Raw genomic sequence first — 144,179 nt, forward strand, 5'->3', positions numbered from 1 at the left:
TGAATTACACAGGGAAGCAGTTGTTTTGGTGTCGAGGTTTGTTGAGCTGATTCTATTTCAATTTGATAACCTGAATTCGAATAAGGTATTCATTTTTATCTAGGACCTCAAATTTCAAAAATATACAATTTTAGAGAAATATAAGTTACATCATTTTAACTGTAAGTGTAAGTGTAGTAAACAAAAGTGGATACGAAATTTTTATTTTAGTTATACAAAATACAATATAATGTCGTACTTACAAACAAAAAAACATTGAAGAAATCGAATAGTCACTCAACACTGCTAATTTTCTTTTACGCGACATTCTTGAATGTTTTTTTAAAAACTCCTTTTTCAAACTCCAGCAGTAATCTTCCATCCTGTGCATATCATATCTTTTTTGATAGTGGTCCTCCATAACTTTAATATCTTGTTCCTCACTTATGTCTGCTAAATTTTCTGGAAAACTGTCGAAATAACTGTGTAAATAGTGTATGTTGAAACTCATATTGCACCCAAGGATTTAAAACTATTAAGCATCTTGTTAAACATTTCAACCTAGTCAGACCTAGCCGGCCACCATTTGGGACTTCGAACATGGCTTCAGATCAAGATCAAGACTTTCTGCAAAATAAATAATCATAAATATGATTAATGATTCTTTACAGAAACAATATTTTCAGTATTTCTTGCGCGCACTGTTTCGATTCTTTACATTACTAACGTGTCCCAATATAAACAACAATTTTTTTCACTAGTTTCAATATTGTCGGTCGAAAATATACTTCATGAATTTTGGGTCATCATGAATCATGATGTGCTCTAGTTTTGCGAATTGTGACTGCAAAATTTGTCTCTATTTTTATGGCGTAGGTTTCACTTGTCAAATAGCGGGTTATTCAAAATGAAACCTCTTATTGGAAAACTCTATATTTATTAACTATATGCAACTATAATCAAAAGACAAATTAATCTCCCACTTCAACTAAGTACTGAAAGTTTTTCAGTTGGAGGAAATTTTCCATTTCATAATATTATTTCTGGTAATAATTATCCGTAATCAGAATGACTAATATATAAAGAGGAATTTTTTTCCATATATTGTATCACCAGAAGCATAAAATTTCTCATTGAAGATTTGAACTCATTATTTTGATTTTTATTTTTGTTGCGTTGAAAATTTTGTCCATCCTAAGATGAATCCACTTATCTGATCAATTCGTTAATGAGTGTTTACTTCATGGATAATCATAATAAATAGCCTCAACTTTGTATTTGAGTAATAACGGTGACGTCCAATTGTTTTCAGTGGTTGCATTAATGAAACGCTACATTGTTTTTAATCCCGCAGTTGGGGAATTAACAAACTTTTTTCTTTCAAAGCCAGTTCGACGGATGCTGAAGATTTCTCGGATTTTCTCCCTAGCTACAAGTGTAAAAGAGTTTTGTCTCCGAACAAAAAACTCAAAACTTGCATGTTTGCAGTTTTACACTCCTGCAATTTTAGTAGTTTCGCTATCTGTTCAAAACAATCTGCCGTAAAAACGTGAGGTTCAACTTTTCGCAACGAGACAACGGTCTTTTCTTCCTTTTGAATTGTTAAAGTTCTGCATCCGAGTCAGAATACAGGTGGAACTGAGCGACAAAAAAGTCTGGCCTACTTTGTGATACTATTGTTCAATAAGATCTTCATAATAATAATTATCATGGTGTTTAGAATTGTTTCATTACAATCCATGCTTGAATGTTCAATCATCTATCGGAGAGGATATTGAAAATAAGTCAAAAAGATTTCTTGAAAAGCGGTAAGATTGTTGGATATTACAGAACTATAAATATAGGTAGGTGAATGTTCATATATTTTTCATTTATTTGAAGATCGAATTCTTTTTGTGCCCATTGTATAAGTCATAGGGTCTCCCATTTAATTAGTAACTAGCAGGGGACGCCATGACGAATGGAAAAAGGGAACAAAATATCTGGGAATAATTCTAGATGAAAGAATGAACTTTAGCAAATAGATAGAAGAAACAGGAAAAAGGTGAGGCAATTGCATTGGGAGACTCTATCCGCTGCTCAACCCAAGAAGTAAACTTCACTTAGAAAACAAGCTGAAGATAATAAAATAGTGCTAATACCAAGAATCACGTATGCAGGAGTCAACTGATACAATTCGAAAGAAAATAAGAAAGATCAGTCGCAAAGTCCACTAAACACAGAAATCGGAACAGCAGTTGGCGCCCATGGTATATAAGCAACCAATAAATCAGAGGAGAATTGAAAATTGAAACTATTGAGGAAATAGTTGACAAAAAATGAAAGGAGACAATAGAGACGCTGAAAGGCATGAGAATAGAGAATTAGGAAAGATAATACAAATCCCAATAAAAAAGACAGATAAGAGTAAATACCACTTTCAAACTTTCAAACTAAATAGAAGAAAAAAGTTGCATGAGAATGGAGAAAAGTCTCCCAATTAGACAACAATAGGAAATTGGAGAAACTATGGTAGAGGCGTAGGGAATAAAATAACAGTCCTTATACAAAAGGAAGACGTAAGTGAGTCTCAGACGCCATTTCTGTACGCTACCAAGAAAAGTACTGAAGTCATAGAAGTTGCCGAGTAGGTTGATACATTATATAAACCGTTCAGGAATTATTGACATACTGGGTGGCTATGGAAAATCTAAATTAAGTTGGTAATGGCTTATTCAGTTATCTATATTCTGAATTGCAGATTTCGGATTGGTATTGGAAATGTTATTGACAGAATGTTAGATTTAGTTCAGTTTGTTTGTGTTATTTGTTTTGATTCAAGAAATTGTGACACTAAAAAGTTATATCAATTTTGAAGACAAATTGATAAGTTAATTAATAATTTGAGTATTTCTCCCAGTACTGCTATGAAATGAAGGTAAGTCATTACAATCTAGATTATAAGTGGAAGAAAACCTGTATAATACGATTTCAAATTCAAAGAATCATTGAATGATTTGATTGTTTCTAAAATTAAAAGCAAGGAATATATCAGTCAACATATCAAAGACAACATTACATGAAATTATTTGGTTACAACTTTAAAACAGTTAATAAAAAGAAAATTCTCAATGATAAACAGAAAAATATAATAAGTAGAGTACGATTTTGTGGTGAATAAAAAGAATACTCGCAATAAAATGTGAAATTCATGTATCTGGATGAAACTTGGTTATTTGGAAGTCTTATTCAACAGTGGACTCTAGAAAGAAAATAAATAATTTGCCAAGTTTATTCAAGATTAAGATAGAAGGAGCACTATTTTGAATGCTGGATTGATGGATTTTTACCTGGATGTTTTGACAGTTGTGATCTTAAGTTCTTCCGTGATCCAAAAATCTGATGAATTCTAAATCCTTCATAAATTTCAAACTGTGATATTAATCGAAAAATTCATTTAGAAGAGAATATTTAAGAATTTCTTCAGCTCTTAACCACTTGAAAATAATAACAGAATGCAATAAATTTTTAAAATTCACAAATTGAAATTAATTTCATGCAAAAATGCTTTCAATGAGAAAGCTGTTATGGGCAAAATACTTTATGTAATTTAATAGTATAAAAGCATTTCAACAACAGAAAAAAAGATAGAAAACTTGAGTGTACAAAATACAAATAGTATCTATATTTTTCAAACAAGTTCAATCAATCATTCATGTCATGAATAGTTTCAATGAATAGTGACTTTAGAAAGTAATTTACACATTGGCTGATAAATTGGTTCCAAATTTGTAAGTAACAGTACAAATGTGATGTTAAAATTCTTCATATACTAAATGTATTCTTCAAATTTTATTTCTGTCTTATTATGATATGGCTCTTCCATTTACACTACACTTACGCTACACTATTCAAATTTATCAACCAGTTTTTTCTGGTTTCATCACCAGTTTAGCTAACTCAGTTAAAATGATCTACACCTTCGAAAATACACGAGGGCATAGGTCAATAATAGACTACGTGGTCTCAAATAAAAATATCCATCCGACAAGAATACAGGACGTACGATCACTAGCTTCTGACAATGCTGGAACGAACCACCATCTTGTATTGGCAAAAATACGAACAGATATGCAACCACCTCATAGGAAATCCACTGAGACAAGAAGTATATTCAATATAGAATCCCTTTCCGACGACTCAACTAAACAGCTGTATCGGCAAAGGCTCCGAAGAAAAATAGTTGCGAACAACATCCAAGACTTCGACGACGTCGAACGGCGTGGCCAAAATTGAGAACTAATATACTTGAAGCAGCAGAGGAGGCATTTGGAAAAAGAACTATAAAGAAAGGGGGAAAACCAAATACGAAACCCTGGTTCAAACAAGAAGTTAAGATGCTGGCCGAAGAGAAGAGAAAATCGTACTTACAATATAGATCTAATACGGTGACATATGATGAGTATAAATCTGTGAGGAATAGGGTCAACGAAAATATCCGGAAAATCAAAAGGGATCATTGGGAAAAGTTTTCGAATGATATGGAGCATCAGGAATAGAAAAAAGCTAATAAATGAGTACATACAGAACAGGGGAGAGTTATTTCAAAAACCTTTACGATTCAACAACACCAAGCACATCACCGCAGAACTTACACCAGGATGATGAGGGACAAACCCAGAGGTGGACCATTTCGTTGGAGAAAATACACCAAATGGTCACTAAACTGAAAAACAGAAAAGCTCAAGGCATTGATGAAATATCGAACGAAATGATCAAGTATGGTGGGAACACGTTACACGAAGAATTGCAGACTTTTTTCAATAAAATACTGGACACCAATAGTGTACCATCAGAATGGAAAGAGAGAATTTTGATACCAATCTTCAAAAGGGGAGAAAAAAGTGATCAACTAAATTATCGAGGTATCAGCTTGATGAGTGCAGTGCAAAAACTCTTCACTAAAATTCTAGCGCAAGAGGTGATGTCGTCTGGGATTTCTGAGGAACAGCAGGGGTTCAGAGCAAACAGGTCTGCTATAGATGCTATATTTGTGATTCGCCAAATTACGGAAAAGGCTATAGAGTTCAATAAGACAGCCTTTATGTGCTTCATTGATCTCACCCAGGCATTTGATAGGGTGAGATTGCGAGATGTAAAAAGGTTACTGAAGAAAAGAAAGATTCACCCCAACATAATAGAAGAAATCGAGAACCTGAACACCGATAATCATACATATGTGAGAATTGAGAATAAATTGAGCAATAGAATTCTTGTGACAGCCGGTATCAGACAGGGAGATAGCCTCAGCCCAATCTTGTTCAGCATCATAATGGATGAGATAATAAACGAAGTGAAAAAGGCTGGAAGGGGATACCGAATGGGAAACAAAGAAATAAAAATCGTATGTTATGCCGATGACGCAGTGATCATATCAGAAGACGAAGATAACTTACAAAGGCTCCTGTATAAGTTCCAACAAATAGCCGAAGCTTTCAACATGCAAATATCTGTGGAGAAAACAAAATCTTTTACAGTATCTAAAGAACCAAGAAGATGTAAACTCGCGATATACGATCATAGTGTAGAACAAGTGATGTCGTTCAAATATCTAGGCGCGAATATAACAAGCAGTAGGAATTTGAAGAACGAAGTGAAAGCTCAAACAACGAAGGCATCATTAATATCGGGGTACTTGCGAGATGTATTCTGGCGGAATAAATATATGAGCACCAGGAGCAAAGTCAGAATATACAAGACCTGTGTGAGACCGGTGATGACGCGATAGAGACCAGAGCAGAGAACACCGTAACTAAGCGTCTTCTAAGAACAACTGAGATGCGAGCACTGAGATCTATAGCGGGATACACATTACTTGACCGCAAAAGAAACGAAGAAATTAGAGATATATGTGACATCCAGGATGTGGTGAGATGGGCAAGAAAACGGCGAAGAGCATGGAGAGACCATGTGGACAGAATGTCGGATGACCGCTTGGCAAAGATCGCAAAGGAGGAAAAACCAAATACATCCCGACCACCAGGACGACCACCTTCAAGGTGGTATGAAAGCTGGTCTTCGTCATCTCAGCAGCAGCTAGAAAACCATTGATGAAAACACAGGATTAGTCCTAACTTACGATGAAGAAGAAGAAGAAGTAGAAGGTCCATGTTACGCTACTGGAATTTTCGAAGACGCGGTAATTTGTCAGTTGATCGTGTACCATCGGTCGGAGCGCGGATGCGCGGATCTAGAGAGAATCTTCTGAGAGATTTTCAATAGTGGTCGAGACTTCAGAAAGGATACGTACCTACCTAAAATTTAGATTTCAGTCATTATTAATTTAATTTGAGATTTGGAATCTAATTTATCGGCGAGAATTGTGTCGGGATTCTCGGTAAGTGTTCACATGAATATTTGTATTCAACAAATTATAATCCCACCAGAACGAATTAATTTAATTTGAAACACTCATTTTTTTTAGAGGCAAAGTGGGCAAAGAACGAAAGACCCCAACACTCGACGCCCTCCTGGCCGACCACCAAAAAGATGGCATGAGAGCTAGACATCTACGTCACAGGAGGCTGGATAAACAGAAAATAACAAGAACACTTAAGAAAAAGTGGAAGAAGAAGAAGAAGTTTTTTTTTAGAGTCATCCATCTTGTCGAAATGTATTTCAGGTTTGGTAGGATTCTTTTTGTCTCAAACAATTTCAACAAAACTCCTCCTCAGGTTTATTTTATGATAAATGTAATGATTTCTTGTTGAGAAATCCGAGAAGTATTTGTAAATTCAGCCGCCGGGACTCGAACCCGGCACCTTGTCGCATCTCGGTGAGTGGGTCTACACTCTTAACCTCTAGGCCACCGAGTGCTGTGTTTATTGTTGCTATGTGGAGCTTTATGAGAAGCCGCTACAAACCTTTCTTGGGATTGATAAATATCAAGAAGTACTTGAGATACACAATTTGGAATAGTACGTACGTTAAACCACTTTTGTTCCTGAATCTGAAAGAATACCTGCTCAATAAAATTTTATTAAATTTGTAAAAACTTGGGTAGGAGTTTTTTTGCCAAATAAGCCAAACCACCCCTAGAAATTAGTCTTTAGAGTCTCATGGGCAATTGTGTTGTTACAAAGTTGGTATCCAGTGTTCATCAAGAATGAAACATTTATTGAAGAGCCTTTGGTGAAAAGGAATATGCATACTTGAATGATCTTCAATGGGATCTTTTATGGGCAATTCTTAAATGAATAGATATCTCTTGGATTTCCTTCAAATGTGATAGCATTCCACTATATTTTCACATTATAGAACCTGAATTCCAATTTATGAAATCATGACTGTATGCGTCCCTTCGTAATTTTGAAAATTTAGGATGTTTCGGATACAAAAATCATGGAAATAATATAAAGTGATTATTTCTTTGATGGATCACAGCAATTTTTAGTGATATGTTTATAACTAGAAATAAAGCCGCGACTAGACGTTCAAGGCCTACTGCGATGCCAATAATTCCTGAATGGACTATAGCTGACAACTTGGTTGTCAAGTAAGTTGCTCGTCTGTGGATCGCTTACGGCTCCTTAGCACGAGCTTCAGCTTCGAAGCATCGTACAAATCAAGGAAACTAAACAACCATCTGCTTTATATCTGTAAAGTGTTACAGATATAAAGCACCACCCCTTCCTCGAAACTCTTCAATCGTTACACTCTACGTACACGCCGTGAACGCTAATCAGCGAAGAATCAAACGGTATATCATTCACACTACACGGTGCGCAATCCAAATTTAATCCCGAATGGATCTTTTCGTACGCCGAAGGCCGTTTGTCGCGATGCCGTTTACGAGTATCGCCCGATCGTAAAATTTCACGGTTCGGCCTGTACGTCCTCCGTACTGTAAAATTGCTTTGTGTTCGGCTAATCCCGATTCGAGGCGGCCCCGGATCCGGTGCACGTGCCCGTCAATTTCGCTGGATACACTTTCGGAAAAAATTATTGACAAGGTGAAACGAGGGGTGACTCAATGGGATTTATGACGTATTTCTACGGAACTGCGGCTTTGGAGGATTCGAATGCGGACTGATTGGAGTGGTTGCATGGATTCGTCATTCGCGGCCGATATATATTGGGCGACGTGTAAACACGGAGTTTATCGCGTGAATATCGAATGGGCTTTGCGAAAAAAAAGAGTTGTGGCGTTTTTTTAACTTTGTTCTGACACGTGAATAAATTCTACACAAGTTGAGTACAATGAAGTGTAGAATATTTATTTAGCAATGTCATGACGTCACTGATGACGTATTCAAGGTGGCACCTGAATCAACTTTGAGAGCGCATACAAAATTGGGGAATTTCTGAATTTGGGTTGTTAATCATATTGCTGCTAGATTGCTGATATACAGGGTGAGTCTTTGACTTGTACATATATTTCAACCGAATATTCCTGAGGTCAATAGAAACCCTTTTTTCATTTACCATTTTTTCCGATTCGGCCCGGTTAAAAAGATACAGGCTGTTGAAAATCGATAAAAAAATGTCATTTTCCGTTATATCTCGGAAATGGTTGTATAGAAAAAAATGAATTTCGGGATATAGTTTTTCATGTATGTGATGAATCTTCTCCGTACACAAAATTTTATCCACATCTCCCCGTTTCTTCATTATGAACACTTCATCCTATAAAAATACCAGAAATTCAAAGAACCGAACTCTTAAAAGTAACTAGGACGTTCATTGAAGGATATTTAGCTAATTTGAAAAATAAAAGTATTCTTCATATTTTCTCGTATATTGAGCCGTTTTCGAGTAATATGTGTTTAAAAAAAAAAAAAAATCTGTGAAATTCAAAAAATTGGGTACTTTGGCTAATTGCAACTCTGATAGAAAAGACTCACAGAAATGAATATTTGCTACGTTGTCAGGTCAAAAATCATGGATTGAAACACTGAATTTGCATTGACAAGTGAGGGAACCAGCCGACTTAGTTTGAAAATAAAGTGATTTGAATAAGCTCACCCATTGAGAAAATTCAATTCCATGATCACGCAATCTTTGAACAATCCTTACGAAAGTTCTCTCATTTGGCTGTCTCCTATTTGGAAACAGCCTTCCATAAGCTTCTTTAGCTCTTCTCGCTATTTTTCCATTTGTGAAATAGCATTCCAACATATCTACCATCTCTTGGTTAGAATACATTCTGCTAATTTCCACTTAACACACTTCACAAACAAACACTTTACACTAAACAGACACCTTACACTAAACAAACTAAACACACTTAACAAGTTAAACGCACTTAGGTATCACTTAACAAACTAAATACACTTAATACTTATCATTTACATTAAACAGAGCAACAGAAATCATGATACCATAAATTCGAATTTCAATTGTTTTCGGATCATTCTATGCGCATGACCAATCAACATAGAAGAATCTCGAATAATTTTTTAAACAAACCATCAAATTTATGAATTAATAAATTTATTTTATTATGAATTTCATTAAATGTAATAATTAGTATCATCCGAAATGTTAAATCGAATTTTGTATAATAAAATAAGTCATAATATGCTAGATTACCGTATGTTATGAACGATTTGAACTATTGCGCATGGCCTCAGAGATTATTACTCTATGCGCATGGCCAAACTGAAAATTTGAGAAATCTCGAAGAAGTGTGGTTATGTTTGGCAAACAAATGGAAGAATTCGATATTTGAGTCGAAAATATTGTATGTTTCAATAAGAAACAACATAGTTCGGCGTAAGTAAGTTACTAAGTTATATAATATAAATAATATATTGAATAATTATTGTATTTTTTCAGATCTCCTAATAATTCATCGAATCATTCAGAAAAACACCATAATGAATTTAATTGGACGACGATTTTCCTTCGTGATTTATTTCGTGAAGATGATTGCCCACTAGATACAGAGAAGTTTCAGATGACCTGTATTTAAAGAGAATCTTGAACCCCTTCAAATCAAATCCAACTGGAAACAGTTTGCTGTGAGGTGCTCATGATTTCATAAGGATAATTCTTCCATATAATGAATGGAAAAGTAAATTGATTAATTGAAATAACCAAAAATCTACAATACAATGATTCTGTTGATAAATTCAACTACTTGAATAAGTGAAGCACTAGTTCTGTAATGAATACTTATTCAAACTTCATACTCATTGATGAACTGAAAAATAATTTAAAAGTCACTGATTTCACCATTAACCCAGATCCTATCCTATTATCTAGTACATGTACTGATCCAATCCATATGTTTCAGAATCAATAGCTATTGATATTTTAAGGCATACACATAGTTTGTAGTTACTGTCCTTGGTTTATAGATATTATAATAATATAATGAATACATCTGAGATCAGGAATCATTGAGAATAAACTCGAATAATGGCAGGCCTAATTTAATAATTATTGGCTAAATATTGAATGTTTTTTATTTCGCACAATACATCTGCTAAATGAATCTACGTAAGAAGTTTAAGAGTAAAAAATGTTAAACCTGGTTATTTATAAATTAAATGAAAATAAAGACAATTTATTATTATGGTAGTTTGTACTTCAATTCTTGTTTTTTGATATGCATTTTTTTGTTTCAGTAATGAAAAATGTTTATTTCAAATTGCTTTGAATGTTGTATACCTACTGTAGGGCACTGGATTTATAGTAAAAGAGTGGATTTGGCAATAATACATGATTTCAAGTCACTGTTAATCTTTCGATAAGTTTATCAAAAGCTTCAGTTTATTGAGTACTTTTGAAAAAAAGGTATACCTTACAAGAATTCAAAATTTATTTTACATGTAGTTGATATGTGAAAACAAAAAAAAAAGATTACATAATTGTTGGGAAGTTTCATAATATTTTCAATGTTCGATAACAAACAAGTAAATTTACTTGTACGTTGTACTTCCTTTTTTCTAGCCGAATACCATTTTACCATCTTCAGGAAAATAAAATTTTCGAAGATGTTGATTATAACATTGATAATATTAAGGAAAGACTAATTGCTTCTTTATTATCGAAAGTACTCGAGAGCATTTTTTGGAGTTACCTATTGGGTATCAAATTTTCAGACAGAATATTGGCATTAGTGAACACTAAGAAGAAAAGGATTTCAAATATTTTCATGATAACAAATTACTGAGCTTTGGCACAGCCCTATAATATGAAGATATTTCATTAAAGTTAATATTCTATTTTGAATAATTCTGATCGAAACTCATTTTCAAGTGAATTTTGACAAACTAGGCTCCTTATGAAATAACACCAATCAAGATATGAAATCCCATTGAAAACTGCTGCTGCCAAACATTACTATAATCTTCTTCCAGTCTTCTGAGCTTTCATCGATACATAACAATACATCCTAAAATTTCATTTTTACGTGATTGAATACTTCTATCCATTTGCTATTCGATAATTTCATCCTAGAACATTTGATTGACATACTTTTAAGAGGGCCAAAATTGTTTTAACGTGAAAATAAATAAAAAACTTCAGTGAGTTGAAAGAAGCAGAATATTCAATATTGGATATTCATATTGAATACCACCATTTCATTTTTAATACAAAAATCAAGATCAATAATTAATCAATAATGGAATATTGAAGATTCATGAAACTTATAAGCTTCTAGGATGAAAACGGAAAAAAATTCATTTCCTTCTGGAAATTATTTATTCCTTCTCATACTACTGTTATTTTTAACAAGATAAAATCGGAATTTTTCCATCAAAAAATTACCTCTGTGTGATACAGAGGTGATTCCATCCATGAAACTGCCTTTTCATTTTCGAGCTAAGTTATTGTGTAGGTACTTAGATAAAGTATTCTGGGTTCATTCAATCCAAAATGCAAGCGTTCTTACACTTCTTGCTACCCTAAAAATTTAAAACTTTTCTCACTGATTCCATGATAATAAGAATTCAAATTGAACACTGGTTTGAATACCACTTTTTTGCTGACCTCTAGATAACAAAATATACTCAATTAGCCCAAATTTCTAGTAATGTACAAAACTTCAACCGTTTGTTGGGTTTCTTGAATTTTATTGACAAAACATAACATAACCTTTAAACATAACATTATATTATTACAGATGCGAGATGATTAGTATTCATATGTACATAGATTTAGCTTATTATTCTATAGGTTTTTTGTCATTATAGTGTTTTGTGACTGTAAACTTGGCAACGTGGAAAGTCCACAGATGATTATCATTTATGTTTATTTACCTTTATGAAAATTAAAGGTTATATGAATTGTTAACTCTTATACGAAAAGAGGTGAAAAAGCGAAAATAAATGATTGGATATGAATATCAGATTTAATATGGGTGGTTGCAAGCTGAATTTTTTATTATTATCGAATATAAAATAGAAATCAAGAGAAAAATAATCAACATATTTATCTCCCACGAAATTGCTATAACTCATTTATTATATTGAAAATAATACTTCGGTCACCAAAGGGAATGGAAAAAGTGAGTTTATGCTTGTTTTGCTAATATAGTAACCCATTTCCAAAGTTCAAATGGTATAAATTTATGCTTGGAAAAACTTCAGTGGGCTGATTTCCAGGTTCGGCATAGCTCATTATGAAAACTTAAAATGGCCATATCTTTTCAACCGAGCCGAATCGGAAAAAATGGTAAATGAAAAAAGTGTTTCTTTTGACCTCAAGAATCTACGGTTAAAATATATGTACAAGTCAAAGACTCACCCTGTATAAAGAGATTCACAGTTTGACTTGATTTCCAAGCTACTTGAATTGACTTGAAATCAAGTCAAGTAGTAATGTTTCGATGTCAAGTAAAGTATTTTTTCATCAAGTACATGAATCATATCAAGCTGCTCAATTTTCAGCAATTGTATTGTGTAGACAAAACATCAATAAAAAAAAATTATGAAATAAGAAGAAACCTTGCAAAGGCACTTTTAATCATTGAACTTATTGTATAAAAAATCCAGAAATATTAACCATTTTGAAATGGACACACAAATCAAATTAGTATAAATCATTACAAAATGAATGAATAAAGTTTCTCAGTATTAAGAAACAAGTACTGTTAGATTACATCTCACGAGTTGAACTACAAACCATGATTATAGTTGCTTGCTTGAGATTAAGTAGAAATAATACAGTAATTGTGGCTGGAGTATTCTCTTGCATTCAGGTAACTAGGTAATTAATATCACCATCTCACGAGTTGAACTACAAGCCATGATTACAGTTGCTTGCTTGAGATTAAGTAGAAATGATACAGTAATTGTGGCTTGAGTATTCTCTTGCTTTTAGGTAGCTAGGTAATTAATATCACCATCTCACGAGTTGAACTACAAGCCATGATTACAGTTGCTTGCTTGAGATTAAGTAGAAATGATACAGTAATTGTGGTTTGAGTATTCTCTTGCATTCAGGTAGCTAGGTTACTAATATCACCATCTCACGAGTTGAACTACAAGCCATAATTACAGTTGCTTGCTTGAGATTAAGTAGAAATTATACAGTAATTATGGCTTGAGTATTCTCTTGCATTCAGGTAGCTAAGTAATTTATATCACCATCTCACGAGTTGAACTACAAGCCATGATTACAGTTGCTTGCTTGAGATCAAGTAGAAATAATACAGTATAGTATATCCTTAGTCTCTTGAACTAGTCCATAAAAACGCTTGGCCATAGATATCCCTTTGAAGTTGATACCGTGATCCGCCAATTACCAGGGTTCATTTGAAAGTATTGTCAAGCCATAAATTCACTGGACCCAAAGGAATTTCTGTAAACTTGGACAACCCTTGTATACTCGAAATATTTAGCTTCCTCCAAGTGACTTTGGATATACTATAATTGTTGCTTTAGTATTCTTTACCTAGCTACATGAATAGCTAGGTAATTAATATCACCATCTCACGAGTTGAACTACAATTAGCAGTTACAGGAAGTCAATTATGAGCTTCTAATAAATAGCAAGAACATATTCAGTAAGTCGAACCTTATCGTTTGAGACCATTATTTTCTCCAAATTAGAAAAATACAGCATTGTGACGATATTATAGATCGATTGGCTCAGAAACCATAGCCGTTGGTTAATTTAATTCTTCCCGCCCTGAAAATTCGTCGAATATAATCTCATATACTCCCGTTCTCATGAAATGTGAATAAGGGATATGCACATATTAACAAAAAAATAATTACACTGCTTTCATATGTATGTGCATCAAGAATTGAAAAAAAAATCCCAACGAAAAAAAGATAGGAGTTCCATGTGCCAGATTGCTGAACCGAGGCTTAGATTTTTTCCATATTCCCCTTGTTGCAATGGAATTAAAAAAGAAACTAATTTCGAAATGGTTCGTTCGAACGGCGGACCATTATAACATCCATTAGATTTACATTCTCACTCCATTTGCGTTATTCGTTTGGAAAATCTACTTATTCATGACTCACGGCTAAATCCATTCGGCCCGTTTCATTCGAATGAAACTCGCAAAAACTGAAGAGATACCACGAATTCGCACTAATGACTTTCGCATGGAGCCGAGAAGCTTTTCGAATTCATGGATTAACGATATCCGGATATAAAAAGTATCCACTATGAAGAAACCGACATCGGGGTTATAGGAATGAAGGGAGCATTTGAATTTCCTTTCCTAGAAAAGATTAACACACCATTTCCTGCATTTTGAACATCACCTGTATGCTCTAATTTTTCACTAGTTTCTAAATGTCTCGTTCTAAAAGTGAGTTTTAACAGAAAACTTTTCTGAACTGAAAATTTTTCTTACTTGAGGTTTTATAACGACATCGATTAATATTTTTAAACAACATTAACACTGTAACGAGATCGCAAGGCATATCTTGGAACATGTTTTGTTATGATTGACGGTACAAAGTACGAAGTTTTGTTATTTTCTATATCCGCGCCTCTCTTTTTATCTCATCTAAGGTTTTCTTTTGTGTTTTCTTTCGTTTTTTTTTTTGTTCTACTTGATAAATTTGTGCTCAAAAGTCATCAACAACTCCGAACAAGCATTGCTTAGTTGTTGTTTCGTCTTGATGAGGATAACATTGAAATTGTTGCATATGTATTTTGTAAAATATTTAAGCACCTTGTAAATGTGATTAAATGTTTATCTAGCTGAAGCTTGACCTTAGGAGGGGACCGTCATATGGAGGTGTTTTTAGTATGAAATCGACCAGAGAAACAACCCTTACCATTTTCAAGAAATTTTTGCGATCATTGTAGATTGCGGATATAAGGAGGGTTGCGAAAGTGGTCAAGCCATACTTGGAAACGATGAAATGGGAAGTCATACCCCACCCGCCGTATTCTCCAGACGTTGCCCTCTCAATTTGCTTCGATCAATGGCACACGGCCTGGCTGACCAGCATATCCGGTCTTATGAAGAAGTAAAAAATGGAATCGATTCATAGATCGCTTCAAAGGATGACCAGTTTCTTACAATAATGCCTCGAATTCCAAAAAAAAACGGCGGAAGCAAAGTTGTACGCCTACGGCATTACTGTTCAAGATGGCGACCGATTTAACAGTTGTCAAATGATTTATTCTCAGTTTGGTTTGGCAATTCATTATGAATAGACTCACGCCTGAACAACGCTTGCAAATAGTGCAATTTTATTTCGAAAATAACTACGTCCATTTTATTTTGTTTAGCGATGAAACGCACTTCTGGTTGAATGGCTACGTCAACAAACAAAACTGCCGCATTTGGAGTGAAACTAATCCTCAAGTGTATGTCAAAACACCGTTACATCCAGAAAAACTGACCGTTTGGTGCGCTTTATGGGCTGGTGGAATCATTGGTCCGTATTTCTTAAAAAACGATGATGGCCAGAACGTTACAGTCAATGGTGATCGGTATAGAGCCATGATTACTAACTTTTTCATTCCTGAATTGAACAACCATGATGTCCAGGAGCTGTGGTTCCAACAAGACGGCGCAACATGTCACACAGCTCGTGCCACAATCGATTCATTGAAAGACACGTTTGGTGACCGCCTAATTTCACGTTTTGGACTTGTGAATTGGCCTCCAAGATCTTGTGATTTAACACCGCTAGACTACTTTCTTTGGAGCTATGTAAGGTCATTGGTCTATGCGGATAAGTCACAAACCCTTGACCGGTTGGAAGACAATATTCGTCGTGTTATTGCCGATATACGGCCACAAATGTTGGAAAAAGTCATCGAAAATTGGACGTCCAGATTGGACTACATCCGAGCCAGCCGTGACGGTCATATGCCAGAAATCATATTTAAAAAGTAATGCCACAAGATTATCTTGCGGATAAATAAAAATCATGTCAATCGAATAATTTAAAGTTCTATAGCTCTAAAAAAACACCCTTTATATTCGAATTCAAGGTTTGAGAATTACTGTTCGCACACTCGCTTGACCTGACCTTCGGCTAAGGTCACCAATTTGCGTTGTCTGTGTGCAAAGTAGGTTAATGCAAGATTAAAAGATTCGAGAAAACTCATTACACTAAAAAAATTTGTATTTCAAATGTCGTTATTATTTTCGTTAAAAAGTTTCAAATTACACCAAGAAAAGCACTACTCATTATTCTGCATTTCCGTTTCAGAAATGGAATATAGTTTTGATGGTATATAAGTAAGCATAGATGTTATGTTTTCCCTGTACTCTACGGGTACGGAGTTGAACCCTGTACATTAGCAGATACTCTACAAGAATCTTTTGAAATGTGCGTCATAGAACGATTCTGAGAATAAGCTGGATAGACAGATTAACCATTGAAGAGATACTACGATGACTCAACAACCCGACGCAACTGATCAATACATAAATACGGCATAAAACGCCGTAAACTTGAGTACTTGGGCACATTATAAGACATCCAGAAAAAATGGCTTGCTTCATCTGATCATCCAAGAAAAGATAATGGGGAAAAGGACCATAAGCAAGAGGACAACTTCGTGGCTGAAAAATCTCAGAGCGTGGTTCGGTAAATCAACAGCACAACTGTTTGGCGCTGCAGTTGATAAATTGAATGTAGCGAATCTTTTTGTGAACTCAACATCATCATCATCATAGTCAACGATAGCAATGGTTAGATTTGAAATAAATTTAATTTCCAGTGCGACCTAATGGTCTATTGTGTCCCCATCAGAAGAGCATTTCTCGCCATAGCATTATCTATAGGCCGTCTTCCAGTTCCAGAGTTTTGATCCATTCCAGTATCTGGAATGGATTCAGGTAGGCTACTTCCTCACTTCTATAAATTTCTTGTCCAAAGCATATTTTGCGTTGGCTAGTAATGATGAGGCATTCCGTAACTAGATGAGTTTTCCTACTCTTCCCCATAGAATCTGCACTCGTAATTTTATACTAGACCCATTCTAATGAGGTGTTTCCTAGGGCGACAATACTCTATGAGGAATCCAGTGAGGAAGTGTAGTATATTCTTGTTAAGATCCAGGTATTTCTTGGATCTCGTAGTGTCAAAGTTCCGAAGAAACTTTTTGGAATGATCCAATCCAGGAAGATTCCGCCAGAGTGTTTCTCTTTCAGTTTTTTTTTTTCGCCTGAAACTCTTTCTTGTATATACATGCCTATACCATAGGAGGAAAAAATCATATCCGTGCGGGAAGTGTTGCGCTTATGTTTGGATCGAGTTTGCTGTGCACTAAACTTTATTATCTAAAGCACTCTTATGAGAAATAAAGTACCTATTAGAGTCTTTTATATTTATCAGACTCATCATTTCATCTCCATCCAATCTTGACGTTTTCATCAGGCTCGAGGTTTTCACATTGCCAAAAGCAGCAAATATCTAATTCAATAGATCCTGCAGTCGAGGCGAATTATTGATTCACTCTATGTATTTCGACCATCGAATTAATACTATAAAACGGAATTCCCTCCTTTATTCATCTGAAAGCCATAAGGTACAGAAAGAATGGTGAAACCCACATAATACGATGGATAAAACTAATGTACGGTTGGCGTGCTCGATGTTAGGACTAGGGTCCAAAAGGAACAGGGTAAGGGAGCAATTGAATCGCCTTTGTGGGAGCTCAGGGATAGTTTAGTCTCTCACTGAATGGATTCTATTCGTGTTCCGATCGAAGACTGGGAAATCTAATATTATTGAACGTACCTTTAATCATCGCATAATTAACTTGGAATTATGGGTTCTAACAGCATTTCTGCTATGTTTGGACATCGATTTCTGTATATTTTCAAGGGTAGAAATTATGTTAAAGCACTTAAACGCAATTCTGTTTATATAATATTCAAGGAATTCGGGAAAAATACTGTACACTTATCAATAGTTCTATCAACTTATGCCTCATGCTTTCATCACAAGTTATTACTTTCGAAAGTATCATAACTTCCAAGCTAAGCCTGTATGCCTTTGAGGTCACTTAACACTATTTATTGCTGAGATTGTATGAGTCTTGGGCGACCATTCTTTTTTCTAATCTGGAACTACATCGTTCAGCTCACTTTCAGGGATATGGAAAAACCAGGGATATGATATCAGTAGGGAACTCCATATTTGTAATTCTTGACAATTAAAGGAATAATTTGGTGATGATGATTAAAATAGATAAACTTTTGGATTTCTCTTCGACATCCACAAACTAAATTCGATTACCCAATATTAAGTTTTTGCATTCTGCAGAGTTCTGTTAGAGCGACAAATTGGGTTTCTGCCTAGGGTGGCAGTTTGGCTAGCGACGGCCCTGAGCAATTGGTATAAAAACTAGAGCTATAGCTAGTATTCACAGACTTATTGCCCAGTTTCATCATTATCGACGGTCTTCAACCTCTTGCTGATTCTACAGCTGATGTTTTCACTGTGAAAAAACTACTGGACATTTTAAGTAATGTAATATGGTTCAACTTTTTACATTGTGATGACCCATATTTAAATTTTCAAATAGAATTAATAGGCCATGATGTCTGCCATACATTGAGATGAAAGAGAGACGTTCTCTTCTTTCCTTAATTCAAAATAGTTCGGCATGAAATCGTTATAGCAAAACTTCTGAATGGACGAAATTATTACTCGTGAATTTCTCTGAGTGACGAAAAACTTTCATCTCGGAATATTCAAGTGCTGAATCTTACATTCCAAAGGGCCAGTACTTCAGACAGTCCGGATTGAAACGAAAGTATTTTCCGGATTCTTAAAGCCAATTCTACCCATTTTGAAAAATCATTGGACAGTATTAAAACTCCTTTACCGGCCTTTTCTACCGAACCTTCGAACGACGACCGACATTTAGAACCTCACAAAAAGCCACTCATGACCAATGTTTACCCCATGACAGAATGTACAAAAAACAGGAGAACAGTGGCGGCTCGTAGCCTGGATTTCCATGCTAAACAGAGAGCTAATAAGAATGCGTATTTTCGAGCGTTCGTTCTCTGAAGAAATCATTTCATCGCAATGTCTGTGATTTTCGGATTTTGAGCCGAGAATGTTCGACTCACTGATAATGAATCCGTCTTCAAATTGATTAAGAAGCTGGAGAGTGAAGAGGTGTCGTCTTATCGCTCTATAAAATATTCGAGAGAAATAAAAAGAAGGGAAAGGATATATGCTCATTTCACTAGCAAAGTGGTACCTAGATTTTGTGAAATGTACTTAGTGTTCAACTAATTATTTTATTTATAAAAGAAAAATATATCTAAGATGTTTCTACAGCAGATGTTGCTTCCTCTATTTTCCCTTATCTTTGCCAAGAGCAAGTGCACGTCGTTTAGCTCTACGAGCAACGATATTTTTACTGTACAAAACAATTTCACCCTAGCTGTCTAACACAATCGTTGAACAAAAATCGGCGATGTGTGTACAGGTTGTCCCAAATTCGTTGTCTAAGGAGGGCTCGAGTTTTGAGAGAATTATGAACTTCAAATAATTAAAATATTCGGTGGCCACCAAGGTGTACGGATTTGACATCGTTAGTTTTTTCAACATTTTCAGATTGATAAATGTTGTTCTTTAAATGTGACCAAAGGAAAAATCTAACGATGTTAAACACGGAGACCTTGGTGACCACCGAATATTTCAATTATCTGAAGTTCATAGATTATCATAGATAGGCACTTGGTGGAGTTGGCGTGGGAAACTGAAACTTTTGATGATTTTTATAGTTCGATTAGAAATTTATATATTTTTGAAAAAAGAAAAAAATTTGAAAAAACACAAGTTTATGTTTAACACCGAAATAAAGCTTCAACCTATTAATTCCTGGTGAATATTAAACAAGCAATAATAATAATAATAATAAATACATGCACTTAATTTCATTGAGAACACCGGAATGCAACCAATTGTATTTATAATTTCATACAATACCGTCCTGTTATTAGTTATTTTCTTTTCTCTTCTCGGTTATTGCCTTTTTCTGTAGTTCTAACTTTACATGTAATAACTGTCTAGAATCTAGATGGTGGATTTTCATTGAAAAGTCATCTTTTGTACTGAAGTCCATTTTCACCTCGGAGGATAAATCAATAAACAGAATTTCTGCATTTTGGGCTTGGAAAAACCAAGAATGATTGATGAAAATCCTCAATGTGTCATTGGTGTGGTTGGTCTGATGGTGTGATTGAACTTTACTTATTCTTAAATGAGGCTGTTGCAACTATTACGTTGCCGGAATTGAAAGATATTAATGTGATGACGGTTATTTTAAACAAAAGTTTCCTGGCTATGTTATTTCTCAAAGAAGTGATAATAATTGGCTTTTAGACTTTGTTCTTGGTGACCACGTAAAAAATAAGGTCTATGCCAATACTCCACAATCGGTTCAAAACTTTAAAGATGGAATTCGTGGAGTTATCGAAGACACAAATGTGGGAATAGGTCTTGGATAAGACCATGAAAAATATATGTAACCGTGGCGGCCATTTGGCTGATATCGTTTTCCATCTTTAATGAAAAACCTTCCTCTTTACAATGAAATAAACATCCATTGATTTTTCTTAGGATATACTCGTTTTTTTAATATCATAATCAAACCCCTTATTGGAAACCTATCATATATGAAATTTCTCATAGATTCTGCGGAAACGAATTAGCCAATCGTTCAGAGTATTGAAAATAGATAAAGAGAGCATATGTCATTTTTAGTGAGCAAATTTTGTCCCCTACATGAACTATCAAATTTGACATGAAGCGCGCGGAAATGAAAACATATCAGAGATAAGATATTTCACTCAATTCGCGAGTTTCTCCACGAAGAACGCACTTCTGATGTCCCATGGTGAATCAATGTTTCATATTAACTCAAAATATATTGAAATAAATTTCTAAATATATCAGAAATTCAGAAACAAACTTCAAGCGCACCAAACGACGTGAAACAACCGATGACACTAGGAGAGCAAAAGTTGCCAAACCTTGGATTTCAGCAGGTGGATGCAGAAAATTATAAATATTCTGCTCATTATAAATTCGATGATTAGGAAAAATATCGGATTCCAAATATTCAAATTTGCATAATCAATCAGGAATCAATCGAATAAATATATTTCATTCGATATAATATACATTCATAACGATATAGTAAAATTATGGATTTGAAAATATATCACAATCCGACATCGTAATCTAACCATGTTAGGGACATGTAAAAATTGCGTATACTCCCTCTATCTATATTTATTACTCTATGGCTAAGCACCACCCTTTTTTTTGAGCCGACGAGCCGCCATTGCAACACGGTCTCAATAAAATTGGAATACCCAGTTGGCAACCGGAAAAATCGTGTTTTTCGGGCCGAAACAAATTTCTGTGATCTTTCGAGTGGGAAAAAAGATGGGCAGAACGCCGGTTGCGTTTTTTTTATGCCGCGTTAATTAACCGCAGTTTTACTCTCGCATCTTCCTCTGACCCCCCCTCCCTTCGCAGTCCAGTTACTTTTTCCTGGAGGTTGTTGCGTTGGAGGCTGTTTGGGCTCGCAGTGGGGAATGTCCGTGGGCGATAAGGAGAAGGGAGTTCGGGAGAACACCCCATAACTCTAGCGCGTTTGATTGACACCTCGCCAAATTACGGAGTGAGTCAGAACAGCCGAATAGGAGACAGACAGGAGTGGATCAAGTGCATCTGACGGCTCGTCTATCGAGCCTAAACAATATGCGCGTAAGTCGGAAGTTCGTAAAGACGAAAATAAGGGTTGGGTGGTTTTTATGTTTATATAGAGTGTATTTTTCAGGTATTTTAAGCGCTTCTGTTGAGGTGGAGACCAAATTTGCGTAATGCTTATGAATTTTCCGATTGGGGCTACCATTTTGATATATAAAAATTGATTATATTTTGAGAGAAATATTTATATTTATTCTTCTCTGATTAGGAGCAAATAATTATTTTGGAGACACATATCAGGAAAGTATTACTTTTCCCGCCAAGGTAGCAAAGTAAGGACTTCCCTGACAAAATGATTATTCTCAATGAAAATGAAACTGTTAGAAATTTCATAATTTGTCAAACTATAAATATTTTGGACATATACAACACATACATAGCAACCAACCCTTTCAAGAATTGTGATTTCTATCAAATTTCGTATTAATTTATCACTACAGAAAAAATGGAAAGATTGTGGGAATTGTTGTAAATGGCCAATACAATATGCTACATATATTATTTTGAACAATCGGAGAAAAAATTATATACTAACTGGCAAAGAAACTGCAACAACCAGAAGGAGCTGTTCAAATTGTAATTTTTTTTTCGAAAAACATAGATAGTATAGCAAGGATTATATGATTGAAATTTGCAGAAAAAACGAAGGGTTTACAATTTTTTTAATCTATTTGTTAATAATGTGTTTGTCCACCGCGATTATCTATACACTCCCCAACACGACTGGCATTGATACAATTAGATGGTTTATTTCTTCTTGAGGGATACTATCCCAAGCTACCTATAATTCATGCCTCAGAGCCGCCAAAGTCCGTGGCGACTAAGGTAAACTTCCAAGCCTTCTTTCTACCCATGATGTCCCAAACATGCCCTATAGGCGAAAAATCAGGGGATCTGGGCGGCCATGACAAAAGATTCACATGGGTCGCTTCGAAAAAGTTTAAAATAAGTCTGGCAACATGAAGTCGGGCATTATCTTGCTGAAATATTGGATTCTCGAGCCGGTTAAGATAAGAGAAAACATATGGCTCCACTATTTCTTGAAGGTAACGCAGCGCTATCATGTTACCTTGAATAAATACTGAATGTTTTAGTTTTGTGAATTGGAACTGCATAATTTTCACCATTTTTGTACTGAATTATAACAATTTAAATGCATTGTTGAAGCATTTTTAGTGAATGCTTTCTTTTCACTCGTCAAATGTCAAAAGATGACAGCTCTGAAAGTGACACCTTCCCAGATAGCGGACTATTCAAAATGAATTTTCACATATATTTACGATTTTTCGGAAATCCCTACGAAAATATCCAGAAATAGCAAAACTGTAAGATAACTGAACTTACTTTTTGATCGAGAAGTAATCATTTTGAAAGGAGTGAAGTACTACAATAAATAGAGAGGCTTTTAATGTAAAACTCATGTTATTACTGGGACCTCTGTGTTTTTATAGTTTTCAAAGGCATATCATAAGCATTTCCGTAGAAATAAAGTTCTTTTCAATAAACGTAAAGCAGTAGGCACTAATGAATGTGAAATTCCCAGGATCTCAATATTTCACATTTTATTAGTCCGATTTCGGTGAAACCGAGTATGGCTATTAGAGTTGAGAAATACCTAAATGGTTCCAAAGAAATTTCAGCTCCGTCACATATTCAATACATATTGCTCATGGGCAAGTTTGAACTTTTAAAATACCGAATAAAAGATCCGGTAAAGGGCTAATTTTAGGAGCGAAGGATGAAGAAGCATAGTATCCTACGCATTGGCAGCAAATTTCGTTTGATACAAACTATAAACAAACCATAAAATTTCGAGATTTCACCTAAGATCAACATTTCTAGGCCTGACCTGGTATTTTCACCCTTGCGAACTGTCTTGAACTATTTGTCCCAAGAACTCAAATTCGGACTTAACACCCAATGATAAGGGGATTAAGGATTCGTCTTCGCAATAAGAAATAGTGATTTTCCTTGAATGGAATTGCTTCTTGTAGTTTATCCTCACTATAGGGGGGGTGAGATTCCTAATAATTCACTCAAACAGTTGTATGCCTACGGTGGGGAAGTTATTGATTGGAGGCAGGAAACCCAGAAATGGTATGAATGAAAGACGAGAAACCAAAATTACTCAGGATGATGTGAAATGCCTTTTGCAACCGGCAATTCTTAAATCGAAGACCAAACATTTCTTTATCTGAAAAGTGATCATAATAAAGGGAGTTTTTTTAGAGCTATAGAACTTTAAATTTCAATAAAACAACGATGGATTATTCCATTGACATGAATTTTATTTATCCGCAAGATAATCTTGTGGCATTACATTTTAAATATGATTTCTGGCATAAGACCGCCACGGCTGGCTCGGATGCAGTCCAATCTGGACGTCCAATTTTCGATGACTTTTTCCAACATTTGTGGTCGTATATCAGCAATAACACGGTGAATGTTGTCTTCCAAATGGTCAAGGGTTTGTGGCTTATCCGCGTAGACCAATGATTTTACATAGCCCCACAGAAAGTTGTCTAGCGGTGTTAAATCACAAGATATTGGAGGCCAATTCACAGGTCCAAAACGTGAAATTAGGCGGTCACCAAAGGTGTCTTTGAATAAATCGATTGTGGCATGAGCTGTGTGACATGTTGCGCCGTCTTGTTGGAACCACAGCTCCTGGATATCATGGTTGTTCAATTCAGGAATGAAAAAGTTAGTAGTCATGGCTCTATACCGATCACCATTGATTTGTAACGTTCTGGCCATCATCGTTTTTGAAGAAGTACGGACCAATGATTCCACCTGCCCATAAAGCGCACCAAACAGTCAGTTTTCTTAATGTAACGGTGTTTCGACATAAACTTGAGGATTAGCTTCACTCCAAATGCGGCAGTTTTGTTTGTTGACGTAGCCATTCAACCAGAAGTGCGCTTCATCGCTAAACAAAATAAAATGGACGTAGTGCGCGATACGTATTCCGCACAGAACGATTATTTTCGAAATGAAATTACACTATTTTCAAGCTTTGTTCAGGCGTGAGTCTATTTATGATGAATTGCCAAACCAAACTGAGAATAAATCACTTGACAGCTGTTAAATCGGTCGCCATCTTGAATAGTAATGCCAACTTAAAGTTATATACCTCGAAAAGAAACACCCGTTACTTCCTCCACTTTCAGTAAACTAGGGAGCAATATGAGGTAAACAAAGGGGGATTAAATAAGTTTTAGGCGGATAAAATTGGAAAGTCACCTAGTGAAGAATCAAAGCAAGGAGCTGATGTTACCAGAAGAAAATTATTGAGTAGTAGTATGTTATTCAGATGAATCTGAATTTTAGACTTCATATTTTCCATAATTCCACAATACCTTATTTATTCTTTAGTAAAATAGAATTACTTTTATTCTAAATGACGAAACCTCAATTGCTATTCTGATCAATTCCAAACATTCATTCTCGGAACAACAGGACTTTCAACATTTTATCTCTATTTCTCTTGCTCAGTGTGTCCGCTGATCGCCTATAATTATTTTTCCAAATGATATTATCATTGTCTAAAGTTATAGCGAAAGTAATATAGTACATTTTTCAAACTCTTATTAATGAAATTCAAGTTCAATTTTCGAAACAGCTACAGATTTCATGAACATGTGAGTGACAGTTTCGTTGAAATCAAGAAAAATTGAAAAAGTTCTATATTTTTATGATCCAATAATTACATATAATCGAATAAGTCTGAAAATTCTCACGATCACGAAGGTTTTCATCGATCAACGAATTGTGTAGTGAAAGGATGGGAATTCCTTCTATTACTAGTTTTTCTTCCTAGACGAGAATTACAAGGAATTCATTATTATCTTATCACTGAAGTTTTAGAGAAGTTAATTATTATTAAGGAGCCATTTTCGAAATTACCGCTCAAGTACTATGCATAATTGAATTAAGAAAATATATTGAAAAGATGATACTGAATATTTTATTTTTCACAAACCCCAATTTTCTTTCGAATAATACCTAATTCATAAAATGATTTTTGAGTCCTCGTTTTCCGAATGGTCAAAAACGATAATATTCGATTCACTGATCTGTCCTCAAATTTCAACGGAAACTTGAAATTGATAAAATTCGTCTGCGTCCAGAACTTTTCTCGGAAACAGTAGAAGCTATTTCAAGAAATTTGGTATAAAGAAATCAGTTGCTGTACCGTATTGATTCTCTGAGCTTGAACAGGATCTATCGATGTAAAGAAAAAACAAGGGCGTGGATCTTTTATTTTCTTGGGGGGGCGAAAAAAATTTTGTTGTAGACTATGTTTACTCATATCTGTAATGAGATAAAAAGAGGTTTGCTAATGAATTTTGAACCAAATTACTTGAAATAATAGCATTTTTTTGTTAACAATTCGATTGTTTATACCTTATACAGGACGTTCCTAAATTGGAGGTACAAAGGAAAATAAGAGATTGCTTGGATAATATGAAGAAGCAAGTCATATAAACAAACGCTTTGTTTTCGAGAAACATGGTGTTCCTTGTAGTCCTTTTTTATTGTAATGGTAATGCCAGTTTATCGAATTTTTAATAATATTCTTTACAGATTGGGTAACTGCATTATTGAAATTCGGTGAAGTGATACAAAAAACCCAAAAAACGGGCAATTGTATACCGATGACGAATGCGAAAATCATAGAAAGCAAAACAAAGGGCGACACTGACAAAGGGGATAGATGAAGGAAATTAATAAACCTCGGACATAGACTTGCTCGTAGTGTAATACCTAAAAGTAATAATTTAGGAAGCGATACTAAACTCATAAACCGTAACAGGGTCCGATTTTTGACTGCCTCGTTCATTTCATGGAAAAAATTTTATTATTCGTTGCACATTCTGATATTTTGAATTTTGGGAGGGGAGGATTTCCCCCAGTACCACCCCATTTCCATGCCCTTGAGAAAGAATCGAAGAAACAAAATTTAAAAATTAATTTCTCGAAAACCTAAAAAAATTGGAAACATATATTGCTATGGCAACGAAATGGACGATCCCACGTTCGAATCCCACCACTGGTTATTCGTTAAAATTGTTTTTCTTTGATATTTTCATAATATTTATCGTCGATTTTAAGTGTGAATGAGTAAACAAACAAACCCACAAAAGCACCTCAAATTTATTCCAGTGCATTCCCAATATTTTTCATTTTCAAACTTCCCCAATTCTTCGAGCAGTCTAAGCATAATGCATCTCAAAATTGCCGGATATAAAAATCTGTATAACTCAATCCAGATGGGGATAATCAGATCTGAAACTTGTGAGGGTTTCCTCCACGGACTGAGGGCCCCTCCTAAGTTGAGATTTCGGGGATTTCCATTGACAGTCACTTAAAGGATTACGAGGCTTCTACATTAACGAAGTTACGGCAACGGTTTCCGAACTTTTCTAATTGAAGGGAATTCAAAATCCAGCAACACGAGTGGTCCTGCTCGATAAATTCAGACGTCCTTAATAAAGGATCAACAGTTTGTGAACTACAGATGTTCATCAAGTTCATCTGAAATCAATTCAACTGATTTGGATACTGAAGTGATGCTCTTATGGGTAGCGTTTTGTTTATTTAATTGTAATTATGCTTTGAAATTTTTAAACCTCCCAGTAATTTGAACATATTACTCCCGAGTCCAAGAGAAATTGACTTTTAGTGAATTTTATCGAATTTTCGAATTTCAATATTGTGAAACTTACGATGCTTATCTTCATTGAATCACCGCTCTAACTTTAACCGTTAGAAGTTATTATCACTCATTCGTTGTCGATTGAGCTATATTCATTAATAATATTTATTTAATCCCTTCTAGCATATGTATGTATAGGATACGTCCATAACAAAAAATAAAGAAACAAAATAAATGTAAGTATGTGCAAGTAGACACTAGATAAAATCAAAAGTCAAACGAAACAAATGTATCTGTCAAATAATCATTCACGCTATAATGAGCCTTATTCACTGATAATTGTCGCAGTTTGAGATTGATAACCGAAAATCTACAGTTTCCGAGATATTTGAGTACTTGTCTTTTTGAAAAAATTTCTCAACTCATTTTATTATTGACAATGACTGAGTTTGGTTTATATTTTGGATTATTTTCATCAGACAAGGATATGATATGTATGAAGTCAGCAAAACTATGCTGTAACAGATGTTAAATAAGAATTGGTATGATTTGAAAATTGGTATATGAAGAAAAGAATAGTAAATTTTTCTAATATAAATTTTTTTGCAACTTTCGAATTCCACATTACATGTAGGAATATGTATGATATTAAGAACTTACTGAATTCCTTCTTTATTACTTTAAAAGGTTTTCATTAGACAGTGGCGACGCTAGAGGGGGTCAGGGGGGCCAAGGGGGACCCAGGTCCCCCCTAAAATTTGACATACTAAGGCTAAAAGATTAGCAGAACTACAGTTTCGCTTTACTTTGGCCCCCAAAAAAAAATCCGGCCTCCTCTTGGCCACCCCTGTTTTTGAAAGCTGGCGTCGCCACTGGTTAGAATGCAGGCAGTAGTTTTGTTTCAGAAGATTTCAATTTGAAAAAGGAAAGAAGCAAAGAAAAGAAAGTAATGAATTATATATTTTTAATACAATTGAACCCGAAATTTCTCTAGGAAATGTATTCAAAAATTATTTCTGAAATTACCTCCACCATTCCTTAAACAAGGAGGTGCCCTCTTTCTTATTTCTTCAGGTGTTACTTTCCGCGTCAAATTCACTTTCGATTTTCTCGCTGCTTCGTCAATTCTAACGGTGTTAGATCGGGACTGCTCACTGACCACGAAAATTATCCAAAATTATAATCATATTTGGTCAACGTAGAACAAATTGACGAAAAATAAAGTAAGGTGAGAAATCTCTTAAAAATACTCAAATATCTCGTTAACTGTTGATTAATCACTGTTATTTATGACTAAATATGGTTTAAACGACAGCAAATGGGTCATACTAACACGCCCTCCAAGATTTACGTCTAATTTGGAAACACCCTGTATAAATAGAGGACCTATATAGATATCTATTGTTCGTATTGAATGAAGTCCACTATAGAGAAATATGATTACTGTATCCATAGAAGATATACAGGGTGAGTTCAAAGAAATCAAGATATCCAGTGATTTCCAAAAAATTGATCGGTGGAATTTCATTCATTTTTAGATATTTTGTGGGATATCATATCAATTGCGATTGATGATGTTAACATCTCCAAAAATTTTTTTTTCAAATCATATCAAGTTTATTCACACACATATACATTTCCCCATATTTTAAAATAGAGACATCTAGGCAGCTTAATGCCTGTTAAACTTACAAATCTATTATGTAAGTGTTTCTTATCAAACTACATATATCCAGATGGCTGGAATTCCGGAATAGACGATTACCAACTCGATTGTTCACGGTTAAAGTTCACTCGGTAGATAGGTGAATAGAATATACAGGGTGGATCAGAAAATGCTGTCCTTCAATGATAATTTCTTCGCAGTAGGTACAACAAGCGCTGATTAGAAAATATTAGATATGGAAGGTTGCTGGGTTGTGGCAGAACGATTTTTTTACGTGAATCTTTTTGCCAAGTTCCACAAGTCATTAAATTAATTCTAAAAAATTACAAATTTTCAAAATATGATTAGCATATGAACATTGAAGTTGTAAAATAATGCAATCAAATGAAACAATACAATAAACTATATAAAAAATAAAACATACACACGCAATAAAATAGTTCAATTAATACATATTTAATAAAGAACACATTATAAATAAAACATATCGAATAAAATACACATATTTAATAAAACAGTACAAAACTTTACAAACTATTGTGGTTTCCGGATTGTTTCAAATATTCCACATTTACTATTTCTGATGGTCGAAAGATATCGTGAGAGTGAAAATAAAACTCTCCATTCAAAATACCTTATTCCAATGCAGATAGAACATCGGTTTATTCTGAATTCACTGTATTGTGTTCTATCGCCTGAAGTCGAAGTCCCATATTCGGTCCAATTCTCAACTGGTTTTTTCTCGACATTCATCTTGAGTCCATATAACATATATACGAAAATAACTTCAAAAACGCTGCAGGCTAGAATTTCTCGTTTCAACACTTACGAATTCCATCATCGGGATCATCTTCGATACGTATCCAGGATATACGGGTGTAAGCTGTTGAGAAGCTCCACCACAAATAAATTCAAATTTTCTTCCTTTGTAGAGGTCGGTATAAATCTTTTGTTATTTGGATATATAAGCAAGTTTGAGATCGATATATTTTAAAGTTTTAACCAACTTCGGGTGTACTCCGCTTAACTTCGTACAGAATCCGCTCTTGAAATATTATGAAACTTGAGCGAAATAACTTGGATACTTCAACATCCCCCAGCAATTTTCAGATGCCCCGAATATGGGAAATATTTTATGTCTAACCACTTTTTGATATTTGGAAAGTCTTAAGCCTGATATGATCTATATCTTTTAAAATGTGTCTAGATTATTCTCCCTCCGAATTTAAACACCTTCATATTTTTATTCAAGTCACAACTGAATATCTAATGCTATAATTTTATCGCGTCCCAGAATCTAATCGAAACATTTATCGATTTTTTTTCAATAATAAATAAAAATTCGACAAGTTAAATATTTCACTTTTTTGAAAGACGGCTTCTATCTGCTTTACATAGCCTAAATTTATTCGGTCAAAAATCGGTATTTCTAGTGCATTTGCTCTTCTTTTTCGATGAAACTGCTCATGGCTTCCATAGATCAAGAATAAAAAATCATTTTTTCCTGTTTAGGTATTTTTACGATAATTACCTGTTGCGAAACTGGGTTTCAGGTTGCTCTCTTTCTCTCTTCCACCACCATTCTGTTCTTCGACGTTAAAATCACCGTTCTTAAAACGAAGAAACCACCCAGAGCACGTTCTTCCACTAATAGCGACCTCACCATAGGTATCATAGGTATTTGACAGCATTCTATGAGTCTCAGCCGCAGATTTCTTCATATTAAAGCAGAAAATGAAAACCTCCCGCAAATGACGAGAATTTGGCTCGTAAGCTGACTTGTTTAATTGAGAATAACCTTATGATGCAGACACAAATCGACTAATATTTCGAAGGCGTTATGCTTATTATTATATTTAAGTACCTTATTGTATGACATCTACGATCTATTTATTTCGACTACCGCTTACCGCTACAGCCATTTATTGCTAAACGACGCCGACGGAAGCAAAGTTGTACACCTAATATTTCCAGACATTATGATTAAACAGCTAAGTACGATTCAACACCTATTGGTCCTTGAACTTTATAACCACTCAAAATATAAACTGATATCAATGAATCATGAACAATTCAAAAATAGAGTTAAATATTTGCTAACTGATAGTTTTTCCAGTATTGGAGAATAACACTGCGCTGAATTTATGTAATTCATATTTCAGTATTAGCTCAGAATCTTATTCCTTCTTTTTTTTTCAAATTATCCTTCACATTGTTAAGATGTCTGGTAGCATCAATAAACCGAAAGAAATCTTTATTTTTGACAATCATCATCGCGAATGATTAAGAATTAAAATTTTTTAAATATTTGATTCGGTTTTCGGAAGGGATAATCCTGGATTCTAATCCCATGGAATAGCATTCACTGTGCGATTTTTATTGGATGCACCTCGAGATTCACCGCAATGAAAAATCATAATCATTGGCAGGAAGATATCGCTTTGCGATATGTTCGCCTTTTGCACTTTTTTAACAAACTAATGTACAACCTTTTATGCAATAAAGAGTAATAATAATAATAATCTAATGATCGAACTATTACTGACGATCGATGCCGATATGGGTGTTCAACAAATGAGACAATACAACATATCACAGGTGGATGTCAAATGTTTGCAGGAAATGAATGTAAAGAGGGACACGATGCAGTAGAAAAGATACTACACCAAGAATTGGCAACCATACTAAAACTTATTCATTCTGAAATAATGCCATATTACAAGTACCGACCGGAGACCATCCTGGAAAACGAACGCTATAAGCTGTAGTGGGATCGTACAGTTTTGACTGATAAAACAGTCCCTCACAATAGACCAGATATATTACTAGTCGATAAACATCAAAAGACAGCATTACTCGTTTACGTAGCAATACCAAATAACAACAACCTGCGTCAAAAGGAGGTCGAAAAAATTTCAAAATATAGGGACCTCGAATTTCAGATAAAGCGTCAGTGGGGAATGATATCAACGAAAACTATTCCAATTATCTTCTCAACAACTGGAATAGTGCCCAAAAATCTCAAGAGGAATATCAAGCAAGTATATATTATAATAATCATGTTTATTCAGAAATCCACAGTATGAATAATACACAAACAATATCAAAGAACAAACATTAGTGTCTCGATAAGTGTAGAAACACTTGTTTCGAGATAATGAAAAAGGAAATAAAATATAGTATATAAAATATAGATACATGTATTAAGCGTGGCAAGTAATCAGTCCAAAATCAATAACAACAATGACAATCCGGAACAACAAGAGATGTAATATAATGTAAAAAGCTGTTCTTTTAGGTACTGCAAGGACGGTGAGAAAATTCCTAGGAAGCGAAGGACAGGTCCAAGGATCACGTGTAAGAGGACCAGAAGTTCGACGAGAACCAGGGAGACCACAACGACCGGACACGACCGAGCTCTACCCTTCTGATATTTTAAATATCTGGGATTGAGTGAATGTTCCTCTTAGCGAGGAGTGAGAAGCCGACGGCGAGGAGAAATCCTACGCGTATAGGCAAAAGTCGGGAATAATCTAATATTTATTTAATAGATATGTGATCAATACATATAATCCTAAATAACACCAGAAATATCGTATTATTTTGGGTTCCTCCTGAGGTACTGATATGTTAAATAATATCTAAAAATATTTAGATCAGTACGCGAGCGGAGCTGCAGTTAAAAACTTGTGTTACATAAAATAAAAAAATCTGCAGCGTGATAATAACGAGGAAGAATACCCTCTTGATAAAGAATGATATACTAAACACTTTTACCGAGACATTCCACTACGTCAAGATCTTATGTAAACGAGACAATCCATACAGAAGCGTATTTCATCTGATTCTCAAGTCTTGGGCTAGATGGAATGGAATATGCCTCGTGTAAACGATCCATCAGATAGAAAACCGGTTTATCTAACTTCTACAATGAAAAGGTAAACACAACATTCGACGATTCAGTTCAGATTCGTAAATATAACGTACATATTCGGACCTGAATGTTAGATTCGATTCGAATTGTTATTTAAGATGAAAACAAAATGCAAATTCTGGAGTCGGTGTTGAAATATATTTCTAATACAAAGGTCAGGCTTTAGTATCCAAGCAATAACAGAGTCTCTTATCAGTAGTTAATTTTCGTTTTCATTTCGACTACTAAAGATAAACCTGCCTTTCGTTGATGAAGACGATATTACAACTGAGAAGATAAATTAGTTTGTGCTGTTCGGTGATTGAATTGACAATGGCAACGTGTGTAGTTAGTAGACGTTTATTGGATAGATATTTTCCAAAATTAATGGTAAGTGATTTACTCTTCAAATGATTGCAACTCCCTCTTATTTTACATCCATATTCAATCAGATCAACACTTATTACCATATCATAATAAGTATATCACTTTGAAAAAAGATTGATCCATAGCTGAATCTGAAAAAAAATGTAAAGAAAATATTAAGGGGCTCAAGGAAGCACATATTCCGATATTAATTAGGTCAACGGTAAAACAGTCAAATAAATAAAAGTATTACCTATATACTTACTACTCAACAACTGAAGTGTATATAAATAGAATATTGAAATATTTTGCGTCAATGTTTAAAAAAGACTAATGATACGGATTAGTATTATGTAAAAAGCAGGGGCGTACCCAAAAGTGAAGTACTGATGGAGGTAGTAAAAGTCATTACTGCACAGTTTTTTATTTCGGTCTTGCAACACATTTATCTGCCAAAAATTTATAATTCCCGCTAACCTCAATATCTATTTCAAACTTCAGAACCGGATCAGCACAATATGGAATATTCTCGGAAATTTCACATTTGCGCATGTGCATGACGCACAGGGGGAGCTCAAATTCTTATGGAATTACTCACCACCCTATGCAAGTATTCCTATCTATAGAACACTGCAAATTAATGGGCAAAATCTGACTAGGGGTTCCGTGAATATGATTTACTCCCGATGAAATCGAAATAGAATATTGCATTGAGATGTGAAATAGTAATTCAAAACTGAATTTTTGAAATTGTTATTCTCATTTTGGAACGAAAGACCTGAAGTTAGGATTCGGAAACTAGACATTTATTTGAATTTTTCGTATTTGTTCTTCTAAAATCTAGATATTTTGCAGTGAAAAATGAGGTTAATATATTTTCTGTTTTATTGCAGAATATTTACTTCTAAATATACAGGGTGTTTCCCAATTGAATGTCAATATTTATTGGGGTGATTTTTGGGACCATTTTAAGAAAAAAAATTTCATATGAACATATGCCCAAACCTTTTGAGATACAGGGTGGTAAAATTTCTCAAAAATAATTAATTTATTATTAATATCTACAACACCACATCAGATATTTCAATGAAATTTGTCATACATGTCCTATGAATCAAGAGGTATTTTTTAATGTATCACTTTTTTTCAATTTCACCAGTGGCGTTCGTACGTAATTTGAACTGGCTATTTTGGCCGACATTGATGATACGCCACAGTTTTTTCCTGAAATAACAATTATTTTTGAAATTCTCAATCATTTCTTACCAAATTTGATCACTTGACTTTTTCAATCTGATGCACAGTTTTCGCTTAAAAAAATAAAAACCGTTTCTCTGCATGATCATGACAATATCATTAATATGACAATATCACCATGCACAGACATACATTGATTTCAATTTTTTAAATGAAACCCGTGCGTCGGACTGAAAAAATTCAAGAGATCAAATTGCTCATTATTGAATACAAATTTCTTTTTTTTTTACCACCCTGTATCTCTGTAACGTTTAGGACATATGTTCATTAAAAGTTTTTTTCTTGAAATGGGCGCAAAAATCATCTTCATAAATATTGACCAAGAAAAATTTCGAAAAATGTCAGCGCACTTAGAATGACAGCTCGCTTTTTTTTGTAAACTCCTGTCCTAGATTTGGCTAGACTGATTTTTCTATAAAAAATAAAACATCGCCTATATTGAGCAAAATCAGAAAAAATTTCCATTTTCAACCAGAATGGAACTTTTTCACAAGAGATATATTTCGAAAGAAAATAATTTTAAACGCCAAAAATGGAAAATCATCTTCTTCTTCAGCCATGAAGTTGTCCTTCTGCCTACACTTCGTTTCCTCAGTATTTTTTCGTGAATTATTGAATGGAGTTGAGCTTATTTTTCTGGATGTCTCATAATATGTTCGAAGTATTTCAGTTTTCGGCGCCTCATAGTGATGACTAGTTCAGCCGTTTTAATGAGATGCCATAGTACCTCTTCATTTGTTATTCTGTCTACCCAGATTTTGGCAATAGTAAAAAATATTACGATAGCTTCAATGAATAACAAAAATGTTGAATTTTTCGCTATTCATTTGTACACCGACTCTCAAGTCAAACACCGCGTCTTAAGTACAAGAAAGATAGAAATTAAATGATATAGGGAAAATTATTAATTCAAGGTTGACCGTCTAACCAATATCTCCGGAGAAAACTTAACTCATTCTTATTTGAAAATTTGTTTTTTATAAACTAGCCAAATGAAGAGTCAAGCAATGTTGGACTAGTATTTGAAGAAAATAACCTTTTTACACTGAACCTAACCAGTTTTTTCAAGGTTGCTGGCATCTAATTGCTCATTAACATTTCGAATATGGAGAACCTGGAGAAGTCATAATATGACGAAACAAATGTCGTAAAAATGAAAATAGCGGGAGTAAAATATTGTTTTTTATTCACAATTTCAAATTGGAATTCCGCGTCAAGTAATGACCGAAACAATCAAATATCAAATTGATGCTTGATCTTTTTCTTTTACTGTTTTCTAGTTACAAGGACTAACGTCAACATTTCCTGGACAAGAAAAACGAGGAATATACACATTAGACCCTATAGATAAAAATGAGACCACCTTCAATAAGATGCTCATTGCCAATCGAGGAGAAATAGCATGCAGAATAATAGACACTTCCAAGAAAATGGGTATTCAAACAGTTGCAGTCTATTCTATTGCTGATAGGCAATCGGTGAGTTGTCCATTCAAAGATCTGAAATATATCCGACATCAATAAAGCTAGGACTTTCCGGTCAAAACTATTGAAATCATTAACATGGTATCCTCACATGTTTTTAGTTTTCCAATAGGAATGATACAATTTAAAATTTTGTAATGGTAACGATGTGTATTATATTTTGACATTTCTTATGTCTTATGTATTCAGTAGGATTAATTTAATACAACAACATTCAGAAATTGTTAAAGTGTTCTGTCAGTGTGCCCATAATAGAAAAAAAACTGAAAAAAATAATTAATTAATTGATAACTTCTTATTCCTTCCTTCCATTTGAAACATATGCTGATGATAAACTCAGAAATATATGCACTCCAATTTGGATATAAAATGTTCTGGGCGAACAAAAATCAGTCTTAACAAATGGCAACCAAATTAAGGAATCTCTGTCGCGTGAAAAAGTTAACTCGTAAGTAATATCATGAGGGCATCTATTTTTTCCGGAAAATCAGAAAACACGTTGCTAATTAATATTTCATCAAGAAGCATAGATAATGCACGACTGCTTCTTGTAAAAAAATATTATTTTCTATTTCCGTTTTTTTCACAGGCAAAATTATATTCCCGAATCATATTTGACAAGACTATTTCTGGAGAGTGGAGAACACAATTACTTGTTACCAAGGGTATTGTAATTTTTGCTAGAAAATTTTGACATTCCTGGCAAAATTTCTTGAAGCAAAAAGTAGCAACCTGCACAGTGGCCAAAAAAGTTAGGTTTTTCTTACCCGGTAAAAAATATACTATTTTGGCGAAACAGTTGTCAAGCTTTTCCGCGGGTAAACTCGAAAAAACTGCTGATACGTGATATCATACAGTTTTTCCATCTAGAAAATATTTTTAATTTAAAATTTAGCGTATGTGATTGGTGGGAATTAAGACGAGGGAAATAGTCGCCACAAATCACAACAAATTCCTTCTATCAAAATACACTTCGTTGAATGTTAGGAGAAAAAAGGTATGATTATAGTTGACAAAACACTGCAAGTATCGAATTCATGCAAGTCGATATTGGTCTAATTTACAATCTATTTCAGGGTTTCTCATTTACTCTACTGGGAAAAATATAAGAAGTATTCGTCTAATTTCTTTTTCCGTGATTAAGTAGCATGAATACAATAAATCAACACGAATAACATAAGAAATATCAAAAAATAATACACAGCGATGCTATCATAACCATTTCAAATTTAATCATTACTATTAGAAAACCCTGTGTTCCACATCGATTCCTTGAATTTTATAAAATTTGATTTAGTGATTTTTCTGGAATAACGTTTTTCTGTTTTAATTCTGATTGTCTTCTCGAAGCTATTAATAACACAAATATCATTTGAAAGAATATCTGAAAATATTTGTCATTAAACAGAACTACTTTGAACGCATTTTAATTATCACTTTCACTCCGTCCTTGAAACAATTCTCAAATTATACTCAATAACTTATAAATTGATCTAAAATTACAGGTAGTACACTGATAGTCAGGTGGACGAGTCTAATAATGCATCCAACATGAATACCTATTTACGATGTTGCAGTTTATCGACCATTCTAAATATTGAATATCAGTTTCTTCACCCACTGAAAGTGTACCTACTGATTATTTTCATTGTCATGAATAATTAATTCATTCAAATGATACAAATCAAGACGGTAAATATTTGTTGCAATATTTACTAGGAGACAGCAATATCCGGCCATTTAACAAACGAGCTCAGAGAAAATAATCAGTAGCGAATATAAGTATTAATTTTTTTTATCCCTTTATTCATTATTTATTTCATTTTGATCATTCTTCGCATGAAATATGTATAAATTTCGATATTTTGAGACCACATCGAAACTATTATTATACGAATGAACTCGAATACACTACTCAACTTTCTACTACAACCACAGAAAAGATGTTATCTTCAGAAAGAAAATAATAGATACTAACCAAATTTACCAAAATATTTACGGAGTGGTGTCAAACAAACCTCTTTACCTAACCTGCGACAAAGAACCGTAAGCAGTAGGTTGTTAATCAAGCAAACAATATTTTCTTTCAAATATTTCGATTCCATCTATTGTGCCCAAAAATTTTTTATTTGAATAGTTCAACAGTTTTAATGAACTTTCGGATACCGAATGTCCGGTAGTCAAATTGTCCGATTTTTTATCGAACGAGTTTATGTACTCACATTTGTTCTGTTGTAAGTACTGGGTGAAAAATAGAAGTATTAAAACCGTTACCCATTTCGATGATTTCCTCTAGAGTAATTCTTCCTCGGATTTTTCTTAATAATTTCTCATGTTTACTTATGTTTGTTAATTAATTTTGGAATTGATAGTTTCCTGAAAGCGGTCATGTTAGCGATTTGAAAAATTGTTTTTTTGACTTAAAATTTTCTTCGGTTAAAGGAACCGTAAATGAATGAACTGCTCCACGTTGAAATGTTCATTAACCATCGCGGAAATATTATCTACTTAAGTATACTACAGGGCTTTCTAGTAAGAGGTCTCATTTCAAATAGCCCGCTAATTGGGCAACTGTCACTTTTGAAGCTGCTATCTTTTGACATTCGAGAAGTAAAAGCTACTCCATTACTCAAAATGGAACTTAACAAGCTTCAACTGTGCACTGAAATTGTTCAAATTGAATACAAAAAATGTGAAAATCTTGAAGCCACAGTTCGAAAAAATAAAGCACTTTTGCACCTGAAGCACCTTCTCGGTCGACAATAGTGAAACTGTTGTGTGAAAGCTTCAACTGTGCACTGAAATTGTTCAAATTGAATACAAAAATTGTGAAAATCTTCAAGCCACAGTTCGAAAAAATAAAGCACTTTTGCACCTGAAGCACCTTCTCGGTCGGCAATAGTGAAACTGTTGTGTGAAAGTGTTGACCAAAACCCGGGATTGTCGATTCCTTGCCTCGAATTATACATTCCATAACGACATTTTACCGTGCGTTGCATAAAGATTCAGTTCCTAAGGCTTTTAAAATTCGGTTAATACAAGAACTCAAGCCGATCGATCACCACAAACTTCTGCATCTTTAATGATTGGGTCCTTGAAATGCACCAAAGTGGATTTTCATCGAATATTCATCTTCACTGACTAGGCCTGTTTTCACCTCGGAGGCTTTGTCAATATGCCGAATTGTCGCATTGAGGTCTCTGCGAATGATTATTGAAAAGCCTCTCCATCCATGGGCGCCCGCAGAAATTTTTCTCAGGGGGGCAAAATAAAAATTATTGAAAAACGATAAGGCGTCCATGATTGTCATTGATGAAAACCGAAAAATTGTTGAGAATCCATTACTTTCCTTTTTTCCATGCCCTTTGGATTGAGAAAGTAATATTGAGTGTGTTGTGCTGAAAAATGAGGCAATCAAAATCTCAGGGGGGGCCACGGCCCCCCCTGGCCCTCCCCTTGCGGGCGCCCATGTCTCCATCCTCACTGTTTGGTGCGGTTTTTGAGCTGATGTTGTGATTGTATATTACCTATTCAAAAATGAAGCAGGTGCAACTGTTGGAAGATTCTGGTGTGGACGATGTTTTTTCTCAACAAGATAAGCGACGAAACAATCGCAATTTTGAAGTAAAAGTTTTCTAGCCGTTTTATTTGTCGAAGAGGTGATCGCAATTGGCCACCGAGAATTTGTGATTTAACACCTTCGACTTTTTTTAGGGATCACGTGAAAGATAAGATCTATGCCATTGTTCGACATTCGATTCAAGACCTTAAAGATGGTATTCTTGAAGTTATCGAGTACATAAAACCGCAAATGTGCGAATTGGTCATGGAAAATTTCATGAAAAGGTTCTACAACCGTAGCCATTGTAGCTATTTGACTGATATCGGTTTCCATCGTCAATGGCATACCTTCCTCTTTACAATAAAATAAATATCCATTGATTCCTTTTGAATTTTACTGGTTTTATTAATATCAAAATGAAACCTCTTATTGCAAAACCCTTTAGATATATATCATCTTCATTTGTTTTGTGAGTTTGCATATTTGGTGGTAGTAATTGACATAAATTCTATAGCCTAGGTATAAAAAAATTACTAATAAATTGATTATATTCTGAATAAATAATTCAAATCAATATATAGAAATTATGAATAAATTCGAAGCAAAGTAACGTAGTTGGTTAATTAAAATCTTCCGTCATAATTAATTATGAAAAGTGTACATAAGCCCTCAATTACACTTGATCCGAATGAAAAAGTGTAATTCTTTCATGGTGGGCTTGATTAAACTCTCCGTGTTCTTTGTGAAGAAAAATGTTATTTACACCGGAAATGAAAATGAATAATGAATATTTAAATCAACCCGAAAAAAATATAACATTTTCACCAGATTACGGGGAAATTTTAATTCCTTTTCCTCTTTGTTCACATTAATTACTTAAATTATACGAATGGAAGAGCTGGATAGTAACGAACGAACACACTGGACAAAAAAGAAGACTTCAAATATTCCAAACATCCATGCTCAGAATACCTCTTGGTAGAAATAAGTTATATTAAAATTTAGCGATTTTATCGGGCTTGATTCTTAAAGAACTTTTCACACATAATATTAGCAGGGGGTTGTTCATGCCAATTTCGGCTCACATCATAATTTTCTATGATTAACTTTAGGAATGGTTCCAGAAATGTTGAAGTTTTCTTTTTGAGATTTGTAAGTAGAATCCGCATATCGCAAGTACAAATAATAATAATAATAAAGTTTATTTCATAAATAAACACTTTACATCACGGAGGTACATGAGGTATGACCTGTATGTGATATTAACTTAATTAAGATTTCTGAAATAAATGTTCCATAAGATAATTCAAAAGAAAATAATTACAATACCAGGAGAAAAACAAAAATCATTCATAAGCACAATGTAAAAAGTCATTTCACATCCGATATTTATAATTAATTGTATTATACTGTCTCAATCAGGTAATTATTGAAGTCGTCATCGTTGCATAATCTGTCATAAATTGGTGAGTGAAAATAATCCAACAGTCCATCGTATGACGTCCAATGCTTCTCGCGGAAATCGAGAAGTTCGATAAAAAAAATCGAGAATATAACTGCCTAGGCGCCCGGAGGTTTTGAGCCCTAATCATTCATGCGCCTTTTGGACAGCACAGATTTGTTGTACCTAACATTGTTGTCGGTTATTTTATCTAGATGAGGAGCTTTAATAATAATACGATCCTCCCATGGGCGCCCGCAGAAATTTTTCTCAGGGGGGGCAAAATGAAAATTATTAAAAAACGATAAGGCGTCCATGATTGTCATTGAAAACCGAAAAATTGTTGTGAATCCATTACTTTCCTTTTTTCCTTGCCTTTTGGATTGAGAAAGTTATATTGAGGGTGTTGTGCTGAAAAATGAGATGATGAAAATCTCAGGGGGGGGCATGCCCCCTCTGCCCCCCCCCCCTGCGGGCACCCATGGATCCTCCTGGTATTCGACATGAACGTTTGAATGATATTTTACATTTACAAACTTTTAACTTAGTTTGATTTGTTGTTACGGTGATATTAGGAATTTTTTGTCTATATTCTGCTTAGATTTTTTTATGATCTGGTTGTACGATAAACAAAATAAAAACTAATATTTTCGTTTGAAACAATTTTTGACTCAATATTCGAAAACTACAGACCAAATTGACAAAATTATAAAGCGATCTAATCGAATAATGACATGACTTATCAATACAGACATGACGGAATGATCAATAGAGCTCTGTGTTCAGGTAACGAGCGCTCAAAGTTATGTTAAATTTGATGTGGTTCTCAATTGCAACTAAAAGGCATGAACGGCTGTAGAAAGTTTATTATGATCACTGCAAATACTGGATATTCTACTGCATGCATTTTTCAAAATTGCAGCACAAAATTTTGGCGCATATAGCTAATAGTAAACTTCATTCTCTTTTTCAATTAGGCCGTCAGTCTTCTACTGCTTCTTCTCAGTGTTATCCACCTCTGGCGAACTATTGAGTTCTGTTCTAGAAGGTGCCAATATGCGAATGAAAAGTATTTGTGTAACTACTTATTACACAGTCTCTGTGCCAGTCGATATTTGGCCAAACACGCACTTCCATGTGCCATTTTCGGTCTCTTGTATTTCCCCATGACCTTTCAGTCACAAGCCTTCTTTATGAGGAGGTTCACGTGATTTTTGGCTTTGTAGAATATCTTCGCACTTAAGTCTATTGAATAATCGTCTAGGAATATTATTTTCAGGCCAAAGCTGATGTGACGTGTTGTTTCCAAGTGAGCTTCTTGTTTAGTATCAATCTCTGATACTTGACCTCGTTTTTCCTTAGAAATTCTTAAATTCGACATTCCTCCCAAAAATTACGATGTGTCCATGTTCATTTCTTTTTCGGCTGAAGAGATCAACCTTATTCCTGTCAGGATTCACTTCGATTTCCCATCAAGTGAACCATGATTTTAGTCTTGTGATGACTCCTTGCAGGTACTCAGCTGCCATTTTGGGAAACCACGAACTGGCAAGAATGGCGATATCGTCAGCATAAAGGGCCATGGTGATTTTTACTGTTTTCGGCATGTCGGATACATATTATTTAAAAAATAACGTTCGCAGAAGAGATACTTGCAGGATTCCGGCTGAAAATTGTTTCACTGAAGACAGTACTCCATCAACTTTGGCTCTAAACTTGCGAGAATACAGGAAAGAGACTACAAGTTCAACCAAAGATAGTCAGAAACCGGAAACAAGCTGTTTGTTTAGCAGTCCTTTGTGTCTTACTTGATCAAAAGCTGTTGTCACTTCCTGTGTCTCAATTGTGGTTTAATCAGTCCGTGAATTGTTTCACTACTCGGAGTGTTGACTTTGAAAATTGTTTCAACTGCAAAATCTTTTTTTTTTATTATTGCCTTAAAGTTTTTCCGTTATCTGCAGAAATTTAGCATCATTGAAACCACGAGACTTTCTTCCATTCCTTAGGAAAGTTCCTTAGTGAATATAGCATTAGCTATAATCGTCAGTGCTACTACGGCTTTCCGAGATAGGTTTCGTCACAGCTAATAGTGTTCAAAACAAAAAGTCATTATTCTAATGACATGATCCTAAAGAAATTTTGGCATGAATCTCTAAGAAACTACAAAACTTCCCTATATTCGGATCATTTTCTCTTCGAATTATTGATCTTTCGCACTAAATCTGAAAATATCAATCAGCAATCGACGCCGTTATTATATCAAAAAAAAATCAAGTCTCTTCATCTTTTCTACCGAAAATTATCGAGTGTACCTATAGAATGAAATTCAACCACGAAGAAGTCTTCACTAGGACCACTTCATCATTTGCGAGAGAAAATTCGAACATCGCAATTTAGCCAGCACCTACCTAGACTATGGAATATGGAGGTAAAACGGTCTAGGTGTAGTAAAATTGATTGTCACTCAGGCCAATCCTGTTCAGTCTATTTTGGCCTGTTAATAATATTTGGATGTTTTATTGCATTTTCCACATATTGCATGTATATTTAATGGAAAAGAGGAGAATAACCAGACTCGAGTACTTACAACCACTTAATTAAAATCAAACAATCGTTGTATATTTGAAAAGGATCAAATTTCATCATTTAATTATCAGATCGGAACCAAACCCACGATTCTAAATATAGTATTCTGAATTAGTTTGTACATTATAACATGTAATTAAAACGAAAATTCCACACAAAGGTTCAACATTTGCATTATTTATCACTTTGCTCTATCTTTATATAGTTGGTACCTTAGGATGTACCTAATATCAATGTGTTAGAAAGAAATGCAAGGATGCGAGGATGACCGAAATGAACCAAGGAGCCAAAAGGTTTGACCCTTTTTCCTTCTACAAACAATGAATTCCAATTAGAAAGAAGCAAAGAGTATATTCTCTACCTCTGCAAATATTTTGTCTCTGGTGTCAGCATTTTACTTGTAGTTTCATTTCCACTTAGGCTTCTAAGTCTTATACGGATTAAGAATTATCAATCTAGAACAAAAGATTAATATTATTGAATCTTATTTGAAAGCTGACAGCATGGATGAAGTAGTTGGGCGATTTATTTTTGCTTAAACTGTTAAAAGAGTATTGAATATCTTTCATTTTATGAAAGCTTTCATAGTATGCAATTCATGCGAAAAATATGAAGCACACTTTCTGTGTATTCTCCGATCTAATTTCTATTGTAATATGAAGTAATATAAAGCAATCCTAATGCAGAGGACAGGCTTGTCTTCCAGTGAAACTATCATCTTTAGGTGGTGCGTATGTTTATATAGGGTGTTTTTGTTCGAGGTATATAACTTTAAGTTGGCATTACTGTTCAAGATGGCCACCGATTTAACAGCTGTCAAGTGATTTATTCTCAGTTTGGTTCGACAATGCATCATGAATAGACTCACGCCTGAACAACACTTGCAAATAGTGCAATTTTATTTCGAAAATAATGGTTCTGTGCGGAATACGTATCGCGCAATACGTCCATTAGCGATGAAGCACACTTCTGGTTGAATAGATACGTAAACAAACAAAACTGCCGCATTTGGAGTGAATCCTCAAGAGTATGTCGAAACACCGTTACATCCAGAAAAACTGACTGTTTGGTGCGCTTTATGGGCTGGTGGAATCATTGGTCCGTACTTTTCCAAAAACGATGCTGGCCAGAACGTTACAGTCAATGGTGATCGGTATAGAGCCATGATTACTAACTTTTTTATTCCTGAATTGAACAACCATGATGTCCAGGAGCTGTGGTTCCAACACAAGACGGCGCAACTTGTCACACAGCTCGTACCACAATCGATTTATTGAAAGACACGTTTGGTGACCGCCTAATTTCACGTTTTGGACCTGTGAATTGGCCTCCAAGATCTTGTGATTTAACACCGCTAGACTACTTTCTGTGGGGCTATGTAAAGTCATTGGTCTATGCGGATAAGCCACAAACCCTTGATCATTTGGAAGACAACATTCGCCGTGTTATTGCCGATATACGGCCACAAATGTTGGAAAAAGTCATGGGTCATATGACAGAAATCATATTTAAAATGTAATGCCACAAGATTATCTTGTGGATAAATGAAATTCATGTCAATCGAATAATCCATCGTTGTTTTATTGCAATTTAAAGTTCTATAGCTCTGAAAAAAAAAACACCCTTTACTTCATGTCTACAAGTCCATCCCTAAAACACAAATAATTCTTTACACCTGAGGCATTTGTTATAAATACTCAACACTGGTAAATTCTAATCAGTGCTTTCTATGCAAAAAGAAAATTATATTTATTTGTTTCTCATTTGTAAACGTCAGTTTCCAAAAACACAATATTAATCAAGAAAGTTTATTTTATCAAGTCACTAACTTGTAAAACTGACAGTTAACTTGCAAAATTTTTACAAGTTAGTAGTATTATTTACATTAGAAAATTTTGTTTTATCGTCATATATGTTGAAAATCATGGTACAATTGTTATTTCCAGTAACACAGATTTTTCCATGTGGGTATGTCAAAAAAAATCTTAGGCTTTCTGTTCCAGGAGGCCGAAGATTTACATATTGTCTGTATAACATGCAAGGCTTGAAGCTGCAGCCATCATCGGTTATGGTGAATCTTCTTGTTGTTAAATTTTTTGTTTGCCGCAATGTCACAATAACGTATTTTTCCATATCTTCTAGATCATTCATGTTTAAGGAGAGAATTTCGTCACATCGACAACATCCAAAAATCCCAAATATTGTTACAATTTTAGCCAGCAACCACTGGTCATCAGGAGCATGTAAAAGAAATTGTTCAGCCTCTTCTTTACTTAATACCTTGGCCTTTTTTGGCGTATAACGCTCATTTTTTCATTTCAGAAACGCTATTACCTTTTGAAATCTGCAAATGACAACTAAACGTCATATTTTTCAATAAATTTTTTAAGGAAAACAAACCTGCGAACATGGGCATTTTCTTTCATTTCCAAGCAGCTTTTCAGCCTAGACCATTTTGCCCATAAAGTATTAGGGCTGAATCTAGCTGATAGTTGATTCAAGTAGACCAACAAACATCTTCAGTTACCCCAATCACACTATTTTTGTTTTGCCACTTTTTGAAGTCGTCGTATTCTCGCTCGTAACTTGAAGCTGATTTTGCAGGTAATAAACTTGAAGCTACACTACTGGCTGCCTCAATAATTTCTTTTGGCACATTCATTCTCTCTTTCGCCAAAACAAATGTAAAGAAAAATAAACAGACATGTTCATGGCAACGCTTCCATAGCTTACATAGACTTGTCTATGATAGCTTACGACATTTGAGACAAATTATTGAGATTTTTTTGGAATTTATCTAACCTTTTTACAAATGAGAAACAAATAAAATATAAAACAATACACGCAAGGTAACGGGTTTTACTGGCTCAAGGAGGTAACTGACTCGCCTGCGGCTCATCAATTATATCCTCCATTCGCCAGTAAAAACCCTCTTACCTTGCTAGTAATGTTATATACTATTTCGTTGAATATTATCAAAAATTGAACTTTGGCATGCTTCAAATATAGGATGTCACCCATAAATTAATTTTGAAAAAATATTTTTTCTGCCTCTAATATCACTAGATACATTAGTTGAAATAATTATGCTAATTTTCCTTAGAATAAAGTATCAAATCTTATCCAACCAATCTCTAAATTCATCATTAATTGTTGAAATTCTGACCAGAAAATAGTTCCAACTTCATTCCCAGAGAATAACATTTTACACTTTTTTCCAGAAACATGTCAGTAAAGCTGATGAAGCTGTATTTATTGGGCCGGCAGCTGCTTCTGAATCTTACCTCAACATGGATAAAATAGTGGAAGCCGTTAAATCTACAGGAGCGGAAGCTGTGCATCCCGGCTACGGTTTTTTATCTGAAAATGCCCAATTCGTTCAGAAACTGGTGAGTGGAAAAGAAAGCACGTAAACATATACTTATTGAAATGAAAAAGGTTCTCAATAAATCATAGACTAAACCAATGGATTTATTTCCTCTGCGTTTTTGAAATAATCGGCCAACCAGAAAAATTCATTTATTGTTCTCATTCCGACTATCGTGCATATTTTTTAGTTGTCTTTTTATTGATTATACGAACATGTTTGTCCAGATTGAAGTGATATTCTTCAATTTACATTACACCAGTTCGAAAGCATCTGTCTTTAGTTCATTCGCAGGTCTCCATGTTTCAAGTGATTGGTGGTTTTCACAATGAACAAGAACTGTCCTAAAATTTGCCGACAATAATTGAAACATAGTGTACAATATACAAAAGCATTGGAAATAATATGGTGAAAGGATTGTATAGGCATTTATATCTTCAACTCAACTTCAAGTCACTAAAGTGGAGGAAATGTTATGTGTCCTTAGATCCATTAGTGCAATTTTAAATTAATATTAAGGCATGTTATATGACTATATCAAAGATAGAAGTTGCCAAAAAGGGTCAAATCAATTTTGACCCCACATTTATAAAAAGCATTTTCACCAGGAGTGAATCATGAAATGATGAATCTAACATGCAGCCTTGACTTCACAAGAAGATTCGAAGTAGTGCCTCAGCCGAAACAGAATGGGCATGCTGAAGTCGATAAAAATTGAGAGTGAGATTGATAATTGTATTCTTGCAGTGACGTACAAAGAAATTAATTGTGGAGGTTTTTTTGATTATAATATCACTCTTCTCAAGAAAAAGATTATTGAAGTATATGAAAAAGTATCTCCGATGAAAGTCTGGCGAGTCTTTCTCGAGCCAAATGTCGTAGGTACGCCCTCTCTCTAAAGATTGCGGTGTTTCATCCCGAGATCAATGTTGGGCTAGCCAGCAATCTCTGCCCTAGACAACCTCTCACTTCATTGTGGAGGGGCGACTCTGCTGCAACGCGGCGTCCCACATAAACCCACCGGGGCCGCACTAGATTGTGGCGTGACACCTATAACGCCACCTCTCGGGCAAACAGAGTCACTACAAAGGTTATCAGAATTTCCCATGCCCCTGAACTAACGGTGACATCAATGATATGATGAAAAAACGCAATAAATTATCAGCAAAATATATTTTAAGAGAAGCAGAGGAGAAGGTTTTTTCACGATAATTTGATCAATCCCTCAAGAAAGTAGGTGAGATAAACCTTACGGTATGTAGGTCTAGGTACGGAAATAAATCAACAGTCAATCCTGTTCTTCCTGCTCAGTTTTTTTTGGCTCCTAAGTTTGAGTTTTGGTATGTTTATGAGGAATATAGGTATTAACTATATATTTGGAATAGATTGGTTGAATATGATGGATTATGAATGGTTCTACTGAAATGTATAATCATATTTTCCCTATACCAAAGAATATCATTCCAACCGTCCTCATAATTTCAAACAAATATCAATACTTCCCACATTGTCAAAGTTCATCGAGAGGCTTCGTCATTCTCAAATTCAGAGTCATCTCAACAACCAATCTCTTCATAACACCTCCCAAGGAGGGTTCCGCCCTGGATATAGCACTAGCACTGATCTCGCACAAATATCAATACTTCCCACATTGTCAAAGTTCTTCGAGAGGCTTCGTCATTCTCAAATTCAGAGTCATCTCAACAACCAATCTCTTCATAACACCTCCCAAGGAGGGTTCCGCCCTAGATATAGCACTAGCACTGATCTCGCTGAAATCTCGGATGAAGTAAGCTAAGCAATGGACGAAGAAAAACCCTAAGATTAAGATTTAATTAAGGAGGTTCCATTCCAAAGAAATAGTGGTATATATACAGGTATATACAAAGTCACTTGAACTAATCCATGAAAAGGCTAAATACCGGGGTTCATTTGAAAGTATTGTAAAGTAATAAATTCACTGGCCCCGAAGAAATTTTTAGAAACTTGGACAACCCTTGTATAATCGAAATATTCTGAATTCATCCAAGTGACTTTGGATATACTATACTTCCAAACTTCATCAAAGCTTTCTATGTAATCCATTTCGATATATTTCTGGACTGGTTGAGTTTGTCGGGGTTTTCTGAACGTTCAAATGTGTACTATGTTTTTGTACAAACATTCTTCCAAGACCAATATCTTACTACTGATCTCGCTACTGATGTATTATATTTTCTATTCAAGGAAACCGATGACTTATTAAAGAATAAGATTCTCTTTTTGAATTATCTTCTCACAGAATCCGTTTTCCATTTTGTCTTCATGAAAAAATTCTTGATTTCTTCGAACCTAATAATAACACTTCTATCGCTTTGTTCACTGGAACAAGGTGCCCAGGTATCAACAATAAATTAGTATATTGTGTCTTCGATTGATTGACGACCAAAGTACCATTTTATAATTTAAATTTGAATTTGTCTTCCATTGCGATTCTTAATTTCATACAATTTTTTTTTCAAATTAGTTATGGCATTAAAGAACCTAAGTACCTACCTACTCATTTTCACAGAAGAAATTATTGGTGTTATTCATTGTTGCAAAGAAATTTCTCGTATATAATGGAATTAAATTGTCGTAACCGATCTCACTGTTGGCAGGCGACTAATATTCAAGCCACAGCGCTAGTACATGCCTCAACTATTTCCATCCCCACTTCGCCGTTGAAGGAGAAGTCTCGTTTATTAGATATCGTATCACGCCGATGTTTTGATTATTGAAATGTTCTACTAGACTATGAGTTGAATAATCTTTTTGAATCCATTTACCGAAGGATTATATCTGCCGGAAGATCTACCTATAGGTCAGAGTGCTGATAGATCAAGACACCTGATAAACTCAGTTCGGAAACCTTCACCAGCTCTGAGTTTCCTTGCGCAAATCGTTATCATTGATGTTTGTTTTTCGTTGAATCGATCAACTGTAATTCTATTAAATTGGGATAATGAAACACCGGATTTCTTAACTAATATATTGAATTTGGCTGTACAAGTTATGTGTTTCCAAGGTAACAGCTACGAGCGTACTGAATATGGTACCCCCAATTTCCTGGGGATGTTAAGCGTCGCTTTGGATTTTGCATACCAGAGCGCAATTCAGGTTCCTGATTGGTCCACGTCTTCGTTCCTTGCCCTAAGATGGGACTTCAGGATGACCATATGTAGCGCCAATGTGGCGCCAAGGATGTTCCTGTTCTATTTTTAGCCCTTGCTGTACCTGCAGGGGTTGGTTTTTCGACCTAAATGCGTCTTTCTGAATATTCAACTGCCCGTAAAGTTTGCGTGAAATTGACTGGACACAACAATGTTGATTTGAAGATTGAAATATCTTTCATATCATGTTTATGTGTCAGCGATGCTCCTTCTATTCGTGAATTGCGCCATCTACTTAGCGGTATCCTCAACATTCGATGCAATCAAGTTTATTTGACTGAGTATGAATTTGAATTCTATCATGGTTCAAATATGTTATTGGCTCAACTGAAAAGCCTCTCAAATTCAGAAGAAACAATCAAATAACCTCCAACTTTTCTATTTCCTCAGGAGGAAGAAGGAGTATTTTTCGTAGGTCCCTCTATCGGTTCGTTGACTGGAATGGGCGACAAGTTAGAATCCAAAAGACTGGCGGCCAAGGCTGGCGTAAACACGATTCCCGGATACGATGGCGTAATAAAGGATGCAGATCACTGTGTGCAAATATCCAGGGAAATTGGCTATCCGGTTATGATAAAGGCCTCGGCTGGCGGAGGTGGCAAGGGGATGCGTATTGCCCGAAACGACGAGGACGCCAGGTAAGAATTTTGACCGGTTATCCCGACACTCCTAGGACACTGCGATGCAGTGGCGGCTCGATAGATTGCCGATGAAATCCTTATGTTGAATTTCTTAGGTGAAATAAGATTGGCAGCCTTCATCTCGGAACATGACCTTCCTTTTACAATTATGGAGTATCTACTGATCCATACAATTTATCCCAAGTCAAAAGTAGCGGCAGAATTGAAGTGCTCCAGAACAAAGACCCACTCAATTGTTGAACACATCATAGGTAGATACGGTTGCACCAAAAATTTCGGATAATATTGTCCGTTTCCTCTTATAACTGACGAATCGACTGACAGGAGTACAACTGAACATTTAGCAGTACCAACTTAGTTAATCAAATCCCCTGTGAAGGTTGCAATTGGCCTATACTGGCATGGCAAAACAATATTTGAAGAATAGAATAGAATCTCTTTATTTTCCATCGACCAACAAGGTATAGAAAAAGTCATAACAAAAAGAAAAAAGTAACATGTACCTAGTTCACAAAAAAAAAACATTTTAAAAATCGAAACTTTCAGATCAAACTTCTTCTCCAAAATATTCTTCTAAGTTGTAATAGGATTGACTGACAATAAGTTCACTGAGTTTTCTCCTGAAACGAACGAGATCCGAGATATGTCGTATATCGGCTGGTATCTCATTATAAATTTTTAAAGAGATCACGAGGAAAGAGTTGTGGGTTTTCGAGAGTCGATGCGTAGGTATTCTAAGGTCGTTTCTAAATCTTGTATCGAAATTATGATTATACCCATTATTTGTAAATTTTTTCTTATTCTTGTGCACATATACACCACACTCGATTATATATAGACCGGGAAGTGTGGCAATTGAAAACTTTTTAAATAGTTCTCGGCACGATGTCAGCCGATGAACTCCCGTCATTACTCTAATAGCACGTTTCTGTGCCCTAAATACGCTGCCCGACTCCGCTGATATTCCCCAAAAGCAGACACCATACCTAAGTCTTGACATTACTTGCGCATGAAAAAGGCCGATCAAGTCATTTTGATCCAGAATACCCCTTGGACTGCGCAGGAGGTAACAAGTACTATTTATTCTGGACGCAAGCTTTTCATAATGGGACTTCCAAGTGAGGGTGTCATCAACAATGATTCCCAAGAAGGAAACACAGTGCGATCTCACTACATCAATGTCACCACCACTTATCTTCATGTTCAAATCTTTAGTTTTCTGAGGATTGTAAAAAACCATGTAATACGTTTTGGATAAATTCAAGAAAAGTTGATTAACATTGCACCATTCCATTACGCTGGACAATTCCGAATTACATTTCCGCTCAAGAACATTCAATGATCGGTCACTGGTGACAAACGCAGAATCATCCGCATACACAGTAAAATCTGAATCCATCACTGTATCCATTTATACCTCAATGATGTATTTTGTTTATTCACCGAAATAAACTCCATTATTATTATTATTATTATATCATTAAGGTACACGAGGAAGAGAAATGGACCCACACGGACCCCTGCGCAACCCAGATATCATTTGTTATTGTATCTGAGCACACTTGACGCCTTACCTTATCCCTTTCGCTACCAATAGTTGTATACTGTGGTCTACCTTCAAGAAAACATCTGATCCACTGTAGAGCATTGCCCCGTACTCCATAACCCTCGAGCTTCTCGAAAAGCCTCCTATGTGACACACAGTCAAATGCCCTGCTGAGATCGCAAAAAATCCCAGCAGGACACTAACCGTCCTCCAGATGTGAGTAAATTTGCTCCAAAAAATGAAAAATTGCATCTGATGTACAACGGCCAGGCAAAAAGCCGAATTGATTTTTAATCATCAACTCATTGCTCATGAAAAGATTTATCAACCTGTACATGAAACAGTATTCGAAAATCTTCGAAAAAGAGGAAGTCAAAGTCACAGGCCTATAGTTTTGAATATCTTCAGCATCACCTTTTTTATGCAAAGGTATTATTCTGCTCACTTTCAGTTTCTCCGGGAAGGTACCCCCTATAAATGAGAGAATCACCAACTCAGTCAAGGGGTATATAATAAAATCCAGACTTTTCCTGATCATAAAGGTAGGAATCCCATCAAAACCATAAGATTTTTTACACTTAAGCTTTTTATGTAGGAGTTTATAAATTTCTTCAGTAGTGAAAGGCCTCAAAAACATACTCCCATTGAAACTCTGCTCTTTAATTTTTTCTTGTGAATTAAGAGGTGCTGAAATTTCCTCAACCACTCTCCGCGGTGTCACAACAAAAAACATGTTAAACATATCTGCGACCTTCTTAGGATCACTTTCCAATTTTAATGTAGAGGGCTCTCGAATTGAAATATTAGGACCACCCTCAATTCGAATCGAATATACCAACACAAATACGACTGCGAAGAAAATAACAAGGACAAAAATGAAAAAAAATGCTCTTGCGATGCACCATTCCGAAGAAAAACGCGATTTTGATGGAATAAAAATACTAGTAGTTTCAACTTGCCGAATGTACAAAATATGACAGCTTCAAAAGTGACAGCTGTCTAGATAGCGGGCACTTCTAAATAAAACCACATATTGGAAAACCCTTCACTATTCATATATTCTCACACCACCTCGAGTCATCACACCGCCATAATAGTGATTATTACATTTTCCCTCGTACCCAAGTACCTCATGTTCATACGGAAACAATTATTATCTATTTAAAAATTTTTAAAGAGTGTCGTGATGATTTTTATTAGTAATAAATAAAACATGTTGTTTCATTCTATCTTGCAGATTATCTGAACGTTCACAAACAATTCAAAAACTCAATAGGTGGTCTATTCTCATATTTTATAAGTTCTCATTTATGTTATTTTGCTAGAGCAGGTTTCAAATTATCAACACAAGAAGCCATGTCCAGTTTTGGTGATTCTAGAATGCTGGTGGAAAAATTCATAGACAATCCAAGACACATAGAAATTCAGGTATTAGGAGACAAACACGGAAATGTAGTATACCTCAATGAAAGGGAATGTAGTATTCAAAGAAGAAATCAAAAAGTTGTGGAGGAAGCTCCAAGGTAAGAATCCAAGAACTGATTTTTTGCAAAATGAAAAAATTAAACCAAATTAGTGAGAAATAATTCTCACAAAAAGAGCTATCTCCGCATTTCCCCTAAAACACTTGTAATTGAAAATAAAGAATATTTTCTGGCGCACATTACAATACTGATTTTTTAGCACGTTCTTGGACGAAAAAACGAGAAAAGCAATGGGAGAGCAAGCAGTGAGGCTGTGTAAGGAGCTAGGCTACTATTCTGCAGGTACGGTGGAATTTTTGGTAGACGAAAGCAGGAACTTCTACTTCCTCGAAATGAATACTAGACTGCAAGTAGAACATCCAATTACTGAGTGCATAACTGGAGTAGATCTAGTTCAGCAGATGCTGCGAGTAGCCAAAGGTCATAAACTCAATATAAAACAGGAAGATGTAAAAATAAATGGATGGGCGATAGAAAACAGGGTAAGAATGTTTTGAATCATAATCATAACGATTCGTTTATTCTGAAAGCTATAAGAACATGAACAATATTTGAAGTTAGATCCTGTTTTACTTGTTTATCTATGTTTTACTTCTAAAATCAACCCTCAAAATTTAAAGTCTCACTAACACATAAATTTCGTTCATATACATGGTGTTTTTGAATTGAAAGTACCAGTGAAAATATGAGATTCCTTGGATAATTTCAAAAAAAAAATCCTATAATATACAGAGTGCACAATGTATCTCCAAAACAAAGCATTTGCGGCTCAGATTTATAGGATTTTTTTTCTTGAAATTATCCAAGGAATTATTTTTTGGTATGATTATTACAAAAATGTAGGACTACAAGAAACATGTTTCTTGTAGTGCTACATTTTTGTAATAATTATACCAGTTTATCGAATCTTTATTAATCTTTCTTATACATAGATTCATTAAATAAGTACCAAAACTTGAAATTCAATGTTCTAACTAATAAGTGTTCGTAAAAAATCATTGATTAGAAATTGAAATTTTTGATTAAATCGAATTCATTGATTTTTTTCTAAGGTTTATGCTGAAGACCCATACAAGAACTTTGGTCTACCCAGTGTCGGAAGGCTTTATTCTTACAAAGAACCCACACATTTACCAGGGGTGAGATGTGATAGTGGAATTGAAGAAGGAAGTGAAATCAGTATTTACTATGATCCTATGATTTGTAAACTTGTATGTTATGGGAAGGATAGAAACGAAGCAATCTCTAGAAGTATAGCTGCTTTAGATCAGTACATAATCAGAGGGGTCACCCATAATATCCCTTTGTTGAGGGATATATTGACCGAAAAAAGGTTCAATGAAGGTAGGAGCAAGCTGTAGGTAAATCCTAAAATAACATGACTAAATATAATATGCGCCCAAAATCTAATTGCTTCTTTGCAGTTCTTTTTTGAACGCCCGTTCTCCGAAGAGATAAATTCTGCAGAATATCTGTAATTTTCCAATGATAAGCGTTCGAAACTTTATATTTCTACAAGCGTGCGCTTTCAACTCTTTTTCCTAACGCGTTTTGAGTCACAAAGAGTCACTTTCCCACACAGTGCGGGAAAACCCTCTATTTCTTTTCTGCACGCACGCCTATGCGTCATCTTGAGGTAGAACGACAATTTCCAAGTCTTGTGCAAAATTTTGTGTGAATAGCTTAACCAAAACCGCAAAAGAATATCGAAAAAGAAAAATGAATCGAAAATGTCATCTCCAATTACTGAAATTAATGCAATTGCAATATTTGCTATATCTCAAATACAACCAAGATTTTTTTTCACAGGAAACATCAGCACAAACTACCTGAATGAAGTGTATGGAGAAGGATTCCAAGGAAGAAAACTAAACGACTCTGACAAATATAAAATGATTGCTGTTTCCGTCGGTATTTTTGCTAAATGGGATACAAGAAACAGTCAGTTTTTGAACAGTACTAAAATAAGGATACACGAAAAAGTACGTGATAGCTGGGATTTGTTTGTGAAATTTGATGGAGAGGATATTCCTGTGAAAGTATCTCAAACTAACGGTTTATACAAAGTAGAAATAGGAGATGAAATTATAGAAATAAATAAAGATGATATAAATCTATCAGAATCGCTCATCTTGACTAAAATAGGTAACGATGAAGTTGTGGCCATGCAACTGGCTTCTAGGAATGCTCATGGAGAATATCAGATGATGTAAGTAGTAAAAATAATGATAATGATACAAGGACAAAAAACATGAGTATAGAGCAAGTGAATATAGCTTACCTAATAATTCCAATAATTGATCTTGTTAGTGATTATTTCTCTGATAACTGCTTGTCATTCTCTCAGTAAATGAGGCTTAGCATCACTCCAATACTTGTAATGATTTACGTGCTCATGTAATCATACATATGAAAAGCCAATGTTGTACCTAAGGCTGTGGGTCATTATTTAGAAGGTCTGAATTTCTTTCACAAAATTCAAAACTTTTGCACGAGCCTTATCTTACAAGGGTGGTGTTAGTCTTTGTGGAGAATACAGAAGAATTGCTGTCTCCAGATGGTATAATTTTTGCAATGACTAGACCGGGTGTTTTGCATTGAGGAATGCCCCAAAACAGCAACTGTGGTACCTTCAACAGTTACGAGTCTTTCTAAATAGTATATTCGATTATGAACTGAAGCATTCTTACTGAATTTTTCCTCTGCAGATAAAACGTATTTGTTGCAGATCAAATATTAGCTTCAAATGAACCACAGGAACGGAATAATATTAAAAGATTAATGACATTTTTTGTATTAAAATTATTTTCCTATATTCCATTACAATTAGAAGTAATAAAACCCTGAGAACACTTTTTATATATTAACATTCTATTGACGAGAAAATATGCATAAGTTTCATATAACTCACATCCAATAAAATGTTATTATTATTATAGATATTGTTTTTTCTACCACAGGAGGAATTCCATTAGTTTCCTCTCAGCTTCATTCGTAATACACCTTCAATCTTTTTGATGGATTCCTAATTTTCAGTTTCCAAGGAACGAAGCATAACATGAGAATTCTAACAGTACCAGCATTCGATTATCTGAAATGGATGAAACAGAAACCTAAAATAGACGTATCAAAACAACTAATTGCACCGATGCCTGGTATTGTGAAGAGCGTATCCTGTAAAATTGGAGATAAAGTTATGGAGGGCCAAGAATTATGCGTCGTAGGTGAGTGAAACAAATTCGAAAATGATTTTAAAGAAATACATTTTTCATTTTATTGTTACAGAGGCAATGAAGATGCAGAATTCAATGAGCTGTGGTTCAAGTGGAACAGTTAAAATAATGAATATTGAAGAAGGACAGACTGTTGGAGAAAATGATCTTTTAATTGAGTTAGAATAAAAAATTTCCAATAAATTTTTTTATGAATACAATATGTTTAGTGAAAAATCGATTCAAATTGAACTGTTATTATTGAATAATATGAACAACTGGTGCTTGAACTTACCTTTTCCTTCTCATTTCCCCCTTCATCTCTAGATGTCAGTCTCATTTTTCATAAACGATTCCAAAATAATTGAGAACCGAAATAACCTTATTTTAGTGTCGGTCGTCAACAACAGTTCTACAAATACGCAGAGTTTGAAATTCTCGTGAATTAATAACATCAAAAATATTCGACAAAATTTTTTCAATAATGATCATGATCACAGGGATCACTTGGTGGTCAAGTAATATCTGAAGTGCATTGAACAGTTCGAAATTTTCTAGCTTCATTTGGTAACGATAATTTCTCTTCTACAAATAGATTGGGCAAACCTGAATGCAAGTTCCATTTGATTTAAGTTGTTAAACTAATGAGCCTTATTAATGAAAAAATCTTTTACTTGCAAAAAATGAAGCAAATCTTTCTATCTGTATTAATACAAATAAGCAAAACCTTCTACTTCGACAGGTTATCCATAGAAATAAGATTTCCTTATAACTGGATTAAATGGTTATTAAGTCACAATTTAGTTTTAGTTTGAATCAAATCCTTCAACAATTTTGCATCTGGTCAGATTATTTGTTGAAGTAGAAGGGTACGTTTTGTTTTGTAGGGCAATTATGGCTGATGTAGTGAAAGTTGGGAGGTTGAGTTTACAAAGATCATAAAACCTCTTGTGGAAAGGTTATCGAGGGTCTAATTACAACAACCAACATCACGTGGTGATGTTGGTTGTTGCCCGAAAACCCATTGGGTCTTCCTACGGAGACCACAGATGGACGGCTGGCTTTTATTTTGGACTCCATTTGTTTGTTGTTTTTCTTCAAGTGTTGCTCATCTAACACTTTTTCACCGTACTGATGAGGGCCGAAAGCCCGAAACACGTGTCTACGGTTGGCGCTTCTCCTGAGGGCATGTCCAATATTCTTTTTCCTTGCATCATAAAATCTCACATACTAGGCTTTTAAACGTCATTTTGCTTTGAAAAAATAATGTACAATGCTACTATTACTTATTTCAAAATCGCAAACTTTTAAAGATTTTGGCGCTACTGATGCCTGTTACCACATTTATCTCTGAGACGACTTTATCTTCTCTGAAACGCCTCAAAACTCATTCAAGAAACTCCAGAAGCAGGAAAGATTGAACGGTTTGGTTAGGCTAAGTTAATTGCAATAAGGGTATATGATGTAATTCTTTTGAGAAAGAGCAATCAATAACAACGGAGCATATGTAGATGTAATCTCAGCATTAGCAGAGGAAATATAAACAGGGTATCATACATTTCAACGTATGATACCTACAAGAGCACAGATAAAAAACTCGGCAAAAACTTTGTTTCCCCGTATAAATGTATAATAAGCTTACATTATTAATGTAAACTAATCATAAGCTTATAAATATATATATTGACTTCCTCTTCATCCAAACAAAATCTTCTCCATCCTATCTCTTCACTGACGGTTGACGACTTTATAATTAAGTCTGAAAATAAAAAAGAAAAGAACCAGAAAGGAGTAATAAATGTTAGTTTCCATTATATTTATTCGAAGCTAACAACCCATTCTAAAAATAAATCTGAAATTGAAAGGATAGCTTGGAAACCACCATGAAATTTATAAATTGGACAAGTATTCTCCAAGTGGTCAATGGTTTCTTCTACACCACAATCACCTAGTAGGCTTTCAATAGAATTCCATTTGAAGAGCATACTATTGCAACGACCATGACTAGTCCTAAGTCGATTCAAAATACACAAAATTTTCCTAAGAAAATTGAAACCTAGATATTTCTCTGAAGGATCAACGATAAGACTTTAGTTGAACACATTACAAGAACTCCATTCCGAACGCCATATTTCGTAGTCACTTTCATTAGATCAAAGGAAGGTTTTAATCCTCAAGGGTGTATAGCTGTTATGATTTTTCAATAATAACCCTTTTCTTTTTTCATAAACACAATTTGATGTTTTTCCACAATTCCATCAGACCGAACCCCCCGAATTTTTTTGTGCTCCAGAGACCAACTCAGTGCGTTCCTCGAATTTTTCTCAACAATGCTCGATAATATGCGGAAGGGATGAGTTCAAGTCCGTCCATCACTACCTAATACCTTTGCAAACAGTCATAGCGAAGTAATTTTTCACTTCCTTTCCCATTCGAAGATGCAATGGCAACAAGGGGGCTTATCGAATAATACGATTCGTTCCCGAGTACGGTAGGTAGTAGGGGGTGGGGGGGACGAGCACAAACGTGAACCGAAAATCTATTTTCTAAGTGAAAATAGGCGCGCTATCCCAAGCGGGTGAATCCGGTTCCAAATTGAATTAGCGGAGAATGACAACACGTCCCTAAATCTGTTTTCATTCGCCGATAGAAGCTGATTTAGAACCTGGATGGAGGCGAATGAACAACTGACCGTAAATATATCGAAAAGGGCAAAAGAATAAACCACTGCGAATACCCAGGAGAATCAAATTCAGCTTTTCGGGCCTCCTACGAATGGTCCCTACTTATTTATACAAAGAAGAGTGGCTGCAGTGGCGGCACTCCACTTTTCCTCTGCTCTCTTCTCGTTCTGACCGAGGTTTTATCCTGCTGGAATAAAGTGAATTCGAAAAAATTCAAATGCTCGGAAAAATTCGAAAGGTTACAGGGTAATGTTCATTTCTTCGTGACTTCTACAGAATATAGCTCATCTTATTTCGAGTTTGATCACAACATGTTAGTATCGTAGTTCATCACTTGATATAATAATACTGCAACACCTGGTTTCGTTTACATTTCAACTGAATTTCATACCATCACTTGTTATGGTCTATGGAGTCATTTCGATGATGAAAAGAATGCAATCTACAGTGATCCGAGTTGATTGTATTGTAATAATTAATCATTTTAGTTTCAAATCGTCATATTGATTCTTGAATTACATGATTATATACTTAGCGTTGCAACCTCAGAGTTTATTACTCTTTGGTTGAAACAAACAAAAACTGATGGATCAAGCGAATAAGATCAGGAATTAAAAAAATAGGAAGTGTAGGAAGAAATCCGTTATTTTTGCATGACAAACAAGGCTTTAATTACCATAGTTAGAATTATCCAATTTAGGTCAAATATGCGCCGTTTTGTTCTATAACTTGTTGTCATTTTGAAAGTGATATTATTATACTTCTCTCATAGAAGCCCTCGTCAGAAAGATGGTAATCACTTGGTGCCGGGTCCGGACTATACAGTGGATGCATATAAACCTCCCAGACAAGCTCCCAAAGCTTCTGGCGAGTCACTACCTACATATGTGTGTGGCCTGGCGTTGTCTTGATGGAACACAATTCCTCCCCTATTGGCCAAAGGTGGCCGCTTCTGGGCGATTCCTTCCATCAGAAGGTCCAGTTGTTGACAGTACAGTTTCGAGTTGATAGTTGTGCCGTAGAAGAGCAGCTCATAGTAGATAATTCCCCGCCAATCCTACCAAACACACTGCAAAGCCTTCCTAGCTGTCAGTCCGAGCTTAGCTACCGTTTCCGCCGTCTCACCGCGTTTCCGCTTGACGTTGTCGTAAGTGATCCACTTTTCATCACCAGTCAACAACCGCTTTAAAAATGGGTCATTGTTGCGATTCAGCAGCGTTTCGCAGTTGGAAATTCGATCCATAAGGTTTTTTTGCATTAACTCGTCTGGTTCATATACATCGAGCTTCTTCTTAAGACCAGCCTTATGCAAATGGTCCCAAACGATTTTTGTGCAATCTTTAGCTCTTGAGCAATCGAAACAGTGTTTACATGACGGTCGGATTCGACAATGTTATTCTATCGTCATTTTCGACAGTTGGCCTTCAAGTGCGTGGTGCGTCTTTGACATCGGAATTACCGCAACGGCATAAACAAAATCAAAATTTTGCGTGATTGGTTAAAGCGTATTTTCTGTTCGCTAGTTCCCATATTGTCGCGCGCTCTAACTAGAATGAATCAACTGATCACAAAACTATCACAAATGTTTTTGTAGTAGGTACGAAATCTCATCTTTCGATCTTTCTAACCCCATCTAGTGGATCCCGATCGGACTTATACAACGCGAGATACAGATATAAAACTCAGCTATTTCAAAATTAATGGATTTCTTTTTACTACACACACCTGAAATTATTGAATCTGCTCATACAACATCTAAAAGTTTACTACCTCAGAAATCAAAGGATATATTCGACATATATTACACTCATTTTATTTTTATGAGCTGGAAAGAATACACCTTCGTTTTCGGAACACATGTTGCTGATATATTTTCATGACTCAAAGTTGTAGTTGCTGAAGGACTCATTAAAAATTCAATGCGAAATCGGATGAATAGAGGAAATACGTAGATTCAATAACTGGCTCTAACCCTGTATTGAACAAGCTCTCAATCAGGTACATTTATAAGCGTAATCTTCTGAAAAATATGTAGAGAATTATTCACAAAATATCTCCGTCCGGTTTTCAATTGTCAATATACTGTAAATATGTATTGTGTCATTGTTGCTCAATAAAAAACTAATTCTTTTTCCATTTACTCCAACAGCCATGGAGAAAGTATGGTCTGTGACTAGGCTAACCTTAACACCCCTCAAGACGATAAACAAGTTTTTTTAAGCCTTGTTCCAGTGCGCCTTTTTTTTTCGTATTTCTCTATCTGTATTTCTCAAATTAAGCGCTACAAAATAGTCTCAAGCGACCAGAAATTATTCATATAATTCTGCTGAAATTGTTTCAACATGTATGAATAATATAAAATTGCATTTTCATATCTCCTTCACAAAAAAAAAAAAATAAAATTTTCATGAAAAGAACCTATGTAGCGCATTTTGGGCGCCAGTTCATTCATGCGCATATTGCACCCTTAGAGACCGGAGAACTTCTGTGTGGGTTACAATTCTTGCACCGATTGGATTTTATAAGGGTGAAGCTGTGCAAAATGCGGTGTAGTAATAATTTATGCACATTCAATCCCTTGGACGTGTTAATTGTATTGTACTTAATTAAATTCTTCGGTTTGTGGACTGTATTTTTTATTGAATTTTTAATTGTACATTCAAGAAGGCCGGCGATCTTGGACTCGCGGTCTCTTGAAGTGGTCTTTCTAACTCTGCGACTAGACTCAACTAAAACATTCGCTGGCGCTGCATTAAGGTGCACCGTGTGCGGGACGCATCCCAATGAAGAGGTGGGAACATCACGAACAGAGCGATTAACCTGTTCTCTTTTTCATTCTTAAAAAGTTTGGGCACAAGGGTTTCGGTTCATCTAATGATGAACCACTAACTTAATGATAATGAATGATAATAATAATAATATTTCTTTATTCAGTAAAAATTCTTAGTTATAACTTCATAATATAATTAACAAACATTTCTCAAAAATAGTGCTTCTTAACATAAGATATTAACAATTTCCTGAAGGTTACATATTTGTTGCAGGTCTTCAACATATTAGGCAATTTATTATGGCATATCAAACCTCTAATTAGAGTGGAACCCATTGTCAATTCTGTGCTGAATGTATCAACAATAAAACTATTTTGATTTCTGCTATTATACTGGTGAACCTCAGAAATATATCTAATTTTCTCAGATAAATAATCTGGTAACATTTTATGTTCACTTTTGTATAGAAAATCTAACGTTTTGAAATAGATTCTTCGTCTGACGGTCATCAAATTTAGTGCATCTAACATTGACCTGATTGGTATTCTTGTACCAAATCTGAGAACCATTCCTATGCCTCTATTCAGGACTATTTGTAGTCTAGGATGATATTCGATTTCAAATTAAATAAGAGAGATGTATAATAATCTAAATGCGGTAGAACGATTGACCTGAACAAAAGATATCTTGTTTTCATGTCAATTTTATTACTTATCCTTGAGATGTATTTTTTTGTCAAATGAACAGCATAAAGTTCAAAATTCAGAATGAAAGGACTGCTTGGCGCATCATTAATGTGGCGTCAACGTTGAATATTGGAGAAATTTCTTCGCTCTATTGTCGCAGAATTAAAATTTTGTTAAGAAAGAAACACTCCATAATGATTGAATTCCCAAGAGTCAGGCTACCAACAGGAAGTGTTGATTTTGTTGTTTCATTCATGGATTATTTTTCCCCGAACAATAAAATCGATAGGTCAGAGGTCACATACTTTCCTAGCCCTCTTTATTTACAATAAGGTTCCAACAACATTAAAAAATTCTACAACTCTTAATGAATTCCAGAGGAAAATCAAAAATTGGTTGAAAATGCTGTCGGCAGGATTGATCGAAGAAATGCTCTGTATACAAAATTCATTTGTTCATGTTTAAATAATGTGCCTGTTCGCTCAGTTTTTCTTTCCTTTCAAGATGAAATGTTTTTTCTTTTTCTATATCATCTGGATTTGTTTCTCTTTGAGTGTCCTTTTGTTTTTGAGTAAATGAAATAATAATTCCCCAATCAAGGCAGATCCAGTGGCTTGCCAATGGATGTGCCTTCAGGAAAGATATTTTTTTTTTTATGTTTTTTAAAGGAACTCTTGTTAGTTTAATTAGTACATTATGTTATATAGATTGTGAGAAAGTTCTGTATGTGGGTCAAATAAACATTTCAATTATTATTATAATTATTAGTAGAAAATGGCGACTGAAGTTCATCGATAACTCAAATAAGTTTACGAGACGGAAACAACATACCATGATTGATTCCATCGCTTCAAAGGCGATGATTTCGATGTTGACCTAGAAGATGCTGAATTGGCGGTATTGCTCATTGAGAACCAGTGTCAAACGCAAGAAGAACTTTCTTCAGCATTAGGAGTTAGCCGCCAAGCCATTTCCAAGCGACTCAGTGTGTAGGGAATGACTCAAAAACTTGGATTCTATATGAATTGAACGTTAAACGCCATTTTTTTCGTCTGTAAGCAACTGCTTCAAGGGCAAAAGAGGGAGGGTTTTCTTCATCGCATTAGGACGACTTATGAAAATTGGATATATCACAACAACCCTAAGAAAAGAAAGTGATGGGGACTTCCTGCTCTTGCTTCTACGTCGTCGCCTCGACCGAATATTAACTCTACGAAGGCATTACAAAAGATTTTTTCCAGTGGTGAATTCTATAATAATTTTTTTTTTCATCCAGGTCTCCGGATGTCGGATGCCGGTCTCCACAGTCCTCGGTCAACTTGAATTCATTATGTTGAGTGTAAGAGTGTTCAAAATCTATTTAAAGAATTTATTGAATGTTATCAGATATACAGGTAAAATTTCTACGCCACTGGTAAACTGCTGGGGGCATCGATAGTTCTTCAAAGAAAAACAGCGTAGAAGGATCTGAAAAATTCAATACAAGTAAACAGCTCTGCATGGGTCGGAATAATGGCTGTGAGACCGGAAAACATTATCAAATTGACGCAGTGGGCTTTTTATGTATTTTGTTCACCCTGTGTTCCTCTCAGAAGAGGGAGTGTGAATGACTAGAGGGGGAAATCAGAAATTTGGTGTAAATCGTGTAGGGGTTTTCTGGTGGAAAGTATCAATACGCATTTCAAATGAGGTTGCCAAATCTGCAAGTGGTAAAGGGTGGCCAGAGGGTAAAAAGTATGAGTAGTATAAGCATGATACAACTGAAAAACATTTTCATTATCTAAAAAAACAAAATGATGGTATAATACACAAGAAAAAATATGAAAAATAATAATAATAATAATAACTTTGGGGCGCGCATCCTGAGGCGCATTTTCATGATTCGAGGAGCGACGCACAAGAGATTCAAAATAAAAAGATTGATGCTCAAGAGAGATTAAAAAATCTTTTGTTGAAGCAATGATAAAGAAACATTTTAAGGACTAACTGATGGCTAATATGAACTGGTTTTAAGGCGCACAATTCCTCCAAATTTAGTTCCATGTTAGAGATGAAGTTCATTTCTGTATTTGGAATTCGAGGTAGCAACAGCAGAAAATTTAATTTTCACACGAATAAGATAAATTTTTCAAAGACTTATTAAATAAGTCCGACTGTTGTAAGGTACTTGATGAAACATCTATCAGTTGTTTTTCTTTTTGTAGTTTGTAGTGATAGTCCAACAGGTCTATTCTCAAATGGAGTGTAATTGCGTTATTTGAATTCCTACGTCTAGAGATAGGAGGAGCAAAATTGTTCGAATTAAAACAGAGGGCGAGAAGAGCAAAAGTTTGATAACCGCTGCCTTAGACATATACATGTATAGGACATAAAAAAAGAAAATACATAGATACAAATATATGAATCAGAATATTCTCGAAAATAGTTTGCAACAAAATGACAGAACTTCTCCACTAGCTTAATCTCCAACTTTTTTGAATTTCTTTAGTTCTAGAAATTTGATGCATTTATTTGGTAGTTTTATGTTTAGGAATATACTTACACTAGTTGCCCATTCCTTATATTATGGCTATGGAAACTATAAAGTTTGGTTAGATTATTTGAATTATCTTTCATATGAACTAAGCACTTGAACTCAATGGGATGGTGTCAATACAAAATTACATACGATCCAATCCCATTTTTTTTGTATCGAAAGACACGATAAAATAGTGACCAGAAGACTCAGAATAGACCACAGCAAGCTGACCCGTGGTTACCTAATGTCATCAGAGGACCAACCAAGATGCGAGCACTGCCAAAATACCCGTCTAACTGTTGAACACCTGCTTACTCGCTACACGGATTATGCGAAAAACCGCCAAAGGACAAGAATGATAACAGACATCAAAGATATACTTAGCTCACAGGGTCAGATCGAAGAATCTCTAAAATTCCTCAAAGACTGTCAACTTTACAACCAGATATAACTTTTCTTACATTATTTCATGATAGTTTAGACATTAAGGTCCTTCTTTTTTTGCTGTTCTCAAACCACTATCTATTTCTAGATCTTAAGGTCCCTCACTATTAAACAATTATACCTCGTGTCAATGGCCATGTAGCCGAAACACGTTAATTAAAATAAATAAATATCTACCAATTTCCTCAAAAAGCGGTCTACAGGAGGATTTCAGAGCGAAATCTATTAAAGATCATCCGCAAGATTCGTTTCTGAATTGAAAAAAACCCTACGAACATCCGAAGAATTTCCCCAGAGTATAATATTATATGATAAGTGGGTGTAGACCAAACACTAATAGATGTTAACCATAAAACTCAAGGGGAGTAAACTCTTAACTTTACTCATAACATAACATAGTAAGAACTATTGAGCTTCTTGTATATGGATTCGATATGCGTGCTCCACCTTAAGTTTGAGTCCACGCAGAAACTGAGGAAGCTACAATACTCTGCTGACGAAATGATACCCTGCGAATGGCGAACAATTAGTTCACGTTCGGTATTCCTCAAAGTGAAATGAATGCATTGGGTCTTCTTGATGTTAATCAACAAAAAATTTGACGACACCAATCGACAAAGTACCGCACTAACCAGCAACCACAACTCCTGCAAACCATCAAATGTACGAGCAGTACATCATCGAAGTGTCATCGGCAAACAAAAGTATCCGTATCATCTTTCGCAATGAAAGGGATTCGCGAACATCATCTACGAATAACAAGAACATGAGTTGCCCAAGAACAGAACCCTGAGGGACTTCAAGATTCAGATCATATTCATCTGATAGATTACCAACCTTGATAGAGATTGTTCGCCCCTCAAGATAACTTGAGAGCCACTTCAGAAATACACATCTGAAGCCCAGATGGCGATAATAATTCAAAAAAGACTATCAGAGTAGGACAAAAAGTTATCAATTAATGAAAAACATTAACATCGTCAATACAAATATACAGGATGTTCCTGAATTAGAGGTCAAACAAAAATGAAATTCCCCGGATAGTTTTAAGAAAAAGAAGTCCTTTTTTGGTTTCTTCGTTTCTAGTATTGTAGTTGTGTTGTACCTGTTACCGATTTTGAGAAAAAAATTTCAATCAATTTTCTAGTAATCCTTAGGAAAATACAAATTATTGTAAAGATCCAGTTAATAAGCTGTGATGAATAAATTAATTATAGGTTTTGTTACTTATTCACCCAATCGAAGCACAGGAAACACCCTGTATATCGAAAAAAAAGTGTTTGCGGGCTCAAGTTTATAAGCCTTTTTTTCTTAAAATTATCCTAGGAATCTCTCAATTTACGAACACCCTGTAATTTCATTTTTATATTTCAACAAATTCTATTTAAAAACAATCGAATATATTTCTTGAGTTTCCAGTTAATTAGAATTCCTTTGCTTCGAATTTGAAACACCAAAATGTTCGAATTCTATCTATATATAAATTTGACATCATTTTAAAAAAGATATAGAAAGAAGTATCTACACCATCAGTGAATTTTTGCGCCTACTAGGTAGGCAAGCCAAATAACAGCATCGATGTAAGCTACACTTCCATCTGTAGGCGAACATTCAAAGTGTAACGCTTCCATCTATGAAAAGAAAGTGGAACTAATTTGAAATTGAGAAAGATTTCCTTCTTTAGGGATATGCTAAGATATCTTTTCAATTTATTAACCCCAGAAGTAGAGATTTTTTTCTGTATATCAATACAAGGAAACAATCTGACATTATTTCCAACGCTAGAGGGAGATTGTGGCTTCGATCACTAAGATCATCATTATAAGTGGAAAAACCGTTCTACATCCACTGAGGTAACTGAAAAGTATTTGAATTTTGGAGCTAAATATGTACTAAGCACTTATTTCTTGTGACAAAACTATTTATTTCACTCAAAAGATAGAATCCTTTAAAATGTATTATTGAAACTTTAGACGAAAACACACCTTCGACAATACGGAGTTATAGTGCTATTATATTAATTGAAACAATAGTATATGGCTGATCATGAGTTTCAAGTTTTCTAATATCTACTTGTAGATGTAGATATGTGAGAGAAATGGCTGCTGATCAGAGCCATAGTTTTTTTTTTTATATATATCGTTGAAAGCTTGCTTCGAGTTCTTGGACTGACATATAGCCTACGAACTATCGAAGTCATCAACAACACTTATTACTTAGTGCCTCAAAATAAGAATTTTGGCTGAAAGAAGTAGAGCCGGCGTTAGGGGTGAAATCGAGGGTGAAACAGTGACGCGACCGTTTCATGGGCCTCTATTTGTGGGGCGACAATTCGGCTCAGTTTGCTGGCCCCCATTCTTCATATTTCATCCTTGAACAACATAATGTTGTTCCGCTCCGCTGCGTTTGTCAACATTCCCTTCAATAAAAATCTCCAAACCTGTATGCCAGTATAACAAATAACACATGGCAACCCAACCTTCATTGAAAGAAAGATAAAATCATTACCTGTGTATTTCACACAGACGAAAAACAACACTCTTCGCTTTCGAATTATTCGGTAGTCGATGTTTACAGTGTTTATATATTCAATGTAAGGAAAATTCCTACGATTTTCAATGTTAATTGTTTAATGTTAAATTTTCAGAGGAACACATGTTTTAATCCCATTAAGTTTTTTCGAAGCAATATTATTCATTCACTAGAATATATGAATATAATTTTTTTAAACACAATTGCAAAATTTTTCATCGGAAGAAGAGAGTTCTGTATTATCATGAGCTCTCGGAACCATTTCGAAAATAGGTTTGGTCGGCTTCTTTAAAATATTTCATTTACTAGGTACCTAGTACCTACCCTACGGCAAAATATTGCATTACAGAAAAAATATGCAACATCCCTGAATTTTTGATAAAATAAAAATATGCAAAAACTGTTGAGATTTGTGTTTCTTTCAGGGAATTCCGGAGGGGCAAAGTATCCCAAAGTTTTGAAAAATATCAACTTGGAGAAATTGTTTTCACATTCGGCACTTTGAATTTAGGTCATACGAATTTTTTGTCCTTGGAGTAAAACGCCGTATTGGACATTATTTTTTACCTACTTATATCCTGAAAGTTTCATGAAAATTCATAAAGGCGTTCAAGAGTTATGCCGATTAAAAGTTATCGATAAAATAAATAAAACAGCCTGTATATCTTGAACGAAGGTACAAGATGGGCAAATAAGCGAAGTTCGCAAAGCGATAGTTCCAGGCGTTCTGAAGTTATGGCCGAAAGAAGATATTCTTCAACTGATGCACTGCAAAAAACCAAATTGTGTCTTCAAGTTCTGACAGAAACAGAAATCCAATCGAATTTGTATGAAAAAACCAGAAGGTCGCAAAGCGATAGCTTCAGGCGTTCTGGAGTTATGGCCGAAAAAAGATATTCTCCAACTGATGCACTGAAAAACTAAATTGTGTCTTCTTTCGGCCATAATTCCAGAACGCCTGAAGCTATCGCTTTGCGACCTGTTGGTTTTTTCATACAAATTTGATGGGATTTCTATTTCTGTCAGAACTTAAAAACACAAAATGGTTTTTCACAGTGAATCAGTTGAAGAATATCTTCTTTCGGCCATAACTTCAGAACGCCTGAAACTATCGCTTTGCGACCTTCAGGTATTTTCATGAAAATTTGATGGAATTTCTGTTTCTGTTAAGAAAATCCAAACATTACATTTGAAATTTCGGAGTAAAATGGACAAAACAATGAACTTCTGACTTAGCGCCCCCTATCGAAAGCAGCAAAAACAAATTTATCATGAGTATATTTTGTCCTCAATCAACAAGATATTATCTTCCAGACGAGATCTAATTCGCTCAAAAATGTTGAGCCAAACTGGAGTTACAGGCTTTTCAATCAGTCAGATTTCTCCCTTTCACCTACTCTTATTTGATGTCGTAAAATCGAAAGTGACAATTCAAAAAGATAGATCATTTTCCAAGGATTACAGTGATTATATTTTTTCTTCAACTTCATATGAAACATTTTCGAGTAAAATTCATTTTTCTACTCGACAATAGCTATTACGCCCCCTAGCGGTAGAAGTATGAACTTCAAAACAATTTCCAGTGTGTTTTCTTGTACACTTTAGTGGTAAAAATTTTTACCGCAAGTCTCTACGATGAGTGGATTCTGAGATATAGCCGCTTACCTCGCTTATTTGCCCACCCTGTACATATTATGCCCGCCACTCACGGGGCATTTTCTCGAGCATTTGGCAGCCAGGCACCCAAATACTTATATTCCAAATGGCAGCCAGTCTACACTGACTGCCATCCCAGGCTGTCATCCAAACCTGCCACTCAAGAGGTTGTTTTATTGAGTATCCGGGTTGGATTTCAGATGTTCACAGACAGCTGGCAATTTATCAGGTACCCTGGTTCCGTCAGTCGATGCCGGAACTTAGTAGCGTACCAAATTCTTGTGCAAAATGAAAGAATTTTTGACAGGTTTCATCGAAATATATAGGCAGAAAAGCTGTCTATGGAAAATAGGAAGTTCAGAGTACGAAAAAAGGAATATCAGAAATAAAGCCTATGCCGAACTAGTAGAATATTCCAAAGGGAAATTACAGAATGAGAGAGTAGATGTAAATTGGGTGAAAAAACAAATTATAGTAATTCGAAACTCCTTCAGAAAGGAACATAAAAGAATTGAGGATTCTAAACGCTCAGGAGCAGGCCAAAATGAAATTCATGAGCCCAAATTGTGGTATTACGATCTGCTTCTGTTCACAATCAGGGATCAGGAAGAACAGAGAAAAGGAGTGGATTCTCTCATTGAAAATCAGATATGCATACTGGTGAGTGTGAATTGATACATTTTATTGGATAATATAATAATTACAATTTTGGTAACAATGAATAGCAACTAATATGATCAATTGAACTGAACTGAATTTATGAACTTATTATTGCTTCTTGCCAATGAACTTTTCCAATACCGTTGAAGTGTTCCTTGTATTCATTCCTTACTTCTTTCGCAGTTTGAGTACAGTTTTTTTATTTTGGCAATATTCCGAATTCTTCAACGAACTCGGGGTTTGAATGTCCTCTGTGCCAATCATTTCTACTGCTGTATAGTTTTCCTTTACACTGTTCCTCCGTAGAAAATTATGTATAACGCAACAACCTAGTATGAACGTCTCAAGTTTTTCTAAGGATAAATTAATTTCCGTATGAGAAAATGCATTCTCAACTACTCTTCGTGTTGAATATATGTTTGTAGTGGTCCAAGCTGTAGGCTGAATAAGGTTTAATAACATTTTCTGTTAGAGCAAATGCCTCATCGCCCTCATCTACAATGAATACATAATTCAAATGTCCTCTATTTTGTCGAGTGGGTAAATTAAGTTCATTCATTTTAAGTTCCTCAAAAAATCATGTTTTTTCTATTACACCCCCGTCCGAGATTCTTCCATTAGTTCCAGTATGTACCGGGTTTTTCACCATAATTTGACCCCCCCTTTAACTTTGTTACTAAAAGAGGTACAAAAAAATATTTTTTTCTGATCGAACCAATATTGAGCTATATCGCCTTAGTTACCATGTGTCATAACACACTCATATTTCCCAAGGGAAATATGAAACGTCAGTTCATATTTCCCTAGGGAAATATGAAACTATTTCTTTATTTAGTAACAAAATGGAAACTGCAATTGTTGAAATTTCCACTAAAAGTATTTCCACCAGATACAAAGGAAGAAGAAATATCTTGTTCATAATTATTCGACGACGAGACTACAGTTTTCTTGAGAACATTCCTTGCAGCAGCAGTCTCGGACGATTCTCCCAAAACGGTCTTCAAAGATTGTGATGCTGCAGATGGCTCACCCTCCACACCTGCTATCATCTTCGCTACCTTATTTTTGTGCAGCATACTGTCCGCCAGATAGCCTTCTGCAACAGACGAACTTTTCCAACCACCATGTCTCTTGAGTGTTGTCATTGAGGCTCCCGCATCGGCAACCAATGTCGCGGATGTTCGTCTTCCACAATGACCTGTATAGGTTTTCGGATTATCTAAACCCAACCATTCAGCAACCTTACTCGGAATTTTTCCGAAGGTATTTTTGCCGACAGGCTGAAGAGTACACTTCTTATTCCTATAAGCTACGAAGAACCTAAGAACGCCTTGCGGGCGCAACGCTGAATACTCCCTCACCAAACGAGCAGCACCCAGATCTTCTTCATCAATTATAGTGAATATTCTGTTTATATCATTCTTAGTCTTTGAGACTTTGATTATGATTACCGAACCACGATCTTCGATATCTGAAGATAGCATATTCACCAACTCTCGTGTTCTGCAGGCGCCAAAGATTTCCATTATTAAAACAACCTTCAAAATTATGAATGTAAAAATCTTATCAACAGAGGAAATCAAAATGAAACTTTTACCTTATACATCAAAAAAACGTCATTAGGAGCTTCACTCAAGAATGTCTTGAGCTGCTCCCGGGACAACACTGATGATTTTTTAGGAACGTATCCTTTATTTTTGTTCTTAACAAATGCTTCGACTTCATCGAATAATTTGACATCAGTTTTTTCCTTCAAATGTAGCATTGATCTTAACATCGATAGTTTCGGCCATAACGTGTTTGGAGAATATTTCTGGGACTGGGGATCGAATGAATTAATCATACATCAAGAATAACAAGAATCAGAGCAACATACCAAATCTTGGAAATATGCTAACAAAATACTATCGCTCACACCGTCCACCAATTTTTTTCTTTTCCACTCCTGAAAGCATTCGTACTCTTTACTGTAGGCAGCTTGAGATTTGGCTGGAACCAAAGATTCACGGGCCTTTGCCGCTTGAGTTTCGACGTAGTTCGACATTTTTTCATTAATTTTATTTTTGACAAGACGTCAAAATGAAACCAGTCAACCAAGATTCTCAGAAACATGGCCCATAGCAACGTTAAAAATTTAATTATTACAAAAATATACAATCTAATAATAATTTTTCCTTATCAGATTGTTTCAATCAGAAAAAAACTATTGATTACACCACGGGAAATATGAATACATTTCCCTCGGTTGTCTATACATCCCTCGGGCTCCGCCCTCGGGATGTAACTTTGACAACCTCGGGAAATATACTATTCATATTTCCCTAGTTGTAATAATAGCTATTTCTACAAAAGTTTCACGACATCGACTAGTGTTTTATAAAATGATTTCACAAAATGAAATATATACAGATGCCCAACATATTGATTGCAACTTCATTTTTTCAAATGGAACACCCTGTATATTTTTCTATATTTGAATAGCTCTTATTTCCCTGATTACGAATATATAACATATGTTTGGCCTATCTCTCTTATTCTGAGTACCACAGAGTTTCAAATTTTAAGAACCACCTGGCATGCTCAGTAATCAGTTTTCAAGTGGAAGGTTGAGATAACTCAAAATGCCCTTTTTTGAGTTATCTCGTTGGCAACGATATGACATACATCTTTCACTATGAATTGGAATTGGATGATTAGGATGCAACTCCATATATTCCCTCCTTGTAGCCTTCTTATTTTTATTGTTCTTTACATAAAGTGAAAATATTTCAAATTTTTCCGCTTCTGTATAGTGCATATTCGATGAACAGTTTCATTCAATGACAAACATATGTCATATATCGTTGCCAATGAGATAACTAAAAAAGGGCATTTTGAATTATCGCTGCGATAATTCAGCCTTCCACTTGAAAACTGATTACTTAGCTTACCAGGTGGTTCTTAAAATTTGAAACTCTGTGGTACTCGGAATAAGAGAGATAGACCAAACATATGTTATATATTCGTAATCAAGGGAAAAAGAGCTAGCCAAATATAGAAAAATATTCAGGGTGTTCCATTTGAAAAAGTGAAGTTGTAATCAATATGTTGCCCACTCTGTATATATTTCGTTTTGTGAAATCATTTTAGAAAACACTAGTCGATTTCGTTAAACTTTTGTAGGTAACATTTTTTTGTACCCCTTTCAGTAACAAAGTTAAGGGGGGGGCCAAATTATGGTGAAAAACCCGGTACATATATAAATTCATAATTTGTATTGACAATTACCAACAATACAACGCTGAAAAATTTTTTGAAATTGTAGAAATAAGAACCAGAATTTGCCAGTTTTTCAATTCGAACATGTTTTCCATCAATAGATCCCCCACAATTTGGAAAATTCCATCGTGTTTCAAATTCTCTTGCGATTTTTAACCAATCATCAGTTGTTCTAGGAAACTGTAACATAAAGGTTTATTTACTATATAATTAATTTATTTACAACAGGTTTCTGACAATAATGGAAATGAGGAGTTGGAAGTTGATGGAACCAGTGCAAGTGATATCTGTGATACACCTAGTCGAAAAAGAAGAAAAATAAATATAAGACAAGAAGTACTCGCAAAAGCTTACGAAGTACTTTCTGCGCCAGATGATGAAAGTATGATATATTCTAAGCTCCTGGCCACAAAATTAAATAAACTCAGTGATCCCAAAGTCCGTTTGCACTGCGAATATTTAATTGACACTCTCTTGTATAAAGCGCAAATAGGCGAAGTGACTACAGAAACAATTATTTTCACGCCTGAAAATAAAAAAACCATATTGATCCGGAAGTAGATATCAACGAAATAGCCCCAAATAACATTTATAAACCTGAATACAATACCCAGTGTAAAATTGAATAGTGCATTTAACATAGATGACATTTTAAATAATAAAAATAGAGAAAGAGACAATAGGACTTTTTGAGAAATCATTGAAATGAAAAATACTAAGAAATTATATTGAGTTTCTATTTTTATCGTTTAGGAATTTAGGTTTTTGTTAACTTTTACCTGATCATTTGTTATTGTTAATATATCATATCTGTATGTAGCGATATATGTCTGTACAAGACTGTTTTTCTTTCCTTTTTTTAGTTCCTATTCCTATTGCTCAAGAATTCATCTTTCTGTTAACGTTTACCTAATCATTTGTTATTTTCCTTTTTTTTTTGATATAATGACGACGTCGATTATGTTATTGTTTCTGTAAAATACTGTTTTCATTCGACATTTTTTATTTCAAGTTTATTAAATAAATTTTTTTCTTGTAATTATAAAATTCACTTTTAAATTATCCTTCCTTAATATTACCTATATTGCATCACATGTTTCGGGAATAATTCGTCCGAGACAATGTGGGGAAATTCTAGTAGAGAACAAATCTTCAAAAGTACAGGATGTTGCTAAATATCTCAATGTAGCAATTAGTCCTTCTGGAGATATTGATTCCCCCATATTTGTGTTTTGCCTGGTTAATTTTGGTCGACATAATTCCAATAACTTATAGAAAGTTTCTTCAGGCAAATAATTTTTGGAGTCATTAGGATGCTCATTCAACTCCTTTATAAATTCGATAAGACATTTCTTTTTCCTATCTTCAAGCCATTCCTTCATCCAAAATCGCTTCCGTTTTCGATCAAAGTGACTAATAATAACAACAGCACTGGCCACCTTTTTTATCCATTTCGAACTGCTAGTTAACAAAACGTTAATAAAACACTGGACGAAAATTATTCCATGAAATGAACCAATCATTTTACTTTTCTTCGAAATACACAGTAAAAAATCGGACCCTTTTACGGTTTATGAGTTTATTAACGCTTTCAAGATGAGTACTTTTTTTGGACTACGAGCACGTCTATGTCCGAGGTTTATTATTTTCCTTTATCTATCCGCTTTGTCGGTTCTCATATTTGCCATCTGTGATTTTTGCATTCGTCATTGGTATACACTTACCCGTTGTTTTCGGATTTTTGTACCATTCTCGTCACATGATTTCAATACTGTAGTTATCAAAAACCTGAACTGAGTAGTTTGCATCGAAAAATTGTCTGGGCTGTGTTGTACAATTTATTGTGTGTCATTCAAATCGCTATTTATTCGTGAAGATATATTTTGAATTGATTATATCTAAACGGTGTTCCTAACTTGGAGGTACAAAAGAAAATGATAGATTTCTCGGATGATTTCAAGAAAAAAAGTCCTATAACATGAGTCCGCGAACGCTTTGTTCCTGAGATACCGGTGTTAAAGTTCAAGTTTTTCTCATAGCACCTTGCGTTCACAAGATATTTAACTTGAATTGGAATAGATATTTCAATTTAAAGTTTTCTCATCAAATGATAGATATGCTAATTGTGGATGCAAATCTACAGGGTGATATTTTTTCTGGGAGGGTGTCCGCTTCTTTCCTCAATAACTATTTTTTGGTGAACCTCTGGTAGTTTAGAAAAATGTAAAAAGAAATTCTGGTCCTGTACTTCTCTTTTTGGTCTATTGTAGTTTTGTCGTATCTGCTATCGATTTCGAGAAAAAAATTCAAACAGCTCGCTAGTAATCCTCAGGAAAATTCAAATGATCATAAAGATCCAATTAGACCACCAGTGGTCGAGAATTAAGTACAATCGATTTGGTTCTCGACCGCGAATAAATAAAGGGTAGAAATAAGTGTTTCAACGTTAATTCGATGGTCGCAAACTAATATTCAGAAAGTAGACATATAAATAAATCAGGGTATCGAAAAAAAACGAAAATGATCCAACAGAAATATATCGGTTGAAATAAACAATTATTGAAGTAACATATTGGTTCTCGACCACTTTGGTTAAGAAATAAAAGATACAAATTTTCCAATACCAGTTCGCGACCGCCGAATATTGAACAAAAAAATATACATTTATTTGCTTCTTGATTGAAATACACTCAAAAATATATCTTATAGTTGATATGGAACAAAATATACACACATAATTCATTTAAAATAAGAAATAATTACTATTTTCTGGTCATATATCACAAAGCACTTTTGTAAGAGAGGACGAGAAAGAACCCTTTTCAATGATAGGCGATTATGAACTAATTTTTAGCGCGAAAACTTTGATCTATACCACTACTATGCAAACTATCTTGGAAAGGTAGAATGGTCGAGAACACGTACCGCGAAAATATTTTGCACTACATGATATATTTTTATTATTATTTTATCTCAAATCACGGAATGATCGAGAACCAGTGCCGGTCGGCTAACCAGTGGATTTACCCTATTTCACGTAATTTTCAATCAAAACTTCGTTATTAAATTTTTTTTCACACATTACAAATATGAGTAAACGTTGTCATCAAAAAAATATTTTTCGAGGGTTCTTGAAGATTTTTTCGCCATAATTCTGGAGGATTCTTTTAGTGAGCATCGAATTTTGGACACCCTGTACATTCAAACAGAATTCGATTTTTTCAATAAATAGTAGCATTTTATGATCACCAACATCTTCCAAAAAATGTAAATATTACAAAAATTTTCGAGGAAATCGCTGCAGATAAATGAAAAAACTAGAAAATAATTTGCATAATGGTTATAAAATATAAAGCGAACAATGCTTACTAGTAAACTTATCGGAGCAGGTATAACATGAGCACACACAAAGTCCAGCCAAAGCTGATAAGTGATAATGAGTATCGATATTCGACAATTTTCGAAAAAGTCGTTAAGATGCGCCGTCACATCGATGTGGCCACAACAGGGGAACTTTGCCATTCTACTTCTACCCTTACTTAAGTAAGGTTACCTTACCAGTTTAACGTTTAGCGCTGAAGTAGTGAGGGTTGAAAAGTGAATAAAAATGAAATAAATCGAAGATATTCTTCGCAGAACGAAAAATCATTCATTATTACCGGACATTAAAATAAGAAAGAAAAAATTTTTAAAGATGGGAAACTCTCATCCGTTAGTGAAACCTCCAAGAACAGTGCAATCATGGAAACCAAAAGCATTAACCCAGCTTGAGATAACCCAAAATTATTTGAAGCAATTTAAGGTGAGTTGATTCTTCGATTTATTTTGTCGCTTATGCGATTATTGAGTATTTTTTATAATTTTTCATTCTATAACGTTTTGTGTTATGTTTGCTTCCTATATGACAGTAGATATATGATCATGACAACAAATTGCTAGATTGGAGAATAACAGAAAAATTGTCATAGTGAAAAAACGAGTGTCTCATTTTTGTCAATTGATATACATACCTATGTGAAATCAAGAGATGTCAAAAACACATATTCTTACAACGCTTTATAACAGGCATCATTGTATGTAAACAATAACATAGCCATTTTGTATCACGTGGACGCTTGCAACAGTAGGTAGGTATCTATATACCTACCTAGAAAAGGCGCTGAGCAGTGTTTATAACTGGCTAACTATTCATTTAAAATATTTCATGAATATGAGTTTGTCGTATAATGCAGAGAGAAAGTTATCCCAGGAACACAACTACTTTTTCAAACATTATTATAACATTAATCCCCACTTTATTCAACATTAAATTTTCATTGTTTTTGTTATAGTATAAGTACCTATTGTACGTTTCAACTATACATTTGATTTGTTTTAATCGACAAAAATTCTGAACTTTATAATACTACTTAATTACTATGCAATTCCAACGTAAACTAGGTAAAACAAAAATGCGTTGAATAAAATTGTTCAATTTTTATACAAGAAACTTCTCTGATTGTTGCTATACACTAGGATGAATGAAACACAAAAACAAGAATCTTAGTTCTTTTGACAACTTTTTCAATTTTACAACATGCCTTATGTTTTTATTTAGGTACTTCATTCAATTCTTCACTTTTTCATGTGTTCATTGCATTTATTGTTATTTATTTCGTCAAAATTTTGGAGGATTATTTATAAAGAAACTGTAGGATTTTTTGGATATTATTTTCATTATTTAAAGTATATTTTCCGTTCAATTCCATAGCATTGATTTATCTACAATTATCAATTGAATCTCTTCATTGTTATCTGCCTATAGCCAGAAATTAATGACTATCACATCACACTCAGCTGTCAGCTATCGTGTTTTGTCTTAATGTAACTAAAAGTTGAATCATTATACACTTGCTCCTAAATAATATCTAGATACGTAAATTTGTTGGAATAATTTCTGATGAACGATGTTGAGATTGTTTCTAATAATAAACTCGTCATATAATTTCCTACTAACGCGCAATTTTGAATTACAAATGATTTCTAGATGAAAAAACTGTATGACAGCACCTATTACCAGTCTTTTCGAGTTAACCCACTGCAAAACTTGACAGTTGTTACCAAAAATTACAATCTCTGAAAATAAGTAATTATTGTCTTATGAAATATCATTTATCTGTGAAAAAAATCGAAAAAACACAACGCAAAGTAATATTTTTTTAACAAAAAGCATTCATACAGGTGCGTCTTCTACTCGGATTTTTGTTGTCACCAGCACTCATGATTTTTGTTAAAATATTACTTAGGAACGTGTTTTTTCAATTTTTTTCCGAAAAATTAGATGCTATTATGATATTACTTACGAAAAATCACCCAGTCGTGAAATAGAAATTATTTTACATAATCATAAAAAAAAAAAATAAATATATACAGGGTTAGAACTATTCAGAGGGGCACTACAGGGATATCGAAAACTGTTAGAGATGCAGGGTAGCTTGAATTTCAAAAAAGTTGCGTTATTTACGGATTAGTGTGTTGGTGTTAACAGATCCAAAATATCTCCAATGGTTCCTGAGATATATCGAACAATCTAAAAATCGAGATTTTTTTTTTATTCTGTATCACACATTTGTTTCTGGGGACAACTTCACGAAATTCGGTTTGTAGTCATTATCCAATATAGAGATTCTATGTTAATGGTGTCTAATGGTGTAATTTTTTTCCATTATTTCAGAGACGCGCTAGTCTTTTTTTTTCTTAATGACGCCATATTGGTTCTACTCATGAGGAGATATAGAAAAAAATTAAGAATGTATCATACTCTACAAAATTATCGAGTCTAGCTACATTTGAACTTCCTTTTTATTTTTTTGTTTAAGTAGTAGGCTGGTGCCAGAATTGTCAAATAAGTTGTTACCTTGTTCAGTTGTTATGTGAAACCATCACTTAATTTTTGTGAAAACCTATATCCTGTTTGATAAGTAACGTCCTATTGATTACCTAATCATGCTGATACCAATACTCTTCATAGCGGCAAACTGGCAATGTCAGTAGAAATTCTACATAATTTAAAAAACTCAAGTGTTGTTTTCACATAACAACACACCAAATAACGCAACATTTTTTTGTAATTTAAGCCACCCTGTATCTCTAACGGTGTTCGATATCCCCGTAGTGCCCCTCTAAATAGTTCTAACCCTGTATATTGGTCGTATTTGTTGTTACAGAAATGATTTGAGACCATTACCGGCTCAAAATTTGAAAGAGACAGACACCATGACATTCGCTAAAAAATTCTCATTCCCACCGTCCAGAAATTTTCTCAAAAATTATAAAAAAAAATGTGTACCTCTTCAAAGAATGTCCCTTCAGAAGCAATACACTTTTTCAGAAATCGACTTTAGTAGTACTAGTAGTCGCGAATTCTCTTTTATTGATAATTTTATTGTCTCAAAACAAGTGCAACGAAGTGGTAATTTGAATTTTGGAAAGAAAAACGTGTTCTGGTTTTATAATAGAATCACGCTGGTTATTCAATGAGGTTTTTCATGTGATGCAATCCATAAACCGAAAATCTTCAATAATATTTTCAATTCTTTGATGGCCCACAAGCTTCCATTTCAAAAATCTAAGACATATTCTAAGTCAAATATTTTCATCCATTGAAAAAATGGCAAAAAACAATTGACATGATGAGGTGCCGACATTCAGGAGAACTGTAAACAAACTAACTGGCGATGACACACAATCTCCGCGTGAGAATGGAGTTGACCATATTTGCAACAAAAATTATTTCGACAATCCGTTTGTACATGTTTTTTAAATGATCGTTTCCTGGTATTCAATTTACTTCTAGACGATGTATTGTTCATTCTATCTATACAATCTTCGATATATTCAACGATAAATGTCATCTAGGACATATTTCACACCATCAAATGATATGTTTGGAAAGATTTCTTAAATTTCGAGATAAATTTCTAATAATGAAATGAATATTACTTCAAAGGTAGATATGCAACCTTTTTGAGCGTCATCAGAACCATGGAAAACTCAAATATAATAGCGAAAAAAATTATGTGATACCTAATTCCGTAAGAAAAGATTCAGCCCAGTTGAGACTTCGAGAGTATGTAAATGAGTATATATATGAGTAGGTTTACAGGGTGTTTCTAAATTCAGTATCCAGTTTTCAGGGGCGTATTTTTCAGGTCAAAATAATACTTTTTTCCATAAACATGCTTCCGCAAATACTTCGTTATCGAACTACAGATTTTTTTCTTCATAGCTCGTTCCGTTTTTGAAATATTGAGATCAAATTTGAAATGTAGTTTCTTCATGTTTCTTATTTTTAGGAAATGTTTTTGTTCTATTGTGATGATATGTTTTTAACTTCTGTTGAAAATTTTAATAATGTAAATGTAGCGAATTACATAATAAGATTCTACTTATTTTTTCTCGTTAACAATCGCAGATGTATAAAAATTACAAGAGACGAAAAATGTATGAACAAACTAAACTAAATAATTCATTTCTTATGTTAGACTTCACCAGCGGAGTACTACAAAAATGTTTATGGATCGAAAAAGGGCTGGACTCCTGAAAAATATCTCTTTGTAGCTTGTTACGATCACTCGGCCTACTAGATGACGTAAACCTTAAAACGTAAACTTTATTCCAAATTTCATCTTGATATCTCAAAAACTGAAAGAGTATGAGGAAAAAATCTTGGAACTTTAACGCTCTGTAATTTCTTAACGCTTATGCTCGTCCTGAATTTTGTCTATTCGTCCAAAAAAACCCTATTTTCGGGACTTGTTACGTAAATTAGTATTCATCTCATTTTGGTGACATACAAAACTATATAATTTGTTTCTATAATAACATTTGTCTATTGGAAATATATTCATATTCAACTTTTGTATTCTGAGAATTTTTTTACCCATGACTCTACCCCCCTAAACAGTACCACGGAGCCGCCACTGAAGGCCATTACAATGTTGTGCGGACACCGGAGACACAGACCGAGAGATCGATCGACGCGAAATCAATGTAGTTCAGAACAATGCGAAAAGCATTTTGCGAGAGGAAATGTTAATATAATGATATGTGATCAAGCTGTTATAATTTGAATTCCAATTATTATTGTCGATTCCTTCAAAAAGAAAACTGAAAAGACCTACTTATTTACTCACTTCCAGATGGCAGCACGACAAGATATGAACGGAATTCTAACTTATCAACTCCAAGAGTTGTTTTGTTTGTATCGTATGGGTATGATGTACTCGTGCTGTGACTTGTGAATACATTCAGCGTCCTTGGTTTTTCGAGTTTGATAATTCCACTTCCTACTTGTCAGCTGATCAATATGCGTATTTCATTTACAATGCGTTGATGAATTTTCGGTATATGACATTGCTCCGTCAGTGAGTTAGTATTATTGCAGTATGACAAAAATGAAAACTGAATTTCGTGAGTTTGTCAATATCATCAGCTGTGCAAATGTCAGATAGCCTTCCGCACAGATGGGCAAGAAAATATTGGAAATTATAAGTTTCAGGTGAAAGAGCAACCGTTTATGATGCATTTGTTAGGATAGATTCAATTTTTGTTGGAAAATTCGATTAATGTTGACTGATTAATTTGATTACCAATCTTTGTTTGATAATTTTTGATCCACGAAAATTCAAGAGAAACAAATTATGACTCAGACTTCAAATTCCGTCTTTGTTTGAAATTTTGGTATTTCAATATTTACTACATATGGCTTCTCAATGAATACTGACCTTAGTACACGTGCCACTGGAGCTCGGTTCATTATCTTTTCTTGATAAGAGTTTACCCCAGACGAAACATTCAAAGCATGTATACGTGCATAATATATTTTTTTCTAATAGGTAGAGAAAAGAACTGATCCAGCCATGTTGTACCTTTTCGATATAACTAAATTCCCCTCAAATTGGATGCATCTTGAAATGGGTTTGACCGCAGTAAGGTAAGCACAAACTATTGTTTATTCTATATTTTCATAAATAAGATCACGTTCTCTCCATGAGACTTGTTTGACAACAATACAAGAGATAAACAATGTAATGGAAAGAATGAGGTTATATTTTTGTTTTGATGTCTGGGTGTTTCATTTTTTATTACTCTGAAGCAATCATAACTCATTGTCAGTTCTGAAATGAGATTAAAGGAGTTCATGAACTTTGAATGAGAATTATATAAAGTAACATTTTACTAAGTCATGTTTGTGTTTTATAAAAATAGACCTGCTTTTTTCTTAAAATAGCTATCAGAGACAGGGATCCTACATTTGGCACTGATTATTGGATGGAACCTAAAAAATATTTTTTCTAAAGAACAAGCATTCAATTTTCGTTTCTACTACAAAGGAATATATTTTCGTTCATTAAGTAGAATAATATAATAAAATATGAGTGAAAATAAGTTTGACTACTTTATGAAAAATACATAAAAATGCAGTTTTGAAAGAACGATTTTTATGTATGTTTCTGAAATTATTTTTCAATTAAAGAATACTTTTATGATGTTCCTGTTCTGATGAAATATCAAACTTGGACACATTTAAGTTTCAACTGTAACAAGATTTTTTTTTGTACTTTTTTTGAAACATTTATGAAATATATGCATGTGGTATCCCAAACGTATTTAGAATTCAAATGAAATTAAAGTCGGTGTTTCAAGAATCGGGATCATAATTCAATTAGAAAATTTAAAATTATTTTTTGAAAAATTACCATTAATCCTCATTTTAAGTTGAAAAAACTTGAAATGAAAGATAGTAGGTTAGAATGATAATAATAATTATTATTCTTTTTAAATTTATAACAACTATGCAATAATATTTTTGGAATAATAAATAATGTTTGATTCTAATTAAATTAGTACAAAACTTATGAAGCAATAAGTGGGCTTGTGTGTAAGAAATAGAATGATTCAATAAAAACTAAAAGAATCAACAATCTACAAGCCCTATTAAATAAACCAATAATGTCCAGGATCATGGTTGCCTGAAGTGTTTTCATAACAACTTCTTAGACCTTCTGGAAATTTTGACCTTAGTGAGCTAGGAGAACCTGCTGATTTCTATGCAAAAAATTTTCTTATGCAAAACCTGATTTATTTACATCCTAAATTCCTTGCAATAGTTTTTAAGGGTGTACTCTACCTACCTTTATCACTAGGTTCTTCAGGGTAGATTCATTTTGATTGTGTGCAGAAGATCAGAAGATTTTTGGAAGAAACCTTTGTATGGCAGTTCAAAAAAAAACTCAATGATTTTTTTCCCCAAAAAAATATAATTTATGTTATGTTATGAATAACATTGAAAAGTGAATGGATTTTCAATTCTCAATTATTTCAATGATGAATTTCCAAATTTCAAAATTGCCAAATATTTCCATGTATTGCTTTCTTATTACACAAGCAGGTATATATTTATTTTTTTTTGATAAACCCTGAATAGATTAAATGTATTTTTTCATCAGAATGTAAAAATTTTGAAATTCATCTTCAAAATAATTGAGACATGATTAAAATCCTTTAAATTTTCAAAGTGATATAAAACAAAAGCTTCATCAAATTCAGTGAGTTCATTCTAAACTGCCATACAAAGGTTTCTTCCGAAAATTGGAAGAAACGATTGAGCGATTTTTGTACAGAATCAAAATGGATCTGCACCGAAGAAGCCAGTGTGTACACGAAAAAGGTAGTGTGTACACCCTTAAAACCTTTAAATTTAATGGCATAAAATTGCACATTTCGTTTTTCAGCATGAAACTGGGTTGTTTCACTAGATGTAAATTTATAAGAATAAATATGAAAAAATTCTACATTTGACCTCTTGATAGATAGATAGATCTTTATTAGGAAAATTTGATACAAGATAAAAGAAAAAAAAATCATAGAAGTGAATTTTTAATTATATTAATCATTTTCAGTGTTCAAACCCTTAAAGAATATATACAAACAAAATTTAAAATCAATGCCGAGGATCAAGTTCTTCTGATAAGTGGAGGGGTATGTTTAGAGGATTCAAGAATAGTCTGTAACTATAGTGCAGGAACGGATTCAAATCCTATATTCTTCTTCAATAAGAAAATTGATAAAAATGATAGTTTTCCTGAATGCCCGGATGTTAGCACTACAACAGATGGTAAGATTGAAAAAATTTTCATATTGTCTAATGATGTGAAGGAATATTAATTTTAAAGGGAAAATATTCATGTAATCTACATTATGAATCTACTACTGTTTTAAAATTAATTTCCTTACTTGGCCTGATTATGTTGAAACTAAAGAACAATCTCAGAACATTTTGTAAAATTGAATTAACCTAACCTGACCCATTGCATCTTTCAGATCTGAACACAAGGTACAAAAAATTAGCTAGGGTTACGCCATCATTCCAAGCTGTGATTGATAGAGCTGGCTTAGCAGATAGATTTGCCCAGTCTGCAGTAATGATTATTGAACATTGTGAAGAAATCATAAGGGATCACCATACAGCAAATCAAGGCTGGTTAGCAGCTGTAGCGAATTATGAGGATGTAGTTGCAAATTGCCATAGACACAATGAGGAGTCAAGAGAAAATTTAGATAGATATTTGGGGGAGAGAGATTATTTTTTGAATTTCCTGGAGAAGTGAGTATGGAATCATTCATATTTGTATTTTGAAATAACATGCTTCCCTCCTAAGTACAAGCCATTTCATAAAAAAAATGTTTGAAATAACGGTTGTTTTTTTCAAGAGTATGAGAACTTTAAATAATACAAGACAAAAATATTGTTGGAATGAATTTTTTTATTGTTATAATCTGGTGGATAATTTCATGGTAGTTATTTTTTAAATATAATGTCCGGCATATATATGTCGAGGCTACGAGTCCATATAAGTCCAATCGATGAATCCAATTTTTCACCACTTTTTCGAATAAATCGGTGATTCTTTACTAGCTTTGCTCCATATATGGTAATTTTGCTTATTGACGAAGCTATTTAACCAGAAATAAACATAATTCTTGAGTTAAAATACTCATCTTTGGACAGTTTCGAATTAGTAAACGATAGTCATTTGACTTGTGTTTCATAGGCACGTAAGCCAAGATCCATCAAGTAAAATTTTCCATGTAGTCGAAGGACAAAAGCCAGAAAGTTGACAACGGCGACGTTTCGAAATTTAGGCCTCTTCTCAGCTTGCGCCACTGCAGCAATATTCTCTTCGATACGCACATTTCTTTGCCTTGTTCATGGTTTTGAATCGAGAAGGGTAAAAATAGTGCGAATACGAATTGCTTGCTCATAAGATTGATTATGTTGACCGTAAAATGTATGAATTATGCAGCTAGTACAAATGTGAATTTCAATGTTTTCCAACTCTAAGAATTCACTTAGCACTCAGTTTTGACTTGTACCATATTAACCATTTCATTTTCAGATTTAAAGAAAAATTGCCAGTTTTCAAAAAGATCCCAATGTTACAAAAATTATTGAGACCAACAGATTGTGAGAATAGATTAATGATTGGCTCACAAACTTCTGAAGGATTAGGTGATAAAGAATGTGACGAAACTTCTACTTCCTTTTATGACTGGGTCGGCGAAGATGAACAAGGGAACGGTATTGATGGCATATATAAAAATTGCGAGCAGGAAGTTCAAACTTATAAAGAGGACTATTTCAAGTACGCCTTCGAATGTGTAGAACATACTTTATCAGTAGCAGAGTCTTCAAATAAGGAAATAAATGTTAGCTTCTGGTTAAGTCACCTAGACCAATTGATCCACAAAGCAGGAAAGATTGTTGAAGAACAGAAGAAAATTTCTTCTTCTATTCAGTTGGTGAGTAAAACATTTGAAATAAAATATCAAAAAAACACCAAGAAAACTCTTTATCAGTTTTATTTCAATTTTGTTTCTTTTCTGAAAAATCTTAACTCTTCATTTGGCCCCCCAAAAACATTTTGATATGGTACTCCTCTTAGGCAAGTTCCTTTTTCGGTAGTTTTGTGCATAAATATCTTTTCCAATTAAGGTGGTACACTTACCGTTGATTTTCTTATTCAATCTCTTTTCAGAATGTTGCAAGAATGAAAGACTGTAAGGATGTGTCGATCTTGCCCCATCTATGTGAGACTCATGCACAAGAACTACAAGTAATGAATGAGAATCATAGTATTTTGAAAGATATTGAAAACACATGCACCAAAGCAAAGTATGAATTCACCCACAATGTTCAAGGTCGTATAGGTTGGATTGTAAATATTGAAAATGAGTTGCAACAGATTGGAATTCAACTTGATATTTTCAATGAAACCGTCGAGAGGCTTAGATTTCAAATTTCTATTTTAGAGAAAATTTACATGGCACCTACAGCTTATTTTGCTTGTATAGCAGAAACTGTTAGAAGAAGGAGTTTCTCTCAAGCATTCATAATGGTAATTATAAATAATCTTAGATAAATGTTTCAGTACGAACTGCAATGGAATACTTCATAACACAAGTGAAGAAACAATTTACATTCTGCCATAAGTTTTTGAATGGACTAGTGTTAAAATGAGCCTTCTGTACGAAATTATGCATTATTTGCTCTAATTCACTGAATTTTTATTGAAATTAAATTAATTTTCATAAATATCATTTAGTGATTTTTGCATTGAAAAATATTGGTTGGTAGAACTGTTTGCTGTTTCACATGTTTGACAGATAATAGATGAATTCGTGACAGGAAAGTTCCAAGTACCAACATATGCTAATAAAATATAACCATGAAATTTTTGAGAATCTGAAATATTCCCGCACGATTTTGTTGTACAGGGTGGGCAAATTTCGATGTTTTAGCACTACAACTTTTAAACCAGAGGAGATAGACAAAATCTGATACCCCATTCTTGATCTCTTTTTCTGAGAAACTAACGAGGGTAGTATTCATTTTTGGCCATTCTTTTGTTTTCGAGTTATAAGCGAAAATTGGAAAAATGGCGATATCGAAAAACATTTATATCTCCGCTAATACTGATGATAGAGCTCTGAAATTAAAACATTATACAGGCACTTTATTACGTAGAATCCAGTGGCGTGCTCGTCTTCTCAAAAAGGTCTTTAATTACGAAACTATGACCCAAAGTTATGTTTTTTCCAATAGGAACACTAGATTTCTGTGCCATTTTTTGAAAGCTAACTTTGGGTCATAGTTTCGTATTTAAAGAACTTTTTGAAAAGACGAGCACGCCACTGGATTCTACGTAAAAAAGTGCCTCTATAATGTTTTAATTTCAGAGCTTTATCATCAGTATTAGCGGAGATATAAATGTTTTTCGACATCGCCATTTTTCCAATTTCCGCTTATAACTCGAAAACAAAAGAAGGTGGCCAAAAATGAATACTACCCTCGTTAGTTTCTCAGAAAAAGAGATCGAGAATGGGGTATCAGATTTTGTCTATCTCCTCTGGTTTAAAAGTTGTAGTGCTAAAACATCGAAATTTGCCCACCCTGTACAAGGTATCGCAGAATGAACGGATTTGCCACAGATTTAGAAAATAAGTACTAAATAAAAAATAAGAATTCAATGTTATTTACCATGTGAGATTGGAAAAGTTTTGTTTGAAAAACAATTTTTATTTCTTGAAATTTTTCGGTGAATAATGTATATTTATGCTTATAAGATGCAAAATGATTTGATTAAACACAACACAGGCAACTTTGAACTTAGTTAGAAATAAAAACTAGTTTAAAAAAAAATTTTGTTAGGTTCAGTAGATTGTATTTGGGAATTATTGTTGTTTATTATTATCATTATTTTGCATGCTGAAACCAGTAAATTATGGCCAGAAAAAATAAAGTTGAAAAAACCTATTGGACGACGACTAGAGAGTCTGGAATTTTCTAACTGCAATCTTTGATAATAATTTTTTTCGTACATAATGAATTAATATACACATCACTGTTCACATCACACAAATAAAGGTTTTTTTGCGATATTACAAAAAAAAAGAGTTATTTTAAGAGAAATCAATGGATGTTTATTTTATTGTAAATATCCACTAACGATAGAAAACAATATCAACCAAATGGTAGCCATAGCTACGATTGTAGCACATTTGCAGCTGTGGGTCCTCGAAAATTTCACGTGGCCCCAAAGAAAAAAGTCTTAAGGTGTTGAATCACAAGATATATGTGACCAATTGTGATCACCCCTTTGAAAAATATCACGGCCATGCAAAATGTTTTTTTGTCTGTGGCACGTAGCGCCGTCTTGTTAAATATAAACGTCATCCACATCAATATCGTTCAATTCCGGCCATAAAAAAATCATTCACTGGATCGACGAGGAATCAACAAAACTGGGTTTTCTTTAACACTACAGGCTACAGCAGTGATATTCTCTGTTCTTGAGTAAAACGTACGGTTTTGATTCTTCCCATCACAAACTTGTCCCAATAGCTGAAATTTTTCCAACAGTTTCACTATTGCCAGCCGATAAGGTGCTTCACTACGATCCAAAAGTGATTTAGTTTCTCCAACTGCTTCAAAAGTGACAGGTGTCCAGATAGCGGGCTATTAAAAATGAAACCTCACATTAGGAAACCCTATATACTTAAAAAAATAGTCTCATTTCTAGTTCAACCCGAATATTCAATGAATTAGTATTCAATTGGATACGTCTTTTTTATAGTGGGCTTCAGAAATGGCATGCCGTCTTCACACATTGCACAATGAGGAAGTATCTAGGAGGAAAGAATTCATTAGTAAATATGAAGATACTTTCGTCAAAATGCTGTTTCCCGGTTTGGAAGATCTTCCGCCAAGCTATGGGACAAAGGCCCCTTCCTACTTCGATACAAGTGAGATAAATTGAAGTCGATATATTTATTGGTATCAAATAAATTTAACTTGTGCAGGTCTTCCGAAACTCACGGTTGAAGATATCGATTTATTGAAACAGCAGTTACCAGACTTACCAAAAGAGTTGACAGAATGCCTGAGTTTAGAAGATTCTTCTGATTTATCATATTATCTATCGTACAAATCGATTTTGAATATTCAATCTGATAAATTAGAAGAGGAAATTCAATCTGAAGATCCTGCAGATAAGGTTCAGGTTGAAAACCAAAATGAAAATATTGGAAAGAGTTTTATCAAGGAGGGAGTTGGAGAATGCAGTTTGACTGCAATACACGGTCTTCCTCATTTGAAGGATGTGGACAGGTATATATTTTTTTTAAATTTAGTAAATTTATTGAGAAGTTACTTGTAAAATTAATTAAAACTAATGTTGCATAAGGTTATGATGAGAAATTCGTTCTTATTAAAATCTCATAACTAGGCTTTGGATAAATATGCATTTGCATAAATAACTACATATTCTAATGCATATTTTGGTTATTTTCTGTTCAATCTGCATATTTTTGAGATTAAATTTGTTTTTGAACATGAACAAATCTAATGGAATCGTTCTTCGATAAAATATATTTGGCAAATTCCAAACATCTTTTTATGTTAAAGTTATTAGCTACCCAACCCCCAGGGAATGGATTATTCGAAAAATATTTATTCCCAATCACCGATATTAAAATTATCTGGTAGGAAAGATAGTTTTTCTAAACAAAGATTCGTTTTGAGCCATCAGTTTGTTTGTTTGTTGTCCGATTTTGAAAAGGTAACATACCAGTGTTGAAAATACCGAGAGAGAAACTATCAGTTAGCCAGTTTTGAATCAATTTGACTTCAACGATTAAGCATCTGAGGGTGTTTTGTAAATATTATGAAGTCAGTGTAACAGCCACAAAAAGTTCCAAGTGACACAGATTTTACAAACCAGTAAGCACAAAAAAATAAGAACCAAAGCTTAGGAAATCAGCAACAGATGTTAGTAGAAGATATATTGAAACATGATCCCATTCGTTCGCCAATTAAGAATTGTGCGAAGTTTAAATTTCTACGACCATACTGTTGGCGAAATTGAAAAATGAGGCATTTAAAACCGTTTTTAGAAAAAAATACCGAAATATTCCAGATGAATCGACACTGCGAAAAAACTTTAAAAACACAATATAAAAGATAAAGATAAAGATAAAAATATTTGGGTATCATTAGACCAAACAAGGGATGTAGAATAAAGATGCATAGAAAATTTTGTTTTTGGTATTTCTTCAAATATTCAATTAAAGCAATGTATGAAAGTATAGTGATCTGATATTGCATATGTCTTACCCATATCGAGTTTATTTGTTTATTTGGCAAAAGATATGAAAACAAACCGATTGATAAAATCACGAGTCTATTGATTGATTTTATCTATATTCGGTTTGTTTGAATGTTTTTGCCTCAAATAAACATGTTTGAGTGATGAAAATAAAAAATTATCCGATAAAATTTGAAGAACGAGTTGTATTTGAGAAGATTATTTTTTTCAACAATTTAAATGTTTAGTATTCTCTTGGGTGATGGCACTGAATCGGTTTGTGTTCATTTCTCAATAATGCACTTTAAGCTGTCAATAATGACGAATTCAAAGTAAAATTTTGGCGTTTATTTCTTTTATAACTCTTCATATATTTCAGAGGCTGCGAATCGGAAACTGATACTGAAGAATTTGAAAAAGTCAGCCGAAGTCCATTGGAATTGAATTTCAATAAAGATGCTCCATCTCAAAGGCCTAGTACCCAAGACGTATCTACCTCAACAGAGGTGGGTGAAAGAAACATTCCACCTAAAAAACCTCCCCGTTCCTTCCAAAAAACACTAATTAACCAAGCTACTTCTACAGAAGGAGTTTCTTATCAACGCTCCCTGAGCTCAAATGGTAGTCAGAGTAATACCGAAAGCTTCATAAATATCAAAAATCCATCTTTAGAATCCATTGACGAGATATCTAGTCTGAAAAATTTTTCTTATAACAACGAAAGTTGCTTCTATTCTCACTACCAGCCGATACAAACTGGCCAAACTGGTCAGTTGAAACCCATTTCACCTCATCTTCCTATAAGCCCCAGAAATCAGTTGGTGGAATCACCCAAATCTCCTAATGCGGGCCATCAAACTACCGAATTTATTAATGATGAATTCTATATCGACGAAAGTTTGCCCTCAAGCCTAAGTATTGAGACAGGACAGAGTCAGGGTGATTTTGACAAGCAGCTTGATAACGCCAACAATGTGGTGGCCCTCTTGCAGGTATTTTCTCATAATTTTCAGTAGTTCAAGCAATTTTGATTTTGTCTGGAAGGAGTTTTTGTTGAAAAGAAATTAAAATTAGTCGATATCGGTACTGAATGAAATAAATGCAGTAATGATCTTCGTGAATGAATTGGATCAAATTGAATCGTTAAAATTTGTAACAAAGTAATAATAGGCGCCTTTGGTTTCTGAATAGTCAATTCAGTTGTCAGAAAGTTGGCAGGACCTGTTCAGTTTATCAAATCATTCGGATTATAGAAATCAATCAAATGCATTTGTGATTGAAAACAATGGTTGTTAAATAAAGAAAAAAGGAAAAATCATTGAAATACATATCGATTACATATTTTTTGTTTTGTGTCTTATATTTGTTTTGTAGGTAGATTTTCCACTTTTTCATTTTGAAATATATTCAGTTGAATAATGTTTATTTTTATATTAATACTGAAGGGTGTTTTTTTTAGAGCTATAGAACTTTTAATTGCAATAAAACAATGATGGATTATTCGATTGACATGAATTTTATTTATCCGCAAGATAATCTTGTGGCATTACATTTTAAATATGACTTCTGGCATATGACCGCCACGGCTGGCTCGGATGTAGTCCAATCTGGACGTCCAATTTTCGATGACTTTTTCCACATTTGTGGCCGTATATCGGCAATAACACGGCGAATGTTGTCTTCCAAATGGTCAAGGGTTTGTGGCTTATCCGCATAGACCAATGACTTTACATAGTCCCATAAAAAGTAGTCTAGCGGTTTTAAATCACAAGATCTTGGAGGCCAATTCACAGGTCCAAAACGTGAAATTAGGCGGTCACCAAACGTGTCTTTCAATAAATCGATTGTGGCACGAGCTGTGTGACATGTTGCGCCGTCTTGTTGGAACCACAGCTCCTGGACATCGTGGTTGTTCAATTCAGGAATGAAAAAGTTAGTAATCATGGCTCTATACCGATCACCATTGACTGGAACGTTCTGGCCATCATCGTTTTTGAAGAAGTACGGACCAATGATTCCATCAGCCCATAAAGCGCACCAGTCAGTTTTTCTGGATGTAACTGTGTTTCGACATACACTTGAGGATTAGATTCACTCCAAATGCGACAGTTTTGTTTGTTGACGTAGCCATTCAACCAGAAGTGCGCTTTATCGCTAAACAAAATAAAATGGCCGTAGTGCGCGATACGTATTCCGCACAGAACCATTATTTTCGAAAGAAAATTGAACTATTTGCAAGCGTTGTTCAGGCGTGAGTCTATTCATGATGAATTGCCAAACCAAACTGAGAATAAATCACTTGACATCTGTTAAATCGGTCGCCATCTTGAACAGTAATGCCAACTTATAGTTATATACCTCGAAAAAAAACACCCGTTATATAACGAATAATTGGATGAAATTTTCGATAAGTGATATTGAGTATCACACATTATTGTAGCTCAAAAAATCATTGGTCAATTTCCTTTTGTTCTCAAAAAAGTGAAAATTGATGAAAGTCACAATACGAAATTGTTTCCCATAAAAAACAAAAAGCTCCTTTCTGATTGATCAATATTCGAACTTGAAATAAATGCCACCTCTATCTTCCCATGCTGCTTTAATCTGCCTTTACTACATGAGCTTTTCCAATAGTAGTATTAATTTTATTTGATAGATTCTTCTGAATCGATTTTGTTAAAATAGAAAAGTATTACTGAAATTTATATTCCAAAATTCTCATCAGAATTTAATTTTATGTCACTTTTTTTCTCTTTTTTTTTGCTGCATGTGCCTGAGTTACCCTCCTATCTGCCTGTATTTGGTTATCTTGAATACACTGAAATTCAAAATTTGAGAATGATATCTCTGTTGCAACATTTCAATTAACATGGTAGTACGATATCATTCTAAATTTGGAATAGTTGATGGCCCTTTTAGTCTATCTTTCCTTCACTCCCAAAACTATTAATGGAAGAAAAATGGAAAATTTTTGAAATTTTTCAGGATAATTTGGAAGTTAGTAAGAGTGAATATAACAGTCTGAGATCCTCAATCAGTCAAGCATGTTCTTCAGCTTCACAATCACTCAATCAAGTAAAGTCAGAATTGAAAGAATTCAAACGGGATTATAATCTCAGTAAAATTGAACTTATCGAATTGCTTAAAACACTAACAAGTGGGTACGAAAAATTATGTAATGAACAACAAAGTCATGAACAATCTGTTGTTCTCAGATTATCAACAGATCATAAAAATGAAATTAGCGATTTCAGAAGATTAGCTCAGGTAAAAAATGAAGAGATCAAATGTCTTAGAAGTGAAATGGTATTCCTTGAAAATAAATTGAGAAAGGTTAGTGAAGAAAACACATTGGAGAAACAAAATTCAGACGATTATAAACAGAAGTATGAAGAAATGAAAGTACAAGTAGCTTTTCTAGAGAATGAAAAGGACAGGAGTATCAAAGAATTGACTGAAAGATTGAATAGAGAACATGCTGATAAAATGAAGACATTACAATCTCGGTTCAAATTAATGACAATGGAGAGAACTCAATCAGAAAGCAGTTTGAGTTTGGAAAAAACTATGGAATTTAGCACTTCTCTAAATCACGAATCCATTTACATTCAAATGAAAGATAACTTTGAATTGGAAAAAGAAAAATATATGAAGGAAACTCTCAAGTTAGAAACTGAAAAATGGGAAAAAACCTTGGATAAACTGAAGGAAGAGTACGAAAATGAAAAGAAACAGTTGAAGGAACATTATCATGAGGAAATGGAGAAAAAAGAAAAAAGTTTCTTAGAGGACCAACAAAAACATATGGATAAAATAAATGAATTAAGTGCTATTATTGAGTTAAAACAGCAGAATGAAAAAATAAACAAATTAGACCAAAGTGAAATTGCTGAGGGCTTGGAAAATGAGACAGTTGTTTCTACTTCAGAACTCCTGAAAAATAAGACTGAAATGGTAGCTATGGTAGGATCATATTCGGAAGGTAATTGTTATCTATTTTTAGGTTTGTTTACATATTATTTTTTGGTATATTGTTTCCATCCTAATGTATTGCATTATATATAAACCTTTTGATAAAAAGGACTGGAAACATGAATAAATGTTTGATACCCTTGTAGATAGTACGAAATGAAGGTGTTCAAGCCTGTCAAGACTTAATGCATATGGTGGTCATATATTGCATTGATTCCACATACAATTGCACAATTTGATATAATGTTAGTTTCAAGCATATGTTGTTTCATGTGTCTAACATACAATCAAATAATTCACCTTTTCAACGGAAAAAATCTAGTGTAGAATTTATTTTTTTGAATACACCTTTATGTCCTAAACTTTTATGGAGCAGAATATTTTTAGTTATGACTAAGTATGTTTTTTTATTAATTGATAAAACAAATTATGTTCCAAATGACATAATAGTAATCAATTTCAGGTAAGGTTGATTCTGCTACAAGTCCAATAAAACAACGTAGAAGTGTTTTCAAAGCAGTGAATGTTTTGGGAAAATCTAGTAAGCCTAATGTGGATGCATTGAAACCTGGTGACTGTTTGGTCATTGTTTGGGATGAGGAATACCAAAACTTTCGAGTTGTTCAGAATGGTCCAGTCATATATTTTCTTCACCTTGATTGCTTGCAGTCTCTAGGTCTTGAAATATATGATGGCTCACCGAAAAGACCTAATAAATTGTATTGTTTGGGAGAATATGTGGAGAAGGAGTATTGTTATGCTCGTAAAGTGAGTATGAAATAGATTTCATTAATCGAAGCGATGTTCAAAAATGTTGAAATTTATTATATTTTTGAAGCTTTTCAAAACTTGTTATATTCTTTGGATAGTTCTGTGAAATTTGTAGTGTTTTTCAATTGATTTTTTTTTTAGTCTGAGAATCGGTTCAATGTTCCCCAAGGTACCAGATTCTTTCGAATAACGGTTAAACCCTTACAACAAGGAAAAACAAGTCAATCTCCTCCTGTTATGGAATCATCTGATTGTTCATTATCTCAACAAGCATCAATTTCCATCGCTGAGATGGAACTTGCACCTCTGCCTCCATTACCTAAATGGAAATACACTCCAAAGGAATTACCACCCGAAACTTTTGGTGTAGTTCGAGACAGTATGTCTGAAGTTAATGAATTTAGTGACAATAAATCTGAAGACTCAAGTAAAAGTTTGGCATTTCAAACAGCTAGTTATGACTTTGATCAGCAAGAACCAGAAGTTACTGGTGATGATTTAAGTGAGCCACTTTGGTAGGTACAATTTTGTTTATTGCATAGTCACAGTTCATATTCCTTATGGAATTGTATGTCAATAAATGTTAAATTGCTGAATTTCATATTTCTCTTAGGCCGATGTAGTGTGATATCAATTTTATTTATACATTTCATATATATGACATAGTTTATAAAAGTCTGTAATAAATATTATGATTATTTATTCAACATAAGAAATGTCAGGTGAGTTTGTTTCAATCCTCTATATTTAGTTTTTGAATAATTTTTCAATACATATGAAATATGGATCAGGAAGTTTGTGAGCTAGATTTGTAATTTGTCGATTTAGGTTTTTCAAGTAGACAAAAAAATTAGAATTTTTTTCGTGTGTATTCAATTTTTCTAATTTACTGTAATTGATAAGATTTTGAATTTTGAAAAATTCTTACATTTTTGGATCTAGATGATTCATTGTTTCAAATTTTCATCTTTCATAGTCGTACCTCAATAATATTAATAAATATATTAAATTTTGACTTTTTCCTGGAGAATAAATTCAATATATAGTAGCAACCAATACTATCAAAGTGTTTCAAATTGATAATGAAGCGTGCAATCTACAATAGTGAATATTATAAAGAAAGATGAGAATTTTATCAGTTTTATCAGACTTGTAGAAATAACCTCAAAATTTTATAGAGATCACATAAATATAACATGATAACTTCACAATGTGAACCCTCCACTTATTAATTATCATTTCCAAAGATGTACATTGAATTAGTGTTTTATATATATTACGATATTGTGCAAGTTATCGAGAAATATGGAAGGAGTGAAAATAACATTTTGTACATAAAGATGATGTGGAGAAAAGATCTGATGAAATTTAGTGCTTTTCAAGATAATCTACCTGAAAGATAAGCCGTTCAAATAATAGATTTATATATTATAAGCATATATTTTAGAGATTCAATTTTTATCCACAAACATTTTTTTTTATAGATGGTTGGGGTTTGAAATTTTTTTATTCATTTGACTTTTTTCAATTTGTCTAAAATCAGATATTTTAAATTAATCTTTGTATAATTTTCAGGAAGTCACATATGACTCTCTTGAGTGAAAAGTACTGAATAATGATAATTGTTCAAAGAAAATTACTGAATTTTTCTGATAGAGATTTAAAATTTCTTAGGTATATTTTTCTTTTGAACCATATCGTGGAATAAACTCTTCCTAGTTCATTCTTCCTTCAGGGAGAAATATTTATGCTTTGAATTTGAATGGTAAATTTTCTGTAATTGTGAGAAATAATATTAAAATTTTTTATAAATTGTACGCCTTATGCATATAAGAGAAGGTTTTGAAAATTCTTTATTCATTATATAATGAAGAAATTGAAAATTTTAAAGAATTTTTTGTTTCTTTCGTGGCCCAGATACATTTCACAATGGATAGTAATATTGAGAGTACACAGTACAACCGATTTTTCAAGAAATTGTCTAAATTTTCATCAATAATATGATCTTATTATTGGTATTATTAACAACTGTTACTATCTGTAACTATTTCTTAGTTTGTCAAAAACCAGTTAAAGCGGTAAAAAATGTTACTGGTTGTGTTCCATTCGCCTTTGAAAGGATCATTCATCATCACTGCCTCATCAGTATTCATATAATTTTCTTGTTTCTCTATTCATCATTAATTTACTTTATAAATATGTCTTTAATTAGCAGAAAAACATCACTTAATATTGTCCAATAAATTGTAGCTTCATCTGCACTTCACTCCTATATTTTATAGTCAAACACAAATCTTTACATCGAAAAATCTTATGACTATTATGGGAAGTACAAGAAAAGTGGTAAAAATTTCTGCTAAATAATCACAATTTAATAAAATTGCAAATCATCAAATTGTACACAATTTATTTATTTTTTGCTATCTCTTATTTAAATAATTTATAAGATCTTTCAAGAGAATAGAACTATCTAGATTTTACTGAAATCAAAAATCTTAATTTCGACTGGATGTGATGAATTGAGTTCAATTGTGAATTTATCTGAAATATCTAGCGTATAAAATATTTACAAATTTTTATAACAAATGAAATTAAAAGTCAAAATGCAAAACATTGTTTTATTGCTGTAAAAAATATAGCAGACCTTTCCTTATTGCTTTTCAATTTTTATTCCCAAAAATAAACCTTTGAGAAAAAATTTAACTTCTCTGTACCAGACTACAGATGTTTTGGAACATAGGGCTGAAATAAAATAATAATAATAAAAAAGTATATCTTCCATCCCCAATAACACCCACTATTTTCCTCGGTCTATTTGGTGCAGGCAATTAATGAAACAAAGCATAAAAGTTGCTCCAAGTTAATTTCAATCCAACTGTGAAAATCGCAATAAAATCCCATGTGGTAGTTTCAGATGTTAATGTGAGTGTACATACAGACAAAAATGACAAAAATTTTATCGACCTCGATAATTTTTCATGAATTTATGAATATACAGACACATATCGGTTTCTACTGCTTTAGTGCTTTGTTGTGTTATGCATAAATGAGTTGTTGTACAAAGATTAAATTATATCTGTCCATTGTCCATTTTAATTCATCTTGTTTGATTTAAATTAAAGGAAAGTTCTATTCAGACAGGATTGCTAAATATCATACAGAAAAAGAACCATAAGAATTGTTATGGTTACTCGAATTTTTAATTATAATATAATCAAGTGTTATTGTCTCTTCTCTAGTTAATTTATTTCTTTAGGAGTTGTAGGCAAGCTACATTACTCCAACGGGTATTAAGTGTTGTGCACTCTATTCATTTATGACTGCATTATTTTATAATTATGTTATTCTAATTTGTATCGAACAAATTTTTTTTTTCAATATAAATTTCATTGATCAATATTATAAAAAACGTTTCTCTCACTTCTTAAATCGGTAAAATGATAAAAATAAAGACAGATTGTTTTATCAGTAGAAGTTTCAAAGTTGCAAAAAACGTCCAAAAGACATTATCAAATTAAACGGTAATCGATATAAATGTTTAGAGTTCCTCGAAAAATTTATGAATATTCGGATGAGAAAGAAAAAACTTGTCAAATCTTCAACAAAAGTGGTAGAAAAAAATGAATAATGAAATTTGGAATTAGATGGTAGTGTAACCCAAAAGGAAACCTAAGTGAATTGTTAATCCTGTTGAAATATGTATAATAGTGTTCAATCAATAATATTCTTATTGTATAGGTACTTTTTGCATTTTTTATGTAATATTTTCCAATTATGATAACAAAACGCACATTTGTACGTCTTCGAACGCATGTCGTATATATTATCCGATCCGAGTTTCACATGTGTAAAATCAAAGACTAGTAGTCTGGTGAAATCCTTAGAGTTTTTCATGTCATTTCTCATATGAATATGTTATTGAATGAAGATACGTCGATACTGTTTCTTTAAGTATAATTCAATAATTAAATTGAAATTGATCAGAATTTCTCCGTTGGATTAATAACACTATTGTAGTCAATTGAATTATGTCAAAGTAGAAGTAGTTGTGTTCTTGAAGAGACACTTGGGATTTTAAAATCAGCTCTGCCCAATTATTGAGGTAACAGAATATATTTCCAGATTTACTCATCATATTAAGGTCTCTTATTTTGAGGCTGATATAATAGTCATCGCTTAGGTGAGATTATATTATAATTATTCCAGTGAAAGATGAGAATTAGTGCCAGAATAATGTAAAATTATAGGTACTTTACGAATCAAAGCAAAAGGCATAAAGCCAAAGTTCAGGAATGGAAATCCAGATCTGAAAGATGAGGTAATGGATGAAGAAGCACAAATTTCTGTAAGCAGCCATGGAAGAGTAGGTACCACAAGTGCTAATTCTGTCGAGGAAATTGAAGAAGACAAAAGAACTGGAATAATAAGACGTCAGGTTTGATAAACTTTAGTCCTTACCTAGGTTTACTACTACTACTACTACAGAAATGTACTTTAACAGTATTAAATTTCCAGAATTTATATATAATTCCTTCAAAGGTAATCAAAATGAATGGACTTTATTTATTCAGAATATCAAACTCTAATAATAATAATGATTTGTACCTCATTCAGAAGTTAATGCATTTCAAATCATTTTTGAAAGATGATATTGTATAGACAATCCACAATTATTATGTCATGATAATTCTGAAATTGCTATAAATCTATTGAAAAACCCATAACGAAATGAACAATGCAATAAAATCGTAAATATATGTCATATCTGCTCGATCCACAAACCTTAACCATATTTCTGGTTAGAGCATAGGGTTTACAAAACTTTGTAACATATTTGAGAGATCACTGGAACTTATATTGACTAATTTGAATGATTCTAGTTCGAATTTATAATATATTCAGGTGTTAATGTTAATATCCTTTCTAATCCTATGCCAGCTCAATTTCTTTAATTCCTTGAACTGAAAAAAAATTTAAGATTCAAGGAATTGAGTAGATATGGAGGAGTGACAAATTATTATGAAATAACGAATTGTGCATAATTGCTTGTATTCTAGTCATTCCAAAATAAGTCTGAAAATTTGTGTATATAAGTACTCACATCACAGAAATACAACACCTTCTTGTATGAAACAACAGCGAATGTAAAAACATTTCAAGAACACCCCCTGTACATTCTATACAGTGGCGTAACTAGAGTTGCTCATAGGGGGGTTACTCGACTCACTTTGAAAAAATAAAATGTTCAAATTTTTATAAAAAACTTCAATCTTTTTCAATTGTTACTTACAATTTCTTTTATTTCTTCTAATCAATAGGGGGGTTATGTCTCCAATAACCCCCCTCGTTATGCCTATGCTTCCTTAAGTACTCAAAGGTATGGTGCCTCTCTGGTCATGAAATAAATTTTTTTTGCAGTAGAATATTTTTGAAAATAATATTATTGATCAGTGCTGGTCCAAGTGAGCATAAAATTTCACAAGTTTCTCAATAAACTGCCATTCTATGGTGCACGGGCGTAGCCAGGTTTCAGTTTCGGGGCGGTTTTAAAAAAAAGAAAGGCTAATGGCAGAAATAAGAATTTTTTCATAGAGATAAATGAGAATAAAAGAAGAAAAAGATTGATAAATTTCGACATCTTAAACATTTCGGGGCGGGTTTGAACCCCCAAACCCCCCCCTGTAGGAAAACGGTGGATATTGAGTATTTTAGTTTAGGATTGGGAATAAAACAACATGAACTTTCAAGTCTGCTAACGCTCAAACCGCCATTTTATTAACTGAACAAATCACAGAACGACCACAGAGTATTTATCCTGTGTCTATGTTCATAGAAACATATCTTAGTGTGACAACTAAATGGAGTTAGCAAATATAACATTTTTAATACATAACTAACACCCCCCCCTCCGGCTACGCCCGTGCTCAAAGAGTCGAGCATTTGAATGTGTACCTAACTAATAATTGATTTGATTGATTAATTAATTCAAAACAACATCGATCCACTTTTTCGAATTCTGCGTATATAATGTCACGTCCTGAAGAAATGGAGACCAAAATATGAAATATAGCTGCACGATTCAGTACAAAAATAACGCCAAAAATGATAATCTCATATTATTCATTCGATTACTATACTCATTGACTTTTATTCTCTAATCACTAACGATATTCGGACGAATATCATCTCTCATTTCTGAGGATTTTTTTAAATCCATCATAGAAACATTATAAACTATACTAACTGACAAAGAAACTGCAACACCCAGAAGGAGCTGTTTAAATTTTAATTTTTTTTTCGGTAAAACATAGATATTACAGCAAGGAGTAAATGATTGAATTTGGAGAAAAATGGGTAGAAGGTTTGGAAATTTACCCCAGCCCCACGGACTTTGGCGGCACTGAGACATGAAGTATAGGTAGCTTAGGGTAGTGTCCTTCAAGAAGAAATGGTCCATCTTAATGCATTAATGCCGAGTTGCGTTGGGGAGTGTATAGATAATCGCGATGGACAAACGCATTATTGAAAAATTTATTGAAACAAATTGTAAACCCTTCGTTTTTTCTCCAAATTCAATCATTTACTCATTGCTATCATATATATGTACTATACTTTCGGTTTCTTACTTTATTGCAGAAGGGAATACCCTGTATGGTGAATTTGTTGTTATTAATGATATTGACATGAACTCCAAAACAAAAATCGTTCATTATAGCCTTCTAATTTAAGAATTTGACCCAATTTTCATTTCAAAAACTTAAATTCAAGATATCGAATTCAAAGAATTCAGTTCTGGCCAATTTCAATATGTTATTAAAAGCCTTGAGATGTTTCGAAAAGATGATATTTTGTTGACGTTTGAACCACACATAGGTTTTTAATTAAGCCTCACTAATAACAACTGGCTGCTCAATTTAAGCTGACAGTAAGATGCATAGAATACCTGGTGTGTTTACTGATTCGATTTTGTTTCAGACTTTTTGGGAGACCCACCTGTTGCTTTGGTGGTCTGCTTTACCAGAGTTCTGTAAGGTGGCGCTCTTTAAAATTTTTCGAATTCCCGCATCTGCATGCCGTTTAAAAAGGAAATACTGATTTCAGATACTGCAAACATTCATAATAAATTACAATTCAGTTCATTTCAAATTTTCAATCAAATGAATGGAATAGACCATAGAATATAAAATATTATTGTTCTATACTCAAAGTTCACGACAAGAGCGTAGAAATAGGGGGATACTGGGGGTAATTACACGGTGTTCCTAAATTGGAGATACAAATGAAAATGACAGATTTCCGGATCATTTCAAGAAAAAAAGTCATATAAACATGAGTCCCCAAACATTTTGTTTTGAGATACATGTGTTAAAGTTTAAGTTTTTTTCTCGTATAACCTTCCCTTCACAAGATATTTAATTTGAATTGGCCATAGATATTCCAGTTTAAAGTTTTCACCATTTGATGCTAATTTTGAATGCAAATCTACAGAGTGATATTTTTTCTGGAAGGATGCCTTCTTCCTTCCTCCAAAACTATATTTTGGTGAAAGGCTGTTAGTTTAGAAAAATGTAGAAAAAAACTCTGGTCCAGTACTATACTTTTTGGTTTGTTATAGTTTTGTAGTATGTGCTATCGATTTCGAGAAAAAATCTCTAGTAATCCTCAGGAAAATCCAAATTATTAAAAAGATCCAGCTAGTAAGCTCTAATGAATGCATTAATTATAAGTTTTGGTATTGATTTACCCAATCTGTAGCGAAGATTAATAAATATTTGATAAATTTTACGACACACTAGAAACAACCTGTATATTGAAAGCAAAGCGTTTCTGGGCTCATATTCATGAAACTTTTTTTTCTCAAAATTATCCAAGTAATTTCTCATTTTCCTTCGTAATTCTTATTTGAGAACACCCAGTATAAGGTAAGGACAACCGAATTAGTAACAACAAAAATTATTTCGAGTAATTTGGTTCAAACTTCATTATCAAACTTCTTTTTCTAACATTACAGATATGAATGAAAGTTGTCGGCAAAAAATTTTTTTTTCGATTATCCATCCCCAAGAAAAAAAAAAGATCTACGCCCTTGGTTCACAAGAGTCGAGAATTGAGAGAAATGTCGAATGTAAACGATATATGCGCCATCTGAAACAGACCGCGATCCTTCGAAATCAAGTAGGTATAAATCTGAAAAATCTCCCGTTTTGTCTGAAAGTTTCACAGGTATAAGTAGACACACCAGGTTTTCTATGCATCTTAGCTGACAGTACATCAAATTTTTGACTTTCTTTTATGTCAGTTCGAAGGATTTATGATCAGGAATTAAACAACTTCATAAAGGAACTTGAATTTATCAATTATACCCAGATTCAATATATCACAATCTAGTTTAATATATACACAGTATATACAAATACAATTCTAATCTATACATTATATACATACATATTCACATCAAATAATTTCCAATTTCAGAATATTAGTGATTCTTTTTTGGTAGGCGCTATTTCTGCATTTAGTGATAAAATGTAAACGAATCTATTGAGATGTGTTTATGTCTTGTTCTTTTGTTATATTTGAAATATAGTGCGTTCAATATTACCCCGTTCCCCCTGAATTTTTATCGGAATTACCGCTGCCATCACTGGTACCATAAAATTAATATATGGCGTTACTTGGGTATTTGAAGATTGATTCTGATCGAACCTACTGCCACGACGGTTGATACTATCTTCACTTGCTAAATTAGATAAATTTTGCGTCAGATAGTCTTCCGTTTTGAATTCTCTGTGGATAGTACCGCTGCCCAATCCAAGATTGTTGGCTGTGATGAAGCCCTTTCATTTTGATGAATGGAGTAGGTATCCGGCTTTGATCGATTGAACAAGCTGGAATATTTCTTCTGGTTGGAAGAGGTCTGTCAGATGAATCGTGCTGATATTGTTGAAAGTTCGGAAACACCGCTACGTTGAAGATGCTTTCGAAGGGAGCACTGGTCAAAGAAGATTCGAACAAAACATTGGAATTCAACAGGACCCTCTGCATTCAAAATTCTGTATGCCCTTACAACTATTCACTCGTTTAAATATGAATGAGTTGTAATGTACAGAGATGGTTCAAAGGAAACATTAGAATTCGAAAAATACGATTGCATTTTGAAATCTATGATATCACTTAGAGCGATGGAATCACTGCTCATTCTATTTTCATAGTCTGTTGTTAAAAAGTGGTAATCGCTATACGGAACCATATCATTACTAACATCCTTGAAATTTTTCGTTTCATATTGATTGTAAGAATCTTGTTGATTGTATAACAGTTTACTTCCAGACAACGAAACATCATATATTCCTCCTATAGGAGGTTCTGTTGAACTGAAGTGGGTACTGTCTACTTTTTCAACAAGATAGCTAGGGTCTTCAAATTTAGCACTCTCCATATAATAGTTCTGGTTTATCACTGGTACCATAAAATTATTATATGGCGTCACTTGGCTATTTGGAGGAGATTGATTTTGATCGAACCTACTACCATAACTGTTGGTACTATCTTCACTCGCTAAATTGGATAAATTTTGAGTCAGATAGTCTTCCGTTTTGAATTCTCTGTGGATAGTACCACTGCCCAAGTCTAAGAGAGTTGGTGGTGATGAGGCCATTTCATTTTAATGTATGGAGTATTTTGCCTTAATCGGTTGATCAAGCTGGAATATTTTATTCTGGCTGGAAGAGATCTGTTGATATGTTTGCCAAGGCATATTGCTGATTGTAACTCGTGTTGATTTCTGCTGGATATGACAGAGCGTAAGCCTGCTCTTGGGTCCAAAAGGAATTCTGCACTTGTGATTGTTGATAATTACCTTGTTGAATGGCTGGGACAGCTGGTATATGTATAGCAAAGAGGGTTAAAAAGAAACATCAGCATTCGGAAAATACGAATGCATTTCGAAATCAATTATGATATGATTCAGTATTTCCAAGTCCGTTGTTAACAAATGGAAATCGCTATACGGAACCATATCTTGTTGACTGTAAAACAGTTTATTTTCAGCCAACGAAACATCATGAATTCCTCCAATAGGAGGTTCTGTTGGAATAAAAAGGGTACTGTCTACTTTCTTAACAAGATAGCTTGGGTCTTCAAATTTAGCACTCTCCATATAATAGTTCTGGTTTATCACTGGTACCATGAAATTATTATATGGCGTCACTTGGGTATTTGGAGGAGATTGATTTCAATCGAACCTACTACCTCAACCGTTGGTACTATCTTCACTTGCTAAATTGGATAAATTTTGAGTGAGATAGTCTTCCGTTTTGAATTCTCTGTGGATAGTACCACTGCCCAAGTCCAAGAGAGTTGGTGGTGATGAGGCCATTTCATTTTGATGTATGGAGTATTTTGCCTTAATCGGTTGATCAAGCTGGAATATTTTATTCTGGCTGGAAGAGATCTGTTGATTTCTGCTGGATATGACAGAGCGTAAGCCTGCTCTTGGGTCCAAAAGGAATTCTGCACTTGTGATTGTTGATAATTACCTTGTTGAATGGCTGGGACAGCTGGTATATGTATAGCAAAGAGGGTTAAAAAGAAACATCAGCATTCGGAAAATACGAATGCATTTCGAAATCAATTATAATATGATTCAGTACTTCCAAGTCCGTTGTTAACAAATGGAAATCGCTATACGGAACCATATCTTGTTGACTGTAAAACAGTTCATTTTCAGGCAACAAAACATCATAAATACCTCCAATAGGAGGTTCTGTTGAACTGAAGAGGTTATTATCTACTTTCTCAACGAGATAGCTTGGATCTTCGAATTCAGCACTCTTCATATAATAATAGTTCTGGTTTATCTCTGGTGTCTTAAAGTAATTATATGGTGCTCCATGGATATTTGGAGATTGATTCTGATCGAACATACTACCACAACTCTGTACTGTCTTCAGTTTCAAATTGAATATATTGTGCGTCAGTTATTCTTCCGTTTTCAGTTCTATATGGATAGTGCCACTGCCCATGTCCAAGAGAGTTGGTGGTAATGAATGGAGTTATCTGGTTTGATCAGAGTTGATCAATGTGGAATATTTATTCTAGTTATAAGAGGTCGGTAGATATGTTTGCCAAGTCATATTGCTTAGTGTAACTTGTGTTGATTTCTGCTGGATATGACTGGGCGTGAGCCGGCTCTTTGGACCAACAGGAATTCGACACTTGTGGTTCTTGATAATTACCAGTTGAATCGTGCTGATATTCTCCACCTCATTATCTATTAAAAAAGCATAATGACTAAATGGACCATATCCTTGCTAACGTCCCTGAAATGTTTCGTTTAATATTGACTGTAAGTACACTGTTGACAGCACAACAGTTCACTCCAAGAAACGAAACATCATAAATCCTTCAACAGGAGGTTTCGTTGAAGTAAAGAGAGTACTGTATACTTTCTCAGCAAGATGGCTTGGATCTACCAAAATTGCACTCTCCATATATTGGTTCTGGTTAATCACTGTTGTCCTAAAATAATTATATGGTGCTACTTTGGTATTTGGTGTTGAGGTGGTCGTTTCATTTTGATGAATAGAATACTCAACTTCGATTTGTTGATCAAACTGAAATATTCCTTCTGGATGGAAGAGATCTATCCATATGTTTACTGAATCATATTGTTTATTGTAGCTCGTGTTAATTTCTGCTGAATATTAGTGACCGAAAGCCAGCTCTGGGTTGAATAGGAATTTAGCACTTGAGGTTGTAGGTGATTACATATCTGTGGAATTTAGCTCAAGTTTTTGAAAGTCAGGAAATATTCTCTACTTTCTCAACTGCATGTGGAATCTCACTGCTCATTCTATTTTCATAGTATGTTGTTAAAAAGTGATAATCGCTATACGGAACCATATCATTGAAATTTTTGGTTTCATATTGATTGTAAGAATCTTGTTGATTGTAGAACAGTTTACTTTCAGGCAACGAAAAAAACTGTTCTGTTGAACTAAAGAGGGTATGTCTACTTTTTCAACAAGATAGCTAGGGTCTTCAAATTCAGCACTTGCAAATAATAGTTCTGGTTTATCACTGGTACCATATATATATATATATATATATATTCTTTTCTTGGGTATTTGGAGGAGATTGATTTTAATCGAACCTACTACCTCAACTGTTGGTACTAACTTCACTTGCTAAATTGGATAAATTTTGCGTCAGATAGTCTTCCGTTTTGAATTCTCTGTTGATAGTATCACTGCCCATGTCCAAGAGAGTTGGTGGTGATGAGGCAATTTCATTTTGATGTATGGAGTATTTTGCCTTAATCGGTTGATCAAGCTGGAATATTTTATTCTGGCTGGAAGAGATCTGTTGATATGTTTGCCAAGGCATTTTGCTGATTGTAACTCGTGTTGATTTCTGTTGTATATGACAGAGCGTAAGCCGGCTCTTGGGTCCAAAAGTAATTCTGCACTTGTGAATGTTGATAATTACCTTGTTGAATGGCTGGGACAGCTGGTATATGTATAGCAAAGAGGGTTAAAAAGAAACATCAGCATTCGGAAAATACGAATGCATTTCGAAATCAATTACAATATGATTCAGTATTTCCAAGTCCGTTGTTAACAAATGGAAATCGCTATACGGAACCATATCTTGTTGACTGTAAAACAGTTTATTTTCAGGCAACGAAACATCATAAATACCTCCAATAGGAGGTTCTGTTGAACTGAAGAGGTTATTGTCTACTTTCTCAACGAGATAGCTTGGATCTTCGAGTTCAGCACTCTTCATATAACAATAGTTCTGGTTTATCTCTGGTGTCTTGAAGTAATTATATGGTGCTCCATGGGTATTTGCAGATTGATTCTGATCGAACATAGTACTACAACTCTTTGTACTGCCTTCAGTTTCAAATTGAATATATTGTGCGTCAGTTATTCTTCCGTTTTCAGTTTTATATGGATAGTGCCACTGCCCATGCCCAAGAGAATTGTTGGTAATGAATGGAGTATTCTGGTTTGATCAGAGTTGATCAATGTGGAATATTTATTCTAGTTATAAGAGGTCGGTAGATATGTTTGCCAAGTCATATTGCTTAGTGTAACTTGTGTTGATTTCTGCTGGATATGACTGGGCGTGAGCCGGCTCTTTGGACCAACAGGAATTCAACACTTGTGGTTCTTGATAATTACCAGTTGAATCGTGCTGATATTCTCAACCACATTATCTATTAAAAAAGCATAACGACTAAATGGACCATTTCCTTGCTAACGTCCCAGAAATGTTTCGTTTAATATTGACTGTAAGTATCCTGTTGACTGCACCACAGTTTACTCCAAGGAACGAAACATCATAAATCCTTCAACAGGAGGTTTTGTTGAAGTAAAGAAAGTATTGTATACTTTCTCAGCAAGATAGCTTGGATCTACCAAAATTTCACTCTCCATATATTGGTTCTGGTTAATCACTGTTGTCCTAAAATAATTATATGGTGCTACTTTGGTATTTGGTGTTGAGGTGGTCGTTTCATTTTGATGAATAGAATACTCAACTTCGATTTGTTGATCAAGCTGAAATATTTCTTCTGGCTGGAAGAGATATATCCATATGTTACTGAGTCATACTGTTTATTGTAGCTCGTGATAATTTCTGCTGAATATTAGTGACCGTAAGCCAGCTCTGGGTTCGATAGGAATTTAGCACTTGAGGTTGTAGGTGATTACATATCTGTGAAATCTAGCTCAAATTTTTGAAAGTCTAGAAATATTCTCTACTTTCTCAACTGCATAATTTGATACTCGAATTAGCACCCTTTATGTAGTAGTTTTGGCAAGCACTGGTTCCATTGGATGATTTTTAGGCACCTGGATCTCGGGTCCAATAGAAATTCAACACTTGTTGTTGATAATTATTTGATTGATAAATGAACATGAATAAATGCCCGTACAACTATTCATTCAATTATTTATGAATTAGTTGTTATGTGCTTAGTGGGTGGTTAAAGGAAAAATTAGAATTCGAAAAATACGATTGCATTTTGAAATCTATTATATCAATCAGAGCAGTGGAATCGCTGCTCACTATTCGATGGATTTTGAAGATTTCTACGGAAACTTTCAGATGGAAAAATGCAGATTTCTGTGATGGTATTTCTACTCTTGGAAATGCCTTTATAGCGAAGCTAGGGAATGTTGAATTTGGGGTTATTCGTTATATGAAACCGAACAGTAGGAAAATACACATTTATGCTCTCAACTTCCATAATTCTTGTCCGATTTTCATGATTCGAACACCAATCGATTCAGGGCACTCTTACACACACAAAACATCACTTTTCCCAACCCAAAACCCCCGTGAACCACCCTCTTACTAGCAAGACATCCGGAGCGATGCTCAACAGTCTTCCCTCTACGGCGGTCGGAGAGGGAGTCCTCCTTAAAATTTTCCGTTTCATATTAATTGTAAGAATCTTGTTGATTGTAGAACAGAGAGAACATAACTTCCAGGCAACGAAACATCATAAATTCGTCCAATAGGAGGTTCTGTTGGAATGAAGAGGGTACTGTCTATTTTCTCAACAAGACAGCTAGGGTCTTCAAATTTAGCACCCTTCATATTATAGTTCTGGTTTATCACTGTACCATAAAATTAGTATATGGCGTCACTTGGGTATTTGGAGGAGATTGATTTTGATCGAACCTACTACCACAACTGTTGGTATTACCAGGTGAGTCGTGCTGATATTCTGTTCTCTTTATCTGTTAAAAAGGCATAATCACTTAATGGAACCTTGGTCTGCTAATGACCCTGTTTCATATTGACTGTAATAGTATCCTTTTTGCTGTACAAACAGTTCACTTTCAGGAAACGAAACATCGTACATCCTCCTATGGGAGGTTCTGTTGAAGTAAAGAGAGTACTGTATGCTTTCTCAGCAAGAGAGCTTGTATCTCCAAAAATTGCACTCTCTATATATTGGTTTTGGTTTATCTCTGGTGTTCCTAAATTAATTATATGGTGCTCCATGGGTATTTGGAGATTGAGTCTGATCGAACATTCTACCACAACTGTTGATACTGTCTTCACACTAAATTTGTCTATATTGTCCGTCAGATATTCTTCTGTTTTGCATTTTCTGTGTTTAGTGCCAAGTCCATGAAAGTTGGCTGTTATGAAACCAGTTCATTTTGATGAATGGAGTATTCTGCCTTGATCGGTTGATCACGTCGCTGGAACAGATCTGTCTATATGTTTGCCAAGTCATATTGTTGATTGTAACTTGTGTTAATATTTACAGTATGTTACTGAGCCTAAGCCGACTCTTGGGTCCAATAGGAATTCAGCACTTGAATTTGTTGGTAATTACCTGCTAAATCTAGCTGATATTGTTAAATTGAATGTATGATTGATACGATTTATGCAACATTGAAATGTTATCGCAACGTTTTCAACATGTTCTTTGACAATCAAGGTTCAAAGACCCTGGCTTACTTGAAGAAGTAGAAATGAATATGTACAAAAACACTTACAACTATTCATTCATTAAATTGTTAATGAGTTGTAAGCTGCGAAGAGGGTTCAAATGAAACATTAGAATTCGAAAAATACGATTGCATTTTGAAATCTATTATATCACTTAGAGCAGTGGAATCGCTGCTCATTCTTTTTTCATAGTCCGTTGTTAAAAAATGCGGTAGTCGCTATACGGAACCATATCGTTGCTAACATCCTTGAAATTTTTCGTTTCATATTGATTGTAAGAATCTTGTTGATTGTAGAAAAGTTTACTTTCAGGCAAGGAAACATCACCAATTCCTTCTATAGGAGGTTCTGTTGAACCAAAGAGAGTAGTATCTACTTTCTCAACAATATAACTAATATTCGAATTTGGCACTCTCCATATAATAGTTCTGGTTTTCACTGGTTCCATAACATTATTGCTATATGGCGCTACTTGGGTATTTGGAGATTGTTTCTGACCGAACCTACTACCACAACTGTTGGTACTGTCTTCATTCGCTTAATTGGATAAATTCGGCGTAAGATGCATCAGATATTCTTCCGTTTTGAATTCTCTGTGGATAGTACCACTGCCCAAGTCCAAGAGAGTTGGTGGTGATGAGGCCATTTCATTTTGATGTAAGGAATATTCTGCTTCTGCCTTGATCGGTTGATCAAGCTGGAATATTTCCTCTGGCTGGAAAAGGTCGGTTGATATGTTTGCCAATTGCTGATTGTAACTCGTATTGATTTCTGTTGGATTTGACTGAGCGTAAGCCGGCTCTTGGGTCCAATAAGAATTCAGTACTTGTGGTTTTTGATAATTACCAGGTGAATCGTGCTGATATTCTAATTCTAATTATCTGTTAAAAAAACATCAATACTGAATGGAACCATATTTCTGCCAACATCCTTGAAATATTTAGTTTCATATTGGCTTTAAGTACCCTATTTACTGTAGAACAGGAAACGAAAAAAATATAGCTTGGATCTTCAAATTCAGCACTCGCTATATAATAGTTCTGATGTAACTCTTGTGTCATAAAATAATTATGTGGTGCTATTTGGGTATTTGGAGATTGATATTCATATCGGGTGAATTTAGGTGATATTGTCGGCACGAGATAGTATAAAAAATAATATCAAAAAATTAATTCAACAAAGGAACGTAACAATTCATAAAACTCAAGCGATCCATGTTCACAGAAACACCACTATTGTTGAGAAAGTGTTGGAATCATATTCAAACTGATTCCTCATAAAGACTGAATTTGATGTGAATAATTTATATCTGATTTGTAGAATGTTCTGAAATTGGAAAATCTTTGATGTGATCCGAGTCATTGAAACAATTTTAATATTTTCTTATTGCGATTTATGTAACATTGAAATATTATCGCAATGATCATTTTCAACAGGTCGTTTGAATAAAAATCATGTTTCAATGACCCTGACAAGTGGCTCACATGAAGAAGTAGAAATAAATATGTACAAAAGCACTTACAACTATTCTCTCACTAAATTATGAATGAGTTGCAATGTGCAGAGATGGTTCAAAGGAAACATTAGAATTCGAAAAATACGATTGCATTTTAAAATCTATTATATCACTTAGAGCAGTGGAATCACTGCTCATTCTATTTTCATAGTCCGTTGTTAGAAAGTGATAGTCGCTATACGGAACCATATCGTTACTAACATCCTTGAAATTTTTCGTTTCATATTGATTGTAACTATCTTGTTGATTGTAGAACAGTTTACTTTCAGGCAACTGAACATCATATATTCCTCCTATAGGAGGTTCTGTTGAACTGAATAGGGTACTGTCTACTTTATCAACAAGATAGCTAGGGTCTTCAAATTTAGCACTCTCCATATAATAGTTCTGATTTATCACTGGTACCATAAAATTATTATATGGCGTCACTTGGGTATTTGGAGGAGATTGATTTTGATCGAACCTACTACCACAACTGTTGGTACTATCTTCACTTGCTAAATTTGATAAATTTTGCGTCAGATAGTCTTCCGTCTTGAATTCTCTGTGGATAGTACCACTGCCCAAGTCCAAGAGAGTTGGTGGTGATGAGGCCATTTCATTTTGATTTAAGGAATATTCTGCCTTGATCGGCTGATCAAGCTGGAATATTTCCTCTGGCTGGAAAAGGTCTGTCGATATGTTTGCCAAGTCATATTGCTGATTGTAACTCGTGTTGATTTCTGCTGGATATGACTGAGCGTAAGCCGGCTCTTGGGTCCAATAGGAATTCAGCACTTGTGGTTGTTGATAATTACCTGGTGAATCGTGCTGATATTGTTGAATTGCTGGGACCGCTGGTACATTGCAGACGCATTCAAAGGGAGGACAGGAACAGTAACCTGAAAAGAGGGTATTCATATATAAAATGCACAGTGTTGATAGGTTAGAATTGCTCATAATTATGAAGTAGGTACGAAAGTTTGTGCCATCATTTTATGCTAATTGGGATTTATAATTTTCATTTATAATTAAATTTTGAATTAAATCTTCGTTCTTTCATCACAAGTTTCGAGAAAATTGGAAATCAAGCTATAAAACCGAATCGCTCTGTTTCAAAAAAACGTTGATACTGTTAATCATCCTAGTTTAAGCTTATTTGTCAATGATTGATAACAAGTGATCAAATAATACTTCATTAAATAATTTATCATTGCATCTAATTATTATTTATATGTATGAATTCTTTGACATTTTATTCAATCAAAGGGGGAATGTGCAAGTTTTTTAAGATAACGCTCATCACAGTGCCGTCGCCACTTGCTACCTGCTGCCCTAGGCAAAGACACAATTTACCGCCCCTAGCAGACGTCAACTTCACAGAATAAAAAAAATTAATAATACCCCTTCTCCCCAAAAACAGAATAAAATTCAGTAAAGTTTATTAAAGAGAACGACAACAAAGTTTTATTGTTAAATATTAGTGAGAAGGTACTAATTGGAGACATTTATGAGTATAATGCATAATATGATGATTTTTTATGTTAAATTTGTGTGCAGTTCTTGGTGTTCTCTGACTAAATTACATTCTCATCCAGTGATATGAATATCTACACATGAGATTTTTGTTGATAAAGCTTGAAATACCTCCCCTGAATTTTTGTTGTTAAACTCATCGTTGGATCATTCAACAAAGTGTTGTAGTTAAGTGAAGTACAAAAATTGATTATGTTATTATTGTTATGAACAAATTATGTTATTCTAAAATGTTAAAAATTCACTGTACTATCATCTATAAAGAAATACAATCCACTAAAGTGAACTGTATTCAAATGTAGATAGATCTTGTAGTTATTCTACCTAAGTATGCAACATATAAAAATTCACCCTCACTAATTATTAAAAATATTGATAACTTACCTTTTTCTTGGTCGGAAATAAGTGGTGGTGGATTTTGAAGTTTTGTTCTGCGTTTGTTGATTATCATTTCTCGATATTGTCGTCTTGATTCTCTCAATGCTGCCAACTGAAAATAAAATAAAAAGTTTGTAGAAACCTTCTATGTTTTTTATTGGCACTAAATTCCTAGATTTACAGTTTCAAAGTGGTGGACAAACTGATTTTTTTAAAAGGTGAAAGAGCCATATGTAGGAAAATTATTATAAGCTACAAACTTTGTGACTCGTTTTAAGATATAGATATCTTTTAACTTCTTTTTTCGAAATATCGAAAGATTTCTTCGAATTCAGCTGTTTCATAACCGTTGAATGAATGTTCATATACAGGCTGGTCCACCATTGACGCGATGCTCTTTCAAAGTTGATTGCTGAATTTTTTTTCGACCTATCATTAGGTTCCGTTAGAACCATATTCTCAAACGGTTTGTAAATACACAGGGCGCACCAATAAGTGTAAATGATCAAATATATGTTTTTTCTAACGCCCTTTATTGTATTGAATTTTCACATTGCTTTGAATAAATGAAACCCAAATTTTTGGAGATTTTATATTCTTAAAACTGTCCGTTTTTTCATAAATTGGCGGGTCTTTAGAAAAACCTTATGAATGAGTTTTAAAAGTGATTTTGAAAAGAAATACTAGTAGAATGGAGGTAAGCAGGTACTTACTGACATTCTGATAATCATTGAGTAATTAACTGGATGTCCAAAATGAAACAATTCAGTGATAACTTATTCAAACGTTGATATTGTTCTCATTTCAAATGGCAAAAAAACCAAAAAAATTTTTTTCAATCGAACTTGAACTATTAAGTTGGCGTTCTATTCGAAAATTCTGTCTATGTTATTGAGCATAAAGTATATAATAAACCTGCATGTAAACTCAGCAGAGTTTTCGAAATTAATACAATGAGAAAGTACCTAACATTCACAGAATTCTAGTCTACCATAACAGCGTCCATAATTCATATAGCAATACGGAAATGATTCCAACCAATCTCCCCTGAAACCAAAAACGGTCGCCATAAAACATTCAACAATCAACGATACACGATATTTCAGCTTTGGACAAGGGTTTAATTACTACTTGCGCTTGTTTCAATAGAGCTTTCACCATAATTAGCACTGTGTGGTCGAATTGTATTTATAGTAGTACCAGAGACTAGCCTATCTATTGGAATATTGTCGATTTGAGATCGCCGATCGCTAACTATAACCCGATATCAGACCTGGGGCTGTTTTTCGAAGCTTCTATTTATCCATGCGACTAAGTACTAGAATCAAGACTATCCGCTACAACAATCGTACAAAGAATTAAAAATATCGTAAGCGTGGGAACAACAAAGAAGATAGTGAATAGATGGCGACTTTATGAATATTCAACTACCTTTGTTTATTCCGTCATGATTTCAAGGTGGCATTTGCGGAAAATCCTTTATGAACACTCGTTGAAACCTACTTAAAAATATTAATATTGCAATAAAAAAAACACTGCTTATTTTAAATGATCCAGTATTTTGACTCGCAGCATGAAATATCGCGACTAATTCCAAAGAAAAATGAAATGATTATTATTTAAGAGGGATTTATACCGTTTCAGGAATCAGTTCAAAAATTAATACGCCATCGATTTATATGAGGTTTTCACTATCATTCGTTTTAAAGCGTTCGTTATTACGGAAAGTCCTTATTCATTAATTTTTTTTGGAATGGATAGAAAAGATGACTTTCTTACTGAAAAATAAAATATATGCATAATATAACTTTCCGAAAAAACAATTCTTCTTTATGAATTTTCACAAAAAGTCTTGTCAAAGATTGAATATCTTGTTTTTATATTAGGTGTTCAACTTAGCTTTCGCCGTTTTGCAATAGATGACTGAAGCAGTAAGTGGTAGTCGAAATAAATGGATCGTATAGATGTCATACAATGAGCTTAGGTATTTGTAAACATAACGCCATCGAAATATTAGTCGATTTGTGTCTGCATACAAAGTTATTCTCGATTAAACATGTCAGCTTACGAGCCAAATTCTCGACATTTGCGGGAGGTTTTAATTTTCTGCTTTAATATGAAAAAATCTGCGGCTGAGGCTAATCGAATACTCCCAAATACCTATGGTGAGGCCGCAATTAGTGAAAGAACCTGCCGATTTTGACGTCGAAGACCAGCATGGCGGTGGAAGAAAGAAGGTTATCGAAGATGCCTAATTGAAGGCATTACTTGATCAAGACTCGTGTCAAACGCAACAAGAATTGACAGGATCATTGGGAATGACGCAACAAACCATTTCAAAACGCCTGAAAGTCATGGGAGGGATTCAGAAACAAGGAAATTAGGTGCCGTATCTATGAGTTGATGCCGAGAGAAAATTGAACGGCGTTTGTTTGCTTGTGAACAGCTGCTTGCAAGGCAAAGACGGAAGGGATTTCTGCATCGCCTTGTGACTGTAGACGAATCATTATGATAATCCCAAGCGCAAAATCATGGTGCTTCCACGTCGACGCCAAAACCGAATATTCACGGTTTCAAGGTAATGCTCAGTATTTAGTAACAGCAGCTCGGCGTAGTGTATTATGAGTTCTTAAAACCGACTGAAACAATCACAGGCAATCATTATCGAAAGGAATTAATACGTTGGAGCAGAGCATTGAAAGACAAACAGTCGCAACACAACGAGAGACATGGTGAAGTGATTTTACAGCATGACGATGTTGCGAAAGTGTTCAAGACATACTTGGAAATGTTGAAATGAGAAGGCCTCAACCAACCCGCCGTATCCTCCAGACGTTGATCCCTTCTACTATCACTTGTTTCGATCAATGAACACGGTCTTATGAAGAAGTAAAAAATTGGATCGATTCGTGGTTCGCTTCAAAAGATGACCAGTTTTTTCGTACGCTGCCCGAAAGATGGAAGAAAGTAGTGGCCAGCGTTGGACAATACTTTGAATCGACGGAAGAAAAGTTGGACACCTATGTAGGTAAAAAAAATACTTGAAAATGCAGTATATGAATTTGAACCTACCTTATTTCCTATCGCTGTATCTTTGGCCAACATCACAGCCAAGCCTTTAACCCTTCTGCCACTGCCTAAACTCCTTCGGGCTTCTGAAGTGCTCTTCGCTTCCGGCCTAGGATGATCATGACTACCTTTAGCTTGGAAGAATATCGCTTCATCTGTATGTCTCCAAAAATGTGTGACGGGGTAACCACAGTGTCCTCTGCATGGCAATATAACTAAACGACCTGTGCATCGTCTGTTTGGACAAGGTTTGCCTGTTTAAAAAATGTAAAGTTAGGTTATGTAAGGTGAGGCGAAGGGACTAGATTTTATGTTGAAGATTAAATGAAGGTGATTTTTCAGCAATTTTCTACACATAATGTAAAGGGTTTTCCGATAAGAGGTTCAATTTTGGTATTAAAAAAAGGAGTACCTATGTTTTAAAAGAAATCAATTGATGTTTGTTTCATTGTAAACAGGAAGGTTTGCAGTTAAGATGTCTAAAAACATGGTGTATGCACTCGTCAATTTTTGAATAGAATGACATTCGATCAAATTGAAAATATCTGTTTTATTTCGTGGCGTCGCCGCAATGTCATACTTTTCATTTCGATCTTTTTTCCTTTGATTTTGACAGGATACATCAATTAAAACCCGATCCTAGCCAATCAGAAGCTTAACTAATATTCTCAAGATTGGCAAAACAAAAGCTTATCAGTCCATAGACCAGGTTTTCAGACATCTAATTTGCAGTTAACGATGGAAGACGATATCTGCCAAATGGTCGCCACGGTTACGGTTGCAGCACCATATCTTTTTCATGACCAATTCGCACATATGCAACTGGCTGTATCACGAATTCTCATCAATATCTTCTAATTCCTGCCATAAAATCAGTAGCTTATCATAGCTCGGTAGCACAATACGTTCACCGTAACAGTTGCACTTTTGAATAAGTAGGTACGGTCTTATCACACCATCATCAGCCCAAAAACCGCACCAAAAAGTGACAAGTTGAGGATAGAGAGGCTTTGCAACAATCATTCTTGGATTTTCTGAGCCCCAAATGGCTCAGCTCATTAATGTAGCCTCCAAGGTAAAAATGGGTCTCATCACTGAAGATGATTTTTTAGATTAAAATACGGATCATTTCAATGCATTTCAAGGACCCAATCCGAGAAGATAGGACGTTGCTATAGTTATCGACGGGCTTGAATTTTTGTGTTAACTGAATTTTAAAAGTCTTAAGACCAAAGTCCTCATGCAAAATACGGTGTAATGTCATTTAGTAATGGCGTAATTTTTACTTGTGAACTGTCGAAGGATAACAGCTTCAAAAGTGACAGCTGCCCAGATAACGGCCAATTCAAAATGAAACCTCCTATATATATATTTCTCTTATTAATAGGCTGGGTATAGATGAGTTACTATTATAGGATGTATGTATGTATGTGTTTTTTCATTTGATAGGCATGCATATTAGTTGATATGAGTTCTATAAAATTCATGGAAAGCTGAGCGGACCCATAGAATCCACTCTAGTGGATAGAGAAGAAGAAGGAGAACAAGAAAAATAAGGAGTCATGGAAAGCTGACAACTTTTTTTATGACCGCTAAAGAAATATTTTGATTTGAAAAGGTAACAATTATAAATGAACATAACAGAAACATCAATTCAAAATACATATGATTGAAGCCTTATTCGTAATGCTCGTAATGTTGAAAAAAGTGTAAGTACTTTTATGTTCATATTATATCAAGAAAAAAGTATTACACAAAATAGAAAATGTGTGACTATGGCGCATATTTCCTAATGTAAATACTTATTCAAAAATTTATCCTGATTGGACTATCGCTTATCGAATAAGTCATCAATTTTATGTTTTTCACATTTTTTTCCTTGCTTTCCTTTTTTCGAAGGTATCCTTTCGAGAAATGGTAAGTATTTCAGAACACACATTACCACATGAAGTAGACGAAGAGATAGTTCATAGGTGAAGATATTTAAAAAAAAAAACACTACAACTTACTAGTATCATTACCTTGCTGTTTCTTTCTAGCCTTGTCGCAGATAGCAGGCCTAAGATGCACAGACTCGCCATTTGGCAAAAGGCATCTTTGGGAACAGACTAGAACACCCAAACAGCTCTTCTTCAGAATATGGACGTTGTGGTTATTGGTATTCCTCATGGCCCAGCCCGAGGAGTGTCGCTTTGCGTCCTCGTTGTCGACTCGATAAACCAACCTGCAATGTCCGTCTGCCCATTCGGAAAAGTGATCGTATTGGCTTATCCTTGGCACGGAACTGTCATTTATGTCCCAGTCGGCTGAGTTGCTACCGTAGTTTACCCGGCAAGACATGCCAGGGGAAGAAACTGGAGTATTCCTGGAAGGAAACCGGGTTTTAATATTTGAGATTCTAATCCGTCCCGTTTTTTCTACGTTTGTGTTCTGTTTAGGTTTTGTAAGTGTGTCCTCACGCCCCATATGTTTACAGATTTATTCTGAATAAACTGTTGTTGGAATGTCTTCCCTGTTTCAATATTAATTTAAAGTCAGTTTTTTCAATTCACAAAAGTTGTTTGAATATCGAAATATTAATTTCTGAATTGCAGTACAAAAATTCAATTCAGTATTAATTCTGATCAGTTGATTTAAATGATGAAAATTCTAGGAATTAAATTTCGACTATCGAGGCAAAAATATTTTTATATGACAAAATTTAATGCTGAAATATTAGTCAACAAATTCAGATCATATTCGGCATCCAGATATTTTATTCTGAATATAGGTATAAGATAATTGTTATTAATATAGAAATTTTTCTATTTTAAAAATGAATCCATCAATTTTGAAGGCTGAATTTCGAGAATAATATTTTGAAAGGCAATGATGAAAATTTTTAAAATTTCGACCATCTCATTAGAGTACCAAATTTTTCTAAACAGAAAACATCTGAGATATTATGTATGCATTATCTAATCGCAAGTATCTACCTATGTACAGGGTGGACACATTTTTTATGTTTCAGCACTAAAACTTTTAAATCAGAGGAGACAAAATCTGATACCCCTTTCTCGTTCTCTTTTTCTGAGAAACTATCAAAAATATAGTATTAATTTTTGGCCACCTTCTTTTGTTTTCTAGTTATAAGCGTAAAATGCAATAATGGCGATATCGAAAAAAAAATTATCTCCGCTAATACTGATCATAGAGATCTGAATTTGAAGTATTATGCCGGTATTTTTTACGAAGAATTCAGTGGCGTGCCTGTCTTTGTAGCAGGATTTTCAATTAGGTATGAAGCAAGACCCAAAGTTTTGTTAAGCTTAAATTTTACTGATTTAAAAAATATACAACATTATATGGTTTGTGGTTTCTTAATTTAATTGGTATTTATGCGTATTTAGTCTGGAGACCTATGAAAATAATCTTCTGATGTGTCTATCTCATTACAACTGTATCGATTGAAACAGTCGATCATGTGGATCTTTTAGTTATTTCCATATCCATTTTAATTGGGATATAAAATATATCTAGATTCGAATTTTGTAGAAATTGGAAAAAGGCATAGAAAAAATGAGATTGATGGAAAGAGACTGCTCTTGTTATGGGAAGCGCTATTTTTCTGTGCACATTAATAGTTGAAACTATAGAAATATTGAGACTCTTAGATGAAGAAAGGTGTTTGACCATTTTCTTTTATTTATATCGACGCAAACCATGCGATAATGTATATTTTTGAAATGAGTAAAAATTAAGCTTATAAAAATTGTCAGAAAAATCTAGTGTTCCCATTAAAAAAAAACATAACTTTGATTCATAGCTTCCTAATTAAAAATTTTGCTAAAAAGATAAGCACGCCACTGACTTCAACATAAAAATAGCCTGTTCAATGTTTTTTGTTTTATGAGCCATATTATTGGATATATAAATATTTTTCGATATCGCCATTTCCAATTTTCACTCATAACTGGAAAACAAAAGAAGGTGCCGAAAATTAATATTAGATACTTTTGTTAGTTCCTCAGAAAAAGAGAACGAATTTGAAATTTTGTCTATATCTCCTCTGATTTGAAAGTTGTAGCGCTAAAACCTTCTTGATCGGTATCAATTTATCGTACGTAAAAGCACAAAAGCTCTGTAGTGACGGCTTGTTTTTTCAATCATATAATTGCAAATTTAAGAGTAGCAATATACATAATGCGTTGCATAGAAACGAAAGACAGACTTAATTATGAGCTGGAGATATTTCTTTTTTATCGTAGTCGAAGTGACAAAACTGGAAGATTTTATTTTCATTTTAATATTCGAGAGCATTTACCTAGGTATGTAGAAAATCACAAAAAAACATTTCTCTCTCAGTATGGAGCAATATAATTTATCAATCTCTTTGGATAGACTAGTAGAAGACAATGGTGCCAGCTTAGTGAAAAAAAAGAATTTCGACCCTCCCATTTAGCGTGATTTCTAAATGCTCAATTCCAGATACTTTTTGTGAAGAAAAATCAATCTAGATTTGTAAACTTAACTGAATATTTCCCTATGGATTCGAAGGCAACCTGTAGATTCAATATACGAAGTTATTACAGTGAGTGTCTGCCAGCCAGAGGTGGTACCTACATCGGAAAAGTCAAGCTAGATAACATATTTCCATTTGATAGTAAGTTATAACGCTCTTAAACTAGCCCAAAGCCGTTAGTTATTAAAGAATCGTAATGCAACGTTGTCGCAAGAGTAGCAATTATCCTGTTCGATTAATAATACGATATCTGATCTTACGCTATCGGATATTTCCACCATCTCAATGTATACGAGAAGTCAGAACGCATACTTCATGATGCTGGGATATCGAGATGGAACCGGATCTGATGGTCGCTTTGGAAACCTCGAAAATACCCGGCCAGCATCCATTTCCTGCATGGTTACGTAGACGAGAAGATGTGAAGAAGCCCGGCATCAATTAGTCTCATCGCTGTCTTGATTTATCGTTTTTCGATAAGTCTATCCTTAGCGATTATATGGTATTTAGATAGGATGAATTTTTTTATTTTGGTTCGGTTTGTGATTCGTGTTGAAATATGGATGATTTAATTATAAATGGATTAACAAAATTGGGTGAGTTTGAATTGAATGCTGGGCAAGTTTGATTTTTGTATCGGTTGAAACATTTTTTTTTGTAGAATTCACAAATTGTCTGCATTTGTGAACTTTTTCAAATAGGGATAGAGTTTTTCGCATTAATATTTTCAAAGTGGATAGTTTGATAGGTAATCAATCAAAATTTCACATCGCTTTTTTAATGAGTTTAGATATGTCGAGAAATTTTTTTTGTAGAATTCACAAATTATCTATTTGCAGTTTAGAACATTTTTTCAAATAGTGGTTGAGCTTTTTGCATTAAAAGAATCTGAGAATTTTGCAACCGAAATAACAAATGATATTTCGAAGCGTTCAGTTTGATAAGTTATTAATCAAAATTTGACTCTGCCATTTTAATGATATATATTAGATATGTTGGAAATATGAAATAATAAATGATTATGTTGAACTTGCAGTTTTTAAGTCCTTATTGATTATTTATAGAGATAGAAAAAGGTGTTCTATTGTTACAATTTGAAAAAATGAATGGTTTGAGGTTTAGACTTGGTTCGAATTATTGGAAAACTTCGACTGATTTTGTAAACTATTTCAGAATTGTAACAAATCATTTCTAAAACTTTATCGATTTTTTCCTCGTTTATATTATTACTCCAATATAAAATCGAATTGCAATACTTATTTGGCAAATATTTTCAACATTAATGTTTCCTCAAATTTAATAATTTTCATTGTTAGGCTTCAGAATCCCAATTAAAAATTCAACAAGGAATTATAATTGATGGATCAAAATAAAGGAACAATTTCGACTAAACTATTGATAAAGACATTATAGTTCTGTAGATATTCACGATTCACCAATTTACTCTGGTGTCTCGCTATTTTCGGAATTTAAAAATTCTGAATGTTAGCTGTATCGAAATGGACATGGAAAACCCAATATGTGTGAGTTTTGGAGTATATTCAATACCTACTTTTAATAAGAACTATTGAAGTAGGTATTGAATAATAATAATAATTAACTGTTGATATTCCATAGAAACATCACCTAAATAAAAGGATTCATCAATATTTTACCATTTAAAATTCGAAAATACTTTCCATCGTGGGTTCATAAATGAATAGATATTTATTATAAATTTGAGTGGAAAACGAAAAGTAGTGTTTGTAATCTTCATATCAGATGGAACTCAGAAAAATATCCTTGGGAACGATAGATACAACAAAAATGAGAGAAGAGTGTTCTAAATACGAAAAACATGTGTATTTTTTAATTACCTTGATTGAGTGCGAGTTGAATATTTTGGGTGTAGAAAACTTTTGTAGAGACCTATATCTCATATCGTTATTCAGAAATTAACTAGTTGCATTCTATTTTAAAAGGTAAATAGCGACAATTTTCGTAGATATTCATTGAAATTCGCGAGCATAGGTAGATACGTAGGTTCGTCGCTTAACCGCTGATTGAACTTTCCATGCAAAAACTCTCTTCTATTATAAATCTTTAGAATCAATTACAAATTTCATGCTGCTCCTATTATTTTTTTAATCCGTGTAATCTTATTTACAGCCATTTTATCAATAAAACCATAACCGTTGAAAATGCGCAACATGGGAAAAAGTTATCGCTTCTAAAATTTCAATAAATAACGTTCACATTAAACACATGACTAACCACCTACTTTAGTGTCGGATCAAGTATATAAAACATCAGATCCCTACTCGATATATACCTATAATTCTCTGGTTAATGAGGCTCAAATTGTTTAATAGCCATCTTAATATCGTCTTATTAATGTTAATGCCTTCCATGCTGAAAAACCGGACATTTCTATCTGCAATTAAATATCCCAAGTGTTCGTTTTGTGCTCCCATTCGGTAGGATATTTTTTAGTGTATGCAATGAAATCAGCGGGGTTCACGACTGTGAATTTTTAACACTTCTTATTATTTAAAATTCGATGATGATAATTTCGCAGCGATATTCGCAGATTAAATGAACAGAAAATAACTTACAATATAACCATATCTCAACGGGGTCCTCCAAAACTGGTCACACCAACTTTACTATCATTAAGATCAGTCCCAAGTACACGCACTTAAAAGAACTTTATCTGCTTCGAAGAACTGGTTGATAGATTTACACGATAAGTTATTATTACGAGCTTCGTTCGATTCGAACTACCACAACCACCCCAGTAAGGATCGCAAGGATAACTGAAACATGCATCAAACTCCTGCCCAAGCTATCCTGGAAATAGGCCACTCCTATTCACCCCACCATTAGAACTGTAACGTTAGAACTGCCAATAGGGAATGTTCTGTCTCTGTTCCCGCCTTCCTGAACTCTATTCTAACACCTGTTTAGGATGTGATTGGCCGATCGGATAGACGAGAAAAGCTGTTCAGTGAACCGTACCTGAAAATTCAATTTAGGGCGTTTGATTACGTTAATGAGCCTAAAGGAAAGTTGGATTTTTCCTTTGAAAATCGCATATGTAACAGGAAGTGAATTTCTGTAATATATTTATTAATGTAATGTAGATATGGCTTAAATTTATGCTTGTTCAAGAGATGCGGGTTTCCACAGGTGGAAAACAGGGAAATTAGGTTGAGGAAACGATGAACCCTATTGTTATCGAGCGCGAATACTAGAAAATTATTTGCCTCAATGTTCTTCACAATGAGGTGAACACATCATGGAATACCTATCACATTTTCGTTTTCACTATATTAGTTTTTTGAATACAGATTTAGGTAGGTATTATTTATTAAAAATTCGTTGTTTGAAAAAACAATAGAAAACCTAGTAATCATACAGTGTACACATTTGTAACCTCTTCTACCAATTGTACTGTTCTCGTCGATATACCTATCTACCTACAGAATGTTTCTAAATTGAAGATACAAATGTAAACATCGAGATTCCTTCAATAATTTTAAGAAAAAAGTCCTATAATAATTTGTTTTCGGGATACCTACATAGTTTTTTTAGTCCTAGTTTTTGGATATTCATCTTATACTAGTTTATATAAGCACCAAAACTATAATTAATTTTTCTTATTATTATTAACAATTAATTTTATTGATCACAACGTACTATCTGGATTTTTATGATAATTTGCATTTCTCTGAGGATTTTGAAAGGATTGGAGAAAATTTATTTCTCAAAATTACTAGCACTGGTAGCAGATATGACAAAACTACGAGAGAACAAAAAGTTTACTATCTAGGTACTAGATCAGAGTTTCTTTTTACATTTTGTAAACTACCGGGATCCACAAAAGGAGTTCTGTGGGAAAAATGTGGGCACTTTTCCAGAAAAAAGATCAATAGAAATTATTATAACAATATGTGATACAAACTCAAATTCGAAATATCTATGCCAAATTTCATTTTCATATATCGTGAATTGAAGATGTTGTAAGAAAGAAAAATCAAGCTTCAACTGTTTATAGGACTTTCTTCTTAAAATAATCCGTGGAATCTCTCATTTTCGTTTAGGAACGCCTTGTCGGTAGGTTTTATTGTTCATCAATAATATTTCAATCATTACCTATAATTAATTATACTATTTGTGCAATACTTTTAGACCATCCCCACTTATATTCCTCCTTATAACTATTTTATATAAACCGTCCATAACAACTTTTATCTTATTGAAAAATCTTGTTGAGAAAAAGAAAACTTGAAGAAGAAACCAATCTTAAGAATTTTAGAAAGACATTCAAGTATAGAAACATAATTTGAGGTTTTTAGACGCTCATCTTCATATAAAAAAGAATAGAACATTAGAATTACCTACACATTTCATGGAAAAACATTTTTTCAATTGTATGCTTTGAAGAACGAATGAGCAATAAGTGAAGCAAAATAAGATGTTGCGGATAGGTTTATGTACTATAGGTACACCCTTGTACTTGTAGGTATAGGTATTTCCAGTTTTTAGGAAATAATTTATTCTGAAACCATTTCCTTCACCAATTTGCAACAATTCAGAGAATACTATGAACGGAGATTTTAAACAGCAATGTTATATAACCAGACAACCACAGTACTTAATAATGTTTGTAAATATAGATCTATATCAAAGTATGTATATTTTTTGCTGTAGATACTTGTAATTAATAATTATTGATGGCCGAAAAAAATTGAAAAAGGTAAATATTAAAAACGCTGGAAATTGATGTTCTTATACATACCTATACACCTATATTGCATAGTATATAATAGTAGGTATATAAAAAGGTATAACTGGCCATCGGAGAGATAATCACTTATAAGATAATTGGTGAGTACTCAATCTTTCTAATATTTTTAGTAATATTCACTATTTATGTATGGAATATCGAAATAAAATTACATTGCCAGAAATGTGTGCAATTAGATAATAAATAGAAATAGTGACTCTATTGAGTGAGTATAAAATGTTGAAATATTTTGTTTTTGAAACCTAAAAAAAAATTGACTATCGCCTCTCTGAAACAGTGGAATACAGGAAAAATCTGAAGACACCATTAGAATCTCTTTATTGGATAATGGCTATAGACCAAATTTTGTAAAATTATCTCCAAAAACAAATGAGTTATACAGAAAAAAAGAAAATATCGATTTTAATAACACAATTTTTTTTTAAATTTAAGCCACATTGTATTTCTAACGGTTTCCGATATCCCAGCAGTGTTCCTCTAAACAGTTCTAACACTGTATACAGTTTTGTGATCTACGATGGCGCAATTGGCGCATGAATTAGATTCATTCGATCTTGACTCACGTCAGTGCTCTCCAAAGATTTTTTAGATGAGCAATTCGACAAGAATGAAGACTCAATCGAGCATTCCGCGAGTGCAAGGATTCAAAGCGATGTGTCTCGAGAACATGATAATGATTAATCCTTGCCTCTCGGTGAGCTGCATCAGCCGGCAATGCAATATGGTTGATTTCCTATTTTGGCTTCTTAAACTCACCGGCGACGATTTCGTGTAAGAGGATAAAAGTGTAAATCTCTCGCTTCGTGTTCCAAAACGTTGTTGTGAAATTTGTCAAAGTCGCGCTTCCCTTGCTAACGAAATGTAGTAGAATATTTCGATTTATCACGAAATAATTTCAACAATACTGGATGTCTCATATACAGGTAGAGGAGCTCAGAATGTTGATTTTCAAATTGTGAAATTTCTTGAGAGTAAGTATATTTTTTACATTCTGTATAATTTAAATAGGTATTGAAATGGCAAGAATGTCATTTCAATGCCATTCTTTCAATAAACAGGGGTTTATACCACGTGGCATTTTCTGATCTGTCAAAGTTTAACCACTCCTTTCCTCTCAGCGTTTTCGAGATCCCATGCACTTTTCTTGATGAGTGAAGTTATCCCAAATATTCCTTTTATTTACCGTCCTTTTCTATTAGATGCATAATATTTTACATCTTTATTTTAATTTTATAATTCTCAGCCTTTGAGAAGTCTTTTTGTTGGATATTTTTGAGTGAAAATTAAATATTGCATATATTCATTCTCCAATAAAAAGTCATCTAGCTTTTTTTCCTTTCTAAAAAAGTTAATGAATAATTAATTAATTATTCCGAAATAATCAACTCTTTAAAATTAATAATAGTGAAAACCTCTTATTAATCGATGGTCCCTAGCGTAAAACATTGCTTACTCATAAAAGAGCTTCAGATTGGCAGAAACCTAAGTGCTAAGTTAATCAAAGAAAACTCACATATCTAAAATAATCAAATATTGAATCTTATAAAAATTGAAACAATGAAACAACAAAAATCAGCAACGACAATTTCATAATGAAGTTGTTTAAAGTTATACTCGTATTTTTGGCAGTCCTTAAAATCAGGTACCTGAAAATCTAAACCCGTAAACTGGAAAATCTGATTTCTATAGTTAATCAAGACTTTTATCTAGCTACACAGTCATTGGAACGTTGCTGTGTATATCAGTTTCTACCCATATGGTCGCATGTAACGCGAGTATAATATAATATAATATCTGACCAGAAATAAAGGTTCACCATGGCCTGATAATATTAAATATCACTACTATTGACAAAATATATAAAGGTAAGTAGTAAATATCTAGAAAAAACGTCCATTGTATCGAAATGAAAATTGCTATAAAACATCAAATAGTTTTCATGTAGAAACGAAAAAAGCGAAAAAAAAAAACATTATTCCTATTGCAAAAACAAAGTTTGGATACGTCCAGAAAAACTGAAAATTCTGTTTGACCTAAAAATTTTTTGTAAAGTAGTGCTCAATCAATAAGGTAACTTTATAAAAAATTAAAATCACCCCAACAATAGATATGGAGCACCGATCCACTGTTGTAGGGACCTGTATATACAGTAAAATCCACATTTCTCAAACCTTCTTGAAGTTCTTCGATACTTCAGTTTATATATTAAAACATTATTTGTTGATTTATTCCAAATACTGTCTTGTGCTTTAGAAATTAATACCATAGCATAATTTTGACCTGAAATCAGCAAAGTACAATATTTTCCATTGATTTTTCATTCAGACATTTTTTTTTTTTGATATCCTAATGGCAAAAATTTATGAACCTTGTAAAGATTCATGAGAGTTTCTTGGACCAAAATCCATGCCCATGGATCCCTGTGGTTCCTCCTCTTAGACCCAATCAAGTAAAGTAAAGTAGCTAATGCAAGTTACTGAATCAAATGAGAAATTTAGTACCTGAATGGTATGAACCGCTTGATTTAGTACTTGAGCCAATGCTATATTTAGTAGAACGTTTAGTCAAGTGAATAAAATAATGCCTATTTGCTTGGGAAAGATGCGTCCCCCACTCCTGTTTAAGGATAAAATTAAAAACATCAAGATAAAAAATAAAAAATTACTCAATTGACAAAGGCAAGTAGTGAAATGTTATGTGCTCCGTGCCTCTATAAAAAAATATTAAAAAAAAAATAAATCCACTTACTCTGCTCGTGCTTCTCGATGTTTTAGAGAGCCCCCTTTCTTTTTGTCCATGACGTCGATGACGACGAATCTTGTTGATTGGCAATGTTCTTGCAAAAAATCAATGGCAAAACTCACTCGGAGTTTGAAAATTAAAGATGTTGCGTGCTACATTGTATATCAATCACTGTTGGAATATTGAATAGTCCACTAAATAAAGAAGTTGTTGAAAATATGGCCAATATGTATCTCCGTGCATATGTAAATGTACCTGATGCAGTAAAACTGTCATTTTATTTCTTTTCCTGATTTCTCGAATGAATGTTATTGATAATAGCAGCGAAATTTATAGAATTATTTTCCTATATTGTGTTCATAAAACCCTCAAAAAAGGATAAGTGGTTAATTTTTTTTTCACTTGAATATTATTTTATTGTTGTATATGTAATATGAAGAATTGTATATGAATATGAAAAATTGTGATACTCAAGTTTTCTCCGACAAAGGAATGCATCTGCCATTTGAACAGTTCTCCATATGTGAAATTAAAATTTTTTATTCATTATTATCTACAAATAAAATTTTAATGAGTTGATACTTTAACATTTTGGTTAGATCGAACAATTTTAAATACTGATTATTGATTTTTAAATGTAACTCTTACTATTGTGCATTCCTATCATAAATGAAATAATGGCTTCTAACTCAATTTTCAGTATTTCCACAAAACCTCAATGCAGAGATTTTTCTTTGTTATTTTTTCGTTTTATATTTTTCGTTTGTTGCATTTTAAAAGAGATCTTTTCTGAAACAATTTACATGTGTTTGCCTTGAGATTCTCATTTCGGGTTTTTTTTTAAGAGTACTTGAGTATTGATGTATTTATCTGCTTGTTTCAGATACAGAAAAGCCATCATCTTAATTTGGTGTATTATTCGATTCTTCTCTTTGATTATAATTTTTTTTTTGCAGTTTTTGTACTAAATTCCTGATCGGTAGTTCCTGATCCAAGCTGGAAGTTTGATTATTACATTGAGAGTTCCTTCTCAAAAGACAGCCCAACATCATTATCACTTCTCTGTTTACAAGCCGAAGTACGAGTATTTACTCTCTTAGCTATTGAAGAACTGTCAGAGAACTTAGTTCGGCGGAGAAAGATTGGCTCAGTATAGCGATAGGAATTTTATTTCTACAGGAAAGACATTTTTAACATTGCAAAGTTAATTCTTTATTATTGTACATATAAATTTCACTCATTTTTTATCTAATTTGCATTTCCATTTCACTGAGAAAGTGAGAAACACAAGGTGATTGAAGAATGTAACACGCAAAAGACAAGTCTTGAAAGCGTGACAATCACAATTCATTCAATTCTACATGAGGAGAGATGTGGAAAATAAACAATAACAATAACAATAACAATTCTTACTAACATCAATGTGAAATATAGTCTGCAAAAGACTGATAATATGAATATAATAAATATAAAATAACATAAAAAGGTCGGTGTGAACAAATCAAGATCAATTTGAAGCAATAAACATTTTAAATCACCAATTAAACGTAAATATCTCTCAAAAAAAAAGAAGACTCGAGCACAAGCAAACCAATGATAGAGAGGTAGAACCTATATTCAGTAATTATACAGGGTACAACTATTTAAAGTCCACTACAGGGATATCGAAAACCGTTAAAAAGACAGGGTTGCGTTATTCAGGAATGAGTGTGTTGGTGTGAACAGATCCAAAATATCTCCAATGGTTCCCGAGATATCTCGAAAAAACTAAAAATATAGATTTTCTTGTTTTTTCTGTATGTATCATTTGTTTTTGGAGATAACTTCACGAAATTTGTTTTATAGCCAATATCCAATATAGAGATACTAATGGTGTATTCAGATTTTTTCTGTTTTCTATTGTTTCAGAGACGCGATTGATGATTTCACATAACAACTCTTCAACTTTGCATACCTAGAGTCAATATTTTTGCAGAGTGTGATACATTGTTGAATTCGTAATTTTTTTCTTTATCACCTCAACAAGAAAACAAATATGGCGTCAATAAGAAAAAAAAAATTGACTATCGCGTCTCTGAAACAATGGAAAACAGAAAAAATCACCCTTAGAATCTCTATATTGGATAATGACTACAAACCGAATTTGAAGTTCCATCAATCTCCAGAAACAAATGATACATACAGAAAAAAAAAAAGAAAATCTCGATTTTCAGTGTTTTCGAGATATAACCATAAGTTTAGATTAGTTTAGAGCTTGAAGGTATTAATACTCTTGAATTTTTAAGAGATTCGAGAATAAAATCTGCAATCAAAAGATAAACAATGACTTCTACTGATATATACATCTAGAAATAGTATGAACTTTGTCAAATTTCTGAATCTTAAAGTATATTGAATAGTAAAAGGCTCTTTTTTTTATAACATGGAAATTTATATGAAATAAGGTACCCAAAACTAATCCCTGAGTAATACCAATATAAATCTCAAATGCTATAGACGTTCAGTCTTTCAGATATAAATTTTTTTCGCGAAGTTCCAAGAAAAAACTTATGAATGATATTATTCATGAGAATTCGTGCTTCTTATACGTTCTTTTCTTTTCAGTTACTGATCTGCGTTTTCAATGACGATTTTTCTATAAGGTAGATACACGCTAGACCTTTTTTGCTGGCATGCTATTTCAGACTTAAAACTAATGAAGATGACTCCTAACGAGGATGTTGAATTATTTATCGGATGCCCATCTCGTACATCGTCTCCAATTTGTGTTCTGTTCGAATGTCAAGAACCCATACGAGCTACACCTCCGTAATTAAGTCAGTAGTGCCTGAAAAACGAAAAACAAATATCAGTCGATATCGCAGTCTTAAAGGCACAGGTTAATTGATTTTATTAATGGATTCAATTTTGTGTAACATACTCGGTCGAAGCGCCCCACCCATGCTGTATAAAGATCACCATGTCGAGTCCTTTAAAATTCGAGATTAAGACCAAGCAACTCCGAGCCGCAATGGAGCCACTATCTACGCCAGATCTAAATTGCAGCGCAATATTTATAATAACGTTTTAATTGAAATAACAAATCGGCATTCCGGTAAAAATTGTCTCGGTCTAATTGCAAATGGATTCTTGGGTTTTAGTGAAGAATTCGAGTTATTTGAGACGATGATTTTGTCTTCACCCAGACTGATTGCGGAGTTGTAATCAATTTACAGAACAGGATGGAACTGGTTTTGAAAAAAGACGTTCTGGTATTTCGGTAAGTTCGGGTAATGGATGCACTTTCCGTAAGAAATTCATGTTCGTTATATGGAGAAAAATGGAACAGGCATCATGTTGAAAAAGGAAAATTTATCTTTATTACGGCATACCTATGGTAAGCATTAAAAATGCTAAGCATATTTGGAATGTTCTTCAATAGAGCCCCATAAATTTCAAATTTTATATTCTATTAGGCGTAACTGTATCTGAGATTTACGAATTTTCAATTCCAAAATCATTTTGATATAGGTACTAACGGAGAATTTCACAAGACTTTGATTAACTGATCACAGACATAATTTTATCGTTCAAATTACTACAATGAAAGTTTTGTTAAATCTACTATGATCAATGTAAAATAATTGTTTGCACATTTTCGGCAAATATCTCGTTTCCTTTGGGTTTTTCGCTAATTGTTATTAATACGAGATACAAGTTTTATTGTAGAGGATTAAATTGCCAACAACTTTTGTTGCAAGTTTTTTTCAAGTTGTATTGTTAGCACGTCAAAACGTAATTATAGATTTCTTCCCTTTACAACAACCGATTTTTATATTTTGTGTATTAATTTCTTTAAACAATAATCTATATTGTGAAAAGTAAATATATTTGATTTGCGAAAAAAAAAAAAAATTCTTTTGGTAATTTTTCGTTTTTCCTCAAAGAATTGAAGATAGATATAATGTACAGGGTGGGCAAATAAGCGAGTTAAGCGGCTATATCTCAGGATCCACTCATCGTAGAGACTAGCGGTAAAAATTTTTAATACTAAAAGTTATAGTCATTTCATTCAGTCAGATTTCTCCCTTTCTCCTTTCCTTATTTGATGTCGTAAAATAGAAAGTGACAATTCAAAAAGATATAGAATTTTCCAAGGATTACAGTGATGATATTTTTCTTCTACTTCATATAAAAAATTTTCGAGTAAAATTTTTCTACACGACGGTAGCTATTACGCCCCCTAGCGGTAGAGGTATGAACTTCAAAACAATTTCCAGTTTGTTTTCTTGTACACTTTTGTAGTAAAAACTTTTACCGCAAGTCTCTACGATGAGTGGATCCTGAGATATAGCCGCTTACCTCGCTTATTTGCCCACCCTGTACAAAGCACTGATATATTTTTAATATATTCGTGAATGAAAAAACCTGCCAAAAATCATAACAAACTATAATTTTGTGAAAAAATAATCGACCGTAGTACAGTTCTGCCCTCTACTTATTTGCTTCGAAAAGAGAAAGAAAATGAAGTGAATGTACAACTTCGTACACCGTACAAAGTTTTGTTATCGTAGGACCGGCAGAGAGGAAATAAACGGATAACAAAGTTTGACAGATATGCAGAAAGCCACGTGTTGGTAATCCCTCTTAACAGTAAATTGTGTTCTTACACCTCTCAGCCCTGTATCTCAAAAACGATTTAATGTATTTAAAAACTTTCGAAAACTTATAGATTGTAATAGTCGCGGACACTCTACCATATATATTCTTTTGAGATAGAGCAATACAAAAAATAACAACTTCAAACAACAAAGCATGTGCAGATATAATCTCAGTATTAATATTATACATTTCAACGTATGATACAAGAACACAGATAAAAACCTTAGTAAAAACTCTGTATCCCCGTATAGGTGTAGTGACTGGTTTGTGTATATTTGATTACAGAATGAACTGACATATTTATATTGAAGAAGGCTTCCTCCCCATCCAAAACAAAAGTCTTCTCCATCATTTCTCTTCACCTACAGTTGACTTCTTTATAATTAAATCTGAAAACAAAAAAGAAACAACAACGGTTGACCACTTTATAATTAAATCTGAAAACAAAAAATAAAAGAACCAGAAAGGAGTATCAAATGTTAGTTTCCAATATATTGATTTGAAGTTAGCAACCCATTTTAAAAAATAATTTGAAACTGAATGGATAGCTTAAAAACCACAATGAATTCTATAAATTGGACAAGTATTCACTGAATGCTCAATTGTTTTTTCTACACTACACTCACATAGTGGATTATCATTCATCAATAGGATGCCATTTGAAGAACATACTATTACAACAACCATGACCAGTCTTTAGTCGATTTAAAATACACCAAATTTTCCTAGGGAGATTGAAACCTAGAACTTTCTCTGAAGGATCAACGATAAGACTTTTGTTGAATACATTACAAGAACTCCATTCCGAACGCCAATTTCCCTGTAACTTTCATTGGATTGAAGGAAGGTATTAATCCATAAAGGTTTTCGTGACTTATGGCACTTCTAGTATCGGGGAGGTAAGATACAATTGGAAATAAGTTCGGAAAGAAATGATTTTTTCCCAAGATTTCTTGACTGAGACTTGTCCACGAATATGAGGCGGAAGTATATGTGATAGCACTGGTAACCAATGAAAAGGTGTAGATCTAATAGTTCCACTGATAATACTTATAGAAACGTTAACGTGTGCATCAATTTTATGAACATGAAAATTATTGAACCAAACAGAACAGCAGTATTCAGCACCGGAAAAAATCAAGGCCAAGTCTGCCGTACGAAGAATGCTGGCATCAGCACCCCATGAAGAACCAGCTAATTTTCGAAGGATATTATTCCTCGATTTCAATTTCAAACGTAAATTTTCCAAGTAAACTTTGAAATTCAAAGAAGAATCAAGTTTAACTCCAAGATATTTGGGAGCATAATTATGATTCAAGACGGAATTATTGAAAGTTACTCTCAATTTTCTATATTTTTGATGTTTATTTAAATGAAAACAGGATATGCCTGTTCTATTTGGATTAGGGCATAAGCGCCACTCAAAAAAATAATTTTCCATAATTTTCAGATCTTCATTTAAAGTATTTTCAATAATTCCAAAATCAGAATGACGTATCAAAAGATCTATATCATCGACATAGATGAATTCCTCAGATAAGGTAACAAGGATGTCACACAAGTATAAATTGAAAAGTATGGGAGACAAAACGGATCACTGCGGAAGTCCATCATTCAACAATAATATATCAGAAAGATATATAATTATATGAAGGGAAAGGATACAATGTTATAATTTTTTTGATATTTCTATTGAATTATCAATTGGGTGCCGTACGAACTGAAGCTGAGAGACGTCGAACGGCGTTTTTTCACTTGCGAACAGCTGCTTCAGCGACATAAAAGAAAGGGTTTTCTGCATCGTATCGTGACTGGCGATGAAAAGTGGATCCGTTACGATAATCAGAAGCGAAGAAAATCATGGGGACTACCCGGCCATGCATCATCATCGACGGCCAAGCCAAATATTCATGGCGCCAAGCTCATGCTCTGTATATGGTGGGACCAGCTAGGTGTGGTTTACTATGAGCTTCTGAAACCGAATGAAAGGATCACATTCGAGGTCTATCGACGACAATTGATGCGTTTGAGCCGCGCACTGCGAGAAAAACGGCCACAATACTCCGACAGGCACGACAAAGTTATTTTGCAACATGACAATGCTCGCCCACATGTTGCACAGCCGGTGAAAACATACTTAGAAACGCTCAAATGGGAAGTCCTACCCCACCCGCCGTATAGTCCAGACATTGCTCCGTCTGATTACCATCTCTTCAGATCGATGACGCATGGCCTGGCTGACCAGCACTTCCATTCCTACGAGGAAGCCAAAAAATGGGTGGATGACTGGATAGAGGCCAAACCGGTCGAATTTTTTCGCAACGGGATTCGTATGTTGCCAGAAAGATGGGGAAAAGTTGTAGCTAGCGATGGCCAATACTTTCAATAATTCATTTGTAACCATTTTTTCACAATAAAGGCTCAAAATTTGAAAAAAAACGGGAAAGACTTATTCACACACCTTATACCTTTATGAAGTAGACTCACTCAATTTTTGATGCATTTAGGTATATATATTTAAAAATATCATTTCAAAAGAGGTAAAACTATAATTTCGTAAAGAAATAATCGACTGTCGTAATGTGCTGCTTTCTACTAATTTACTTCGGAAAGAGAAAAAAGATGAAGTGAATGTACAACTTCGTATACAGTAAAAAGTTTGGTCATCGCAGGACCGTCCGAGGGGAAATTAATGAGTTACAAGGTTTGACTGATACTCAGAAACCCACGTGGTGGTAATCCCTCTCATTGTGCTCTCACCTCTCAGCCTCGCACTCTCCGCCCTTTATCTCAAAAATGATTTAATGTAATTGTAATAGTCGCGGATATCCCAACATATGTAGGTTTCGAGACAACTTTTAGGAAATACAAATTTATACGAGTTTATAACTAGGTATCTCAAATTCCGAGTTTAATAACTAACTTCGACTAAGATGACTGGACTATAAATCCTTCAACTATACGCAAATAACCCAAAGAATCCATAAATCCTAACCAAAATAAACGAACGTTTTTCCAACCGATAGGTAAAGTATGAACCGCTGAAAATATGGCAATCACATATCACCTCGAACACGTGCACGTCATCCGCTATTTTCCAAGCCGTTCCTATAAACCATGCCTTACACAATTAGCATAACCAGATAGCGATAGATGCGTTGAAGTTTTGCACCTGGAACCTGGTGTTCGGCAGACCGCGTCCTAGCGCACGCTCGCCCAGTACTACCAACTAGCGGCACGAGCTAGGCTCAAACACACCACACGTACCTTGCCTTGTGTGTGTGTCCGGGGCTCGCAGCAGGCTCGAACGCCGTCTGCGAGCGAGTAGAGACGCTACTCCTACTAGATCTACAAGCCCGTATGATTGCGCGCCGGTTACTTCGACAGGTAAAAAAAGTCCACGTGCCAAACATATTAAAATATATCTCTATTACACGACTCCTACGATCCACGATGCCTTTTGGAGGTGATAGGTTTTTGTTTTGGGTTTTTACCGTTTTTATGGGTGGATTTATCGGGAATTATTGGATTTTTTATACGAAATATTTCGAAGGTAATCGTTGACTTGAAATGGTTTTTGATCGGAAATAATTTTAGTGCAGCTTTTGATGATAAATATGGAGAGAAGTACTTAGCACAAAATGAACTTAACTGACCCAAGGGCGTAGATCTATTTTTTCTTGGAGGGGGTAATCGAAAAAAAAATTATTGACGACATTGTTTACTCATATCAAGCGTTTTATAGAGTATAATTTTTTCGAATGTGATGTAGGATAAGGTGTGGAATATGGTTCATAATAATTTTTTTGATTGTAGATCGCAAATGATTTGTAAATATTTTCGAATAATTGAACTTTAAAAATTGTAAGTAGCTGAAACACACTGTATAATTGACCAGATGTAACAACACCAAAGAACAATGCTTTTAATGGTGTTTCAAATTAAAATGACTGTTCACATCTTGATTATTTAGATGACTATCCAGGATAACGTTTTGTATATGTTTAACAAGGCAGAACAAATGAGAATTTTTAGGGGTTTCTTGCATCAAAACTGGCCTGTTGAAAAACTTGTGCATATTGAACTTTTTGTTTTGGAATTACTTGAACTATAACGTATCAAAAATTCAGCCGATTTGACAGGGGTCCACTTCCTCTAATGGAGTGTGCGGTATCCTTCAACACGGAACTTGAGATTGTTATTCTACATCAACACTCAAAATCTATATTCAGTCGGCAGAACTTTTGGGCAGTTTTTTTTCCGTTATTCCTGTTGAATTTTCAGTAATCAGAAAGAGATTTTTGATGATGGTATCAGCAGTCTAATAAATAGGAAAACAAAATTTAAAGTCCATACTGAAGTCGGATTATGCGCAATAAAAATCCAACCGAAACAATTTGAAATCCGAAGCTACCCTAGAAATTTCAAGTTTCTAGGTCATTCCTCAAAATTAAAAAGATTACACCATGACGAGATGATGAAGCGATATGTTCCGGGAACGAATCCTCAAAAACGTGTAGATTGATAGACAGACCGACAAATTAAAAATATTCTTTTTTGTGTTGTCTTACTCTTCTTACCTCACTCACGCAAATTTTTCCATAAAAACATGCAATTTACAAACCCAATGTGTACTACTATATATCTATAGATTCATTCAACTGTTTACTATTCTATTTACTTCACCATGTTTTTTTTTAATTAATTCCATGAAGTTTTCCAGTTTCAGTGGAATAATTGTAAGACAAAAGGATAAATGACAATTTTATGATGGTTAAATTTCTCGAATGAGTCAAATTATTTCTAGTTCTATTATTGAAAGCAATAAATCTGAATTTGCATATTCATGAAATTTGCTATAAGTATCTACAAAATATCCGATAGGGATGTGGATATCTTTATCTGAATCATCATATTTAATTGATTTGATACATTGAACCCCCATATAAGTATTAAACGTATTGTGAGGGTTTAAAATGAAGTTTATCCTCTGTACGTTACTTTGTAACCCTTTTTACATCCTTCAATTTCATATGAAGTCACGTTTAGGAATTCAATAAGTCGTATTTATTAAAGATTCAATTTAGCATAGTGAAAAAATATCAACTCATAAAATATCATTACCTCTCCTCATCTCAATTTGCAATTATTGCTAAAATGATATTCTATTATCAGAATATGATTCTATCATTTTATTCTTGATTACGATTCATTAAAATTCATTGTATTCATGAGAATAAAAAAAATAATTTCAGATGTACCTATAGGTAAGTTTATATTATAGGTATATGTATAGAAAACGACTATTAAAATGAAGTAAATTGATAAACTCTTGTGAGTTATTTGCGAAGTTTCGAAAAATAGAAGGAAAGAGATATAATTTGGTACGTTGAATATATTGTAATTGAATGAATCGTATACTGCCCAAGTATACATAATATGAATATGCAAATTTTAAAATTTCTGCTTGAATATAATCACGAAACTCTTGCGAGACATTGTCAAAATTATATGTATTTCAAACAGCAACCAGAATGACTGCTGGGGTTTTAATAAAATAAACACTATATATAATTAGAATTCAGGTTTCACAACAATATAATTTTCATAAGGAAGCTTTATTTACTTGATGGGAGAAGATGGAAATGGTTGTCTCTGAAATTAACTTTGATTATAGGCAATGAAAGAAAACAATTTTTGTAGACTGTTGATGATGTCTACATGAAACAATTACTGAAAGTCAGAAAAGGAATTTCATTTTGATATATCAGTTGAATCGAGCTAGAATTCTTCTACTTGTTTCATTAGTTGCATTGCATCATTATCTCTAATTATATCTACTTTTCAGGATAAAATTCCATCAGGATTCTGCAGAAAAAGAGTACTCCTTTTGACGTAGATCACAATCAGATTTATAATAGTGTTGAAAATGAGACTATTCCATACATCAGGTATGGAATACCAAAATACTTCTTATTCGCCTCGTTGAACGTCACACAGCATGTCAAGCTCGTAATGTAGGACTATTCTTTGGGAACTCAACAAATAGACGCCAAAGCAGTTTCTGATCCTCTCTTTAATTAACTCAAAATATTTGCAGAGAAGCGGAGCATTAGAATTTCGTTTCTTGACAGAAAGTGACCACCAAAATGTTGCCAAGTTTTCAGGGAGTAAAAGCGAAAGTAAGATTGAATATCATTTATTTCCTTTGAATGGTTTGGAGAAATGTTTAACGTTTTGAAAAAATATATTGTCAAATATACTTCGAAGTGGAGAATATTTCCCTCAGTGGCCCTAGTGCCTTTGAGATTTAACATTATAATTATTGCCAAATTGTTAAAAAGTATACCGAATGATCGTAAAGCCAATCATCCACCTTTTAGGAATTGGATGTCCAAGTTTTTTTTTGTGTATGTTAAATTTTAATTTCAAGGTCGCTCTGAGGTCAAGTTGAGAAATTCGAATAGTAATGGTGGTCAGAAGAAGTTTAATATGCTAGTATGTTTAAAACTGCATAGGTATCTATGTATTTTCAATTTCAGATTGACTGTACTGTGAATGCCAAAGTGGTATCAGTTTCAGTAATTCCAAATTTTACTCAGAATTATTATTAGGTTAAATAATAGTGATGTATTTTTTCGGTACTTCTTCTTACAGCACTCAAAGTATCGACTGAAATGTGACAACATCTTTTAGTTAGTTTTTGTTGATCTATTAAACATACACAAAAATAAATCGATTGAAGTTATATCAGTTGATCTAGATGGACATTCAGTTAGTCTTCCTACATCTACCTCTATCCAATAGGGCTTCCAAAGTTGCATAGATGGAAAAAAATCTTATGCCATTTTGAGATAACCGTACTAAAACAAGTTTTTATTATTTCGATTCGAACTTATTCTAGTTCATCTTCATCTTCAGACAGTCTCTCTCTGAAACTCATAATAAATATGTATTTTAAGAGATTCTATCTGATTAGACCATATTACTGAATTGAATAATGGATGAACAAGCGTTCAAAGCCCATGATTAAAAGCGTCAGTGCTTTCATAATTTTTTTTTATGTTATAATTGAATTCTTTTCAAAAATAATGAAGAATAACGATGGGCGACCGTAAACAAATATACAATATTGTGAATTTCTCTTACATGTTTTGGTTGATAAATATGAGATGGATGAATCTATTCTGAAAGTTAAATTCTAGTTGAAATTTTCAATGCGAAACAGATGTTCTTCATTCCCTAGATATTTATATTGATAGTATAATGAGATCAGCTCAGTTCACTTTCCAACACAATTTACCTAATAAAAATTATCTTTCAATCCCTTCAGAGAGATTTCATCATTTACATCTTATAGAAATTAATCCTTGGAAGAATATTGGGATTCGATCTTTGAATATCCTGTAGGTCAATTTCATGAAATATGAAAAATCATTGAATTGAAACGAAATATCAAAAATGCATTTGAATTATATGGTCATATACCCACCTCTTTGGATGAAAAATGTGAGGACAAGCTTATTCATGAAAAATTATAAAATCCTCACACCTAAAGGTAGGTAATATGTATTCATAAATTTTTTCCTTTTCGCTTCTGTTTCTTCATTTATAATTTTTGCCATTTACTGTATTACAATAAATTGTTTTTGTTGTTGTTTTTATGACCGAGACAAGACTAAAACGTTGCGTGAATTTTTCAGGTCGAAAAACGAAAAAGTTTGAGTACCGCTGCCGAAAAATAGAGATACGAATAAAGGAGTCGAATCAAAGGTTCTTCAAGCTCCGTTTACTCCCCAACTGGCGTTTCACATGTCTGAGCTTCTTCTTTGTTTTCCACCACATGTAGGAATCAGGCGCGAGCAAAACCAGACGCCGCAGAAAATTTCAGCCCTCCGGATCATCCGAGATGCGCCAACTTCCAGCATCCATCAAACAAACATGCAATGTTGCCATACAGAGAATCGGCAATGAGCAAAGGTAATCGAGGAAAAGTAGGTTTGTAAAAAAATCGTTAATTTTATTGAACTAGAATGAATGAATAAATGAGGAAAATTGGGAAATACTACTTAAGTGTTTTGTTCTGGGAACTATGACTGAAAAATTTTCAAGATATTTGTAGTGAATTTTAGTATTGGCGTAATTTTCACTTGTCAAATGTCAAAAGATGAGAGCTGAAAAAGTTTGAGCAGCTGCCCAGATAGTAGGCTATTCAAAAGCTTCTTATTGGAAAAGCCTTTACAACAATATTCGTTGATCTGGAAAAAAACTGATTATTAACTTATTCCAATAGAGCTAATGGGGAAGTAGTATGTTTCAAATTTTTAGGGATTCTGTATAATCGAAAATAAGAAGAATAACGAAAGAGTCCAAAAGTCAGTTAAAAAAAGTAAACATTTTTTATACATTCATTGTCTGGGGTTGAAAGAGCCATCATCCTTGAGTAAAAGGATCAATCATTACTCGATTTAAATGATATGGTATATATTTAACTTTCACCCCTTCGGAATCCATGTTTATAATTTTTTTTTAATTTTTATTTTTTCAAATCTATTTGATCTTTGCCGGCACTAAAACTACCAATAATCAATGAAAAACAGTTAAAACAAATGATTAATTATTTTTTTTTCAGTCATTAAATCAGAAGATTTTCAAGTAAAAACAGAAAAACAGGTAACTTTAAAAACCGGTGGATTCCCTGTTACAAAAGTCAGAATGGCAACACCACTCACACGAGCCAATTTACATTACGCCTTCTGAATTAAGAGCACATTAATCATATCGGATCACAACGCTGCCAATTCTAGGGGGCGCGAACCCTCTGCTACCCGCCATTTGGACCACCCTCTTCATTTGTAAGAAGAAAAAACTACCAGTGTCACTTTAATAGATGATC

The 144,179-nt window shown here is 33.9% G+C and overlaps 3 protein-coding genes and 1 long non-coding RNA gene across 7 annotated transcripts; 3 read left to right on the forward strand and 1 right to left on the reverse strand.

The window, feature by feature from the left end:
* The first annotated feature begins 33,425 nt into the window (after positions 1-33,425).
* Positions 33,426-57,741, forward strand: LOC123678078 (propionyl-CoA carboxylase alpha chain, mitochondrial-like). The gene is made up of 10 exons (XM_045614871.1): positions 33,426-33,767; positions 36,281-36,478; positions 47,295-47,462; positions 51,022-51,269; positions 54,144-54,341; positions 54,502-54,784; positions 55,355-55,646; positions 56,112-56,511; positions 57,339-57,526; positions 57,588-57,741. Exons 1-10 carry the CDS (start codon positions 33,711-33,713, stop codon positions 57,701-57,703), a joined length of 2,148 nt encoding a protein of 715 aa, XP_045470827.1. The 5' UTR covers positions 33,426-33,710; the 3' UTR covers positions 57,704-57,741.
* A 20,516-nt stretch (positions 57,742-78,257) lies between these two features.
* Positions 78,258-99,263, forward strand: LOC123677473 (RB1-inducible coiled-coil protein 1). 3 transcript variants are annotated; one of them, XM_045614005.1, is made up of 12 exons: positions 78,264-78,525; positions 83,600-83,697; positions 85,667-85,881; positions 86,088-86,370; positions 87,164-87,566; positions 87,803-88,162; positions 90,401-90,569; positions 90,627-90,933; positions 92,289-92,415; positions 94,895-95,891; positions 96,345-96,649; positions 96,794-99,263. In XM_045614005.1, the coding sequence occupies exons 1-12, from the start codon at positions 78,418-78,420 to the stop codon at positions 97,169-97,171; spliced, it is 3,750 nt and encodes a 1,249-aa protein (XP_045469961.1). In that variant the 5' UTR covers positions 78,264-78,417; the 3' UTR covers positions 97,172-99,263. The 3 variants fall into 3 exon arrangements, with proteins under 3 accessions (XP_045469963.1, XP_045469961.1, XP_045469962.1); XM_045614006.1 differs by lacking the exon at positions 78,264-78,525 and adding an exon at positions 83,228-83,262; XM_045614007.1 differs by lacking the exons at positions 96,345-96,649; positions 96,794-99,263 and adding an exon at positions 96,028-96,183 and having other exon boundaries at positions 78,258-78,525.
* A 914-nt stretch (positions 99,264-100,177) lies between these two features.
* On the forward strand, positions 100,178-102,082 carry LOC123677697. Its single transcript, XR_006747123.1, has 2 exons — positions 100,178-100,832; positions 100,900-102,082. It is a non-coding gene; the product is annotated as an uncharacterized LOC123677697 (long non-coding RNA).
* Positions 102,083-113,171: 11,089 nt separating this feature from the next.
* Positions 113,172-126,089, reverse strand: LOC123677843 (transcription factor glial cells missing). 2 transcript variants are annotated; one of them, XM_045614572.1, is made up of 5 exons: positions 125,706-126,089; positions 120,632-120,975; positions 118,614-118,864; positions 115,548-115,653; positions 113,172-114,529 (listed from the first exon to the last, which is right to left on the reverse strand). In XM_045614572.1, the coding sequence occupies exons 1-5, from the start codon at positions 125,714-125,716 to the stop codon at positions 113,673-113,675; spliced, it is 1,569 nt and encodes a 522-aa protein (XP_045470528.1). In that variant the 5' UTR covers positions 125,717-126,089; the 3' UTR covers positions 113,172-113,672. The 2 variants fall into 2 exon arrangements, with proteins under 2 accessions (XP_045470528.1, XP_045470527.1); XM_045614571.1 differs by having other exon boundaries at positions 120,620-120,975.
* Positions 126,090-144,179: the final 18,090 nt, after the last annotated feature.

This window comes from Harmonia axyridis, chromosome 4 (assembly GCF_914767665.1).
Source record: "Harmonia axyridis chromosome 4, icHarAxyr1.1, whole genome shotgun sequence".
Classification (NCBI taxonomy): Eukaryota; Metazoa; Arthropoda; class Insecta; order Coleoptera; family Coccinellidae; genus Harmonia; species Harmonia axyridis.

What these genes read in the sequence shown, in the direction of transcription:
- LOC123677843 (XM_045614571.1), bottom strand. An exon ending in ACAGCAAGGTAATGATACTA is followed by an intron (nt 118,865 to 120,619) that starts GTAAGTTGTAGT and finishes TTTTTTAAACAG; the next exon opens with GCAAACCTTGTCCAAACAGA. An exon ending in ATACAGCGATAGGAAATAAG is followed by an intron (nt 115,654 to 118,613) that starts GTAGGTTCAAAT and finishes TTTTATTTTCAG; the next exon opens with TTGGCAGCATTGAGAGAATC.
- LOC123678078 (XM_045614871.1), top strand. Translation starts at nt 33,711, where the DNA reads ATGGCAACGTGTGTAGTTAGTAGACGTTTATTGGATAGATATTTTCCA. An exon ending in CCCAATTCGTTCAGAAACTG is followed by an intron (nt 47,463 to 51,021) that starts GTGAGTGGAAAA and finishes CTATTTCCTCAG; the next exon opens with GAGGAAGAAGGAGTATTTTT. An exon ending in CGAAAAAAGGTTCAATGAAG is followed by an intron (nt 55,647 to 56,111) that starts GTAGGAGCAAGC and finishes TTTTTTTCACAG; the next exon opens with GAAACATCAGCACAAACTAC.
- LOC123677473 (XM_045614005.1), top strand. Translation starts at nt 78,418, where the DNA reads ATGGGAAACTCTCATCCGTTAGTGAAACCTCCAAGAACAGTGCAATCA. An exon ending in TGTTAGCACTACAACAGATG is followed by an intron (nt 85,882 to 86,087) that starts GTAAGATTGAAA and finishes TGCATCTTTCAG; the next exon opens with ATCTGAACACAAGGTACAAA. An exon ending in TCTCTCAAGCATTCATAATG is followed by an intron (nt 88,163 to 90,400) that starts GTAATTATAAAT and finishes TCTTTTTTATAG; the next exon opens with TGGGCTTCAGAAATGGCATG.